This window comes from Entelurus aequoreus, linkage group LG01 (assembly GCF_033978785.1).
Source record: "Entelurus aequoreus isolate RoL-2023_Sb linkage group LG01, RoL_Eaeq_v1.1, whole genome shotgun sequence".
NCBI lineage: Eukaryota > Metazoa > Chordata > Actinopteri > Syngnathiformes > Syngnathidae > Entelurus > Entelurus aequoreus.
Window position 1 is genome coordinate 77,799,927 of NC_084731.1, and position 144,179 is coordinate 77,944,105.

The window sequence follows — 144,179 nt, forward strand, 5'->3', positions numbered from 1 at the left end:
CTCCCTCATTACAAGGGACAGACTCTTATCGTCGAGGAATTGTATGAGCTCCGCGTAGGCTTCACCATTCTTTTCTGCATCTGCAGCGCGGACAGCAGCCGTTGCTCCTTCTGCTGGCGGTGTCAAGATTGTGTCTCTTAGTTTCTGTAGGCGAAGGTGGCCTAAAAATTTGGTCTCCCATAATTCATAGTTCTTTTCGTCTCCGTCAAAGACGAGTCGATACCATCGACCACCACCAGTACCTCCATCTCTACAAGCCATGGTGCTAGTAGTAGTAGCCTACTACTAAAACTAAGACACGCCGTTTTATCTCGGTGGCTCACCGGTAAAATAAATATCCTCTTGGGTAAACTCGACCTGGGCCCATAACCTGTTGACAGAGTTAAACGAACGGTACCCAAGAACCTAAACTAACACTGAATGAGGAGCAAACAAATACGCAGCAGGCGGCAGGTAATGTGAAAAGGGAAGAACAAAAATTTATTAGCACCTGTGCAGCACATATACAATCAGGGCATGTCACGTGACCAGCAAGTGGCCAATCAGTCATTGAGAGCACAAGAGACAATACGTCAACAATAGCATTTCCAGAATGTGTGGCGGGCCGGTAAACAACTAGTTGCGGGTCGCAAATAGCCCCGGGCCGCACTTTGGACAACCCTGATTTACGTGGACCCCGAAGTTGAAAAACTTATTCGGGTGTTACCATTTAGTGGTCAATTGTATGGAATATGTACTGTACTGTGCAATCTACTAAAAAAAGTTTCAATCAATCAATCAAAAAAGTTGTTTTTATTTTTTTTTGCATCATTGACTTTATTTTGCTGAAGCAAAAGAGAATGATTGTATTATTGTGTCGATTACATTGTTGTATATGTTTAACTGTTCACAAAATGGTTGATTAAAAATGTTGTTTTGTTTGCATGTCTTCACATTGTTTTCTTCAGATTCCAAACATGATCAACAAGTTCAAGGCAGATATCACTAAATCATTCAAGTAAAAAGTATCGCCACCGTCACAACTGGATCCACGCCTACTCGGCATCATATCGACAACCAAATGTGCAGTATCGCCCACCGCTAGTTTATAAATGGCAATTTGCAATCTGATTGGCTCTTGATGTGGTCATCATCAATGCAGTATGAATGTTGCATGAGGGTTGATTAAACTAGTGCACCTGCGCAAATAGTGATCACAATATAACATTTGTTAATGCCTAAATTACATATTTTTAAATGTGGCAAGTGAAAGAAAGAAATGTCGAAAAACGGCGGTGCACTGAGCAGGAAGAAAAAAATACTGTCTCCATGGTAACAGGAAGGAGGCAAGACTTTGGGAGTTTACGTAAGATTTGGAAAGCCGAAGAAACCTGCCTTTAATGTCTTACTGTTTTGATAATAATAATACATTTAATAATTACATATCCCCTGCTAGAACAGAATAATAACACAACTTCCTATGTAAATACGTTTTATTTTAAAAATCAGTTTATTGTCTCTTATGGGTGAGGGTGGACCTACGTCACTTCCGCATACCAATCCCCTAGCAACCAGGAATTCGTTGAAAACAAACCAGCTCACAGCGAACACAGCATTGACAGAAAAAGCATTTAACGAGCGTTGTGGCTTGGAAGTCGGCGTTAAATCCTTCATTTACGCATTTTTATTTATTCGCATATCGTGTGAAAAAACGAAAATGTATTATTTGCGTCAGACTCGTCTCAGTGAACTTTAAAACTTCTCAGGCTCAGCTTAGCTTGCTAGTTAGCTTAGCCTGCGCGCTACTAAGAAAGAGACGCGGAAGTTATCAACAACAAGATCAAGTGTTAGTGTATAAAATATTGAGAAATTTGAGGGCTACATGTATTGTTTAAGTACAACTGTTCTTCGCCAGGTGTTCTTTGGCCGCCCTGGCTTACGTTTTCCCGGTGGTGTCCATCTTAACGCTGCCTTTGGTATCCTCTCGTTGTCCGGTTTTCGAAAATAGCTAGCTAGGCTTTAGACTATATAGTATAAACCGCATGTTATTTTTGTACAACAATAACTTCAGCTGTCGAACGTTATAAGGTAAAAATTCAACAAGTACAACATTAGCACGGACGGTATAGCCAAGTTGTGGTTAAGAAGGTGGATTTTTGTTCCTTATATTTACCAGAAACGAAGTGATCCGAACACACGACCCGGGACTTTGGGGGACTCCAGTGAGAACCGTCCTCGTTTTCCCAGTGTAAAGCTGCGAGCCATTTGTCTCGTCTCTGTGGGCTTTTATCGCGCTTTGGCAGAACAAAATACAACCTTTGTTTTCCCTGTTTCCAGTTGTGGTTAGCACAACCAAAAACAACACAGTTTTTCGGCATTTTGGAGGCAGAATGACGGGTTTAGCCAGCGTAGGTCGACAGGTTAAAGAGTAATGGCAACGGTTTGTTTTCAACGCCAGTCTTGTTGCTATGGCTCGAAGAACCCGTATGTAGCTCAGTTGCCTGGATGTCGGCCCTCACCCATAATTATTTTTACTTTCTTTGACAGGTTTTGATTGTATGAGAATTGTTTAATGTGATTTAAATGGCTCAACCCGATGTAAAATATTGGAACAAAATACTGATGGGTATTTTATTGGAAGTGCCTGAATGTGTTTGTACATTAGCAGTGCATATGTATGTTCACTGTTCAATAAAAAACACAACTTCCTACAACATTGATAGGATTCCTGTTGCTTATTCCAATCCCTTCTGGCATGGTCTCTTATATACAAGTACAATTTCTCACCTATGAAATACGTCATTTGGAACAATAAAGTTCAAGTTAAATTACAAATGATTGTCACACACACATGAGGTGTGGCGAAAATATTCTCTGCATTTGACCCATCACCCTTCATCACCCCCTGGGAGGTGAGGGGAGCAGTGAGCAGCAGCGGTGGCCGCGCCCGGGAATCATTTTTGGTGATTTAACCCCCAATTCCAACCCTTGATGCTGAGTGTCAAGCAGGGAGGTAATGGGTCCCATTTCAGTAGACATATGTTACAAAAGGAAATTTATTTTCCTCAACAATTGGTTCAAGAATGGTATTATTTTAGTGAGTCAGCTTTTCAATAAGAAGGTCAACTTTTTAATTACAAAACATTTTTTAAACCATTTTAAGATTCCTGTGACTACCAAACAAATTGCTATTGTATTTGATGCCATTCCAACAAGTCTTGTTATGTTGTACAGGGCTTAATCATTTCCTCTTTCTGCTGTAACAACTGTGAATGATCCACTGACACTCCTGTAGGAAAACTTTGTTTTAATCAGAAAAAAAATAACAGAAAAATCCGCAGCTTATTCCAAAATGATTGTGCGTCTGTCTCCTATGTAATTGCGCTCTGGAATAATGTTGTGAATGACATCTACTTACAAAGTCAAAGAGATTCATTTCAAAATCATTCATGGTTATTACCATGTAAAGACTGCGATTTTTAGATACAAGAAGGACATTGATGTTACCTGCACCTTATGCAACATGCATCCAGAGACTGTTTAGCACCTGTTTTGGACCTGTGAAAGCACTCCATCACTATGGCAGGGCATCTGTCATTTCATCCTGGACAATATTCATGACAAAATTGTGCTTTGTTTTAAAGATGTGCTATTTGGATTTACACTGGTTGAAAAAAAATGTGTAAAGGAATTTTACCTTTGCAACCTCATTATACTATTGGCTAAGTTTTATATTCATAAATGTGAGTTTCTTGTTTTTTGTGCCTTTAAAAAAGAATTAGAACTATTTGATTGATTGATTGAAACTTTTATTAGTAGATTGCATAGTACAGTACATATTCCGCACAATTGACCACTAAATGGTAAAACCCGAATAAGTTTTTCAACTTGTTTAAGTCGGGGTCCACATTAATCAATTCATGGTACTTTAAAACACTTTCTACCTCTAACAACCAAAAAGCTGTGAACATTTGGATTATTTACAGAACTTGTGTGAGCCTATAGGCTTTACAGTTTGTTTGATTGATTGATTGATTGAAACTTTTATTAGTAGAATGCACAGTACAGTACATATTCCGTACAATTGACCACTAAATGGTAACATGGGGGGGGGGTTAGGTTTGGTTGGTATCAACACTTCAGTCATCAACAATTGCATCAAAGAAATGGACATTGAAACAGTGTAGGACTGACTTGGTAGGATATGTACAGCAAGTAGTGGACATAGAGAGAGAGCGATCAGAAAGCATAAGAATAAGTATCTACATTTGATTATTTACATTTGATTATTTACAATCCGGGGAGGTGAGATGTGGAAGGGGGAGGGTGTTAGTTTAGGGTTGAAGTTGCCTGGAGGTGTTCTTTTAGTGCGGTTTTGAAGGAGGATAGAGATGCCCTTTCTTTTACATATATATATATATATATATATATATATATATATATATATATATATATATATATATATATATATATATATATATATATATATATATATATATATATATATATATATATATATATATTTTAAATTCTATTTTAGTTGCTTTATTGAGTTTACAACCCCCTGGCGCTGTTTTGTACTGTTTTTTTTTTTTTTTTTTACTATTTCTGTACTTTTAAAAATTATTATTATTATTTCTTGATTGTATGTATATGTTGCACATGATAAATAAAGGTTTATAAAATAAAAAAAATAAAAAATAAAAACCTAACAACTTCCGGTTAAAATTGGTGCGATCGTGTGATTGGTGCATTTCAGCGCGTGGAATCATGGGAAAGCGCCCCGTTCAAATCTGTTTCCGGTTTGTTCTGTTCCGTTTCGTTCGACATGAAAAACATGGAGCCCAACCGGATCAGGTAGTCTAATGTTTCTAAATATAAATGAATACGTTTGTTTGCACAGCGTCTTCAACATAATAGATGATGTTTCGTGCCTTTACTGGTTACATCAAATACGGCGTTAAATATGTTTGTTTGTCACGTGCCAGTTTTTTTTTATCGACGTCCAGCCAGGGCGTCTCTATCTGTATTATTAACGATTGAATGTTTTCCCTACCTATATATTTCACCACCATGGCTAAATTAGCACACAAGTGTTTCGAGTTGTAAATCGTGTAGACGAAAATGACGTTTTGTGTCAGCACATCTTTGCATATTTGTTATTGTTTTCAGCGGTGTTTTTCAACCACTGTGTCGCGGCACACTAGTGTACCGTGAGATGTTGTCTGGTGTGCCGTGGGAGATGCTGTCCATCCATCCATTTTCTACCGCTTGTCCCTTTTGGGGTTGCGGGGGGTGCTGGAGCCTATTTCAGCTGCATTCGGGCGGAAGGCGGGATACACCCTGGACAAGTCGCCACCTCATCGCATGGCCAACACAGATAGACAGACAACATTCACACTCACATTCACACGCTAGGGCCAATTTAGTGTTGCCAATCAACCTATCACCAGGTGCATGGTTTTGGAGGTGGGAGGAAGCCGGAGTACCCGGAGGGAACCCACGCAGTCACGGGGAGAACATGCAAACTCCACACAGAAAGATCCCGAGCCCGGGATTTAACTCAGGACTACTTAGGACCTTAGTATTGTGAGGCACATGCACTAACCCCTGTTCCAACGTGCTGCCTGGGAGATGATGTCATTTCACCTAATTGCGTTAAAAGTATTTTTTGCAAACCGGTAATTAAAATCCGCAAATGTGCCGTTGTTGAGTATCTGTGCTGTCTAGTGCAGTGTTTTTCAACCTTTTTTGAGCCAAGGCACATCTTTTGCGTTAAAAAAATCCAGAAGCACACCACCAGCAGAAATCATTAAAAAAACGAAACTCAGTTGACAGTAAAAAGTCGTTGTTGCAATTGTTGGATGTGACTTTAAACCATAACCAAGCATGCGTCACTATAGCTCTTGTCTCAAAGTAGGTGTACTGTCACGACCTGTCACATCATGCCGTGACTTATTTTGAGTTTTTTGCTGTTTTCCTGTGTGTAGTGTTTTAGTTCTTGTCTTGCGCTCCTATTTTGGTGGCTTTTTCTCTTTTTTTGATATTTTCCTGTAGCAGTTTCATGTTTTCCTTTGAACGGTATTTCCTGCATGTACTTTGTTTTAGCAATCAAAAATATTTCAGTTGTTTTTATCCTTCTTTGTGGGGACATTGTTGATTGTCATGTCATGTTCGGATGTACATTGTGGACGCCGTCTTTGCTCCACAGTAAGTCTTTGCTGTCGTCCAGCATTCTGTTTTTGTTTACTTTGTAGCCACTTCAGTTTTAGTTTCGCTCTGCATAGCCCTCCCTAAGCTTCAATGCCTTTTCTTAGGGGCACTCGCCTTTTGTTTATTTTTGGTTTAAGCATTAGACACCTTTTTACCGGCACGCTGCCTCCCGCTGTTTCCGACATCTACAAAGCAATTAGCTACCGGCTGCCACCTACTGATATGGAAGAGTATTACACGGTTACTCTGCCAAGCTCTAGACTGCACCGACACTCAACAACAACACATCATTTGCAGACTATAATTACTGGTTTGCAAAAAATATTTTTAACCCAAATAGGTGAAATTAGATAATCTCCCACGTCACACCAGACTGTATCTCACGGCACACTAGTGTGCCTCGGCACAGTAGTTGAAAAACACTGGTCTAGAGCTCGGCAGAGTAACCGTGTAATACTTTTCCATATCAGTAGGTGGCAGCAGGTAGCTAATTGCATTGTAGATGTCGGGAACATGGTTTGTCGTGATCACAATTTGCGGGCGGTAACCTGTAGGTAAAAAGGTATCTAGCTCTTAAACCACAAAAAAACAAAAGGCGAGTGCAGCTAAGAAAATGCATTGAAGCAAAACGAAACTAAAACTGAACTGGCTGCAAAGAAAACAAAAACAGAATGCTGGACGACAGCAAAGACTTACAGCGTGTGGAGCAGACGGCATCCACAAAGTACATCCGTACATGACATGACAATCAACAATGTCCCCACAAAGGATTGCGTCCACACAACTTAAATAGTCTTGATTGCAAAACCAAGCAGGTGCGGGGAATAGCGTTCAAGGAAGAAATGAAACTGCTACAGGAAAATACCAACAACAGAGGAAAAGCCACCAAAATAGGAGTGCAAGACAAGAACTAAAACACTACACGCAGGAAAACACAAAAAAAACTCCAAATAAGTTATGGAAATATTTAAGTGGACAATGGGAGTGTATATTTTGACAATAAACTACAAAATAATACAAAACAAACTAGTCCCCGCCGGCACTCACGCTACCGCTCCCTCTCTTCTATCGCCCACACACTCACTGACGTCACTCACCTCACGGCCACACACATACGCTACTGTCATAACATTTTCTTTCCAATTCATTAATTAGGCAACTAATTTGAAACTGGTGTGGGTGGCTCTATATATAATAGCCCACTGCAGACACATGCAGAAATCAACAAGGAATCGAAAAGTATTAAATCTGTGACAAAAATAAAGGTTGAAAATTACTGGCTCACAGCAGTGCTTTATCTCTGTCGACCATTTTTGTCTTTTGAGCAGGACTTGAGATGCCATCAGGGGCCAGAAATGGTAACTTGTTTCTCCTCGATTGACAGTTCCAGACAGTTTGCTCTGAGCTGATGTTTTTGTTGTTGAACGAGTTGCATTTTACATCATTTGTGTTGCGAACGAGTCGAGAATGTCTGGTGTGGAACATTGTTGTTGCATTTGTGTTTTGACAATCAGGCACGTGCACAGAAATTTTGAGGGCCAGGGGCTCAAGCCCAAAAAAATTGCACCTCTCGCGAAAATTGTTCGATTTGATTTGATTAAAAATGTATTATCGATGCATCTTTAATTTATGTACATTAATGCAGTTTTACAATTTTTTAAGCATTCATCACTAGCAATTAAGGCTGGGCGATATTGATGAAAATGTATATCTCGATATATTTTTACTTAAACTCGATATTTGATGTATATCTCGATATATTTTCCGGTGAAAGTACACATATAAAGATATTAATTTTTGAGAGATATTAGAATATTACAACTAGAATAATACACAAAGCGTGCTACTATGAACCTACCATCCATTATTCAAAAGTTCTAATGTGTTAAAACTTTCAGAATAATGGAAATTATGTTTCGAGTAAAGAACAACAGCCTTCCAGCTTGTATTCTGAGTAGGAGTGTAACGGTACGTGTATTTGTATTGAACCGTTTCGGTTACGGGGGTTTCGGTTCGGTACAGGGGTGTACCGAACGAGTTTCTAAGCTAAAGTCTTAACAAGCTGCTTTGCTTCTACTGCCTCTGTCTCAGCACCCAGCATTTTCCCACCCACACAACCATCTGATTGGTTACACACAAAGCGGTAACAGCCAATCAGTAGTGCATATTCAAAGCGGTAACAGCCAATCAGCATTGCGTATTCAGAGCGCATGTAGTCAATGCTTCAGCGTCGAGCAGGTAGGTGTTTAGCAAGTAAGCATCAGGCAGCGGACTCTCCCAAATTATAATAAACACCTCCCAGTCAACTCATAGTAACATCACTATGAGCCCGTTGACAATCTAGAAACTTTAAACTGCAGCTCAGCCCGCTCGCAGTCCTGGCTTGAGGTGAAGGCTAATTAGCTTTTAGCGTAACGTTAGCTCATTTTGCGGTATGTGTGTTACGGACAGCAAAGCCCTGTCTGTATTTCACTTTACCTTTTTCTGTGTTGATTGAGCTGTGTTGACGCAGCAAAAAAGGACATTAACTGTTTAATGTTGCACTTTTTATATGTAGAAGAAAAGTTTTGTCATTTTATTTAATTTGAGCAACAACTTGAGGCAGTTTAATGTTGATTAACGTGGGCAGAATTACTATAGTGTTCCCAATGTTAAAAGGATAAAGCCATTGTTTACAAATTTGGTAAATAAATAACCAAAAAAATGTATATTTTGTTGTTTTCTTACTGTAACGAAAATGAACCGAACCGTGACCTCTAAACCGAGGTACGTACCGAACCGAAATTTTTGTGTACCGTTACACCCCTAATTTTTAGGTTATTTAAATTAAGAGGAGGAAACTATAATTTACGGGGGATATTGATTTTTGAAATGTGTAAAGTAAGAACGAATATAAAATACAAATGTATTTCAGTTTTAGGAGTTAAATGGGGGAACAAGCTTAGTAATGAGTTGAAGACATGTAGTTCTTTGAGGTTTAAGAAAGCCTTGAAAGGTGAAATAATTGAAAATTATCAAATATAGCAACGATTACTTTCCTCCCAGTGATTTTTTGAACGTTGATGTAAGCAATCAAATTTTCAGTGAATGTGTAGGATAGGCAAATATAAGCCTTGGCTTCTGTTTATTCCTTTTTCGGTCATTCTTTTTCTTTTTGTGTGTGTATGTGTATGATTGTTAATATGTATAATCTGTGCTGTTAAATTGATCACACAAAATGGTTGATTATATGACCAAAATAAACTAATTTCATTCATTCATATTCAGTGAAATTGAAGTGAATGACAACTGTACTGTAAACAGTCAGTGGCACTTTTATTAACCCAGTTAGTTAAGATGGGTTTTAACAGCACATAAAATAAACTGTTTAAGTAGTACAGAATTAAATAACATAAATACAATAGAAAAGTATTTTTTTTCTACGTAAAATAAATAACATAGCTGTGCAAATTATTACAAAATGTATCAAATTCGGATAAAAAAATACATTTGCAGGCAGGCACTGTGACCCGCCCTATCTTGCCTCTGATTGGCCTGTCCCTAACCAATCGGGAATCATAATAGTAAACAACCAACCTATCATGGATGTTCGTATAGTGCAAGCACGTCTTGGAAGGAGGAAGGGGAGGGGTTTAGTAGCCCATGGAGGGGGGCAAGGAAGACAACAAATAAGTAGCGTTTGGTCATTTTAAGGTGAAATAAATTATATCGATATTACAATATTTTCTTAATTCATATCCTGTTTAAAAATATATTAATATATCTTACAAACTCGATATATCGCCCAGCCCTACTAGCAATGTTTCAAAACAGCGCATTTGTAACAAAAGCAGTTGAATTAATTCCCATTCCATGTATTAAATGAATGGAAATGTGTTCAAAACTGAAACATAAGTGTCGAAAATAAAGGGGCTGGTCGAATCACTAGGTGAGGTGGCTCGCTGTGGTCAGCCAAATTTTAGAACCGTCTGCATTATCAATCAATCAGTCAAAGTTTATTTATATAGCCCTTAATCACAAGTGTCTCAAAGGGCTGCACAAGCCACAACGACATCCTCAGATACCACATTGGGCAAGACAAAACTCAACCGAATGGGATACAATGAGTAACCTTGGAGGGAACCGCAGATGTGGGGACCCCCGTCGTTCATTTCTGCTGAGCTTTTATGCCATTTTACTAAAGCAGTTACAGTAACAATCTACATTTTATGTTATTAATGCTAACTGTAATCGAAACATGGAAGTGAAGCTCCAACCAACTTTCAGCAGGCATTTGCTCCAGTGAAGACAACTCACGGCGAAAATGTGTCTTTTCTTGTCGGGAGAACGACTTGCGATAGCTTTGGCCATGGCATTTCCATATTGTACCCTTCTCTTTGTCCATTTCTACTCGCTATTTTTGCTCTTGTGGCTCAACTGTGACCAGTGAACGAAGCCACATTTTCCGACGCTACACAATGGTCCGATGGTCAAAAAGGGCACACATAGTTACTTTGACAGCCCTATATCTGATTCCCTTACAAGAAATAACAGAAATATAGGACATTTCACATGCAGTGCCCAGTATCCAGAATTTATTTTAGTCACACTGGTTGATAAGTTTGCCTAAAAAGTTACTGAATCATTTTCAACACACTGAATCGTTTTGGATCGTATAATTCTAAAATAATGATATTGTGCCTGAATCGTATCGCTATCACAAATTCCGAATCGAATCGTTAAAACAAAAAATAAGAAACAACTCAACCCAATGGGATACAATTAGAAACCTTGGAGGGGACCGCAGATGTGAAATGCAAATGTTAATACGTATACCCTCTTTACCTGCACTAAACATGACAAATGTCAGTAAACGGCTGCTATTCTATTTGTGTACAGCTCCACTAATGGACATTGGAGTGTTACTTTCAAAGGCAAAATTAAAGTATTGCTAGAAACATAATTTTATATGGGTCTTTATTGTATTATATGTATAGTACATGTTCCAAAAAGAAAAAAGCATAAAACACCACCAGAATTAGAGATATTACAAGTCAAAGTGATGAAGCTTAGTGTTACGCTCATGACTTGGTGTAACTAAACATTACCCTATAAGATGAAGGCAATTGCATTTTATTGATATTTGAAATGTATTCAATGTTTATAAATTAATATTTAAATATACTAAATGTAAAAAGGGGAATAAATATTCAAAATAAGATAATTAAATGAAATCTAGTTTGGTTACGCCATCATGAGCGCAACACAAGGTTGTAAAAGTTTCAACTACAATTCTAAATAAGATGTCAAAAGCAAACTGAAATCAAATACACACAGCTTAAAGATTGATCAATACCTATTTAAATTTAGTAATACACAAATATGATGATTTATGAAAATATAAAATAAATATACCTGAACAGAACGCTCATGATGGTTACACCAAAAAGTAACGCTATGAATCGCGTTTTTCCAAGTTTTTGGGGCATTTTTATGCTATTTCCAAGCATTTCCTTTTCATTATCGTTGATTTTAAATGGTCAAACTAATGCATATTATATATGCATGCCCTAGTAAACAAAACAAAAAAAGTCATATTTATTTTGATTGTTACATTTTGAAGTACATTTGTGCAGGTGGGTGCGAATGTACCCATTACCAGAGCTGTACACATTTAGGAAATGTTCGGAGCAATGGCTGCGCTAATGTTGTAGTGTTGCGATTTTTTTCTATTGGTGTCTGTCCATACACAGACACACAAATTGGAAAACAGACATGTGTATCGGTTAGATTGAGATACGCAATAGGAAATTGTTTTGCTACAAAAATACTTCCATATTTAAACAATTAGGGGGAATTGATGACAGAATCATTTTTATTCTTAAATTAATAGAAAAAAACAGGGCTCCAGCAGAAAGGGCACTTAGAGCGCTTCACTTTTTCCACATTTTGTTATGTTACAGCCTTATTCCAAAAATGTAATACATTAATTTTTGTCCTCCAAATTCTACACACAATGCCCCATAATGACAATGTGATTTTTGTTTGTTTGTGATTTTTGCAAATGTATTCAAAATAAAAGATCAGAGAAGAAACACATCCATCTCTGCAGCAATCCACCAATCTGTGCATGTGCCTGTTGACAATGCAAGTGTGAGCACTTGATCATGTCTACATTTCTTATAGTTTAAAGTGAAAATGTGAACGTGTGTGATTTTTAGCGCGGCAAAGACACCCCTGAACAGTGCTGGCCAGAGGAGGAGTAAAAGCAGGAGCTACCGGCAGTCATACCGCAGCTGCTTAGGTGCGGCGTCACGTCTGTGTTTGACCCCGGCGATGACGTCACGGCGCCTCAACACCAACAGAAAAGCGCCGGAGTTGCTCAACATCGCTGTGAGCCATATCGAGCCCTTGCCGCGTCTTGCTCGACGAGATCGGTCCTCATAACCCTCCTCTGCGCTCGTCACAGGAGAGGGTGGACGCCCAGCAGCTGGCCTTACTGATGAGAACGGAATGGCAGCTGTCCTACGTCACGCCCCTCTACCAGTTCCGCTACACCCAACTGAAGAGCTATGCCAGGCAGCTCTCTGCATATCTGACTGCAGAGAAACAGCAAGGCCTGGCGGTGGGGGTGGATGTCAGCCTGAGCTACAGAGTCACCTTCTCCGTGGTTCACGGGATGACCCAAACTGAAGTTGATGCCGAGACCGTCTTAATACAGGTGAACATGGCACTTTTTTATTTGGGGTGCGCTGATCGATCGGTCACCGATCAGTACTGGGCGATTCTTGTGAGAAAGTATGTGATCCCCATTGCTGATTGATGGCGATCACAAACAACCAATCCCCTCTGGCGGACACTGTATTTATTTGTAGTTCCCCGACTGACAAGCGGCTAGCAGCTTTTTGCCGCTCCCCGAAGCTGATAATCATTTCCTTTATGGAAGAAAAACTATATTTCTCAATATCTTATGTTGTATTATCACTGGAGGGCAAGACTAAACATGTTCCACACATAGAGCTTGGGTTGCGCAATATAGACGATATAAATTATATAAAAATGAATTATATAAATTTGGCCAACAGAGCTTTTAATACTATCATTATATCAAGATAATGCATGTCAATAACACATTCTAGCAAATTTGACAGTGACAAGCAAACTAACCGTTTTGACCGCAATGTTGCATCTAGTGGTGTGAATCTTTTGGGCATCTAAAGATTTGATCCCATTCCTGGGGTAACGATTTGATTCAGAAACGATACTCGATTCAACGCGACTCTTGATTCAAACCGATTTTTGCAATGTATTATTTGGCGTAACATTTATATTGAAACTTCCCCAAAATAGGTTACAGTTAAGATAAGTTACCTCTGGTTGCATGGAGCAATAAGTATTTAAAAAAAAAAAAAAAAGTATTATTAAAAAAAAAAAAAGTTTATATATATGGTAAATGGGTTATACTTGTATAGCGCTTTTATACCTTCAAGGTACTCAAAGCGCTTTGACACTATTTCCACATTCACACACACATTCACACACTGATGGCGGGAGCTGCCATGCAAGGCCCTAACCACGACCCATCAGGAACAAATGTGAAGTGTCTTGCTCAAGGACACAACGGACGTGACGAAGTTGGTAGAAGGTGGGGATTGAACCAGGAACCCTCAGGTTGCTGGCACGGCCACTCTGCCAGCCACGCCGTCCCCTATATATATATATATATATATATATATATATATATATATATATATATATATATATATATATATATATATATATATATATATATATATATATATATATATATATATATATATATATATATATATATATATATTAGGGCTGCAACTAACGATTAATTTGATAATCGATTAATCTGTGGATTATTAGATTAATCGATTAATAATCGGATAAAATAGACAAACTACATTTCTATCCTATCCAGTATTTTATTGAAAAAAACCAGCATACTGGCACCATATTTATTTTGATTATTGTTTCTCAGCTGTTTGTAAATGTTGCAGTTTATAAATAAAGGTTTATTAAAAAAAAATTATTAAAAAAAAAAAAACTCTGCTCATGCGCATAGCATAGATCCAACGAATCGATGACTAAATTAATCGGCAACTATTTTAATAATCGATTTTAATCTATTTAATCGATTAGTTGTTGCAGCCCTAATATATACTATATATATACAGTGTATATATATAGTTTTTTAAAATCGAGTTTTAAAAATGTTGTATTGATTAGGAATCGGGGTCAATTAGATTCGCGATTTGGATGTGAACCGATTTTTTGTGTGTGTTTGCACCCCTAATTGCATCTTTGTTAGCGGCTAATGTCCTTCCAATGTGCAAAACCACTTAAAAGTCGGTAATTCTCGCGTCAATTAAACAATGTTTCTTACATCCCTCATATCATCAATGGAGGACAAGGAAATAGCTAAACATGCTACACGACACACCGTAGGAGGATAAGCCAACCACGGGCTAGAGCACTTTAATGTAAGCCAAGTAGTATTTAGTATCTAGAACTAGGCCATATGGCAAAAAAATTTCACAATAAATTTTTTTCATATCATCCGATCTCAATTAATATCACGATTATTATTTTTTTTATTAAAGTCAGATTGTCCCATGCAGGATTATAGCGAGTGTCGTTGCATCCATACTGTTGACTACTGCATCATCTTGTAACGGACATTTCCGCCATGTTTGATCGAGGTAATATACGTTAACAGCTGACAACTGTCATTTTGTTCATATAAATAAGTGTGCTTACTACAGGTTCAACGGTACAGGTAACCCACGCTCCAAGTTGAATGATTATTTCAGGAACAAAACAATGATTTACCGTATTTTTCGGAGTATAAATCGCTCCGGAGTATAAGTCGCACCGGCCGAAAATGCATAATAAAGAAGGAAAAAAAACATATATAAGTCACACTGGAGTAACAGTCGCATTTTTTTGGGGAAATTTATTTGATAAAACCCAACACCAAGAATAGACATTTGAAAGGCAATTTAAAATAAATAAATAGTGAACAACAGGCTGAATAAGTGTACGTTATATGACGCATAAATAAATAACCAACTGAGAACGTGCCTGGTATGTTAACGTAGCATATTATGGTAAGAGTCATTCAAATAACTATAACATATAGAACATGCTATACGTTTACCAAACAATATGTCACTCCTAACCGCTAAATCCCATGAAATCTTATACGCCTAGTCTCTTACGTGAATGAGCTAAATAATATTATTTGATATTTTACGGTAATGTGTTAATAATTTCACACATAAGTCGCTCCTGAGTATAAGTTGCACCCCCGGCCAAACTATGAAAAAAACTGCGACTTATAGTCCGAAAAATACGGTAAACACAAAGTGTCTGTATGCAGTGTTTAGTACATGTTATATCAGAGGAGTTGAATCTTTGCAGACACATAAACAAGAAGTCAGATTAAAAAATATTTAGATATAAAAATGCCTCATTCTGATTAAATTAGTGGGTGTGTTTATTCTCTCAGTCGGGACTAATGAAGACTTCTGTGTCATACTTCTTTATTTTGTTCTTCTGGGCTGTACTACCAGCTGTGTAATGGAAAGAGGCACAACGTTGATTGAACATTCATTACGTCGTGACGAGCCTGATTTTCATGCGGTGCAACAGGAGGTCATGCACTTTCACAAAAACCCACGCAAACGTACACAAACACACACAGGATCATGGTCAATAAAGGATTGTTCCGTGCAGGATTATACCAATCATCGTTGCTTCTGTACTGTTTACTACTGCGCTAACTTCTAAACGACAGTTCCGCCATGTTTGAGCAAGGAAATATGCTGACAGCTGATCACGTGATCGAACTCAAATTAATCGCGATTAACAATCACGATCATATAATCACCCAGCCCTAATAGTATCAGGTCGAAACCACAGTGGTTGGATCGGTTTTTTTTTATACTATCGTTTTTCTTTCTGTTTTACAAACTTAATCAGAGCCAATAGTAGTAAGTATTGCTCCAAATTAATGTTAAGTATCCAAACAAGAGAAGCATAAGTGCTTATTACATTTTAACAGCATTGCAGATAGAAACATGTTACAACAGAAAGTAACCAGATATTAACAGTAAATTAGCACGTTGAGTAATAATTGTTGTCATAATATGTAAGCAGTTAAATTAGGGGCCTCTAACACATTTTAAAATGGTTCTGTTATTTGTATACCAACTAATATATATGGTGACATATCGCATGATGCTGCAATATACAGGTATATCGTAATATAGATCTAAGGCCATATCGCTCATCCTTACGGAGAGCAAGCCAGGAGCATCCAGGCTAATAGCTAAGCTAGCTTTAAACTCGTGGTGTGCGGATCGATACTGCAATAGTGATACTTTTGATACAAACTTTTTCAACCAAGGGCTGCATACTGAAAAGTCAAAGTATGCCAGGGCCATATTGATATTTTTTCCATTTAAAAAAAATGCTAAAAACAGATATTGTGTCAGCTATGTATTACAGGTGACTAATTATATTCTTATTAATTAGAACATTTAAGCTTTTTCTAATTATATTCCGATTTTGTATCTTTTTTTTACTTAAATGTTTACTATAGATTTTTTCCCCCATGTAAGAATACAATAAAATAATAATACGGTTGTTTAACTGCATAACCTAGTGTCAAAAATGCTGCCTGTATGAAAACATTAATGTTCAGTTACACATTTAACAGTGTTTATTATAGTTGTAATTTTTACAATTAATTTATAAGTCTGTAATACTTTATTTTTTAATTAACCAACAAACTAAACTTTGTTTATATTTTAAGTATATTTTATTTTTAATGTGAGAACTTTTAATATTTTAGATCAGGGGTGTCAAAAACTTCTCAACCAAGAGCTGCATACTGAAAAGTCAAGTATAGGGGGGACTTTTAAAACATATGTTTTTCAAAGATTGCTCAAAACAAAACTACCATCTACTACTCATTTAAATCATTTGGTATTTGTCCTCAAAGTCTTCCTGTCTCCAGGGAACTACTGCAAGTTTGTAAACGTGATCAAAAACAAACAAAGAAAAGATTTTGAGAAGACAAAGGTATCGATCTAATCACTCTCGTATCGATCACAGACTGATACGACCAGTTGAATCGACACTAGTGATGTGCAATACCACTAATTGTCGTTCCGATCCGATACCGAGTAAAATTCAGGCTGGTATCGGCGATACCGATCTGATACCTTGTGTACCTAACGTGTCTGCTTAAATTTTAAAAAGTGTGTATTTTCAAATAATTGCATATGTTAAAAATAGTAGTAGTACGATAGTAAAAATTTAACAAAAAATATTTAATAAAAAATCAGAATGTAATGACATAAAGCTGACATTTTTAAACTACAGTAATAATAATAATATACAAAGTCACCTATAACCCAAGGTTTTGTCTGTATACTGTGTATATATATATATATATATATATATATATATATATATATATATATATATATATATATATATATATATATATATATATATATATATACTGTATATATATGACAAAACTTTGGGTTATAGGTGACTTTGTATATTATTATTAGTTTAAAAATGTCAGCTTTATGTCATTACATTGAGTTTTTAAAAAAAAAAATTCAACATATGTAATTATTTGAAAATACACACTTTTTCAAATTTAAGCAGACACGTTAGGTACACAAGGTATAAGATCGGTATCGCCGATACCAGCCTGAATTTTACTTGGTATCGGATCGAAAACGACAATAGTGGTATCGCACATCACTAGTGCCGATTCAACTGGTCGTATCAGTCTATGATCGATACCTTTGTCTTCTCAAAATCTTTTCTTTGTTTGTTTTTGATCACGTTTACAAACTCGCAGTAGTTCCCTGGATACAGGAGGACTTTGAGGACAAAACACAAATGATTTAATTGAGTAGTGGATGGTAGTTTTGTACGTACTAAAAGAGAATAAGGAAGTTCTGTAGTTTAAAATATTATGTTAACGTTTAACTGCCAACAGTACTCACCATAAATACCGTAAGTTAAAAAAAAAAAAAGTACAGTTGCTACATGTGGTTGGTATTGGTATCAGCCAATCTCATGGGTGGTGGGCATTGGCAACATAAAATCCTGATATCGTAACATCTTTACTTTTTATAGGAGATGCTCAGACAAATTTCAAGGACGTTGGCAAAGTCATCTTTTCCATTCCTCCGCAGATTTACTGCAAGCCCTTGTTTGCCAGGCAGGATGAGCCCCCGAAGGAAGTGTGGAAAGGCTGGCTCACATGCATCAACGGCAGCCATGACTACATCAACTCACTTCCAAAAGACTTGACCTGCCTGCCACTATTTGGCAGCAGCAAGACCGAGGCGCTGACCGCTTCCGTCAAATCCTGGTTCCAGAAGAGCTTTGACTGTTTCTTCGCCCCGTTGGAGATCAGCCACACGATCCTGCAGTGGCTGGTGGCGCTGTGGACCAACTGCCACGCAGAGCCCAATACCCGGCAACTCCAAATGGTGTGGACTCTCCCGGTCGTGCCGGCGCTGCAGGTCACCTACGCTGTCGACCCGGCAGACGCCTGGCAGCTGTGGTGCAGTGTGAGGCGAGATCCGCAGGAAAGGATGACCGAACATGACATTATTGACATCGAGGAGGTGATGAGGCTCATGAAGGGACTCATGTGCCACTTCTACCGACACTTCAGGGTGGACCTGTCGGCTGGGACCTTGAGTCAGGTGTCCACGGCACTGGGAGGAGCCAAATGTAGCGGGAAGATTAAGGTACCGTCATCTTGAGACCGGATGTAAAATACATCTCTTTGTATTGTTAATGTGTGCTTCGGTTTCAGTTTTTAAACAGCAACTACATGACCGCCATGCTGACGTTGCTGACCGAGTGCGCCCTCCTCAAGATGCCAATTTGAAGAAACCTGCAGATGGTAAATTAAATCAGGTCTTATGTTGAAGGGGAACTGGAATTTTGTCCATCATCCACAATCCTTATGATAAGAAAACACAAATTATAAGCAGTGAAAAACTGCTAGTACAAGGCAGCTAACGACACTGGTAATAAGATTAATCTACTCCGCCTATAAAGCGCTTAAAAAACGGCAACAACGCTCCTTTACATGCCGTGACCTGCATATTATCCAAGCTACAGCAACATTCTAATTGTAAGAGCTAACACAGAGGAACTACTTTTCTGGCATAGTGACTCAGGTTGTTCAATAAAATCGATTCTCACCCGAATAGGGATTCTTATTTATTCTGATTCTAAATAGATTAATCATTTTTATAAAATATATATATTTTTCTTTTTAAGAATCAGTTCCAGAGATGTTTTTAGGCCATCTCCATGCTGACTGGCTGCGCGTATACTTAACCTGTTTTTAAAAAAAGTTATTATAATTCTTTTTTTATTTTATTTTTTTTAAGAATTTATTAATCAATCCATCAAAACAATACCATAATAATGCAATAAACAGAGCAATTATAATTCATTCTTGATTTGATTGAAAACATGTTTAAAAAATTCAATCGACTTCATCTTGCACAACTTCCGACATATAAGAGTCTGATATGATGGTCTAATGATTAGACCAGAGGTGCCCAAACCTTTCCCACTGACTGACACATCAAAGGATGCAGGGACCGTTTTGGGTAAGTTTAACCTTTAAAACCAGTACAATATTTTTTTCCCCCAAAAAATAGAAAGGACAATTTCGATAGAAATTTCGTGTGAATGCTGAGGAGCCAAAGTTGAACTGAAAGGTTAACAGTTAGCGCACGAGACAGATAGCCTCAAGTCACAAAAAACATGAGCAAATGAGCTAAAAAAAATGCCAGCATGTTTAGTTAGCATTTGTGAAATACCAAGATATGACACTGAGGTGTATACCATCTAAATTAGCTGGTAAATCTAGCATGCAAATGTTGGCATGTTAAAATGCTGACTGTAACATATGTTAAGTACCTAAATATATAACTCTGAGGTGTGTACCTAAAAATGTGTTTGTTAGCCTGCTAACGCTAACATGCATCAAGGTGTCTACCTTCAAAATTAGCTAAAAAAAATTAAAATAAACAGCTATCATTTTTCAAGTAACACAATATTTGACACTGAGGTGTTTACCTGCAAAATTAGCAACAACAAAAGCTACTATTACAATGCTATCAATGTGCCAGGGGCCATTAAACAATTGGCTAAGAACCACAATTGGCCCCCCAGGCCGCACTTTGGAACCCCTTGAATTAGACCATTTCGAAAAAAGCAGCCACCAACCAGTATTCTCGATTTTAGCATCAAACCATTCATGTCTTGGAGTGACAATTCCCTCTCACAATCGAAAAACTCCATCCCAAGAATGGGAATTGTTTTGAGTATTAAGATTCACATCCCTCGCAACTGCCATTGGAGCTGCCCACCAACCACAACTGTAATGCTGTCACTCTGTTCAACTTCCTCCATGAACCGAAGTAGCCTGTTCCCAAACTAGGATCTAGGATCCTCCAGTAATATTCACTTTTTTGTTTTTTTGGCCTAAGACTTGTTTTGTACAGAACTGTAAAGTCATTTGTTTGTTATTCTGTATTGTTTGTTGTTTTGTAATAAACACACGTAGAGTATTTTTACTCCTTGTCAACAGAATTTATTTCCTTGTATTCATTGCCCTTTACAAAAGTGAACAACCAACCCGCATGATTTTTGCTTGAATCCAGACAACTTGGCAAAGTAAAAAAACAAAATTCACATATCACAAAATACGTAAGTAACCCAGCAGAAGCAATAAACAACATAATATGGTACAACATAATGTAATAAGGCAAAAAAAAAGAAGAGATGTTCGCAAAGTGACCAGCGCTGGTGTGCACATTACTGAATGCATGAGGGAGCCTGGCCAGATTCCCATTCTGCCATCACTGCATGGAGATATTTGAAGGATAAAGCAATAAATACATTTAATACGGTTGGCACAGTTCAAACTATTACAAATAACAATTCTGATCATGTTTCATGGCAATACGAACTCCAGTGCAGCTTAAAACTTGTTTTCATTCAACCATCAGTGCTGTCCATTTTAGTTGTTACAAACCAGCATTTTGCCCATGAAACAACTAAAGATTGGTGAGGTAATCCACAAATGTACATGGGAAATAACAGCAACTGACACAACTAACCATGGACCACAATTTGATATTCGAAATAACACCCTAGGTAACTGATGGTGGATGAAAGCCATCTATGTCGTGATTGAATTCAGTAGTTTTTACGAGGCCAAACCCAGGAAGAATCCTCCCACAAAGCCACTGGACAAGACGATGTTCCTCTTGATGAAATCAGTGGCCTGCATGATTAGGGAGAGAGTGGGTGACAAATTAGCAGAACTAAACTAAACAGAATGTTGTATGATTTAGATAGAGGATGCACTGCATGCATTAGTCCACCAGGTTGCAGTGTTTTCTAGCAGATAAACAGGAAGTAGTAATTCCAATTGGTTTTTTTTTACTGATACCTTTACCTCCTCAATAAATGTGTTTAATTCAGGTGCTGCTTTGTTGGCTTTCTTCTTCAGGTGTTTCTTTGCTTTGTTCACATCCTTCTCCACTTTCTTCCAGTCCACCTGCACGTAGCCGCTGTGGTTGGCAATCTGACGGATTGAAGCAGACAAAAAAAAAACAAGACAGATCTTGATCAAAGCAGCGCTCCCGTTAGAGGTAGGAGGCAGTGCACCAACAAATCCACTAAAGTCTCCCCTTTTCCATGATGTATATTTCACAACTACGAAGCCACAGAAGCTCAAGTATGCTGTGGCCCTGAGCAATTTTGGGAAACTTAACAGTGGTCAAGAAAACAATACGAGCGTCTCTCCAACAACTATTTTTCCCCTTGCAAATGAGTGATCCATGTTGTTGTCTGCTAAATAGCTACACTTTTATTTCAGTTGTTAAATTTCACAATGAAGTGTGAATTATGTTGGATGCCAAAGTAAATTTATCCATGAAGTGGAAATAACTGGTGTTAGAGATGTCCGATAATGGCTTTTTTGATGATATCCGATTTTCCGATATTGTCCAACTCTTAGTTACCGATATCGAAATCAACCGATACCGATATATACAGTCGTGGAATTAACACATTATTATGCCTAATTTTGTTGTGATGCCCCGCTGGATGCATTAAACAATGTAACAAGGTTTTCCAAAGTAAATCAACTCAAGTTATGGAAAAAAATGCCAACCTGGCACTGCCATATTTATTATTGAAGTCACAAAGTGCATTATTTTTTTTTAACATGCCTCAAAACTGCAGCTTAGAATTTGGGACATGCTCTCCCTGAGAGAGCACGAGGAGGTTGGGGTAGAGGGTAGCGGGGGTGTATATTATAGCTTCCCGGAAGTGTTAGTGCTGCAAGGGGTTCTGGGTATTTGTTCTGTTGTGTTACGGTGCGGATGTTCTCCAGAAATGTGTTTGTCATTCTTGTTTGGTGTGGGTTCACAGTGTGGCGCATATTTGTAACAGTGTTAAAGTTGTTTATACGGTCACCCTCAGTGTGACCTGTATGGCTGTTGACCAAGTATGCATTGCATTCACTTGTGTGTGTGAAAAGCCGTAGATATTATGCAACAGGACCGGCACGCAAAGGCAGTGCCTTTAAGGTTTATTGCCGCTCCCTACGTCCATGTACACAGCGGCGTTTTAAAAAGCCATAAATGTGACTTTTTTTAAAAACTGAAACCGGTAATTTTGAAAGCGATACCAATAATTTCCGATATTACATTTTAAAGCATTTATCGGCTGATAATATCGGCAGTCCGATATTATCGGACATCTCTAACTGGTGTGGAGAGAGATTTTAAAAAGCGTAAGAGAAGGCGCTCTGGTTTTCCTGTCAGAGTGGCTCTGACCCACCATTTGTGTCATACAAAAACACCATCATTGATACATCATTACTAAAGATAGGCCATTCCACCACAAAATAAAATATATAAATTCATGATAGATTTACAGTAAAAATACACACTGATCTGATTGCACATGCAATAAATACAACTTAAAACATGAATGAACGTATTGACCCTGAATTCACTTAAGAAAAATAGAATGTCTTTACAAAAAAACTATTTAGTTAAAATTCTCAATTTAGTCATTGCAATTACATTTATATAGCGCTTTTCTCTAGTGACTGAAAGCGCTTTACATAGTGAAACCCATTATCTAAGTTGCATTTAAAACATGTGTGGGTGGCACTGGGAGCAGGTGGGTAAAGTATCTTGCCCAAGGACACAACGGCAGTGACTAGGATGGCGGAAGCGGGGATCGAACCTGGAACCCTCAAGTTGCTGGCACGGCCGCTCCACATTAGACATTAAAACATTCACATAGCCCACAGAAAGTTACATCATTCACCTCTCGAGTCGGTAATGGGAAGGCCAGAAGTATGTTCACTAATTTATTTTTATGTATATTTGATGATGTACTTGGGAGGGGGGGGGGGGCATAGTCCTAGCACCTACATTATTTTTTGATGTTATCTTCAAAATGATTATTTTGTTTTGAATCACTGGACTTAGTACTTACTGTAGTGCCAGTTTGCTATTAGCATAGATGCCATGTGGCCATATTTTGTTTATATGCTAATTCTATATTAAAATATGACTTGTTACTTTTTAGTCCTGTTTAGGGTTGTCCCGATCCAATAATTATATTGGTCCGATATCTGCAAACAAAACAAGTATAGGTTATAATGCTTTGCATCCACAATATCTGATACAAGCAGCCCTGCACACGTTTTACTTGTGAAAAGCTGGAGAGCCAGTTAACATCTAAATGTCCTCCAACAAGCACACTAGCTACAGGCTTTGATGCCATCAGAAAGGACAGCGCGGCCTCATCACCTACATCAGAAAAGGCCTCCAGGACACGGTACCGCACAGCCCCCTAGAACAACAGCGCATTCTCCTCCCGATGTTAGATTACGATCACTAACGTCCCCCCCCCATCTCAACACTGTCTGACTACCTACCGACAGCACAGGGTTTGATCTTCAATGCTCACCACCCTGTCAACTACGCCTGCAGTGATGCCCCCAGAGCCAAGCTACAAAACTGGGCAGTATGGTAAATACTAGAGATGTCCGATAATATAGAAAATTATCGGTATCGGTTTCAACCTCCGAGACTCCCGAATTTCAGTGCGCCTCCCGAAAATCTCCCGGGGCAACCGTTCTCCCGAATTTCTCCCGATTTCCACCCGGACAACATTATTGGGGGCGTGCCTTAAAGGCACTGCCTTTAGCGTCCTCTACAACAGACCTGGGCATTCTGCGGCCCGCGGGCCACATCCGGCCCTTTGTGCGTCCCTGTCCGGCCCGCGTGAGGCCAATTATAAATTACAAAATAAATTTTAAAAAGTATCTATGTCGAGTGTGCAATACAACGGTGCTGCTTTTGTTTTGAAAATCGTTATTTGTATTACTTCCGTGTGGACGTATGCGTGATTGTGAGTGAATGTGAACAACTGCAATTACAAAATAAAGTTGAAAAAACATCTATGTCGTGCGCGCAATACAACTGTGCTGCTTTTATTTTGAAAAGTATTATTTATGGGCGTGTGTCCGTGTGTAACCTGCGAGTGAAGGTGCACATGCAGCGACAAGTGATGCACGCTTTACACCCGAGACGCTAAAAAGAGAAAAGTTGATGAGGAATGACGTGTTTCCAACAAGACATGGACTGCCAAGCAACGTTCCCTCTAAGGTGCGTGCCTGCGCAATTGCGCACTGCTCAAGCGTCCGCTGCGCGCAGCAAATATATGCCGCGCACCAAATCAAATCCCATCTGAATTCTAAACAAAATAAACATATTTATTCTATGTAATTTTGCAATGCAACTTTGAGAGACAGTGACAACAAGCGGTCCTAATGGTGTTCGTCAACACCGTTCAATTGAACACCGTTCAATTATTGTAACGTCTATCGAGATGCTTCGAGGACAGGAATTATATCGATCACTTTATTGAGCAAAACTGTTTATATTCGGCCATAACCACACCAAAAACCTGAATAAAACACTTCTATCTGGAAAAACTAGTCATTTTCTGCCGTACAAACCAGGCCAAAAGCAACTTGTCATCTGTCACCAACACGCATACCACTAAGCCACTGGTGCGTTTATGGCCACACAAAAAGTCGGACAACTCAAACACCACACAAAGTTACACTATGACTCCTCAGTCATACGTGTGCTTATTTTACTGTCATTTATTATTAATGTTAATTTATTTATATTAGTCATGGAATGCTGTTACACACACTATGTTGAAGTATTACTATTATTATTAATTATTATTATTATTTATCTTACGGTATATATCAAAAATAATATTGAGCAAAATTTAATTGAAATATTGTCGATGTGGCCCTCAAGCAGTGCTCGGGTTGCTCATGCGGCCCCCGGTAAAAATTAATTGCCCACCCCTGCTCTACAACCTATCGTCACGTCCGCTTTTCCTCCATACAAACAGCGTGCCGGCCCAGTCACATAATGTATGCGGCTTTTACACATACATAAGTGAATGAAAAGCATATTTGATCAACAGCCATACAGGTCACACTGAGGGTGACTGTATAAACAACTTTAACACTGTTACAAATATGCGCCACACTGTGAACCCACACCAAACAAGGATGACAAACACATTTCGGGAGAACATCCGCACCGTGACATGATATAAACAGAACAAATACCCAGAACCCCTTGCAGCACTAACTCTTCCGGGACGCTACATTATACATCACCTGCTACCACCAAACACCCCCCACCCCCCCATCTCCAGAATTCGGAGGTTTCAAGGTTGGCAAGTATGCTCTAGTATACTCTGGACTGAAGCTGTGTGCCTTCATTGTTTTTGTAGCTGTTGTTTTGAGGCATGTTTAAAACAAAATAAAAAATAATGCACTTTGTAAAAGTCAAAGTATAGTATTTCCCATAGTTGTTGTGGGTATCAGGATTATCTCAGGGAGAGCATGTCCCAAATTCCAAGCTGCTGTTTTGAGGCATGTTAAAAAAAATAATGCACTTTGTGACTTCAATAATAAATATGGCAGTGCCATGTTGGCACTTTTTTCCATAACTGGAGTTGAAGTTGTTCTTTTATTTTGGAAAACCTTGTTTTTGATTGATTGAAACTTGTTTTAGCAGATTGCACAGTACAGTACATATTCCGTACAATTGACCACTAAATGGTAACACCTGAATAAATGTTTCAACTTGTTTAAGTCAGGGTCCACGTTAATTAATTCATGGTAAAGTTACATTGTTTAATGCATCCAGCGGGGCATCACAACAAAATTAGGCATAATAATGTGTTAATTCCACGACTGTATATATCGGTATCGGTTGATATTGGAATCGGTAATTAAGAGTTGGACAATATGGGATATCGACAAAAAGGCCATTATCGGACATCTCTAGCAAATACTTGTATAGCGATTTTCTACCTTCAAGGTACTCAAAGCGCTTTGACACTATTTCCACTTCAACCATTCACACACTGATGGCGAGAGCTGCCATGCAAGACCCTAACCACGACCCATCAGGAGCAATGGCAGAACGGACGTGACTAAGATGGCAGAAGCTAGGGATCGAATCAGTAACCTTTTAAGTTGCTGGCACGGCCGCTCCACCAACCGAGCCACGCTTGTTGGTAAAACCCGTCCTCAACGATGGTTCCCTAACAAGAGTCGCCGGCTTCAGTTCCCCAGATGTCACCCTGGCAGATGCAGCGGAGCGGTTTGACTGGTTAACTATGAGCAAACTGAATTGCCAGTCGAGTGGAACCAGAAAGTCTGTTACGAGCGACAACAGCCAAAGATCCGTCCCAACTACTGCAAAGCAAACTGGGGCCAGTTCCAATAAATTGTAATGGAGTCCCTGCCAAGGCTGACCGCTGGAGAGGTTCCGGCAAAGAAACTCTCTTCACTTAAGTTCTGAGGAAAGCAGCATCAATCGCTAGACCGCTCAGAGTCCTTAGAACGAAAGGGACTCCTTACATGAACGACGAGATCCAACGCCTCACCAAAGATTGCAACCAACTCCATTGAGATATGGCCAACAACTCCGCGGCATGCCTGGAAAAGTACAATGGGGTGGCAGAACAGGTAAAAGGTCCTAAAGGCCTTGAACGACCATCTGGAGAAAATCGGCGCGGAAGAAAATGTGAATGAGGCTTGGCGAACCGTCAGAGGCCTCAGACCAAAAACACAAGCAGACTGGCATGGCGTTGAAATACAAAGACCGTCACTATCTCAGCGACCAAGCCAAGGCCAATGCTTTTTATCCAGGGCTATGACAATGTGAGCAGCAGGAAAAGTATAGTAGGCAAGGAGTCAAACAACACGGCCACGACATGCAGTCTGCAATCAAGCAGGCGTTGTGCTTTGAAGAGCTAGAAATAGCCCTTCAGCAGGACAAAGCAGCTGCTGGCCCTGACAATATCGTACTGAACCTTCTCAAACACAAACAAGCCAAAACTAACTCTTTGTCATCTGTCATATCAACAGCAGCCGCTCTCGCTCACCTGCACCAACACACACACTCATGGCACTTAGCCACTGATGCGTTTATAGCCACAAAAAGTCACAACTCCGACACCACATAAAGTGTAAATGCCAAGTCGTTACACTATGACTCCTTGATCAGATGTGTGCTTAATCTACTGCGATTTATTAAGAATGTAAATTTATGGATATTAATCATGAAATACTGTTTCTAGATTAAAGAAATGCTAATAAAAATTTGTATTTTACATTTACAGGAATGTACACTTTATTTTATGCTTACATCTCATTGTGCAACAAGTGAATGCTTTAAGGGGAACTAAAAGTGATCTCTGAAAGGGGTAGACAAGCAGGACCTCCACCTAGACATACAATACCAGTACATAGCTCATGAAAAACAAGATTTTCTAAGTTATTTTAAGTGGGCTGAATCACTAATACTAGAAAATAATCTCATGAAAATTACTGCTGTCATTTGATAATGATAATTAAAAAAATATATTTTCTATTTAGTCAGGTTTGGGACAAATGTGATGCTGGTACGGCCACACACGTGCGCAACTTAATGTTCAGGTATTTTTTCCGTTTGCTCACACACATGAAAAATTAGACGGAACATTGCAGAGGACAAGATGTCCTCCGCAGATAGCACACCCCGACAGGAACTCGCAGTAGATTGTTCTCTGCACAGAAAGTGGCACTTGAAGCTGCTATTAAGTTGGCCGATGAGTTCAGACAACTGGACGTCCACGACTATCGCTTGTGATTGCAAATCACTCGTCGAAGCCGTCGGCAACCCGTTCCAACAGGACCTCGCCACTGTCTCACTCCTGAAAACTGTCGCTCAACTCGCCTCAACAAGAAGACTGCAGATCGTCTGAGTTCCCGGGCTCTGTAACCTTTGTGGCAACGAGATGGCAGATGAAGAGGCCAAAGGTGGGTCTCTTTCTCGAGAGGATCCCTGATCCTTCAACAAAGGGAGGCGGCTCTCCGAAGAGAAGACAAGTACTCCCTTACGAACACCTTCGATTCCAACCTTTCTACACCTGCAAACGCATCATCGCTGAAGAGAGTGCTCTAACGAAGGTGGACCTCACTGATCTCGTTTGATTCAGTCCCAGCTCTCTGCCAACGGCTGCACCTCACAGGGAGGTCAGCAATCCGATCTCTGTCGGCTCTGTGGGAAGGAGACCGAATCCTCTAAGCCAGTGTTTTTCAACCTTTTTTGAGCCAAGGCACATTTTTTGCGTTGAAAAAATCCAGAGGCACACCACCAGCAGAAATCATTAAAAAACGAAACTCCGTTGACAGTAAAAAGTCGTTGTCGCAATTGTTGGATATGACTTTAAACCATAACCAACCATGCCTCAATATAGCTCTTGTCTCAAAGTAGGTGTACTGTCACGACCTGTCACATCATGCCGTGACTTATTTTGAGTTGTTTGCTGCTTTCCTGTGTGTAGTGTTTTAGTTCCTGTCTTGCGCTCCTATTTTAGTGGCTTTTTCTCTTTTTTTGGTATTTTCCTGTAGCAGTTTCATGTCTTCCTTTGAGCGATATTTCCCGCATCTACTTTGTTTTAGCGATCAAGAATATTTCAGTTGTTTTTATCCTTCTTTGTGGGGACATTGTTGATTGTCATGTCATGTTCGGATGTACTTTGTGGACGCCGTCTTTGCTCCACAGTAAGTCTTTGCTGTCGTCCGGCATTCTGTTTTTGTTTACTTTGTAGCCAGTTCAGTTCTAGTTTCGTTCTGCATAGCCTTCCCTAAACTTCAATGCCTTTTCTTAGGGGCACTCACTTTTTGTTTATTTTTGGTTTAAGCATTAGATACCTTTTTACCTCCACGCTGCCTCCCGCTGTTTCCAACATCTACAAAGCAATTAGCTAACTGCTGCCACCTACTGATATGGAAGAGTATTACACGGTTACTCTGCCGAGCTCTAGACAGCACCGACACTCAACAACAACACATAATTTGCAGACTATAATTACTGGTTTGCAAAAAACATTTTTAACCCAAATAGGTGAAAATAGATAATCTCCCACGGCACACCAGACTGTATCTCACGGCACACTAGTGGTTGAAAAACACTGCTCTAAGCATCTGTGGCTCAGATGTCCCGCCGTTGAAACCTCCCGTTACCATCACAATGTCGCAACCTCTTTGGGTGAGCTCATTCGCCTTTCACGGCCAGCTACAGCGCATCTGAGGTCCATCCTCAGGCGCCTGTAGTGACGAAGCGACATTAACAGCTAAGCACGCAATGGCACACAAGCTAGGCATATGTAATAAATGTCTTTAATTGAACAATATTACATTCTAAAACAAGTATCAAAAAGTAATAGCTGCATATTACTTACAGATACAAAGTCTCCAAGGCAGAAGTGTATTAGGAAGTATCCAGTAACAAACATGTCCGCATCATTTGGCAGCTTCTGTACTGGTTTCTCCAAGGTTTTCTCATTATTCCCATTGGTTTGAGTTTTTTTCTTGCCCAGATGTCGTTGTGGTTTGTGCAGCCCTTTGAGGCATTTGTGATCAAGGGCTATATAAATAAAATGTGATTTATTGATTCAACTTGCTGCCTCATGAGCTGAATGTATCGCCAGAAAGACAATAACCACTCCACGTCATTTCAAAGACATTTAAATAGGTTAGGGTTTTTTTCCTTCCTATTAGGGTTGTACGGTATACCGGAACTAGCAAAGTACTGCGGTACTAATGAATTAAAAATGGTACTATACTGTTAGAAAATGTTACTTGCATCGGTTGGGGACGTCTCTGCTCGGGATGGTCTCCTGCTGGCCCCACTATGGACTGGACTCTCACTATTATGTTAGATCCACTATGGACTGGACTCTCACAATATTATGCTAGATCCACTCGACGTCCATTGCACCGGTCGCCAACCACCGATCTGCGGTCCTCTCCAAAGTTTCTCATTGTCCCATTGGGTTGAGTTTTTCCTTGCCCTGATGTGGGATCTGAACCGAGGATGTCGTTGTGGCTTGTGTAGCCCTTTGAGACACTCGTGATTTAGGGCTATATAAATAAACATTGATTGATTGAAACATTGATTTTCCATCCAAATGCTGCTGTGCGGCGATAACGTACAGAGCCGAGACGCATGTTGAGTGGGTCAGTGCGCACACACACTGGAGCGCATACACTAGCAGAAACAGTGTGGAGAGGAAGATGGCAGAAAAACGTCAGTTCTACTGGATTAATAAAGAGAGGGTACGTGAAGCGCAATATGGAGGTATTTGGGCTTAAAAACTAACTATAAAGGTGACGCTGCAAGCGCTACTTTAAAACATGCCTCGCCTAGGTGGTGATACTTCCAACTAAGGTAAAATTTAAATAAGCATTCAGACCTACACAAGGAGTTTGAATACTGACAGGTAAGAATGTAGACAACGAGCTCCCCTGCTGTGCACATATAGATACGTAGACGCGTATACGGCTTGTTGCCAAATATTAGCGCAGTCAAAACCGCCCAAGTATAGCGTAAACTAATGTAAAAGAAATGACTGAATTTTGCAACAAATTCCCACAATTTAATTTGTGTTTAGTCTTAAAATACATCTGCTACATGTCTTACCTGTGTAGTTTTAGCTATAGTATCGTTTTTATTATTTATGATAATTGCTGTATATCGCTTAAAGCGCAGACCAACAGTGGCTTCCATAAATCATGAAGCATTTAATATAAAGTCAATAAAGCTTTCTATTCTAGTCTAACCTAATCCTAGATTATGGCAGGCTATATGTAATGTGTAACATTGTAAATTCTTCTTTGAGTACAATAATAAAAGCCCAGTGTAATGCCTTTTAATTTGTTCTTCAATCTTCTAAAATTGTTCTTTGGGTGCAATAGAAAACACGTGTTTAATATATCGTAATATTTTCTGTTAAAATGTAGCTAATAATGACATGTTTTTGGTCCCCTTTATATTGAAAAGTATCGATATGCATTTTGGTACTGGTATTAAATTTTGGTATTGGGACAACCCTACATCCTACCATTGTTCTCTGGTTTGAGTTATTTCACTTAATCAAGCCTTTTCTAATTCCAGACTACTGAATAATAAAAGTATGCATGATTTGTGCTGATATTGTATCAGATCAACATTGGAGTCGGTCAATACTCAAAGCTCCGATATCGGTATCATAACAGAAGTGGAAAAAGTTGTATCGGGACACTTAGTCCTGTTACTCACATGAGTATTCATGGACTGAAGAATATTTTCAAAAAATAGCAATTATTGAAGTAGCCTGATATGGGCTAATACACATTTTGAGTACCTTAGACTCCGGACTATAAGCCGCTACCTTTTTCCTATGTTTTGAACCTTGCGGCTTATAAATCGGTGCTGCAATTTGTCGGTTTTTCTTTGCTGATGGGCATAAGGTTGTTTTTTTTTTTAGAAACAAGCCAACACACTGATACGGTGTGTTATTGTTTGTGCTATGGCGCCATCTTTTGGATGTTTTCGCTTAGTACAGGTACTGCAGTGTGCTTCTATTTGGTGCTTTCAACAGGAAGTACTGTTTCAGTCTTCTGGCCGTCCATAGCGTTCCTACTCGTATGGACTCTCCATTAATCACTCCAAGGAACGTTTGTAAGTTTTACAATATAACTTAAAACTTTTTATACTTAACTGTGCCATGTGTGATGAATGAAGTTGGTATGGGATGATGTCTGTTGGGGCATATTTTGATTGATTGATTGATTGAAACTTATCAGTAGATTGCACAGTACAGTACATATTCCGTACAATTGACCACTAAATGGTAACACCCGAATAAATTTTTCAACTTGTTTAAGTCGGGGTCCACGTAAATCAATTCATTTCCACATGCAAATGTAATTAACCTAGCAGCGTTAGCATTAGTTAATAAGCTAACACGTTTACGAGTGTCTGTGTTAGTATTGTTAACTTAAAACAGCATTATTTTTGTATAGTTTCAGTTTTACAAATCCCTCAGTAAATGCACCAAGTTGTCACTGTGGCGTTATTGAGTCTGTTTAGCTTATTGGAGAGTTAGCCTCTGCAGCTGGTGGGTCCATGACGATGACTTCTGTTTTGTTTGGTCAGCCGTTTTACTGCCATGTTACAGACACAGTTTGGAAACAATTAATGTGTGTAAATAACTCATTTTGCTATGTATATATCTGCGGCTTATAGACTGGTGCGGCTAATATATGGAAAAATATTGTTTCCCCTAAAATGTAGTGGGTGCGGCTTATATAGCTCTACCGTCCGGAAAATAGGGTAGTTCAATATGTGTTTAATCAAATTTAGCTTTGAAAACTTCTTTAGAAAATCATTTTGAGAGCTACAACATGCAAATTAGACATTAGAGGCAGATACTGTTAGACCAGTTTAGCGTTTCTATTTGGTAGCCATAGCAGTTGGCCATAGGAGCAGACATAGCTTGTGAGTGTGTCTTGCCTGTAGAAGTAGAAACCCTCCACCGACCGCAGTTGCTGCTACCTTCCCAACTCTCTGGAAGACATAACCAGCACACCTGCACACATTGAGAGGCACAGAAAAATGTGAAATGCTACTCTACGCCAGGGTTTTTTAGATGGTCAGTGCTATACATTTGTCACCGTACAATAATGATTTGAATTAGTAATAAATATATAAATATTAATTGAAACTTGTCATTTGTTTACACTTATTAATGTAACTATTTTTGCTGTCTTTTTTTAAACACATTTTAATATTAATGTTTCCATTATCACCACAAAGCTATCAGTTTTTTCTACTCCAATTTATTTTGTTTTCCCTTTATTTACTTAATTGTATCACTGCACAAGCCGCCGATCTATTATGTTCTCTACTAATTATAAAAAGCTAACACCCTAACATGGGAAGTGAAAAAAAAACTGGACAAAATATAAACTTGTGAATTATCGTAAGTGTTGAACTCACAATGTGAATGAAATACAGCCGTACCTCATGTTAAGAGTGCTTTGAGATAAAAGCTGTCTTTTCGCTAATTGTTATGCTTTAAGTTGACTTTGTTGTTCCAAGCATAGGAAGGACAATGTGAGCGTAAAGGACAGTGATGAGAAAATGAAGCGGATGATATTCATTGAATTAAAGAAAGAAATAATCAAAAAACATGACTAGAGTTTAGCCAACTCTGTGAAGCAGTTGGAGTTTAACACTGAAAGAGAATAAGACGCTAACGTCAGCCAAGGACGTTAAAATAATATTCAAATAGTGGGTTTTTTGCTGATGCGGTGTTTTATGTTGAAGCAGCTCGAATGAGATACCATAGAAATCTACTCTCCATGGTAAATACTGTGCACCACAGGTGTCAAACTCAAGGCCCTGGGGCCAAATGTAGTCCTGCTGCGTTATTTTACGTGGTCCGCTGTATCATTTTATGTAACAGGCCGCATTATTTTTTGTGGTCCGCTGCATCATTTTATGTGACAGGCCTCTCCACGTCATTGTCACATACTATTCTATACCAAAAATTCATAAATGTATTTGTATTCTTCTTATTCCGTCATAGTTTGGCGCCTTCCAGCGCCCACAGTTTTCAAGTATCAAAACGTGCGGCTCGGCTGGGAATCATGCGCAACCATATGTTGTACTTACCAAATATCCCTGATTACCCAGAATTCCCAGTTTTCTGGGACATTTTCCCCATTGAAAATTAATGGGCCAATTTTTCAAACTGGCGCAATTCCCACATTTCTCAGTGATTAATTTCAAACCGTTCCACTTTAAACACCTTCCACTTGTCCTGGACATTCAAATTACCATTTTCCAAATTATAAAAAAATTCCAGTAATTCACAGTTTTCCAAAGCCTTTTTTTGTTTTGTTTCACTCTCCACTTAATTCCAACCAATTCTAACAATTCCATCATCAAAACATTCCTCTCAGTTGGGACATAAAAAGTTACTATTTGTTTTTGGTACAAATTCTCGGTTTTCCCAAAATTCCGGAAATTCTAAAAGACTAATACCACGTCAACATCAACCGATTCAAAAAATTCCAACACCAAACCATTCATATCATCAAGGCCAACTGTGATATGTATATTTTTTTAAATGTGTTTTCTCAAAATTCCCATATTTCCAGGAAATATCCATTGAAGTTACTGGACATTTTCTAAGTTCTACAACTCCCATAATTGTCACATTTTTGCGCCATTTTATACCCGATTAAAACCATTCAACCATCCACACACTCTACTCACCCTGGATATTGAAGGCAAAAACATGTTTCCAAATTCCCAAAATGTCCAAAAAATTCTCCCCATTGAAACTGAATGGGCAATATACAAACTTCTGCATATTCCATATTTTTCATCCGATTTGAACTGTTCCACCACTCCACTCACCAAGGACATTCAAGAGAGCATGTTTCCCAGTTCCGAAAATTCCTAGATTACCTGGAATTACCAGGAATTTTCCCAAATTGAAAATGAACGGGCAATATACAAACCTCTTCATATCCCACATTTCTCGTCCGATTCAAACATCTACACACTCCACTCATCCTGGCCACTCAAATACTTCAGTTTCACTCATGCGTTGTTATTATTGTACAAATGATGTATAGATAAACTTATTCAGAGCCTATTGCACTCCTCTGTATACTGCCCCCCCTGTGGGTAAAGTATAAGCAAAAAAGCATACAGAAGCTGCAGGTTGTTTATAATGATTGTATGAGGCTTCTCCTGGGAATTCCAAGAAGCTCCAGTGCAAGCCAGATGTTTGTTAGTGTTAGGGTGCCCACTTTCTCAGCGTTGCTACGCAACCTCATGTATACGTTTATGTGTAGGGTATCTGAGTCTGAAATGACATAAACACTGTGATAACGAACCCTGGCCGCAGTTCTGTTAGGTACTCATCTGGACTGTGGAACCATTGGCACACATGTTTGTATGTCAGCAACTGACATTTGGGCTTTATGTTTTTAATGTTTTGTTTTTAATGTTTTGTATTGTGTTTTTATATGTTTAATGGATCTTAAGGTCCGCAATAAAGATCGATGATGATGATGACGTAGTGGCAGCTTGCGCGTATTTACGGCTTGCGCACATACGGCATTCACATGCAATTCCTGCCGGAATCGCATATTCTAGTTTAACGTGTTATGTTGCTGTATTTTACGTGGTCTGCCAAAAACAATAAAGCACTTTCTGATTTAACGCAAGTATTGTTCTTTAAATTTTGACAGAAAAATGGACTGCATTCAATTGTGTATGTTGTTCATTTTAATATTATTTGATTCTGCAACAAGCAAAGCAAGTTATCCATCAATGTGTTAGTAGAAATCATAGTAATCAAATGATTTTCTTAAGCAAATTGTGTAACAAGGCCATTTTACATTTATATTCATATACAGTAGAGGCCAAAAGTTTGGACACACCTTCTCATTCAAATCGTGTTCTTTATTTTCATGACTATTTACATTGTAGATTGTAGTGGACCCCGACTTAAACAAGTTGAAAAACTTATTCGGGTGTTACCATTTAGTGGTCAATTGTACGGAATATGTACTTCACTGTGCAACCTACTAATAAAAGTCTCAATCAATCAAAAACTGAAGGCATCAAAACTATGAATGAGTTGTGTACTTAACAAAAAAAGGTGAAATAACTGAAACTATATTCTAGTTTCTTCAAAATAGCCACCCTTAGCTCTGATTACTGCTTTGCACACTCTTGGCATTCTCTAGATGAGCTTCAAGAGGTAGGCAAGGCAAGGCAAGGCAAGACAACTTTATTTGTATAGCGCTTTTCATACACAAGGCAGACTCAAAGTGCTTCACAGACAACAAAGTGAAATGAAAGAAAATAAAAGCAAAATTAAAATGCAGACAATAAAAATAAAAACAGTGCAGACGTTAAAAGTTAAAAGATTAAAAGATTTAGCTGAAAGCTAAGGTGAACATAAAAGTCTTCAGTCTAGTTTTAAAAGTAGTCAGAGTTGGGGAAAGTCTGACATCTTCAGGAAGTTTATTCCAGCTATTTGTTGCATAGTGACTGAATGATGCTCTCCCTTGATTTGAGTTTACTCTTGGAACCGCTAACAGATTGGTCTCAGAAGATCTTAGTGATCTATAGGGCTTATATAGTGGGAGCATATCAGTAATATACTTCGGCCCTAGACCATGTAGTGATTTATATGTGAGCAGGTGGATTTTGAAATCAATTCTCTGATGTAAGATGTAAGGATTTAAGAATTGGTGTAATGTGCTCACATTTTTTGGTCTTTGTTAGAACTCTTTCAGGTAGACACCTGAAAGGGTTTTCACTTCACAGGTGTCATAGTTTTGATGCTTTCAGTGACAATCTACAATGTAAATAGTCATGAAAATAAAGAAAACGCATTGAAATGAGAAGGTGTGTTCAAACTTTTGGCCTGTACTGTATATTCCCTGCCACATGCAGCCCTACGAGGCCCATGGTAAAAACAAGTTTGACACACCTGCTGTACACTATTTAAGGATGTGATCGGGGAAAATATAAATAAAAACATGGAATAGTGAAAGAACACATAACCTTATAAGACCTTTAGTAGCTGTATGTACAAAATTGTATTGCATTGTTTTTTAATCAATATTTCTTATCTTTTTATCTATTTTTTTTAAAGGCATGTTACATGTAAATGTGTGCTGTTTTAGGGGGCCAAGCACCAAATTCAATTCATTTTGTTGAGTGATGTTGATTTGAGATAAAAGTGTTTTGAGTGAAGAACTCTTTCACAGAACCAATTAAGCTTGTAAATTGAGGTACGACTGTATCAACAATATACACCAAGAAAGGTGACATTGAATAAACCCTGCTTCTTCGGACTCCCTTTGGGACATGTTGAATTGTGCGTGTGTAAAAATATGATGTTCCCTTCATGTAACTTGTTAATTATATCTCAAACAAACAAACTGACCTCGACCAGGGGTGTCAAACTCGTTTTCATTGAGGGCCACATCGCAGTTATGGTTGCCCTCAGAGAGCCGCATTTAACAATGAGTAATATATGAATATACATGTATATTATATAATACATTAACAATACTTTTTTTTTTTACATGAGCTGCAAAAAAAATATTTGCATTTTACTTTAAAAAATGGCAGCTCAGTCACCAGAGTTTTACAGTAAAAGCAGTGAGGTTTTTTTCCATCCATCGCAAAAATGACTAATGATCTATTGCTAACGATGGATTCTGATGCTTCATCTATGTTGCTGCTTCTTGATCTTAGCGCCGCTTTCGATACTGTTGATCATAATATTTTATTACAGCGTATCAAAACGCGTATTGGGATGACAGACTTAGCCTTGTCTTGGTTTAACTCTTATCTTACTGACAGGATGCAGTGTGTCTCCCATAACAATGTGACCTCGGACTATGTTAAGGTAACGTGCGGAGTTCCCCAGGGTTCGGTTCTTGGCCCTGCACTCTTTAGTATTTACATGCTGCCGCTAGGTGACATCATTCGCAAATACGGTGTTAGCTTTCACTGTTATGCTGATGACACCCAACTCTACATGCCCCTAAAGCTGACCAACACGCCGGATTGTAGTCAGCTGGAGGCGTGTCTTAACGAAATTAAACAATGGATGTCCGCTAACTTTTTGCAACTCAACGCTAAGAAAACGGAAATGCTGATTATCGGTCCTGCTCAACACCGACATCTATTTAATAATACCACCTTAACATTTGACAACCAAACAATTAAACAAGGCGACTCGGTAAAGAATCTGGGTATTATCTTCGACCCAACTCTCTCGTTTGAGTCACACATTAAGAGTGTTACTAAAACGGCCTTCTTTCATCTCCGTAATATCGCTAAAATTCGTTCCATTTTGTCCACAAGCGATGCTGAGATCATTATCCATGCGTTCGTTACATCTCGTCTCGATTACTGTAACGTTTTATTTTTTTATTTATTTAAGATTAGGCATTTTATTAACGCATATTATTTATAGGCTTTCGCGAGCCACATAAAATAAAAGCGGTGGGCCAGATTTGGCCCCCGGGCCTTGAGTTTGACACCTGTGACCTAAACTATTTGGGTCCATGAGTAAGATGGAGCCTACCTCAGCTGCTCTATGGTATGACACAGTCTGGTGCTGTTCAAAATGGAGATTATGTGTTGAACTTGTTCTAAGATACTGACCACCCTGTCAGGCCTCCCATCATGAGCTGGGTTGCCACAGAGTACTTCTCCGTTAACGGGCCTGAGTTGTTCCCAAACACCCTGCTCCACCATTGGTGCCTCCGAGCATATTCTGTCAGGTCAACCACTTCGTACACCTCCTCTTCACTGTCTGGCTCCTCTTGGCCTGTGGAGGCAAATTGGAATAAATGTCAAACAGTGGGCAGTGCAATTTGATATGGGCAGACACTAAATAAAAAAAATATAATAAGCCCAAAACATTAAGGCCAGCGATTCTCAAACGGTGGTACGCCAAAGAACCGCTTTATTAAAGTACAGTGTTTTATGTTCATATATTCAAACACAGTGTTACTGTTCAAATTGTGTAATTATACCAGGGCCAAAGATATTAAATACACTTGTTAAATAAAACCTCTGCCTTGTTTTTAATGACTACGTAGCCCTACTACGCTACTGTATTTGCTTGTTGGTTGTTATGGTGGTACTTGGATAGACAAGTTTTTTCTGAGGCGGTATTTGGTTAAAACAGTTTGAGAACTACTGATATAGGCGATAGCTATGTGAGGATCGATACTGCTATTACCAGATTTTTATGTTTAGTATCTTTACTCAAATTAAAATATTGATACTTGAGTTTTTTTAGATAATGTATATTATTAAGAGGAACACAATCATTGAGATGTCTGATTGTCTTGATTGGTGGGAACAACTTTTTATCTCGCCAAGGTAAGTAAGTAAGGGGCAAGCAAAGCAGAAAACTGTGCTGTGGGCAGTAATTAGATTGTTTAAGATTATTATTGGCATTTAAAACGGGTCACTCTGTATTTTAAAACATTAAGTGTATGTATCCTTTTATTGTAGACCAGGGGTGTCAAACGTACAGCCAGAGGGCCGGATCAAGCCCGCGGGACGAGTTTGCTAAGTATAAAAATTAACCAGAATTTTTTTAATGAAAGAAACAGCTGTTCTAAATGTGTCCACTAGATGTCGCAATAGCAATTCTTTGTATCTTTGTAGATTATGCCACATATGTACAAAATAAACCTTATGATGTTTTAGTACATCAGTTGAGGAAAATGATCAGATAGATAGATAGATAGATAGATAGAAATTATGAAAAAATCCTCAGGATGTTTTGTCTGTAGCCTTGATGTGATGGAGTGGATCATCTCACATGCATTGGCTGCATCTGCCCAGCGGTTGTAAACGTATGTGACGAGCCCCCCACTTTTGCTTTTCCCACATGCTTTAGTGTCACAGTCAGCTCTCACTGCGGTGAATCCCTGCAGGTCCACGTTAGTACGAGGTGGTTTAGCCAAGTCTCCGTGAAGATAAACAGGCTGCTCTCTCGATACGCACGCTGGTTTTTTAGTCCATGGAGCTCATCGATCTTGTTCGGCAGCGAGTTCACATTCCCCATGATTACGGAAGGAATGCCTCTCGCTTAGCCCCCGCTTTGCAGCCCCCGAGGATTCCTCCTCAGCTCCGCTGGAATAGAGTGTCGTACGCCAGCACGCCCTGTTGTTTTCAAAGTGAGCAGCTCCTCTCTCGAATAAGAAAGAAAGCTGGCTCCTGGTCTTTTAAAACTGCCAAAAGTATCCGTTGGATATGTACAGGGATTCACTATGTCTTCATGGAAAACATAAAAATGATAAAAGATAGGTTTAAAAGATCTAAAAAATAATAATAATAAAAGATAAAGATAAAATGGATGATAAATGATAAAAGATAAGTTTAAAAGATCTAGAACTACAGAGCTACTGGAGATTAGGGCTAAAAAACTAATCGATTAAATCGATTAAAATTGATTATAAAAATAGTTGGCGATTAATTTAGTCATCGATTCGTTGGATCTATGCTATGCGCGTGCGCAGAGGCTTTTTTTAAATAAACCTTTATTTATAAACTGCAACATTTACAAACAGCTGAGAAACAATAATCAAAATAAGTATGGTGCCAGTATGCTGTTTTTTTTCAATAAAATACTGGAAAGCATAGAAATGTAGTTTGTCTCTTTTATCCGATTATTAATCGATTAATCAAAGTAATAATCGACAGATTAATCGATTATCAAATTAGTTGTTAGTTGCAGTCCCACTGGAGATGCAGCCGCCTTCCACAGCATCAAACTACATAAATAACATCCTGTATTTTGATATATATTTTTTTAATCTCGATAGATTGAAAATGAACACCAATGAGTTGACTGTTGAACATTATCACATAATTTATTCAGGAAATATAAATAACGACAAATAAAGATAGAATATTATTAACCGCAACATGTAAGTGTAAAAAAACAACAACAACATTATGATTTGTACAATTTCAGAATGTGCTTGTTCTATTTTTAACCAAAGAAAACAATCTGAAGTTGTCTTTATTTCTAAGTTATCGTGCTGTGATTTTACCAGTGCGGCCCACTTGGGAGTAGATTTTTCTCCATGTGGCCCCCCATCTAAAATGAGTTTGACACCCCTGTTGTAGATTATTTGGAGAATACTACATACAGAGTTGGAATAGAAGTAAGATAACGCATTCATTGCAGAATAACGTCATTATTTGTTTCGCCCTGTGAGTTTATATCGTTTGAAGATGGGTTTCCCAAGAGCAGCAAGACTTGAAATATACTACTTTTTCAAATTGACCAGACCAGACAAATTAGGGTATATTTGCACAACGTGAACGTATCGGTATCGGACACCAGCCTAAATTTGAATCGGAATCAAAAATCAGTTGTATAACGACAGTACATCAAAAGCAAGCAAGGCATCGGCAATTAGCTACAGGCAAACATATCATTATTTCTCAAACCAGTCTGATATATATTATCACATGTAGGAAATAATATGAATGTGTCCGTTTATTCGGCGCAATTCCATCCGTAACTCAGATAAACAACAATCCTAACCTTCCCTGTGGTCCACAGTCGCCATTTTGGAGGGGGAGGGGTTATGCTAACAGGATGTTGACAATGCGAAGCCACGCCCACATTGATGACGCTCTGCCACGTCAGTCAAAAAAACGCTTTCTGTATCGCTGAACGAGACAAGACATGGACGGTGTGATGTATTTATCTACCAGAATTCCATGTTATCTTAGAGGACGTGGCACAAACGTTCCTCTGGGAGAATATTTAGGGGTATTTCTGTCTGGATAGTTGACATGATTGGTTTGCAAAAAAAAAAAAAGTGTATATTGTTAGGGGCGCTATGGCAAGGGGAGTTATATGGTGGTGATGCGCGCCATTTGATTGGATGAACGCAATGTGAGGGCGTGGCTAGAGCGGCGCGTGGGTTCGCTTCGGTGACACAATTAAAACAACTTTATATCTTCTCGGACTAAAAAGCGTTTATTGTGGAATACTCACTTATCCGATGGTGTGTTTTGAGCTACGGCATGCTCTCACTTCAGGGAGGAAAATGTGACGCTTGAGGATCAGCCCGTGGAGCCCCCCCCACCCCCCCAGAAAAAGGATTTACTACGTCGAATCGCATCTTTTTCAGGCTGGGGGAAAAAAAGTTTTTTGACCTTTTGCTTCGCTCGGGTTCGATTCGGTGGAGCGAAGCGGTCGTCTCTGCGTGGTGGTTTTTTTCCCTTCCATGCAATCGTGCAGCGTGTCTGTCGCCGTCGCTGCCTGCGCTGCTGCTGCTCGGAGTCTCGGCTCGGCTTCTGCTGGTGGTGATGAGGAAAAGAAAATGGCGGCGGGAAAAGCGAGTGAAACAGAGGAGGACTTTCCGACACTGACAGCCCAGGAGAGGGACAGCCTGGCCGGGGTTGACAGGTGGGGGGCATTGTCCCGAAATCACATCGTGTTAATTCCTTGTAAAGTGTTTTTTTTTGTTTTTAAAACCAGCTAACTAACACCGAGCCTCCTATGTTGTCTTTTTTTTTTTTTTTGCTTGTAGCTCAATGTTTGGATTTCAGAAGCTCCATGAAGATGGCGCCAGAACGAAGGCCTTGTTGATGAAGGTATAGTCAACTTAGTCGCCATAGACGACTCCATGCTCGGTATCAAGCATATTCGCACGGCGGGGAATCGTCTCCCAAAAGCGGCTAGCCAGCTTGCATTCGAGCGGCCCTCTCTCAAAGAAGGCCAGCTAGCTCCAATGCTAGCTTGCTAGCTCCCTTCATCCGGTGCTCAGCGCCCTTGCACCTGCACCCTCGTCCCGCTCAGAAGTGTCCTAAAGGTGGTCTGCCTTGCCACTTGTTTTCTATGTTTTGAACCACTTGGAAAAAATACGTCCATACGGACCTCCACGACACAACGTCGTCACGGTTTTTGTGGCAGTAACATTCGCCCCTTTCTACCATTACAGGAAAGTTGCATGTCTCTCCTATGGAGGTTTCTCTGGTGAATTATAAACACAAAACACCGCAACGTTGTTCGCTATTCGTCTGATAACGTCCGCGTAAAAAAAACAACATTGGCTGCCTGCATAGTAAGGCGCGTTACTTTTTGCCGTGTTTGCTGCCAAAACAACACATTGCAGCGACGACGTGTTCGACGTTGACAAACGCTTGCAAATAACGTTTAATAATGGCTGTCCAAGATGGCGGACTAACATCCGTTTGATGTGTTGTATCGCATCATTTTTGCTGTGTTTTTTTGGGCTTTACTTCGTTTTTAGGGCCCTATTGTCCGCGTATTTCCCTGTCTGCATTCGCTGTAGTTAAGACATATTCACACCCAGCAATGTGTTGCTCTAACAAAGCGCAAACGCTATTTTTTTTGGTGTAATTTTTGTGTGCAAAGGTGATGCTCACTTTAAAGGAGCTATCAATGAATGTGCTCGCTAGGTGGTGTAGGATACCAAGGATGTGCTATGGCTCATGTCGCTGCTCATGGGCCTCCAGAGAAGCTTGTCAAATTAACTATCAACAGAACAGGGTGATCAGTGCAGGACCGGGTGCTAAAGTTACCGTATTTACATTAAACAACGTAATTTATCAGCTCTGGCATGTGTCGTCAGTAGGGCTGGGCGATATGGCCTTTTATTAATATCTCGATATTTTTAGGCCATATCACGATACACGATATATATCTCAATATTTTGCCTTAGCCTTGAATTAACACTTGATGCATATAATCACACCAGTATGATGATTCTATGTGCCTACATTAGGGCTGGGTGATATGGCCTTTTTTTAATATCTCAATATTTTTAGGCCATGTCACGATACACAATATATATCTCGATATTTGCTGGACCTGGTGCAAAAGTTACCTTATTTACATTAAACAACGTGATTTATCAGCTCTGGCATGTGTTGTCAGTAGGGCTGGGCGATATGGCCTTTTATTAATATTTCAATATTTTTAGGCCATATCACGATACACAATATATATCTCAATATTTGCAGGACCTGGTGCAAAAGTTACCTTATTTACATTAAACAACGTGATTTATCAGCTCTGGCATGTGTTGTCCGTAGGGCTGGGCGATATGGCCTTTTATTAATATCTCAATATTTTTAGGCCATATCACGATACACGATATATACACTACCGTTCAAAAGTTTGGGGTCACATTGAAATGTCCTTATTTTTTAGGAAAAGCACTGTACTTTTCAATGAAGATAACTTTAAACTAGTCTTAACTTTAAAGAAATACACTCTATATATTGCTAATGTGTTAAATGACTATTCTCGCTGCAAATGTCTGGTTTTCGGTGCAATATCTACATAGGAGTATAGAGGCCCATTTCCAGCAACTATCACTCCAGTGTTCTAATGGTACAATGTGTTTGCTCATTGGCTCAGAAGGCTAATTGATGATTAGAAAACCCTTGTGCAATCATGTTCACACATCTGAAAACAGTTTAGCTTGTTACAGAAGCTACAAAACTGACCTTCCTTTGAGCAGATTGAGTTTCTGGAGCATCACATTTGTGGGGTCAATTAAACGCTCAAAATGGCCAGAAAAAGATAACTTTCATCTGAAAGTCGACAGTCTCTTCTTGTTCTTAGAAATGAAGGCTATTCCACAAAATTGTTTGGGTGACCCCAAACTTTTGAACGGTAGTGTATATCTCGATATTTGCAGGACATGGTGCAAAAGTTACCTTATTTACATTAAACAACGTGATTTATCAGCTCTGGCATGTGTTGTTCGTAGGGCTGGGCGATATTGCCTTTTATTAATATCTCAATATTTTTAGGCCATATCACGATACACGATGTATATCTCGATATTTGCAGGACCTGGTGCAAAAGTTACCTTATTTACATTAAACAACGTGATTTATCAGCTCTGGCATGTGTTGTCCGTAGGGCTGGGCGATATGGCCTTTTATTAATATCTCTATATTTTTAGGCCATATCACGATACACGATATATATCTCCATATTTGCAGGACCTGGTGCAAAAGTTACCTTATTTACATTAAACAACGTGATTTATCAGCTCTGGCATGTGTTGTCCGTAGGGCTGGGCGATATGGCCTTTTATTAATATCTCGACATTTTTAGGCCATATCACAATACACGATATATATATCTCGATATTTGCAGGACCTGGTGCAAAAGTTACCTTATTTACATTAAACAACATGATTTATCAGCTCTGGCATGTGTTGTCCGTAGGGCTGGGCGATATGGCCTTTTATTAATATCTCTATATTTTTAGGCCATATCACGATACACGATATATATCTCGATATTTGCAGGACCTGGTGCAAAAGTTACCTTATTTACATTAAACAATGTGATTTATCAGCTATGGCATGTGTTGTCCGTAGGGCTGGGCGATATGGCCTTTTATTAATATCTTAATATCTCAATATTTTTAGGCCATATCACGATACGCGATATACCGTATTTTTCGGACTATAAGTCGCTTCGGAATATAAGTCGCACCGGCCGAAAAGGCATAATAAAGAAGGAAAAAAACATAAGTCGCACTGCAGTATAAGTCGCATTTTTGGGGGAAATTTATTTGATAAAACCCAACACCAAGAATAGACATTTGAAAGGCAATTTAAAATAAATAAAGAATAGGGAACAACAGGCTGAATAAGTGTACGTTATATGACGCATAAATAACCAACTGAGAACGTGCCTGGTATGTTAACGTAACATATTATGATAAGAGTCATTCAAATAACTATAACATATAGAACATGCTATACGTTTACCAAACAATATGTTACTCCCGATCGCTAAATCCAATGAAATCTTCCTCCCCGGTGTCGCCTCTGGTATGCGCCCCGCTAGCTTACTTTCTTTCTGCTGCTCGATTGCCGTTCTCTGCTGCATATTTCACTACGTCCAGCTTGTAATCTGCAGTAAATGATTTCCCTTTCGGTGCCATTTTTGTTCAGTCCTTCTCAGTTTTTATAAGTTACCGCCAATGTTGATGTGATCCATTTTAATAGCTACGGCAGTAGCGTATAGCATTTAGCATCCTATGACCCACAATACACTTCTGCCATGACCCGCCCCTGCCGAATTCTTATTGGTTGACGTGTGAGTGACGATTGCTGACATGTGTGTGACGATGGCTGCCATTTGCTTCGTCGCTCACGCGAATGAGATAAATAATATTTTTTGATATTTTACGGTAATGTGTTAATAATTTCCCACATAAGTCGCTCAGGAGTATACATCGCACCCACGGCCAAACTATGAAAAAAAACTGCGACTTATAGTCCGAAAAATACGGTATATCTCGATATTTTGCCTTAGCCTTGAATTAACACTTGATGCATATAATCACAGCAGTATGATGATTCCATGTGTCTACATTAAAACATTCTTGTTCATACTGCATTAATATATGCTAATTTTAAACTTTCATGCAGAGAGGGAATTCACAACTAAGTCAATTGACCAACACTGTATTTATTAAACAGTTATTAAGCAGTGGCACAAACATTCATCTAATTTCCAAAACAGAAAGTGCAAAATTGTGAGTCATTTTAAAACAAGCTATTAGTGCGCTTTTGTGCATGATGTCACTAAGATGACATATAACAACACTAAATTAAAATGCACTTTTTGTACAGAACGCCACTACAATATTTTAAAACAAATAAAGTGCACTTTTGTGCATGATGTCACACAAGATATTTCAAAAACTGTAAAATAAAAAAATTGCTGCATAATAAATAGGAAATCACATTGTGTATGTCCTTCGCTATGTGGTAGGTTACTGCGGACGTTATCTCCTTCTGTTGTTGACTATTTTTTTCATACGGTGTTGATGTGGAAATGGAAGACTGCAGGCTCAATTGGGTCAGTGCTGGTTGCTTCGGCATTTTGTTGGGTGTGGCACCGGCCGGAGATGCCTGCATGCAGAGTTTGAAGCACTCCTTTCTCTAGCGGGTGACTTTTCAAATGATGCTACAAATTAGTAGTGCTGCTACTTTTTGTAGCAACGCTTTTTCCGCATACTTGACATATTACGGGTTGTCTGTTCAACATCTTCCTGCTTGAAGCCAAACCACCGCCAGACGATGGACCCCGTGCTGTTTTTCTTGGGAATGAATTCTTCCTCCTCCATTTGTTACCAGATTCGCACCTTCTCTCTCTCGCATTACCACTCGCACCGCTCCGCTTGCACCACCTTCACAGCTAACTTTACCCATGCCGCTACCTCTCTGCTCGGCGACGTTGCATGTGTGACGTATGTTGATGCTTGTTTTATGTCTCTGTGAGAAGGAGAGACAAGAAAGAGTGAGAAACGCCTGTAGTGTAATGCCCGCAGCTAAAAGCAACTGCGTGAGAACGTATACTCGAATACTCACGAAATAGTAATTTTCTACATCGCACAGAGACACACCCACGATATATTGAGTATATTCGATATATTGCCCAGCCCTAGTTGTCAGCCGCAGCATGAAATTATGGAATCGTGGCATACCATTGTGCAATGTTCAGCTTCTGTTGTCAGGCTTTCTGACAAGAATGACAAGACACGTGTCAGACTAGTGTAAATGTACGTGGACTGTGTGGTCAACACACAGTGCATCTGCAGAAAGGTTAAAACTGGAACCAGTAACCTTCTGGTCCATCGGCATTCTTTGTGTCGCCACTGATCTACAATGCTTGATAACTGTCAACGGGACAGGGTGATCAGCGCAAAAGTCCCCTTGTTTACATTAAACTATGATTTATCAGCTGTAGCGCTTGTTGTTTACAGTGTTTGTGCTAGGAATGTTCAAAATGGGGTCCCAGGGACCCCATCAAGTCATAAAAATGGGGTCCCACTTTTTGGTAACCGTTTTGAAAGCAAATTATAAATGTATGCCTTATCCTGTTATATCTCACATTCTATATTGTTTTTTAAAAAGGTTGTCATAATAATTACTTAATTCATTAAAAATACAAAAGTGTGGCCAACGCAGTGCATCTGCAGAAAGGTTCAAACTGTAACCTTCGTGGTCCATCGGCTTCCTTCGTGTCGCCACTGATCTACAATGCTTGATAACTGTCAACGGGACAGGGTGGTCAGTGCACAAGCTGGTGCAAAAGTCCCCTTATTTACATTAAACTATGATTTTTCAGCTGTAGCGCGTGTTGTTTACAGTGTTGGCGCTAGGAATTTTCAAAATGCGGTCCCACTTATTTGTAACCGTTTGAAAACAAATTATACATGTATGCATTATCCTGTTATAGCTCACATTCTATATTGTTTTGGAAAAAGGTTGTCATAAACATTACTTAATTAATTTAAAAATCCCGTATTTACATTAAACTATGATTTATCAGCTGTAGCGCATGTTGTTTACAGTGTTGGCGCTAAGAATTTTCAAAATTGGGTCCAGGACCCCATCAAGTCAGAAAAATAGTGTCCCACAGTAAATGTTTGGGGTCCCACTTTTTTGTAAACGTTTTGAAAACAAATGATAAATGTATGCATTATCCTGTCATATCTCACATTCTATATTGTTTTGGGAAAAGGTTGTCATAAACGTTACTTAATTCATAGAAAATAAAATAATACAAAATAAAAAATTGTTTTATGCATACGTAAATGTATTCAGTTATAAACATTCATTCACTTTCTTCTTTCCTTCATGTATCTAAACTTTACCGCTGCCGCCCCAAAATTAAAGTTCCCTGGCTGACGAGGACCGCTGACACATGTCATCTCTGCATTATTTACTAGAATACCCTTATGAGCATTACATATATCAAAATCAAGTACCTACTGTACTGTTTACTTGTTGAAATACCCTTTTTAGAGCAAATATCTACCCAAACGACCACTTTGCTTCTGCCAGAAATTGATTTGAAGGGTATTTCACCAAGTAAACGGTACAGTAGGTACTTGATATTGGTATATGTAATGCCCATAAGGTTATTTTAGTAAAATATGCAGAGTTAAGATGTGTCAGTATCAAAATATTATCCATTCATTCATTTTCTACCGCTTGTCCCGTTCGGGGTCGTGGGGGTGCTGGAGCCTATCTCACCTTTTGGCAGCAGCAAAGTGGTCGTTTGGGTAGATTTTAGCTTTGTGAGAGGAATTTTAACAAGTAAACGGTACAGTAGGTATTTGGTTTTGATATATGTAATGCCCATATGGGTATTCTAGTAAAATATGCAGAGTTAAGATGTGTCAGTATCAAAATATTACTTGAAATAAATGTTTAGCAGCAGAAAAGTGGTCGTTTGGGTAGATTTTAGCTTTGTAAAGGGTATTTCAACAAGTAAACAGTACATTAGGTACTTGATTTTGATATACGTAATGCTCATAAGGGTATTGCATTTAATGAACGTTTTACATACATCCAAACACTTTATAAATATTTATTATGTGCACCAAGAAATAAGAGTTATAATTGTACGTATCTTCCAAACAAGAAAAAGCTTTTATCACATCAACATCGGACTAACAGTCCTTTAAATCTCATTAATACCACAGAAAAGGCAAACTGGCATTTTCGGACACGATAAAGGCTTAAATGTCAAACACGTAGCGTTACAATAACCACGAAGATAAAGTGTTTGTCTTACACCTAGTAATCCGCTGTGGACAGACAAAGCCAAGCAATGCAGGTTTAGCGAGCTGTGCGTGCTCCCGCAAAGGAAATACATTTTTGGCAGGCAATCACATTTTGGCACAACACCGGCGTAAAGCGATAATCGAATAAAAAAAACAAGCAAACCGGAGTTTTGAGGCAGGCTCGGTTAAAAAAAAACAAAACTGCATCCCGGGGACGTGCAGAAATGCGCCTCCTCTCTGATTTCAATGCGTAAAAAGACACAAAAAGTGCGTCAACCGCAACATTGATTTATAACCGACTCGGGATGGTTCCTGCTGGCCCCACTATGGACTGGACTTTCGCTGATGTGTTGGATCCGCTGTGGACTGGACTTTCACAATGTTATGTCAGACCCACTCGACATCCATTGCTTTCGGTCGCCCCTGGAGGGGGGGGGGGGGGGGGTTACCCACATATGCGGTCCTCTCCAAGGTTTCTCATAGTCATTCACATTGACGTCCCACTGGGGTGAGTTTTCCTTGCCCGTATGTGGGCTCTGTACCGAGGATGTCGTTGTGGCTTGTACAGCCCTTTGAGACACTTGTGATTTAGGGCTATGTAAATAAACATTGATTGATTGATTGATTGATCAGGCATGTGAAATATCTGCAAAACAACAAAATCCGGGGTTAGAAAACATACATTTTCCGGTCAAAAATCACTTACGCATGTTTTTAATGAAATATCAATAAACAAAATTTGATGAATGTTCGCCTCATCCGCTGGTACTTGCTGTTTCCCTTGCCTAAACTCCGAATTGAGTTACAGGACAAAAACACCATCAGGAGCGCCGAAACAAGCTCGCTAGTTAGCTTACTTGTTGTCGCCTTCGTTTGCTCCCTGAGCCAAAATGTTGACGGCTGTCTACTTTGCTGCTAATCATGTTGGATGATTACAACCCGAACACTTTTAGTTCCGGGCCAGTTGTAGTTTTAGTGAATTCATTAGGAGCCAGAGAGAAGGTATATTTTTGATGTGAGGGATTATAACAGAAGTCACAAAACCGGAAGTATACAACCCGAGAGGGCGTGGCTACAGAATAGAGTTGCCAAATGGGAAACTTCTTTGCATGCATGTTATAGAGTTTTACAATAAATTTTCAATGATGATAATAATATTAGTAAATTGTCTACTAACAATTCTGTGGTACATTACATGAAACATGTGACTGTCAAAAAGACAGCCAAGAGAGGTTATTGGATGAGAATAAATCCAAAGGTAAAATATAGTGTATAAATGCACCCAATTGCAAGAAATGTACCATTTCAGTTTATTTTCATACAAAAGGCGCGTCGAATTGTAAGGTGCAGTAAAGGGGTCATATTATTATTATTATTATTATTATTATTATTATTTTTATTTTTACATTTAAACCACTTTATTGTGGTCTACATAACATATAATGGTGGTTCTCGAGTCAAAATGTTTCATTGATTATGTTTGACAGACCAAGATGTAACCCGGATAACAAAACCCCATTAAATATCCTTTCTATTTATTTTCGTCGTCTTAGCTGTCCTTGCGTGCGTCATTACGTCACGCGGTCACGTGACCTAACGCGGCTATCAGACTAGCATAATACCCGGTAGTGGGCTGCTACCGGTAAGAGCGAGAGGGACACGCTGCAGGAGCCGACTACAGGGCCGTGGGTCGTCGCGCGAGAGTGTTTGAGTGTGAATTATCTGCGGAATTGGCCAGGTTGGATGGCGAGCTTAGAGCCCTGAACTAGAGTCTGAAGCTTTATGCATGGAACCGAACCACCTGAACTGAACTGAATCCACCCAACTGAGCCCCGGGCTGGTAGGAGGCTCCTCAGCAGCCGCCCTCTGTTTTTCCTTTATTTTTACCAAAACGCAACGTGTTCATTGCGGTCCTCCTGAACATTCACTTTCCCCCGTCCCTTCACTAAAACCCCTCTGGACACTGCCACCACAATGTGGACTTTGCGGGGCCCGTATAATGAACTCTGAAATCGTGTTGCGCTTATACCATCGTTGGTAGAAAACAAGGACTGAATCAAGTATATTGTAAATACTGAACGTTCTGTGAATTGTTGAATATGTGAATGGCCATTCGAATTTACATGTTTGTTTGTTTGTTTATTTTTCCTGTTGTTCTTTAGTATAATTTGGTACCACTTAAACTTAAATCCTGTGTTCAGTCTCCATTACTCTCCGTTCTTAGAGCCGAGTTTAGTTTCTTCTGATCTAGCCCAGACATATCATTCACTGTTTTACTTAGTACTTGTACAGTGCTTTATTAGAGTAACATACAGGTTACAAAGGGGATGTCGTGGCTTGGGTGGTAGAGCAGTCATGTTCGCAACTTGATTGTTGCAGGTTCGATTCTAGCTTCCGCCATCTTCGTCGTGTTCGTTGTGTCCTTGAGCAAGGCACTTTACCCTTGCTCCTAATGGGTTGTAGTTGGCGCTTTGCATGGCAGCTCCCGCCATCAGTGTGTGAATGGGTGAATGTGGAAATAGTGTCAAAACGGCTTTGGGTACCTTGAAGGTCGAAAAGCGCTATAATGGCATAATCCATAATCTTCAAGATACTTTGACTGTCTCTTCAGGATGCGCCATTTTGTGTACGGGTCTTATTTACGTGGCTCCTTTTTGACAACATCCGTTATCTTTGTTGTACCGGTAGTTTTTAGCTTTTCCATAGCGAGTCTATTGACAGATGTTAGAACTGTACGCTACTTTATCTTAGAAATGGCTACAGCGAAGGATGATTGCCCCATAATAAGAGGACAGATAAAAAGAAGGAGCTTTTTTACTACAGCACGGGCTGCTATGGCAGATGTGCGCAAATTTCCGTGAATTATGCAGATTCCAAATACACAACAGCAGGAACCAATAGGTAAGAAAAGTTGGTTTTCTATAATGGGTCGAAACTAAACACCAGATAATGTCTACTAATATGTGCTATTTTGTAGTCCTCATACATACACCATAATCAGGATTTCCCCTTAATCTATTTGATTGTGGCAGTGCGCCACTGCAAAATATTATCCGCCACACCTTAAAATAAGGTTGTTTTTTTTAAATTAAAAAAACAAAATAAAGTATTACGATGAATTGTAGCGTCCAGAAGAAGACACACCAAATCTGATACTCTGTTTACCTTTTATTGCCAATCTTTTGCTCAATTGCAGCAAGTATTTTCTCTGTGCACACCAGAGGTGGGACCAAGTCATTGCTTTGCAAGTCACAAGTAAGTCTCAAGTCTTTGCCCTCAAGTCTCGAGTCAAGTCCCGAGTCAAGACAGGCAAGTCCAGAGTCAAGTCCAAAGTCAAGACTGGAAAGTCTCAAGTCAAGTCACAAGTCCTGCATTTTGAGTTTCGAGTCCTTTCAAGTCCTTTTAACCACAGACTAATATTTTTACACAGATTGTGTATGCTTTTAAACCGCTGTATTTATTTATTAAAACAAGTGCATTTGAAATAGCAGGAAAAAAAATAGTACTGACATTGCAATTCATAATAGCACTATTAACCAGTCATTTTAATAGTTTAAACAATTTTAAACATTTAACTCATTCCTTTACAGAATAAACACATTTGCAAAAACAAGTGCAACTGTACTTATTTGTACAAGTGTTAACATTGTATTTCCATGGCATATTGCATTGTAACTAGTTCCACAGCAGTTTCTATTCTGTTCTTACCTTATCTCATTGATCTCATCTCATACTGTATGTGTGTTTATGTGTGCGTACACATGAAAAACATAACAAATACATGAACATAGCAATGAACAGAGTTGTACTTTTTAGATGTCAGGGCCCTATGCAATATGTACACATATTCTTAATATAGTATACATTTTAACTGACCTTTATTTGACTACGTTTGTCTTTTTGTAGGTGGCTAAAATATGCGGTGCTGCTGACCGCCGTCTAACGTTATGTTACTGTGTGTGATACAATGACTAACGTAACGTTAACTGTAGGTACCTCATGCAACCCTGCTTAAAAAAATCACTTGACAAAAAGTATGAATAAGGAAGCAAACTGCAGTGGACGCAACATATTGCTGTGTTTGAAATGATGTTATAACCATAGACATCTTATAAGTAGACGCAGTATTGGTTGCTGTGACGCGAGCAAATTGCATCTTGAAGTGGTGATGAGGAGCCGGCGAGCAGCCTAAACTGACAGTTGACAGGTAGAAAACAAAGATGCCGGGCTGGTGTTCAGCGTTTTCCTGCTCAAATGAGCGGACTGTTGAAAATAGGAATCGGGGGATTACTTTTCACAAGTAAGATTTAACATTAATGTACTTTTGGTTGTATTTTATTAAAATAACATTACCACAGAGTTGAGAAGGAGCAAAGATCTTCAATATTTGTATGTGAAAATCACAAACAAATCTTCTGGGGGAGGATGACGCCCCTACAGGGGTTTGGTTTACAAACTTTCAGCCCCACCTAAAACTAAATTCACCAGCCGCCACTGATTATGATGCATTCTCATTTTAGGCAAAATATAATACAATACTTTCTTAACAGTATAATTGTAACCATGAATAAGTCTTCAAGTAACAATATTCAAATACTAACATTGTTGGGTAAGACAGCATTTGGTTTTATTCTGAATCCAGTGAAACAGATTGGTGGTTTTAGCTGATATAAAGACTTTCAGGTGTTTATATATGTTTAAGTATTTGGCAGACGCTTTTATCCAAAGCGACATACATAAAAAATACATATATAACAATCACTGTAAACATTATCATTTAAGGGAAGAATGTAATACAAAATATCAATACAAAGTGTCAAGACAGAATAAACTCTCTGCTGCTGCAGCAACAGAGATACGGTCTATAAGATATATAGATATCTAATGTATTCATACATTGTTTATGTAGGATATACGCATGTATATATAACGTAATTATATTGTTTCCTCAACTTAAAAATAGCTGACCGTTTTTTCCCCCTTCTCTGGGCTTATATTCCCAGTTTTGATCTCGGACGTCTGGTCACTTATAGCATATAAGAATATTCTATTACTGTTAAGCAAACTATGAATAATAAAACATGTGTCCGTTATCATAGCTACACGTATGACAAAAAAGCGCGTGAAAATGAGTGGTATTCAGTGAGGTAAAATGAATTAAATGCGCTGACAGTTCATTGCTCCTGCCAAATGAATTGCACTGAGTGGAGCGGATCACCACTCCAAGATGGCGGCCCCGCGTCTCGTCTGCGCCAGTAAGCAGTAGCGCTCGATGCTGCGTCTACTTATAAGATGTCTATGGTTATGACGTTAGCAGTGAGTTTACAGCCTCACTGATTTAACTACACAGCAAATAAAAGTCATGTTACTTAGCCAATAAACGTTAGCTTACATTCAAAACTTACCCTTCTTTGTGCAACTTCAAATGTCGAACGAAGTTGGAAGTTGTTGCGTCTCCGTCTGTAATATTCAAACTGCGTGATTTGCATACGGCAATTTTTTTTTGTTGACCAAGTCGTAGTTTTTATACCCGAACGAAACCAACTTTGGTATAAATCTTTCTCACTGGCGCGTTAGTTTGACAACTCTTGTTCATTGGTTGTCCTGCAATTTGATTGGCTGAATGCTGTGTGATGAAAACAATGTAGATCTAATTTGATTGGCTGTTGTACTGAGAGCACACACGCTGACACGCAGCACACACACTGATAGACAGACACGTACAAAATGAAAGCTACGGAGCGCTCCCAAATAACTTTTTAAACTTTAGATTTTGGGGAAAGTAGCAAGTCATGTCAAGTCAAAAGGCTCAAGTCCAAGTGAAGTCACAAGTCATTGATGTTAAAGTCTAAGTCGAGTTGCAAGTCTCTTTACATTTTGTCAAGTCGAGTCTAAAGTCATCAAATTCATGACTCGAGTCTGACTCGAGTCCAAGTCATGTGACTCGAGTCCACACCTCTGGTGCACACAGGTCTGTCTCCGTGTTTCACTCCTCGACACACAACACGTCCTCATTCTCCATCAAAACGGTGTGTTAACAGACCATGTGAATAATGAACATCATAACACACTAACATACACATTGACACCAACAGGTAGTTAGTATATGACTCGATACATATATATATAGTTTATTATTTATGCACTGTTAACTAGCGATGCGCCAAAAAGCGACATACTTTGATCATCGGAACAGCGCTGCCAAAATTGTATTTTTGTGTTGACGTAAGCCATATGCACGGGGTTGTCTGGATGAAAGGCAGCATTTTCGCAATAATGCATCTGAAGATGATGAATATAAGATTTTTTTAAGGAGAGAAAGACTCCCACCAGTGTGACGCAAGTGGGATGTCATGCTCTCTGCAGCTGGTTTTTCGTTGCAGACATGAAGCGACAGAAATAAAGAGTCTCTAAACCTTAGTACAGTCTACAATAACACCAGAAATAGATGCTATATTCGTTGCCGGTTGTTTTTAATAAAGAGAGAGAGAGACCAATATTTTAATCAAAAAACTAGAACGATATGGCATCAGAGGGTTAGTCTTAAACTGGATAAGAAGTTATCTAACGAACAGGAAACAATACGTTAAGCTAGGCGAACACATGTCTACAACGCTAAATATATCCTGTGGTGTACCTCAGGGATCAATATTAGGACCTAAATTATTCAATCTCTATATAAATGACATTTGTAAAGTTACAAAAGATTTAAAGTTAGTATTATTTGCGGATGATACAACAGCGTTTTGTTCAGGAGAGAACACACAGGAGATAATACAAATAATAACAGAAGAAATTAACAAATTAAAAAGATGGTTTGACAAAAACAGACTATCGTTGAATCTTAGTAAAACTAAAATAATGCTATTTGGTAATAGTAGAAGAGAAAGTCAAACACAAATACAAATAGACAGAATAGAAATTGAAAGAGTAAATTAAACCAAATTTCTAGGTATAATGATTGATGATAAATTGAACTGGAAATCTCACGTAAAAAATATACAACATAAAGTAGCAAGAAACACGTCAATAATGAATAAAGCAAAACATGTTCTAGACAAAAAATCACTTCATAGTCTATACTGCTCACTAGTGTTACCATATCTGAGCTACTGTGTAGAAATATGGGGAAATAATTACAAAAGTACACTTCATTCATTAACGGTGTTACAAAAAAGATCAGTTAGAATAATACATAATGTTGGATATAGAGAACATACAAATCCTTTATTTATTGAATGAAAGATACTGAAATTCCACGACATAGTGAATTTGCAAACAGCTAAAATTATGCACAAAGCAAACTATAACCTGCTACCCAAGAATATACAACAATTCTTCTCAACAAAAGAGGAGAAATATAATCTTAGAGAAAAATGTAATTTAAAACATTTGTACGCACGTACAACACTTAAGACCTTCAGTATATCAGTATGTGGAATTAAATTATGGAATGGATTAAGCAAAGCAATCAAACAATGTACTAATATGATCCACTTCAAGAAACTCTTCAAACTTAAAGTGTTTACAAAGTACAAAGAAGAAGAACCATGACAAACATTTTCAATTTATTTCATCCATTCATTCATTCATTCTTAAAGTAATCTTACTTATCTCATCATATGAAATATGACTTTCTTCACCAATTATTATTATTAAATTCTTACTATTATTTATTTATTTATTTTTATTGTGATTACATATGGAGTTTATTGTGAATAAATTGAGAACAGGAAGTGAATAAAAAAAAGTTTCAGCAACTGTTATGTAAAGAAAAGGGGTAGGATTAAATAAGCTCTGCTTCTTCCTACTCCTTTTCGAACATGTTGAAAAGAGAAACTGGAAATTGTGATGTATCATGTTGTATGCTTGCATGTTCGAAATAAACTCAAACTCAAAAAGTATTGGAGAAATCTCAAGATAAAAATAAAGTGTTATCTTTTCAGGTTTAAAGAAACAACAGGTAGGAACTAAAGTGCAGGACTGTATGAATAGAATAAATTACACAATATAACAAACGTGATACTTTAAAATATTAGTAATTTGGTCCACTATGATTTAAATAATAATTACTGCGTAACATAAAATAATTTCCACACTTCAATAAGAACAACGGACCAAATTAAATGTTACACAGCCGTAAACTTGCAAAAAAAGTTTTTCTCAGGTTTCTCTGTTTACATTTTCACACTTTGGACTATTTTGTTACAGTTTTTTAAGCATTTCTTAAACATTCCTTATTTTTGCACCTTAATTTTGACAGGTCAATGTTAGGTGTTAAATGTGATATTATAATTTTGTTTACATTAATTGTTTGTTAATTTGTTAATTGGTTGTGTTGATATTTCCTTTCCATTCTGCCTTAATGTCTAAGGGGGTTGTAATCAGAGGAAGGTTACATTTGAAATGAGTGTTTACATTTAGTATATTTTTCTCCTGGTCTTTATATTTGATAAGTCATTTAAACATATCAATTATCGATATCGACCGATATAAAACACTTCTATCTAGGGCTGCAACAACTAATCGATTAGATCGATTAAAATCGATTATTAAAATAGTTGCCGATTAATTTAGTCATCGATTCGTTGGATCTATGCTATGCGCATGTGCAGAGGTTTTAAAAAATAATAATTTTTAATTAAATTTTTTTTTAAATTTTTTTAAATAAACTGCAACATTTACAAACAGCTGAGAAACAATAATCAAAATAAGTATGGTGCCAGTATGCTGTTTTTTTTCAATAAAATACTGGATAGGATAGAAATGTATTTTGTCTCTTTTATCCGATTATTAATCGAAGTAATAATCGACAGATTAATCGATTATCAAATTAATCGTTAGTTGCAGCCCTACTTCTATCGTAATACAGTTTTATTGAACCTCTGACTGCTTTTGGAGCGTGGCACTGGTCCCCATGGAACACACCGTTCACTCTGGCATAGGTCATTTAGAACGTAAATACAATTTCCCTTTGCAGAAAAAAATTAAGCATTCTACAGTAGTAGCTTAAAACACTTGTATCTCAAATTGTCATCTATTGAAATGAATGGAAATCCATTAACATGTAATATGCCTTTTGAAAAGAAAAACATACTTTTAGGTAAGAAATACAACAGAATGTAGTACAAACTACAGTAGTTTAATGAAGTAATGTAAAAATGTACATAAGAATGTAACAATATGAAAATTTCATATCTTGGTCATCATGACCACAATTGTAAAGGTTCTAATTATTATTGCGGTATTGTTGAATGTATTCAAAAAGTACTTATACACACACTGAAGTATTTTGGCCAAGTTTTTTTTTTTTAATAGCACCAGATAAATACACACTGTTATAAAATCCACCGTTTTGAATGTTTTATTTCTTGCTTTACTGATAATGTTTTAGTCTTTGTATTTTATCTGTTTAAATGGTTAAGCTTTTATTGTTTTAAATATTGGTATGTACTGTAGCACTTAAAAATGTATTTAAATGAAAATGCGGAACATGTACATATATACAGTCATGGTCAAAAGTTTACATACACTTGTATAGAACATAATGTCATGGCTGTCTTGAGTTTCCAGTAATTTCTATAACTCTTATTTTTTGGTGATAGTGATTGGAGCACATACTTGTTGGTCACAAAAAACATTCATGAAGTTTGGTTATTTTATGAATTTATTATGGGTCTACTGAAAATGTGAGCAAATCTGCTGGGTCAAAAGTATACATACAGCAATGTTAATATTTGGTTACATGTTCCTTGGCAAGTTTCACTGCAATAAGGCGATTTTGGTAGCCATCCACAAGCTTCTGGCAAGCTTCTAGTTGAATTTTTGACCACTCCTCTTGACAAAATTGATGCAGTTCAGCTAAATTTGTTGGTTTTCTGACATGGACTTGTTTCTTCAGCATTGTCCACATGTTCTCAATGGGGTTTAAGTCAGGACTTTGGGAAGGCCATTTTAAAACCTTAATTCTAACCTGATTTAGCCATTCCTTTACCACTTTTGACATGTGTTTGGGGTCATTGTCCTGTTGGAACACCAACTGCGCCCAAGACCCAACCTCCAGGCTGATGATTTTAGGTTGTCCTGAAGAATTTGGAGGTAATCCTCCTTTTTCATTGTCCCATTTCAGTGTTTCCCACACATTCATTTATTTGTGGTGGCCCGCCACGAAAGAATTACGTCCGCCACAAATAAAAATAAAAAAACTTAATTTTTTTTGTACGATCCAGCTTCTCAGGCAAATCATATAGTTGATGTAGATGCCCATATAGGCTGTTCAGATTTACTTTACAAAAAAGAAGTGTAGGATACTTCTCTTGTTGCCTTATTTGTATTTGACCACTACTGTTTTCTGTTTATTTGTTACTGACTGTGGCAGGACACCTCTGCCTCTGTTTCACTTTATGTTGCTGGTAAATAATATGGTTGTAGTAGTAGGCTAAAGTTAAATTATTTAGTATGCACTAATTAAAGGGGCAGAGCTTTAAGAGACATTTTAGCTTTTATATTTTATAAGATATATTTTTTGTAAGAACCACAATTAATAAATATATTTCAGTGAATAACTTATTGTTGAAATCTGTATATAAATATGTACATAAAGTGTTGTAATTATATTGTAAAATGGATGGATGGATGGATGGATGGACGTTTAAAACAAAACTGTTATTATTAATTAGTAAGTATACATTTTTTGAGCCTTTTTAGAGAAAATCATATCATTGTAGTAAATTATGCAAATTACTCGATGATGTCATGGTGACCACGCCCATAGCCACGCCCCCACCGCCACAGGTATCTTGACAGTTTATGGGAAACACTGTATTTACTCTCTGTAAAGCACCAGTTCAATTGGCAACAAAACAGGTCCAGAGCATAATACTACCACCACCATGCTTGACGGTAGGAATTGGTGTTCATGGGATTAAAGGCCTCACCTTTTCTCCTCAAAACATATTGCTGCGTATTGTGGCCAAACAGCTCAATTTCTGTTTAATCTGACCACAGAACTTTCCTTCAGAAGGTCTTATCTTTGTCCATGTGATCAGCAGCAAACTTTAGACGAGCCTTAAGGTGTCGCTTCTCAAGCAAGTAAGCACACCTGTGAAGTGAAAACCATTTCAGGTGACTACCTCTTGAAGCTCATTGAGAGAATGCCAAGAGTGTGCAAAGCAGTAATCCGAGCAAAGGGTGGCTATTTTGAAGAAACTAGAATCTAAAACATGTTTTCAGTTATTTCACCTTTTTTTGTTAAGTACAAAACTCCACATGTGTTCATTCATAGTTTTGATGCCTTCAGTGACAATCTGCAATGTAAATAGTCATGAAAATAAAGAAAACGCATTGAATGAGAAGGAGTGTCTAAACTTTTGGCCTGTGCTGTATATATAATAAATAAATCAAATGTGTGTACTAGCAGCACGAGGTAATTCTATATTGGCTTGTGCCCATCCAGGTATTGCCTTCTCCTCCGCTGTATTAAAGGTCCGCTGTGGCATCTTTTTCGGTCTCTTCACAATTAAAGACTTGCTAAGCAATACATCCCCCTTCGCTGATAAAATCCTCAAAATGAAGGTGCCGCAAGCCGTAGGCTAACTACGTACCTAAAATGCTAGCTCAGTGGTTGTCCACTAACCCAAAGCGATACAGCAAGACTAAGAGTTTGGACACATTCAAAGTGTTTCTAATCACACAGAGTGATCTTTAGGACAGGCTGACACAGGTCTTTTTTGGCGCAAGGTGCAACAATTGTGGAAATAAATGAGTCAGAAGTGTCATTAGCCTTGAAACGCTTCGAACTGGTGTACAGAATGTAAACAGGTTGTGACGATGGGGCCCCTCCTCTTCAAAATGGCCGTGCCTGAGGTTACAGGAAGTGATGTCATCAAAATGTCAGCCTCTATAGGGCTTCCATCAGCACACAAAATTAATGAATGAATGAGTAAATAAATACAACTTCTGTTTGCCAAGACATGGTCCGCACACAGAGGCATATTTGGCGCAATGTAAAAGTTTGTAAACCAAAAAGAACGCAAATCGAGGCTTTTGTGAATCGAGTTTCCACTTTATTTCTCGTATCTTTTAACATTGTAATAGTGTTAATGGCTCTTATTTTCATGTTTGCATTTAAGCGAGCTAGCAGGTTAACTTTAGTCGGTCCATAATGTTATCAACGCGTGATTATCAATCACGGTTTTTCGATCATTTTGATTTAAAACGGTAAAACTAACAGTCAGTTTTACAGGGGTTAATATTATTACTGTTTATGTGCACGTCATTGAAAGTGAAACCGATGCAAAGAGTGACCGTTCTTGCAGCGTGTTACAACACATGCACACGGCGGTTAGGAAGGCTGGCAAAGTTATGGAGTTCATTTTCATTTGTTGTTCAATAAAAATGTACCTATCGATATGGGCCCAAGTCTATTTCCACTTGCCAACACGGCTGCTTCCAACCTCTTTCATTGTACTGGATGTTTGGGGGAAATTATCATCCGGAAATATATATTTGTGTGTCATGACTCACGTGGCAAAACAATTCAACTTCAGCTTGACTTTATTTTTCCAGTTAGCTTTTGTCCCCGTTATCGTCTTTTTCAGACACTTTTTTTTTTTTAACCACCACCTGAGCTGTATTCATGTGTTGTTTATTGAGTATGTCATAGTCCGTTCCATATCATACATGTTGTACATAATATACATACATATCTCCAGAGAACAGTCTTGTGCTCAATGGCAAGATTATTTCACAAGAAAAGAAAAGTAAATTTTACATAAATGACGTGCGTGTACATGGTGTCCTGAGCCTGTTTTTTTTGTTTTTTGGCTCCTCAGGCTGTCCGCTGCTACGATTCGCTCATCCTCAAGGCGGAGGGGAAAGTTGAGCCTGAGGTGTTCTGCCAGTTAGGCCACTTCAACCTCCTCTTAGAGGATTACCCAAAAGGTGAGTCACCCTTTTCATCGGGCCTACTTAACCACCCTGTAGTTGTGGTGGCTTCCTTACATGTCCTTTGCTTCATCTAACCCCCATGCTGTGCTCTTCCAATGACAGCATTATCGGCATACCAGAGGTACTACAGTTTACAGCCAGACTACTGGAAGGTGAGCCAGCACAACCACACTCCATAATAAAAGTCATGTTGTAGTGATGACAGACCAGTTTTTCTTTTTTTTGAGCTTCATGCAAGTCTTCTCATCCCACTCAGAATGCTGCCTTTCTGTATGGTTTGGGAATGGTCTACTTCCACTACAACGCCTTTCAGTGGTGAGTAGTGTGACATGTGCTGATTTAGACAGAACCGCCTATGAATTTAAGCAGGTTGAGAGAATTTTGTGTAGATTTTTGCAGCCTGATATGCCTTATTTTGTTGGAGCTTTTCCCAGAGTTTTTTCCCTCTTGAGTACCAGAAATTATTATTGGGAAATGTGTTTAAAAAAAAAAAAAAAAAAGGAATTTAATGGACATATTATGCATGCATCCTTTTTTTTTTCTCAAGCTGACAGTCTCAAAACCAAGACTGATAACTTATTTACAGAATATCTACTGTTTTTTTTAATTTAGAGTTCACTGGACTTTGGGCACACTTATCTTTGTGGCCTGGTTTGTTCAGCTTCTTAAGCAGCAGCTTTCTTTGTTGGTTTTCAAGCGTCATAGCGATGCTGGCGTTTCAGGTGGCTGATAAAGTTTGATGTGTTGAAGCACAATGTTTTTCCTTACTGGTGGAATGTTTGCAGAGCGTTTGATTTGCTCACCCCAACCCACCTACAGCACAGTAGGGGTTAGGTCTGCACGATTAATCGACATTGAGGTTTTAATTAGTGCGATGATGTAACCGCAAGAGCTGGAGTTTTTTTTTCTTCTCCGCCATCACCGGCATTCAAGTGACAGACATGTTCGCTAATCCGACATCTTACATTGCTTTCAGCACCTGAGTTCATTAAACAGTAGAATTAACTGAATGCAGTGAGCCGTCTATTCAGTCATCCACCATCCTTGTCTCGTGGGAGTGCAGTAGGGTGCCAGGTTTACACACACACTGGAAGTAACAACAGTCTGCTCATCTGCAGCTTGCCGTGAAGTAACACAATTTGGGAGGAAAAAAATATGTTTACAAAGCCAACTGTCCCGTTGTGGGAATAATTAATCTTCAAATCGGATGGCAGAGTTTCCCCTAAATGTATTTAATTGTGGCGCACCGTCACAGCAATATACTGTAAATGCAGCCAAACCTTCAAAATAAGTGTTGTCGTTTTGTGTTTTTTTTAATATGAAAACGAATATAATATATTTTGTTTTTTATTAAGTCAACATAAAAAACACAAGATACACTTACAATTAGTGCACCAACTCAAAAAACCTCCCTCCCCCATTTACACTCATTCACACTCATTCGCACAAAAGGGTTTTCTTTCTGTTATTAATATTTCTGGTTCCTACATTATATATCAATATAGATCAATACAGTCTGCAGGGATACAGTCCGTAAGCACACATGATTGTATTTCTTTATGACAAAAAATAAATAAAAATACCATACCCGGCCAAACTATGAAAAAAAACTGCGACTTATAGTCTGAAAAATACAGTACATGATGTAAGTATATACGGTATGTAATGTAGTACCAGGCACATGTATAACAACAGCTTTGTTTCACAGTGTAAACATTTCACCACAATGTTGTTTTTTTACATTTAAGTGATCGTAAAACCTCTCTTACTCACTGCAGACATTATGAGAGCCAACAGACATAATAAAACATCACCTACTGATTTATGATATAAAATAAACTTACAGGGAGCAAGGAAGCAAGGAAACAGCAGACCACTCGATGATGCAACACATGGAAGTGATCACGGCGCCACTATAAATAGGTTGCCTGCGTTAGCGCTTATAATAACACCATCACAAATATTTGTTTAATATTCAAATCACAAAATGTAAATGGAGTTTTGTTGGTGCTTCTTGAATGGTTATTTATTGGATTTTATGGGCAAAAAAATGGAGCTTCCATTGGACTCTTATGTACGTTTAATATTTAGAATGCATAAAAAAAATGTCACGTTATCCATAATGATTGTGAACGATAGGCAAAGTTCCACAAAAAGTACAGTTTCCCTTTAAGTGACAATTCAACAATTTAACATATACCCATTTAAAAAAGGTATTCATTGGAGGAGGGTACTTGGACTTTAGGTATCCTCACATGTGTTTGATTAAAACATTTATGTTATGCATGTCAAACATATACAGTAAGATGGTGTTAACTGCCAAATTAGACTTATCTTATTGCTGCTTATTTGCTGCTCCTAAAAATGGAGGAGGATTTCTGGTAATATATAATTGATGTAGTACTAATGTGAGATGTCAGCTTTGTTTCACAGTGCAAACATTTCACCACAATGTTGTTGTTTTTTTACTTTTAAATGATCGTAAAACCTCTCTTATCTTTTCACTTTGTCGTTTTCTGAGCCATCTCTCTTTATTAGCGCTCCACCAACGTAACCTTCTTATATACACACACACACACACACCATAACAATACATGTATGTTGAAGCACATCACGTCTAACTACAGTGGCAATAATGTGCCGACAATTCATCAAGCGATGCGGCTTCATAGTTTACCAAATCATACTCAAACATTTTGACGGATTTTTGAGCGCTGTGTGTAATGGTCTATGTCAGGGGTGTCAAATTCAAATACAGAGTGGGCCAAAATTTAAAACTGAACAAAGCCGCGGGCCAAGGTTGAACAAATTAACCTTTAACGTACTCTACGAGCTATCGTCACGTCCGCTTTTCATCCATTCTAACATCGTTCAGACCCAGTCACAAGATATGTGCGGCTTCTGTACGCACATACGAGCGAATGCAACGCATACTTCATCAACAGCGATACAGGTTACACTGAGGGTGCCAGTATAAAAAACTTTAACACTGTTAGAAATATACGCCACACTGTTAATCCACACCAAACAAGGATGACAAAACACATTTCAGGAGAACATCCGCACCATAACACAACATCAATCAATCAATGTTTATTTATATAGCCCTAAATCACAAGTGTCTCAAAGGGCTGTACAAGCCACAACGACATCCTCGGTACAGAGCCCACATACGGGCAAGGAAAAACTCACCCCAGTGGGACGTCGGTGAATAACTATGAGAAACCTTGGAGAGGACCGCATATATAAACACAACAGAACAAATACCCAGAACCTTCTGGTTTGGTGTGGATTCACAGTGTGGCGTATATTTCTAACAGTGTTAAAGTTTTTTATTCGGCTACCCTCAGTGTAACCTGTATCGCTGTTGATGAAGTATGCGTTGCATTCTAATGTGTGTGCGTGCAGAAGCCGCACATGTTATGTGACTGGGCCAGCACTCGTTGGACTGGCTGTCAGGCTGGCTGGCTGGCTGGCGTTTGGAAGACTCCCAGGAGGATCGGCGGGCCAGCTTTAGTGTTAATTTGATATCGCCTCAAGGGCCAAGTGAAATTACACGGCGGGCCAAATTTGGCCCGCGGGCCAGAGTTTGACACCATGGTTTATGTTCTCAATGAAACATCAAAGTTTTGGTCTTGCTTGCTAGCGTCATTTATTGACAACAGGCGTCAGTCAACCTGCAGTCCACACGCATCTTACGTGTGACTCATTTGTCACACTTATCACTACACCGTGTACCAAAAAAAATTGCTTTGAAGTCGGTAACCTGTACATTAATCCGTACATTTGGCGCACCAGGTTACAAGGTGCACTGTCGATTTTAAGTGTGCCCTGTAGTCCGAAAAATACGGTAATCAATAAATGCGCACGTCATTGTACACCTAATATACCACTGTATTTATGAACAGAGGTGTTAAAATGCCACCAAGTTAACTGTGGTTGCTTTTAATTGGAAAAAATGTCTACATGAAAACATCTTCACCGGCTGTCATGTACAGAGATTTCTTTGAAACTCCACTTCAACTTTATTGTACACCGTAAGAGGGTATATGTTATTTTTTTAAGATAACAGTAGCTGTGTGGACCTAGCCTTAATCATTGCCTGTTCATAGCATTGTTTTAAACAATGGAAAGCATTCATAAAAATGAGCAAGTGACGAAATAAAATGTTTACAGCACTTTGTCAAGGTTACACACAACACCCCATAATGAAAACTTTAAAAAAAGTTTGTTCAACGGTTGCAAAGTGATTAAAACTAAAACTCTAAGAAATCACATTTACATAAATACACACTGCATTTGCTTAATACTTTGCTGCAGCAATTACACCCACAAATGTTTTTGACTATTATGCCATTAGCTGGGCACACCTTTCTTTGCACAGTTTCGCATATTCCTTTTGGCTACACCTCTCAAGCTCTGTCAGGTTGGATGGGAGACGTGTACAGGTGTTTTTCTCTCTAAAAATGTTCAGTTGTATTTAATTATGGTTTCTGGTTGGTCCACTATAGCAGTGGTCCCCCAACCTTTTTGTTGGGGACCACAAAAAGGTGGGGCGGGGTTGATTGTTATGAAATAATTATAAACGTGAATCCACTGTGTACTCATATGGACCCTTATTAGCACATTCTGCCAACAATATAACATGAGTATGTTATTTTTCAACAGCTGAAATAAGGTTGCCAGTTTGAACCGTCAGATAAGCCTCTTGCATGTTCGTGTGCCGAGACTCACAAGCTCTCCTCCTCTCCCCTCTCCCTCACCTCCCTCTGTTGGTGACCACTGCCCTAATGCTCTCTGATTTTGGTTGCTATGGTAACGTTTACATGCCTTCAAAATAAGATGCAGATACAACATTAAAAACGAATATAAAGTGCATGAGAATTTTAACTCACCGTAACGCTAAATCAATGGGAGCCCTGAGCTTGTTTCTCGGCAACGAGACGGTCCCAACTGGGGGTAATGGGAGATGTTGTTTTGTTTTGGTGGCTGTCACTGCAGAAAATCCCACTTCCTACAGATAGGATGTCGGAAATGGCAACATGGTTTTCAGTGATGTGGTGGCGATCTCGGGGCATGACTTTAATCCAGAACACCGGCTGACATGTAACCATTCAGCGAGTTGAACAGTTCTGCGGCTGTGGTGTTGGTTGGCAACGATAGTGCACATAACATATCCTCATGCACATCCTCCTGATAAATATCCATCCATCCATCCATTTTCTACCGCTTATTCCCTTCGGGGTCGCGGGGGGCGCTGGAGCCTATCTCTTCTACAATCGGGCGGAAGGCAGGGTACACCCTGGACAAGTCGCCACCTCATCGCAGGGCCAACACAGATAGACAGACAACATTCACACTCACATTCACACACTAGGGCCAAATATATCACACATAAACAAGTAGTATTGCCTTGTTGTCAACATCTGTAGATTTGTCAACCTGGAGTGCGTACCACGGTGATTCATCAATCTTCTCTAACAATTGTGTCACAATGTCTTCGTCTATTTCCTCAATGCGCCGAGTCACGGTGCTAGCCGACAGAGGCACCTGTGATATATTTTTAACAGCAGCCTCTCCTAGAAGTTCACGGCAAATGTCTTTAGTGGCAGGAAGGATCAATTCTTCACCAGTAGTGAATGGCTTTTTAGCCTTAGCAATACGATTAGACACTAAGTACAATGCTCTCAGTGCATTCTCATTTACTGATGTGGTGGCTCTCAGTAATTTCTTCTGAGTGTTCATGTTTTTTTCTTTCAAAATACTCCGGGGGCTTGTCTTTTAATCCGGGGTGATTGGTCTCTAAGTGGCGAAGCAGTTTTGAAGGCTTCATTGCCTCATTAGAGAGCCGGTCGCCGCATATTATGCAGAGCGGGCTCGGTGCGTGGGAATCACCTGTTACGATAAATCCATATTTCAAGTAGGACTCCTGGTATTGTCTGTTAAAGGCTTTCTTTTTTTTGGAAGTCGTAGGCTCTTCTCTCTCTTCACTGTGCTTTTTCCCCCCTTCACAAAGAAACTTTTCAAAGACGTTTGTTTTTTACTCATTTTGCTAGGTGGGTTAAATTTTGGCGCTCAAGTGACCAAGATATAACCGAGAGAATCCGGTCATTTTTCAAAATAAAAGACTTTTCAAAACAAAAGATCGTTCGGGCTCAGATAATAAATAAAACGGAAATAACTAATTATTTCAACCGGTGGTTGGGGACCACGGTATACGCAGGATCTTAAAAAGTCTTAAGTCCAACAATTTGAATTTAAGGTCTTAAAATGTCTAAATTTGTCATAAAATCTCTAAAAGGTTTTCAATATGATCTCGAAAGGTCTTTAAAATCTGTTAACGTTACTTTTATTTAAAACATGCATAAACTTTAGTCTTGCATTTAAATGTTTCCATTTTTGCGGACGCTATAACGTAACTACAAAACGTAACTACAAAACGTAACTACAAAACGTACCTTATTTTTCGGACTATAAGTCGCAGTTTTTTTTCATAGTTTGGCCGGGGAGTGCGACTTATACTCAGGAGAGACTTATGTGTGAAATTATTAACACATTACCGTAAAATATCAAATAATATTATTTAGCTCATTCACGTAAAAGACTAGACGTATAAGATTTCATGGGATTTAGCGATTAGGAGTGACAGATTGTTTGGTAAACGTATAGCATGTTCTATATGTCATAGTTATTTGAATGACTCTTACCATAATATGTTACGTTAACATACCAGGCACGTTCTCAGTTGGTTATTTATGCGTCATATAACATACACTTATTCAGCCTGTTGTTCACTATTCTTTATTTATTTAAAATTGCCTTTCAAATGTTTATTCTTGGTGTTAGGTTTTATCAAATACATTTCCCCCAAAAATGCGACTTATACTGCAGTGCGACTTATGTTTTTTTCCTTCTTTATTATGCCTTTTCGGCCGGTGCGACTTATACTCTGAAGCGACTTATACTCCGAAAAATACGGTAACTAAAGTAGGCTACTTGTGCTGCCCGGGAAGAACAGCACTTGTACTTACGGTTCAAAGCTTTAAAGTACCAGTAGAGTGGAAAAACAAGTTGCCTCTACATTGAAGCTATTATTATATATGTATGACACAGAAAGACTTACAAAGTTTGCGAGTGAATAGATATGATCCAAATAGTATCAATCTTACAGAGAATTAATTTTAATCCAGATGAATGGTTAAAGGGTTGCTGCTGACATTCACACTGTCTTTGGTTGTGTGTACTTGTCTCCGTCTACGGGTATATACTTAATGTCACAGATGAACAGCTTCTAGATTCATGTCTGAATCCTCCTAATTTACAGATGAGTCATGATTTATGATCTAGAATCATTTTGACAAGCCAAACGTGGAGCACTGGTAGCAGAAGCAGCACAGCTTCTTCTTCTTCTTTACAGTTTTACGGCTGTTTGCATCCATGTATGTTGCATTACTGCATCCTTCCATCCATCCATTTTCTACCGCTTGTCCTCAGTTTCATTTTATAAACACATTAAAGTCTCTTATTGAGTCAGTGCAGCATAAACTATAGTTAGCTCACGGTTATCAATGCTAAAAATAGTTTATGTGTTAGCACTTATAATAACAACATTAATAATAATTGGTTAATATTCAGGTCACAAGATATAAATAGTGTTACAGAGTTTTGTGGGCAAAATGGAGAGCAGCTATTGTTAGTGGACTTTTTACTTATTTATTTATTTACGACATAGAATGCATAAAAGAAAAAAAAAAACGTGTTGATGTCTTACATAAGGATTGTGAATGATAAACAGCACATCTCTTTCAAATATTCGCAAATTTCCAGTATGACTGATCTGATAATAATGTCAAAGTCCAGAAGGGTTACTATTGCGACGTCAATCTCCGGCAATAGCCGAAGATTTTCGGAGCGGATTATTCAAATTGGCTGACTGAATTTGTGGCATTTTGTAATGTTTAAATGGTGTTTTCCCATGCTTTGCGGATTGGAAATACAATTAAATATGGTTTAATGGATACAATGAAACATAAATAAGCATATAATGTCAACTTGTTTTTCCACTCTACTGGTACTTTAAACAGCCGGAAACACTGTAGCCGTTCACCCAGCAGCGATCTCATCCAAAAGATGACGCCATAGAACAGACAAGAACACACCATTTTAATGTATTTGCATATGTTTTTTAGAAACTATTCCATCAGCGAAGAAAAATCCTTACATTACTTGCACTGTTTTAAGGGCCGCAGGGTTCAAAGCGTAGGGCAAAAGTAGCAGTTAATAGTCTGGAATTTACTCTTGGTTACTTACTTGCTGGCTGCTTACTGTTACCGTTAGTTATCCTAAATAAATAAACAAACAAAAAAAATGAAATGGACTTATTTTCTTTAAGCAAACGTTTAACTTAAATATTGAACATCTTAAAGTGCATTTGTTTTCAGAGTTGGAAAACTTTTTTAAAGTCGCTGCAGTGGCTCACTGTCCACCTCAGGGTCAATTTTAAAGTTCTATTATTAGTTTCCAAAATGTCTTAATGGCCTTGTGCCTACTTATCTATCTGACCTGCTTTTACTGTATCAACCCTCGCGGATCCTGAGGTCCTCTGGCACTAGCCTCTTATCTTTACCAAATACCAGAACAAAGACCCATGGTGAGGCGGCATTTAGCTGTGATGGCCTTCACCTGTGGAACAGCCTGCCAGAGAGCCTCAGGACTTCAGTGAGCGTTGAAATAAAAAAATAAAAAAGTTTAAGACACACCTTATTAATCAGGCTTTTGACTGATCATCTGTTTTTATTTTATTTTGTTGTTTTCCATATTAGTCATCTTTTTTTTTTAAACTATTATTCTGTGTTATGTTTACATTAACTTATTGATGTAATATTTCTATTATTTATATTTTGATTAAATTTTTTTTATTATCATATGCTTTATACAGTATTTTTTTAAATGGTGTTTATTTGAGTTATTATGTGGACGCCTCCAAGGTGGGTTTTTTTCCTCAAATCATCAGTGCCATGCCATGTTTTGTTTTTGCTTTATTGTCAATAGTCCTCTTCTTGTGTGTCTGCGTGAATGCGTGAATGCGTGTGTATGTTTTCTTCTTTTCTTCTGTTATTTTTTTTTGTTTGTTTTGTTTTGTACGGCACTTTGTTTGCCACTTACCAGTGTATAAAAAGTGTTCTATAAATAAAATTTGATTTGATTTCTTTGTTGCCATCGCGGCATTGTCGCTTGTTCGCGTTGATGGGCTTGTATAGCCCATTCGTTTTGAAGTTGAAATATTTCCGGAACGGAATATTTGGCATCGATATCATATTGTTTCCTCTTAAATTTTTATCTTAATCTTTGCGAAACCTCTCACTTGCATGTTGCTAGTAGCAAGGCTCTCTGTCTGTACTTTTTGTGTGTGTAAGCTAGCGGTCTCGCTCTCAGCCCACTGAGACAAAGATTTTGAATGACTGAAAAGAGGGATCACTGCGTTCAGGGATCATGTGCTGAGAGCAATGTACTCGCAGTGCTATGATCGAACTGCTTCACTAAGTTAGCTACACTCTGTCATGTATTATTTCTTTATTTAATTCAATGAATGTCATCCACTTTTCAGCACTCACTTTCTTTCTTCTCATTGTTAGAAAAACAAAGGTATGTCAATCTAGCTACGTATAAGGCAAGGCTAGCGAGGAAGACCAACAGAGGTTTTGGTTTTTGATTGATTGATTGAAACTTTTATTAGTAGATTGCACAGTTCAGTACATATTCCGTACAATTGACCACTAAATGGTAACACCCGAATAGGTTTTTCAACTTGTTTAAGTCGGGGTCCACGTAAATCAATTCATGGTACAAATATATACTATCAGCATAATACAGTCATCCCACAAGTTAATCATCAAAGTATATACATTGAATTATTTACATTATTTAGGGGTGTGGGATGAGGAGGGTTTTGTTGATTACAGCACTTCAGTCATCAACAATTAGATCATCAGAGAAATGGGCATTGAAAGAGTGTAGGTCTGACTTGGTAAGATATGTACAGCGAGCAGAGAACATAGTGAGTTCAGATAGCATAAGAACAAGTATATACATTAGAAATACATTTGATTATTTACATTTGGTTATTTACAATCCAGGGAGGTGGGATGTGGAAGGGGGAGGGTGTTAGTCAAGGGTTGAAGTTGCCTGGAGGTGTTGTTTTAGTGCGGTTTTCAAGCGTGGTTGGATCTTACAGGATTCACTGAGACATTTGCTGCGCTAACTCATGGCATGGATGTTTGTACTTAAATTTTTTGCTTGCAACTCAAGAGCTGTCTCTTCGCTTTATCTCAAAACACTCTTGAGTTGGGGCCCCCTAAGTTGTGGTACCACTGCAGTCGACTGCTCATCGACTATGGACAAAATTGTCAAAGCAAATCGTAGTCTCTTTATTGTTTCTTTATTCCCTCCACCAGGGCGATCAAAGCATTCCAGGAAGTGTTGTATATTGACCCGGGATTCTCCCGCGCCAAGGAGATCCACCTTCGCCTGGGTCTCATGTTCAAGGTCAACACAGACTATGAGTCAAGTCTAAAGGTAGGCACACTCCTAACAATCATGAAACTAAGGATGCCTTTCCTAATTTCTGCCCTCTATGTTCCCTCACAGCATTTTCAGCTAGCTTTGATTGACTCCAATCCCTGCACTTTGTCCAAAGCTGAAAGTAAGTTCCAATTTTCTACTCAGACTTTCTGGAAATGTTCAGATTTAATTTTCTGTAACCACAGCGGTGCCAATTTGACCTTCACAAAAGATAATCAAACAATTTATAATTACTCACTTTTAGCTCTCAAACACACACACAGCAAGGTTGTTTTCCCTGGCCTGGGAGCAAACGATTGCTGGTTAGGATATAAAAAAACAAAGATGCTTCATCACGCCCACCTGCTGTGTTACCTTGGAGACAACAATATCCATTTTAGCCCAGCCTCTCACTGTTTGCCTTCGCCTCCTCATGTGTCTCAGACACTCACACGGCAAGGGCAGCCCCTGTCTTTCTTCCCCTCTCTCTCTCTCCTCGTCCTCGCTCTATCTGCTGAGAGTCACTCAGGCAGCTTAGATCATCACTGCGGCGCTCCACACGCTGGAAGGTGCTGCCGGGTGCGCCACCACCCGACTTTTCCGTAAGCCGACATTGGGCTTCTGTTCATTGAGAATGCAACAACACTGACCAAAGTGTGCAAAAGACGAGGAGGAGGAAAAAGACGACTACGTCTTTTTAATATTTTTCAATGTCAAATAACCTCTAACCTGGTTGTTTTCTTTCCTCCTGCAGTTCAGTTCCACATTGCTCATTTATATGAGATTCAGGTGAGTGCTTGTTGTTTTCTATTGTCCTGTCCTATTGTCACGCAGTCAATGTATTTTGCAGTGCTTTATTAAACCAAGTGAAGAGAGCTGCCAAATTTTTATGCAGCATTACTAATTTACTACAGCTTTTATATTGTAGCGCTGTCAAGTCCCAGGGAAAGCCCTATTTTCTGTTCTTTGAGTCAAGTGCTGACAAATGAAAGCAGGGAGCGTGGTGTGTGAGTGGGTGGCAAATGCGGGGGGGGGGGGGGGGTAGGAGATTATTCCGAGCCGATCGACGGGGTTGCCACGGAAACAAGAAATTCTGGCTCTCCCTCTTTTGTATGCTGATGGTCTCTCTCTCTCAGTAGAGGTAATGTCGCTTACACTTGAAGGCAGCACAGCTTCCCCACTAATGCGCTGTGTCAGAACACGTGTCTGCGTAGAACTGTTGGCTTTATATTGTATGCAGGACGAATAATGGCAAAGTGGAAGACGGTTGAGTTGTTGATCATGTTGAACAAGGGAAAAATGGCAAAGACAGATGTCCACTTTCTGTACTTGTTCCAGAAGAGATACCGGGCTGCCAAGGAGGCTTATGAAAGCCTTCTGCAGACAGAGGATCTTCCTGCACAGGTGAAGGCCACTACCCTACAGCAGCTTGGTAAGACACTTGTCAACATTCAACACTTGTCTGCACAGTTGACTGACTTTCAGTGGTTACCTTTTGTCTCCAAAGGCTGGATGCATCATATGGTGGAGCATCTTGGGGATAAATCCAACAGGGACAGCTATGCCATCCAGTGTCTGCAAAAATCTCTGGAGGCGGACCCCAACTCTGGACAGTCCTGGTACTTCCTGGGCAGGTACGATGCCCCATCTGTGTCATGCTTGCCATGTTTCATATTGTTGCTCATCAAGAAAGCAAATGCATGTACTTGTCAGCACTTCTGCCTCACGTCCAGAAGGTCCAGACACTTAGATTTCTCCCCATAATCCACAAACAAAGACTATATTGTTTGTGGATGGTTGTTTGTATAAACTAGAACAAGTGAAACTCTAAATATTTGAATATCTTGTAAAAGTCCACTTATTTCAGCAATATTTTTCCATATATTAGCCGCACAGGACTATGAGCCGCGGGGTTCAAAATGTAGGAAAAAAGTAGCAGCTTTTAGTCCGGAATTTACGGTAATGTGATATAAACTTGAAATACGTCAAGCTTTAATTTGTCATAATTTTGTTTATCCTGGTTTACAGTTTTTGAAAACCCAAATTCTTTTGACATTTTTAATTCTAGGTTTTCAAAAGCAGTAAGCCATAATCATCAAAACTATATCAAAATAAGTATTGAAATATCTTGAGTTGCATTTTATGAGCCTCTGTCATTTATTAGTTTCACCTTGTAAATCTAATTGCTGGTATAAACAAACTTTTGAGTTTCACCTGTATGTGCGTCGAGACCAGAATGCATGTAACTTCTCGCTCATCATCTTCAACAAGATAAGCGGTAGGAAATCAATTCATTCATGTTGACAATTTCTGTAGCAGCTTATCTGTTCACTTCTGTTCATTTGTATATTTGGTTTTGATATAGTGTTTGAAAAATTAACTTGGGATGTTGTGATCTGATAAGATCTCGGTTCAATATCAGCAAAGAAACAAGTATTGAATTTATAGCAGCTTGCGTCTATAACCTCCTTATTAGATCCGATATAAGCCCTTCCATCCATCCTTATGCAAAAGTGGACAGCCAGTTAATATTTTATTGTCCTAAATAAGCACAAAAGGTTGGTCTTTTATTGTAATTAAGTCAAGTCATTTACAAGACGTAAACATGGTATGTTATAGGCTACTAGGAGCTAGCAGCTACACGACAGCTAAGCACACAAGCTAGACATATGTCCTAAGTGTCCTTAATTCAACACAATTTGCAGTCTAAAGCACATTTGTGAATATGAACAAGAATCAAATAATTATAGTTGCATATTACGTACAGATACAAAGTCATCAAGGCAGAAGCTAACAATTTTGTCCGTATCATACAACTTAGGTCGTGAGTAGAGCTAGGTGTCATGGCCAATTTTTAAAATCAATTTTCATAAGGTATGTGGGCCGAATCAGGCCCGCGCACAGGTTTAACCTGTCCTGCGAGATGAGTTTGCTAAGTGTAAAATTGAGCTGCATTTTTAAATAAAATAAACTCCTATTCTAAATACCGTATGTCCACTTGATGTCACAAGAGCAATTCTGCTAGGCAAGCAAATTGTTTATACCGGGGCCGAGCAAGTATACCAAGCAAGAGGCACACAGTAAAGCGGAGCTGCGGCTTCTCACCCTCGACCCAACATAAAACAAACGGGTAAAATATACAATTGGTGACCCAACTTAAAATGCTGCATGAGACACTGCACATTGATATAGTTCTGTGAAAATTATTGTCTTTTGTGCAAATTTAAAGAAAGTCAACATTGTGTGATTTACTGCAATACTGTCAGTCTCTTAAGTTTATACGTTTACTTTGTTGAAATTGTTGACACATTGCACAGCTTTTATTTTTCTATCAATACACAGTGATGCCCAAAAGGCAGGGAGTAACTCAACCCACTTGAATAGTTTCTACCTCAGTTTGTATGGTTTGTTGAGTTAGCACAGGATTAATATGTGGTCATGACAAATGAGGTTTTTGATACTTGGAATAGTTTTTATTTATTTTGTATTTTGGTCAATCCCACAGACTGTGACTTAAGTTTAATGGCTTTGTAGATACACTGAGACGAAGTTCATTGTGTTCTTCATGGTGTTTTGAAACTCCACTAATTTTTTCCACTGAATTTTCAACTAACTTGAAGTGTTTTGTCAAGTGGATTATTTGTGATATGTACATTTTCAGAATGTGCGTGTTCTATTTTGGGCCAAAGTAGGACAAAGAAAGCAATCTGGAGTTGTAATTGTATTTTTAGGTTATTATGCCATGGATTTTTATTGTTCATGCAGCCCCTGTGCTAAAATGAGTTTGACACCCCTGTTTTATATCGTTTTATATCGATCAGTCTCAATTCAAATTGATCTGCATTCTGCACCTAAATATTGAACAAGTCTCAAACCTGTTCCAAAATAACAAATGTACTGTGTTTTTTCTCTTCACCATAAACAATTTTTGACACCTAAAAGTTTCTCAAAAATCTCAAGAGTAATTTTGAGATCCGAAAGGAATTGCAAGTAAAAGTGTACACTACATTCCATAACTGGAAATTGCAACAAAGTAGAGTTTTTTTTCCAAGTGGTGGAGCTCCTATTTTGTTAGCGCAGTCCTACAGGACGTAACACAGCAATTTTATTGTGAAGGCTGTAAGTGAGCACGCTTGTTTTTTCCCCGCACTACTGCATGCGGGGAATTTGTCAACAAAAGCACCCCTCGAGTTACAGTTGCTGTCTTCTTCTAGTGAACGTGCACCACATTAGCATTCATCTTACAAGACTCTGTTACAAATATCAATAGAAATAACTGTTTCAATCAGATGGTTATGTTCCATGATCATAATGTAGTGTGGTTCACTTCAAGCACCTGAAAGACCTGCTTGAAGCTGGCAAATGTAGGCATAAATCTTGGCAGACTAAAGTTGCGATTGCTTCTATTACTGTAATACTGGTAATGCTGCTAATAGTCTCACTTTTTTTGTTTGGCCCTGGGCGGCTTGTTGTTGGAAGCTGAAGTTTGTTGCTGCACACACATTAGGCGTCGGGGGAGATTATATATATTAGGCCTTGGGAATTGACATTGCAAAATGTTAAATATATTAATCAAATCTATTATTTTACCGGACCATAGTCATTAGTTTAACTTTATGGGTTATTGTGGCCTCTAGGTGCCACCAAAAATACCATTACCACTCCACTTAACTAAAGACAACATACGACCATTCCAGATGGTTAATAAGAAATATGTTAGTGTTTGTTTTACCTACCTTTGTTTTCTGTTAGAGTAATTTCACTTCATCAAACCTTTTCTAAAATCCCCTAACAAAATAATAAAAGTACAGTAGTACCTCAACTTCTGAGTTTAATTGGTTGTGACGGAGCTCCTAACTCAAAACACTTGTATCTCAAATCAACATGTTGCATTGAAATGGATTGAAATTAATTGGTGCTTGCCCCTTCCCAAAACAGCACACTTTTAACATGTAACATGTCTTTTAAAAAGAAAAACAAACTTTTAGATAAGAAATATTGTGTAAAAACAATACAATGGAATGTACTACCAACAACTATAGTAGTTTTATAAAGTAATATATAGCGGACTTCTACGGTATCTCCTTCCAGCTGCTTTTCCGTCAAACACACTATCAACAACTTTTCCATATTTTCATGGATAAATGTATGCCGTTCAGATATTATCTTAACATTTTTGGCTGCATCAGTATGGTGCAGGCTAGCAGTGTTGTCTAATCAAGTGGCAACACGCTCGGTCATGTTTTTTTTATGATTTACTTCTTTAATTCAATGAATATCACCACTGAATTCCTTATCAAGGTTTGAAAACAAAGTTATATTGATCTCTAGCTATAAGCTAATGCTTCCAAGTATGACCAGATGTTTTGGGTGGATTTTAGAGGGTTCACCGTCAACGTTCTGCTCATGCGCCATCTGCGCACAGTAAATCTATGCTGCGCACATAATAAAATCCACTCTGAACTCTGAACAAAATAAACACACAACGATTTGTTCTGTAGGATTTTGCAATGCAACTCAGAGTGACAAGTGACAACAAGCGGCCACAACAGATAAAACAATGTTGGTCAGTCAACACTGTTACATTTTTGTAACGTTTGTCGAGAAGCTTTAAAGAGGACAGGAATTCCATCGATCACTTTATTGAGCAAAACTGTTTGTATTAGGTCATAGCCACAACAAAAGCATTAGTAAAAACTTCTGTCTAGAAAAACTGGAAATTTTCTGCATAAAAACCGGGCTTAAACCAACTCTTTGTCATCAACTGCAGCCCTGGCTCTCTCACCTGCACCACCGCCAACACACACACTCATGGCACTAATTAGCCACTGATGCGTTTTATGGCCACACAAAAAGTCAGACAACTTCCAACACCACACAAAGTGTAAATGCCAGGTCGTTACGTTGACTCCTCAGTCAGGTGTGTTCTTATTTTACTGCCATTTATTAGAATGTTCATTTATGGATATCAACCATCATATGCTGTTACTAGATTAAAGAAATGCTAATAAAAAGATGTATTCTACCAACAGAAAGTTACAGGAATGTACACTATATCCCATGCTTACATCTCATTGTGCAACATGTGAATGTGTTAAGGGGAACTAAATGTGATGTCTGAAATGTGTGCAAATTATTTTCAAAGTGGGACCCCTGAACAGACACACAATACTAGTACATTGCTTTTGTTATTTTCAATTAAAGTGGGCCAAATCACTAAATCATTTAATCAAAACGACTGCTGTCTTTTGATTATTATAATAAAACATTGAACTTGCTAAGTCAGGTTTGGGACAGTTGTGATGCTGGTATTGCTCACATGTGCTTCACTGAATGCTCCGGGAGTTTATGCGTTTGCTCACACACATAAAAAATTAGAGGGAACATTGTTCACCATGACTGTAGAGATGCTTGTAACTCATATTTTTGCTTTCAACTTAAAGCATAACAATTAGCCGAGAGACCGCTTTTTTCTCAAAACACTCTTACGTTGGGGTGCTACTGTGAATAAGAAGTGCTGATATTTTATCAACTCAATATCTGTATTAGCCAACACCAATATCGGAAGTGAAAAAATTTGATTGGCACAGCTCTAATATTTTTAATATTTTTACATTTGCTTGATCCAATGTACACATTGATACAGTGATTTTTCCCCCCGCTACTAAGGTCTTAGATTGTAGCCATTCATTTCTTGATAGTATGTGAGAGATGTTTAAAGAGCAACTGCACATGTTTTTGTCTGTCATTCACAATCCTTTTGTTAGACAAGAATACATATGTTTTTCTTTTTTTATGCATAGTAACTTAGTAAATAAACCCTAGCAGAAGCAAAAGTTAGCTAACAAATGAGCTATTAGGAGTCGCTATATTCCGCTTATAAAGTGCTCTAAAAATACCCAAAAGCCTCCATCGTTTTTATATACACGCTTTAATAACATGCCATACTTAAGTATTTTGCTCATTTTATTATTAATTTCACAGGTGCATCACAGTGTTTGTTTTTACCTTCAACAAAAAACACTAAGCATCATCCAACAGTAGTTCTAAGTGCTAAACAAGATATACAAACATGAAACATAATAAAACAATCACTTACTGTATAATGTCTACTCTCACTGGGATGCTGACTGATGGGATTTTCTTATCTTTACTGTTTGTTTGAATTGTTAATCTTAATCCTTGCAAAGGGTTACCATAAAAAATGTGCCGCAAACGAACGTCTTTTTGTGTCTTTTTCGCCATCACCGAGTCTTAGTTGAATGACAAAGTTGACCAACTTCTCGTTTTATGGCCACAACATTCTACCATCCAGGTGAGAGTACCGGTAGTCTACAATTACCTTTCACCGGCTCAGAATGTCCATATAGCAGCATTAGCTGATTAGCTCTTTGTGATCACGGCTTAAAAAAACTTAAAATAGTTTTGGCTAGCTCTTAAAATAAAGCTATTGCTAATACTTGGCTAATAATCAGGTCACGAGATGTAAATTAAGTATTGTTGGATTTTGATTTGATTTTTATTAAGGATCCCCATTAGCTGGTTGCCACAACAACCCACTAGTCTTCCTGGGGTCCACAAACTCAATACAATTACAAGTAAAAGCATATAATTATAACTACACAATACAGAAAAAAATAAAAGCATCAATAATGTTTTTTGGGTGTTTTTTAAGAGGGTTTTATGGGTGGAATAGTGAACTCACTTTAGCTGCCTTAGCCACCTGGTACTGGCTGTATTTTATGATTTCGATTGCATAAAGAAAAGAAAATATATGTGATTTTGTCTCACTTAAATTTTTTAAATTTTAAAATGATAGGCAAAATTAAAAAAAAAAAGGGCAGTTCCACTTTAAGCTCTGGTGCTCTTTAAATTATCTGGTTAGCTGCATGTTCCAATCCTTACAACTGATTTCTCCTGCAGGTGCTACTCAAGTATTGGAAAAGTCCAGGATGCCTTCATCTCCTATCGGCAGTCCATCGATAAATCTGAGGCCAGCGCAGATACCTGGTGCTCAATAGGGTAACAATTAATTTGCATTAATCAAGACAATGTCACCGTTGTTTTTTTAGGAGCAAGAATGTTTTTACTGTAAAACAGATTTCAGAATACATACATATGTATTTTTGTTTGTCTAATACTGTAACTGCACGAGTAATTACAAGCCGTGAGTCATGTGGTGCAGTTACATGGGAGGGAGTTTAAACATTATCGTCATGTGACAGTGAAGTGACATTATTTTCATCGGACAGCGACGTTTTCCTCTTTCTGCATTTCACACACTTGTCCTTATCCCCCCCTCCCCAGTGTGTTGTACCAGCAGCAGAACCAGCCCATGGATGCGCTGCAGGCGTACATTTGTGCCGTGCAGCTGGACCACAGTCACGCCGCCGCCTGGATGGACCTGGGCACACTTTACGAGTCGTGCAACCAGCCGCACGACGCCATCAAGTGCTACGTCAATGCCACACGGAGCAAGGCGTGCACCAATGCCGCTGTGTTGACCCACCGAATCAAATGCCTGCAGGTGAGTGGAGAAAGGTGTAAGGCAGTGGTAAACATAGCTTGGTGCTGCCACACTGAATTGGGCACAGCTGCTGTTGTCAAGTCACTATTGTGTAATATTTAACAATGTAACAGAGTTAGAAAAAGACTTGAACACAGACCCTGATCAAAAACGAGTAATAAGTAGCCAGAAAAAACACAAGTTCTACTGCAGCACCCTGGGAATTAGTTAAGCCATTTACCGTCAAGGTATCTTATGAGTAAGCAACCTGCTGGCATGTCCTCATCTGCACTCCCCCCACAAGCAAGTTCCATCTCTTTTCACATGTGCATGAGGCAATGTCACTTTTCCACAACAGTGGCTTGTCCTAAAGGACCGTGTTTGGGATTATTGTTGTTGAGTGTCATTCAGATACCTCCTCGTTCGAATCACGCTGCTCACTCATGGCCAAGCTGCTTCAAGACTTACTCAGCAAACCACATTTATTTGTGCTATAAAATGTACCATTGCTGATATTTTTTTATTTTGAGGTCATCGTTTTTTCTTTTTTGTAGGTTTTTGTTAGGGATGCACGATAAAAACAGACCGATAGTTATCAGGCTGATATTAGGGCGTCTCACAATAAATCTGATATTTAAAAAATGCTCCTATAACTGGTGAGGCGAAACTACCCTGCTGTAGGTGGGTCAGGGTGAGAAAATCAAGCGGTACTCTTCCTTACTTATGTGGCCTGTCGTAAACTGCTCCTGCTCTCACTGTAAACAAACATGGCGTCGATTGCGTGAGACTTCTTAACAGTTTCAAGGGAAGACTTTTAAAACAGACTTCTGCAAAAATTCCGCAAGGAGGGGAAAAACATTGCGCTTCAACCTATCAAACATCATCAGCATCGCTACGACGATGTTTTGAAAGCCCAAGTAGACATTGGACTGTTGAAGGAGCTGCCCCAAAGCCAGCTGAATAGAAAGGGCTTGTTCCTATCGCTGCACGATTGAAAAGTTTGCTAGTAGAGACGACCTGAGGGCCAAAGCGATCTGTGATTTCATCACTGAAAATGTAGCTTTAATCAAGACAAATCTACAGGCAGTTTATTAAGTTCACCTTTGTTGTAATCTTTCTTAGCTCCCGGTGTGTACAAACTGCACTTCAGTATAGATATAAAGTATCGGTCTTGAAAAGCAGGACGTTATCAGTATCAGCTTGAAAAAATAAATGTATCGTGCATCCCTAGTTTTGGTAAGCAAGCCTTTTGTGTTTTCCTTCTTTTTTTCCCCTTTTTTTTTTTGTTTTTTCACGTCGTTTTCCATTCCCCTAGGCTCAGTTGAGTAACCCCCAGCTCAGTAGCCCCCAGAGTAAAAGTAAAATGCTTCCTCTTATTGAGGCGGCATGGAGTCTACCAATCCCGGCTGAGCTCACCTCCAGGCAGGGAGGCCTGAGCAGTGCGTCACAGCAGGTGAGAGACCAGATCCCTCCCCTTTTTGACCCAAGGCGCTCAAAACACATAATCCTAATGCACACGCCGACACTTCTGCAGGTCAACACATGCACTGTTGGGCACACCGATGGGTAACACTTGTGCTTGAAGTACACCTCCCACGCTGCTTTACATAGAGCCGCACATATTGTTTTGACGTTTCTTCTAAAACCGCATTGGGATAACATATAGGTTGTATTCGGACACGTGACGTTTGAACAAATGTCAAAGAAGTGGTGGGCCATCAAAACAACATGGCAGTGCGACCTATCGGAGTACGCAAGGGGCCTAGATCTTACCACTAAAAGCGGATAAGGGCAAAAATGCAACCTATGCAATTGAATCTATCCTTATACATTATCAGATTAAGATTTGTCGAGTGATCTCAAGGGTTATCCGTTGGTCGTGTTCCCAGAAATGTTGAACTATTTGGAGCTCCTGACGTCATTCTACATGACAAAATAGATGAAAAGTTAGAAAAGCATGGAGGTCTACAACTTATTTATGTGTGGCTAGGTGAAGGAAATTGGTACAAAGACTCTCCCGGATAAATCATGCATCGTTTTTGCTCGGGTAAGGTTGCATTTTATAATTTAACTTTGCGTCTACATCCATGTTTGTAGTCTTTTTACCAAAAAATAACTATTGATCTCAACGTTGTGTATGTTGTGCAAGCTTCATTTATGATTGCTGCACGATTTTGAGACAAAACCTAATTGGAATTTTTCTCTCAAATTGTGACCGCGATTCGATTTGCGATATTATACTCAAAAATACATACAACTGCATAAAACTGCGAAAATAACAAGTAAAGAAAGACATGTTACTTTTAGACTGTCAACATATGTTTGTCTCAAGGTGCCACACATTAGATCAATATGCAATATTTTACTTTAAAAAGTATTGATTTTAATGCTGAGAGACGCACCGCTTTTGTCTACATCATGCTCTTAAACTGAATAATCAATAAAAACTGTACAGTGTTTATAATGTAACATAATCATAATATATAATAATACAAGTTTACATTTAAAAGAATATAAACTTGTATTTTTCCTTATTGTAGAATTGTTTACTATTATACTGTAATTGGAAGGTAAATAACTTTGTTATCCGAAATAAATAAAAAATGAAATGGACTCTCATCCCTGTATGCAAAAATGTTATGTAAATACATTTTGAACATCCTAAAGTGGATGGACGTTGTCTTTTTGGTTTTTGCCATTACATGATCACGTCATGTTTGCTCTTTCATCCCTGTTGATGGGCTCATATTGCCCACCTGATTTGAAGCTGAAGTATTCCCACAACGGGACATTTGGCTTTTTAATCCTATTTTTTTCCTCCTAATTTGCAGCACTTCTCATTGGCGAAGAACTCAGAAACGAGACAAAACACAAATCAAGATAATACTTCAATGGGAAATACAGAATGTTTAAAATACATCAAACAAACCTTTGATGAAGTGATCACTGCAAACGTGCGTTCTTCGACTGCGCCTTCTTGGACTGGAGTGTGTGACACTTTTCTCGTCTTCTTTCGTAAAATCTTGCACATTTTTTCGCCCTTCTTGATTACCTCTCGAGGAACTCTGAAGAAACGTTCATCCTTTTCGCGATTTGAACCGTTCCAACAGCCTTAAACAATGCAAGCATAGGGTATTTCACTTCGAGGAAGGCAAAATGCAGCCCACAACGCTCTGACAACAGACGCTCGGTGGCCCACCACTTCATGCCTCGCATATTTAATGAGCCGGACGTGACGTCCAGTGAATACAACCTATTTAAATATGCATGCCACAGTGACCGTAATTTGCACGAGGAGAGTGTCGAGCCAAGTGTTACTCAGCCCCCCACACCCATTCTTTCCAGTCTGTCACTTGGCTTCACATATCTCTCGCGGCTCAAATTGAACGCTAATCTCCCCTCACCTTATCACCCCGTATTATAACGAAGCATTAGACACACACTTTGACAAATCTAACAAATCCGACAACTTCTCATCCGTACACACTTTTCAAACAGATTAAAGGCCTGCGACTCCTAAAGTCAGACAGAAGCCATCATAAATCTCACACTCTATTGGCCTTTTGACTGCGGGTCAGTGCCGCCAATGAGGTTGTGCTGCATTCAGTTGCCAGCTTTCATCTATCGCCCCCTAGTGTTCCATCACCTCCTATTCATCTATGCCTGTTCACAGTAGAAAGTTGTAGGTGTGTGCCTGGTCCTGCATGATCGACATATAAAGAAGCGTCGATATGTTGACCATGTTGTTTCAGAAGAATGAACCTGAAATATTCATGTTCTTTTTAATGCTTTGGAATCTGCAGGAAGAAGATTTTACCACAGCACTGCTGATAAAATAGCATGCAAGTACATTAGGGATGTTCTGATCCGGTTTTTATGCTGACGATTCCGATACCCAAGGCTGCCACGTCCTATGGGCAGAACACGCGTTTTGTTTAGGGCCCTGTTTAGCGTGGAAAAAGTGCATGTAAAATGTCAATTAATGAATGACCGGGTGCTTCGTCTTCATATTAAATTTTACTCCAAACATATTCTTAGCCGCTTCCTGCTTCGTTGTGAATTAGAATATAAGGGCAAATTTCCCCACATTGCCCCATCCTTGTTTTGTAAGGCAGACGTATTGGGTTGAATCCTGATTGTAGTTTATCAATGAAAGGTTGGAAAATGTATGTTTTAAAAATAATTTTGCACAAAAAAATATTAAATTAAATTTTAATATATGTTTATATATATGTATGTGTGTATATATATGTTTATATATATGTATGTGTGTATATATATATACCTGTATATGTTTATATGTATGTGCGTGCGTGTAATGGTATTCTATTAGTTATTTTTAAAATGAGTTCTTGAAAATTAAGCTATTTAGAATTGGAATAAATCGCGGTTCAGATGTGTATCTCTTTTTTTAACACCCATACCGATCACATACTTTTTTAGAGGAAACGGCCAATACTAATCGGTGGCCGATGCATCGGAGCATCCCTAATGTACACTTTCCAGATGTGTGTTCTTAAGTAGGCCAGCAGTAGTAGCTAATAAACTGTTGAACACATTACTTTGGAGTTCCGTCATTACAGTGGCGTCCACAATGTGTGCTGCTGTGTTTGACAGGAAGCAGAACCAATCTTTCTACCTGCAATGGCATGTGATGCTTCAGTTAAACATAGCATGTTCATTTAATAACCAGTGTGCCTCAGTTAAATATGTTCTAATTATAGTTTATAAATACAAACATTACTCAGATTTGTATTTTTCTGTTTGTCTTACTCTCCTCCGCTTGTCTTTGCTTTTCCTCTCGCTTTACTTCAACAATGTTTCTTCTTTTTGTCAATCATGATTTTGCATTTATCGATTCTCTTTTTGCTCTGCTTGTCTTTCTCTCTGCGCTTCGCTGATTTTTTAAAACATTTTTAACTTAAAAAAAAAAAAATCTAATATCACATTAACACCTCCACCTTTTCTTCCTTCTTTTTGTTTCATTTTGCCTCCGCTTGCCCTTCTCCCTTTCCTCATCCAGGCCTGTAAACCCAACCACACTGCTGAGGGTGGTGGTTCAGGTCAGTCGCTGCCTCCTCATGTGGCCGCACTCGGCCAAACAGAGGACCAGTCCTGCCCGGCTAAGAGGAAGCGAGCTCTGAGCCCCGCCAAGGTAAAAGCCAACGGTTACCGAGTGTGCATGTTTTTCAAAGTGCGCTTCATAAGGTGTATTGTCGCATTCCTTATAATCAGGGAGATTCCTGGGCCAGTAATCCAGTGCAGCAGCCTGTCCCCAACTGGTACCTCTCTCCACAAAAGTTACAGGTTGGAAATTGACGCTGCACTTTTCCTCAGGCCACTTCCAGATTTTACAATAACTGTTTTATGTTGTCTATAGTTATTGGAACAGCTGCGAAACAATCGAGCCAGTCTGAGGCCCCCACAGCTGCAGATGTTGGAGCAGCTAGAAGCTCAGTTTGCCATGATGCAGCAGCACCAGGTAAAAAAGATAGCTTGTGTATGAACAGGCAGCAAAATTAGATCATTGTGTTCTTCAAACTTGAACGGTGATTGTAATTTTTTTCTCTTGCAGATGCGGCAGAATGTGTCAGGAGGTCAGGTGCGCCCCTCCCTACCCAATGGCCCAACTGCCAATTCCCTTCCTTCCCCTAACCCTAGCCTCCATCCCATGCGGCCCCATCTGGGACCTCATCGGCCACTGTGCCCTCCTCAATCTCTGGCGAACGGGCCTGTGGGCCCCGGGGTACACGGACACTCGGAATCCCTCCCCATGAGTGAAAGCAACAGTACTAGTAGTAGTATTAGTAGTAGTAGTAGTACCAACAGTAGTAGTAGTAATAATAATCAACCGGGGCCCACGGCAATGGGACCCAATGGAGATGTGCCTTACCTGCAACCTGCCGGCAGCGGCGACGCAGCACTGCTACCTCACACCTGCACAAGCACGCAAACACAGGACGCCACGCCACATCCGGCCCTGCACCTTAACTCCTCTCAGGCAAGTGCCAACCTCTCTGCAGGTGTTTCACTCAACTGTCACTTCATGCTTTTGCGCCTTAGTAGTATCGTTTTGCAGGGAAGAGTCCTCCCAGATTATTTTATTCCAAGGCTGTCTGAATAAAGAGAGGTGACTAGAATCGAAAATTCACAATTTAGTTTATACAAAAGAGTAAATACAAACAATAGCGAGACCAGCGCTGGGGAGAGGACCGAGCCGTGTAAGAAGTCTGTGCCTCTCTCTGAAAATGGTCGCTATCCTCTTTGCTTTTGTCCATCTAGCTACAGCACCCTGGTGGAGATTGAAACCGAAAGTTTACTTGGCGTATGTGTTGGGCACACACACCTTCTTTCCCACTAAGATTATTTTGTTTATCTTTTTTGAGCAAAACCAAGGCCAAAATTAGTAACTTCCAAGTCATTCCATTTTGACCAAAGGAGGGAACATATTCCCCTAACAGTAAAGAAGCTTTAAACGATCATTATCGGACAAATTCAGATGGCGTGCCGTCGTCACATCATGACATAGCTTGTAAAATGAGCAGAGGTGCATGTTAAACAACGCACACGCACAGAGTACTTACAAGCAAAAACAGAATGGAGGTAGAAGAGGGAGAATGGATGCATTTTGGATTAAAACTGACAATAAACTTGAGAAATTTGGGCAACAAGTCCTTCTACACAGGAAGACTTTTGAGGGCAAAAGCCAAAGGATTTAAATAAGTAGTAGGTTGTCGTTTTTTGCTTATTGCGTACTATTGACTTTGTTCTGATAAAACAATTGTATGGAATAAGGGACTCGTCAAATATTGTGTTGATATTGTAACACTCCCCATAAATAAATGAAAACATTTACAGTTAATACATGTGATTAGTATCGGACGATCTCACTCATGAACAACATTCGAAAATCGGCAGTATAAAACCCTTATTGGAACACTCCTACTCATGTCTGCCGGATTTTAAAAAGTATTAAAAGTTAATAAAAACAGCAAAAACTGAGGCCTTAACAAGGTATTAACTGGAAGCAAGCGTACATGTCAAGAGCGTACATCATAAAAGAAAGGAGAGACATAAAGCAATGTCTCAGTGTATGTTAGAGCTGAAGGTGGAAATACTAACACTCCACTACTTGTGATGATGACCTCATGCTATCTGTAGAAAAGTTACTACGTTATCTACACTACCAGTGCTACGTTGCAAAATGTTGTCACTACTATTGCGCCAAGTAGTTTCTCATGAATAGTCTTAGTTGTTTGGAGAAAGATGTAAAATGTTCCTTGCGTTATCTGCAACTGCAGTCAATTCTGCACGTTCATGTTTTTAGATATTCTTGCACTATTTTATTTTATATATATTCCCCCCCCACGTCGTGTTGTTCATCAGCTGCTCTCCCTGTGCTTTAGGTGCTCCAGAAGCGGCCTGTTCCTCTTGTGGACTCCAATATTGAGGGAACCACCTCTCACTCGCAGACCCCCAACTCCATTCCCCCCCTTCACCCCAACAATCGGGTTGGACATTCCACCAACGCTGCGGCGCCACAGCCGCAGCCAGCACACAACCACCTACCATCCCCTCCCTCCCTTCCCCCGTCCTCTACCTCAAGTGGGGCAGTACCCGGTGTGTCCGCTACCAAAGATGGCAACACTGCAGCCACCCCGGTCACGACAGCCGCGGCCATCGGCAACGGCAGTTCAGGAGGCAAGACGCCGTCGCCGCCGTCATCTGCGGACAGCAAAGCGGCGCAGTCCGGCGGCCTGGCCAATCACATCGGCAAGGTGGCGGAAGGCGGTGAGAAGCAGAGCCTTAGCGCTGACAATCCTAGTTTATCTGCCATGCTGGCGGTGGGTTCCGAGGGAAAGACGGAAGGGACTGTATCCAGGACATCGCCCAGCAAAGTCAACAACATCCACATCCCCTCCACCCCACACCCACAGGGAAGCTCTGCTGCCTCCTCACCTATCTCCGCCATATCCACCGCCACGCCCTCACCCAAGTCCTCAGAACACACCCAGACGGGCGGCCACAGTCCTGTCACCACTACATCAACAGCACTGGCCATTAACGGTAACGGCAAGGGAGGGATCTCTGAGGACTCTCAAAGCCCACTGAAGGGCGAGCCGCCCGCTGTCACCGACCTCAAGGCCACTCCTCCCCACGGCTCCTCTTCATCGTCCTCGTCATCATCCTCCTCTGTATCGATCTACCCCAGCTCCACCGACGTGCTGAAAGCCTGCAGGTGAGCCAATTGAGAAGCTGTGGTTTGTTGTTCTGATGGCTCCCTCTAGTGGAATTGTAGAGAAACTGACTCATCAGAAGTGGTTACATAAGTCCAAGGCTGTATTGTTGTTGCTATGCAGATATTTTGTGTCACATGGTTTGTGTCATTCCAGGTATAGTAAAGTGCTACATAAATACAGACCATTTACCATTTGATCAAAAAATTATTAAAGGAGACCAATGATGATTGCAAACTATATTTAAAACACTTCCTTGTGGTTTAGATAATATTTATTGAATATGCCGTGGTGTAAATTTTGCTCCACAGTCACATTTATAACCCGTTTTTTGAGTCTGTCTGCAAGCTATGTTTTTGCAGACGTTCCCAGATTGCAAATGAAATCATGCCCCACCCTCTCCAAAAGTGTCGTAATGTATGTTTTGAAAAATGTGCAGTTTAAATATATATCTTGAAGTCGTCACCGCTATTTTTCCCAGACGTGGTTAAAACTTCATAAACATTAACATAGATTCACCCGGTCACAACATTAGGTAGACCTACCTACACACTGTCCGATCAAGCAGAGGGGGAGGAGTACATCTGACTGAGAGCTTTACATAATGGCCAAATAACTATGTCCATTTTACTAGATAAACCAATAGTCAGTGCTGATATGTAGGATTTAGACGTATATCGGTATCGGCCTTATGAAAAAAAAAATAATTATGAGCAGATATAATACATACACATATGATACCAGTATTTAGTATTTAAAAATGTATAAATAATTAGTGAATAGATATAGTAATACCCATTTTTTAAGCACTGGCCCTTTTGCGTTTTGAGTTCTCTTTTTTTAAATTTTTTTAATTAAAAATAAAAATTACTCTTGTTGCCAATAATTCTCCCAAAGTATGTTTTGATATCTGACAGGGAATTTATTTGAGTTCTTGTGATAATAAATCTCCAGTCTGAAAGTTGCTTTTACACTGCTACACCTCCTGTATTTCTTCGGCAGTGCGTCTCCTCTGTTTACCTTTCGAAACATTTAAGTTTTTGCCAGGAAATCCAGTTTCTGTCCTACTTTTCTGGCGTCTTCCTGGTTTGGTTGTTTTCGCTACTTTCGCGATTGCGTTGCTTGACAAGCCTGCGTCTGCAACACTCATTAAAGGAGCACCGCTAGTTTCATGTTCTGTGTTTAAATCAAATACTGAGGCAGAGATGGATGGACATGAAGACAACAGAAAATATATATCTGCCAAAAATCCAAACTTTGTGTGAAAATTTTGACCAATAAGACAGGTATTATATAAGTAAAGAAGAGCAGGCAGCAGCTCACACATTCTCATACTTTCTGTAACATCTACAAAGAAATGATGTCATCCAGCTTGAAGAATATCTCATCTATAAGCTACGTGAGGGAGCATAGAATTGCCAACCATCCATCCATTTTCTACCGCTTGTCCCTCTCGGGGTCGCGGGGGGTTCTGGAGCCTATCTCAGCTGCATTTGGGTGGAAGGCATGGTACACCCTGGACAAGTCGGGAGCATAGAATTGTTTTTATTTAAATATTTGCAATATTTCAGCGTTCCTCGCAAAGAAACCTTATAATGTTCTATAACATTATGTCGCTTCTGGTCCTACGTTTCCCTAAAAAATAAAAATTTAAAGCCTTGTTCAACTGTTTACTGACGTATACTATTCATGTTTTAATAACCTTTACTGCAAATGATTATCTGTTGCAAATATGGGTTATCTTCCTCCTTGACCACTTATAATCAAACATTTTGGTCGATCTGTACATATTGCATCATTTGACGTCATAATGTAGCCAGACGAACCCCACGAACAGAGGCATATTTATTGGTGTAAATGTTGTTACAATTAGAAGATCAGAACAGTAGGTGAACAAATGTGTTAGTAATTGCTATAATTTGGAAAAAGGGTAGGATTAAATAAGCTTCGCTTCTTCCTAATCCTTTTCGAATATGTTGTAAAGAGAAATGAACATATGCCATTTTTATGATATCTAATTAAAAATAAATTAAACCATAACCATAAGTCAGAAAAGACGAAAAATTGTAAGCACCTTTTAAGCGACTTTACTCAAGTTTCCTACAACATGATGACATTTTAATCTGTGTACAGAAACCTAGGAAAGAATGGGCTTTCTAACAGCAGCATCCTCCTCGACAAGTGCCCTCCGCCAAGGCTACCCCCTCCTCCCACGCCAGCCCTTCCCAAAGACAAGCTCAACCCACCGACCCCCAGCATCTATGTGAGTAGCAGAGAGCTGTCTCTGCCCTCTCTTCCGCTGATGGCAATAAATACTCACTCTACTGACAATCTGTTTCCTGTCCTTGGACCAGCTTGAGAACAAGCGAGATGCTTTCTTCCCACCATTGCACCAATTCTGCACAAATCCCTCCAACCCTGTCACTGTCATTAGAGGACTGGCTGGAGCACTCAAACTGGGTAGAGACTGCCACCACTCTTTTATACGCAGCGTGACAGCCATGCTGCTACATGTTCTATCCTAAACTAAACCGCTTTAATTCTCATCATGCTTTTATTTGGCGTGTCTGCAGACCTGGGCCTGTTCTCCACAAAAACGTTGGTTGAGGCAAACCCGGAGCACTTGGTGGAGGTGTGGACGCAGCTCTCGCAACCCGCTGATGAGAACTGGGACGTGACAGGGACTAAGAAAATGTGGCGCTGTGAAAGTGCCCGAGCCCACACGACTATCGCCAAGTATGCACAGTATCAGGCTGCTTCCTTCCAGGAATCCTTACGGGTAAGTGACACATTAACATACCTACTGTACATATCTGCCAACTCTTTAGAAGACTTCCGGAAATTGCACTTACATATTTGCCGACATCCTGGCTCAATTAAAAATCCCCCTGATTCTGACGTTTTTTGTGATGATCTCAAATACTCAAGTTTGTCAATCAAGTCGAGAAAATAAAAATTGGATATTGAATGTTTTATATTAAGTTCTCGATCATGTGGCATTGTAGAGGGCCCAAAAAAAAGACCAAAAAAATGCTGACTCTGTGTATGGCTGAATTGTGCACGGAATACAGTTGGCTAACATATAGCATATGAATTGCTAGCGACCTATATCTTTGTAGCAACTAGGGGTGTAACAATTGATCAATTTATATTCCTAAGATTGAACTCCACCAATCTGTGCTCTTACGTTGGTTTTCCAGAAGATATATATAGATCTATCATTGTTTTAAAGGGTAATCGTTTCAATTGATACTTGAAGAGAAAACGTAGGATTTAAGAACGGCAAACTTAGTAGGATATTTAGCATTTTTAATGATAAGGCCGTTAAACATTACTCAAGTCTTGTCTGCCTGTCTGTGGCGTCATCGCTGTCAGTCATCAAAACAAGAATGAAAGGTCACAACAAATGCAAACGCCACTAAACAATAAGCCACAACACAACTTTCAGCTATAGCACGCATTATATATTTTTTATTTTTAAAACACTACATTTTGGTCTACATAACATAAAATTATGGGTTTTTTTTGCGTATGTTTTGCTGTAAAGACCTTACTTTAGGCCACTTTCTGTCTGCTTTAAAAAGTTGTTAGTTGGAAATTAACCCCTCCTTACCACCTTTCTACACTTTAGTCCGCGCCCCGCAGCTATGTTTGGTAGTTGTTTGTGTATTTTGTTTTGCTAAGACCGTATGGAATATGGACACTGATGATCACCACCAGCCATCAAATTTTTATTTGACTTTCACCACAACACAACATCCCAAATGATATAGCAAGACCAGTAGCTCACCGTGGTTTGTGTCGGCTCAAAGAAGGAGACGACGACACGGTAGACACAAAGTAAGGAAGCTCGGTTGGAAATTTCTGGTACAATACGCTGGCTAAGGTTAAACTTCTACCGAGTCTTTCTCTCCAATGCTAAATCCAGGATGTATACATGTGTATATTGAACATAAAATGATTTTCTATTCTGTATAACTTTCACTGATGCTGCTTTGAACACTTGTAAACAACAGAAGTTCAAGCCGGCTATATAAGCTACGCTACGAGCTACTTTACTAACGTTATAACGGACTATATTACTAACTTGGCCAATGTCAAACACAGTAGACACTGATCCAATTAAATCAGAATCAGAAATACTTTATTAATCCCCGAGGGGAAATTAAAAGTACCGGTAGTTTTTAACAAAACCATCCTTTATTTTGCTGTACGAAGGGATGCTGTTGGCTTACAATAGAAGGCTAAGCTAGCTACACAATAACTCAAGCTAACATTGCTAACGTATCACTCACACAGTTCTAACATACTGTTATTACTTACTGTTCATTGTCTCCTCCATTGCCATACATAGTAGTAACCGACTCTGCCAATAAAGGTAGTTTTTTCAAAAAATCCATCTTTTTGTGAAGGTTTGTGGTTGGTGAGGCAGGACTCTTCTTTGCTCACACTCTAAGCTACTTGTTTTCAATTGAAGGCACATTGCCATGAGTCATTAAAGTTTAAAGTAAGGCACTTCAGATGAGGCTGAAAGTTTGTTTACTTTAACCAGCAAAAGTCTCTATACAAACAGGGCATTTTCCTTCATCGTGGACATCATATTGTGGACATCATGTTGTGGCACAGCCGGATTCAAATAAAATAAAATAGGCTGACTTGCGCAATGATCTTTGGGTAAATTTCGACCATACATGGATAATCCGCTGACATCACATATGGCAAAAACGTCACAAAAGGAGGAAATTCCAAATGATCGTTTGGAGGAAGTATGAAGGATGGCAAGATTGTTGTATAAATATATCTGCAATGCCTCCACGGTTTGATTTCAAATTTTTGGTATTTATTCTACCAGTAGGTAAGAACAGTTGGTTTTGTATGATAGGGCCCCTTTAAGCCACAAAGTACGCACGCGGCAGACACAACAGAGGTCGGAGTGGACCAAATTTCGTTGACGGAACAAGTGGCTGAGGCAGAAGGTTGAAAACGATGTAATGAACACAGTATACTAGTATTATTGAAAAAGTAAAACATAAGTTATTTATGACTGAAATGTGGTCACACTTTACTTACTTTTGCAACTTAGTTCATTACACCATTTTCAACTTTCGGCCTCAGGAAGTCAATCCGTCAGCAAACTTGTCCGTTGTCACTTATGTTCCGTCTGCACTACAACGAGCTAATGCAACAAAATGTCATTTTTATCTGTACTGTAAAGTTCAAATTTGAATGACAATAAAAGGAAGTCTTAGTCTAAGTCTATCTTTATGTTGTGGCTTTATGTTGCTGTGTTTTGGCGTTTGTATTTGTTGTGACTTATGCAATCGTGCTATTGCCGAAAGTTGTCGTGTTGTGGCGTCATCTTATTGTGTTGTGGAGTTTGCATTTGATTGCATTTGTTGTGACTTTTATCAGCCCCCCGAGCTGTTTATTAAAATTAGAGTAGTAGCAGGTCAAACCACTGCTCATATAACCTGAAAAGATTTGGTTGCACTTAAATTCTCAGGTAAACCTACTACTATATATTATAAATAAATGATAAATGGGTTATACTTGTATAGCGCTTTTCTACCTTCAAGGTACTCAAAGCGCTTTGACAGTATTTCCACAGTCACCCATTCACACACACATTCACACACTGATGGCGGGAGCTGCCATGCAAGGCGCTAACCAGCAGCCATCAGGAGCAAGGGTGAAGTGTCTTGCCCAAGGACACAACGGACATGACTAGGATGGTAGAAGGTGGGGATTGAACCCCAGTAACCAGCAACCTTCCGATTGCTGGCACGGCCACTCTGGTTGTACTTTTTTTTTAATGAATATTGTATTATTTCTATGCTGAGAAACAAAAGCAGAAGATAAATCTACTGTTGAATTTGTTGGTTACTGTACTTTTATTGAACACTTCTTAAATCTTGATAATGAGAGCAGAAAATGTTTCCTCTTGTTCATTCAACTTAGAGTGTTGTTTGCACTTTATTCAAATGCGATGTGAATCCATTGGCCGTTAATTGTTGTTTACTTGCTTGTTTGTATCCATTATTTATTTATATTTTATCCCCTCACAAGAAATAACAGTAATATAGGACATTTTACCTGCAGTGTCCAGTATCCAATATTTATTTTACAGTCACTCTGGTTGAATATTTGACTAAAAAGTTATTGAATCGATTTCAAATCACTAAATTGTTTTGGATCATATCTTTCTAAGTAAACTAATATCGTCCCTGAGTAAATTGTTTGGATCATATCTTTCTAAGTAAAATAATATCGTCCCTGAATAGTATCGGCAACCTCAAATTATGATTTGAATCGAATCGCCGTTAAAACGAATTGTTACACCCTTAGTAGCAACCTTGCAAGCAAGCTCTGACCAAAGATATGAGCTCTGACAAGCACAAAGACACCGCTAAAGCCAGAATTGAGACAAAGCGGATCCAGAGCTTCTTCTATAAGTCACGCTTAACTATTGAACTTGTGCGAGGACAGTTGAATAGTAGTTCAAAGTGTACTGCTGTTCTGGAACTTGACGAATGTAGACTATTTGAGGCTGTTGAAAAAATATAGAGCGCCTCACAAGTTGTGACTGCTGTCCTGTTTTACATTAATCTTACGTTGATGTCGTTCTCAACTATGCAATTAATCGAAATCATATTTTTATGATTTGCTGGAAGCCAAAATCGAATTTGGGATTAAAATTCGATAAAGTGTACAGCCCTCGGTGGGAGTAGAGCTACTGGATTGCAGACACCAAATATTGGCATCTATGCACCTACAAAAGATTGATGTTTTTCAGTCACAAACACCAAGATCATGTTTAATTCTGTTTTCAGGAGGAAAATGAGAAGAAGGCACTAAAGGAACCCCCTGACACAGAGCCTGTAGCAGAGAGGTACAAGCAACCTATTTTGGGTTACTTATGTTATTGTTAAGCAGCAGCAACCTCATTAATAATGCCTTCCTGTTTTTGTTACAGTGTTGCACGCAAAAGAAGAGGCCCTTTAAAGCACATTAAGTTTGGAACTAACATCGACGTGTCGGATGAAAGGAAGTAAGGGTGGCTTTCTTTATCAGCTCGTTTGTTCCCTTGGTGACTCTGATCGTCCTTAAAAGGCTGTTCCATCGTTCTCCACTAGGTGGAAGCAGCAACTTCAGGAACTTAGTAAGCTGCCAGCATTCGCTCGTGTTGTGTCTGCTGGCAACCTACTGAGCCATGTGGGCCACACCATCTTAGGAATGAACACTGTTCAGCTGTATATGAAGGTCCCAGGGAGCCGAATACCAGGTTAGTGCACTCAAGTGGATTATTAGTTGTTCTCTTAATGTTGTCACGGATATTTTGGGCACTTAGGAAGATTTGGTTCGCACCCCTGCAGGTCACCAGGAGCACAACAACTTCTGTGCTGTCAACATCAACATTGGGCCTGGAGATTGTGAATGGTTCGCTGTACCAGAGGCCTACTGGGGTGTGATGAGCAACTTCTGTGAAAAGTAAGGCTACGCTTTCAGGGAGTGAGTGTTGTCACACTTCAACCTCTCAATTTTTTTTACTCCCCACTCTTGCCGCCAGCAACAACATCAACTTCCTAATGGGCTCGTGGTGGCCAAACTTGGAAGACCTGTATGAGGCCGACGTGCCCGTGTACCGCTTCATCCAGCGCCCAGGCGACCTGGTGTGGCTCAACACGGGCACCGTCCACTGGGTACAGGCCATCGGCTGGTGCAACAACATCGCCTGGAACGTCGGCCCGCTCACAGGTCAGTGGAACATAAGCAGAAAAGTGACTTTTTTTTAAGACAAAGCAAGAAGCACAGCTCACAACTTTTCTGAATGAAAAAAACTCTATAATATTGTGACCTTTTAGAATGGCATTTGTCTTACCTCTAATTGAGCTCTCCAGCTGATTATTGAACTTTTCAGCTGATTGGCTTCTATTTTCTTGCTCCACTTTGTGTCTGAACGAACTCATTTCCATATAAACTGCACTAGTTTGTCACACTTAATGAATGCAACTTGAACAAAAGTCAGCAGGTGTGCGGTATCGCTGTGAGTGGCAGCCATTAGTGCTCATACATTGAATACATGCAGTACATGTGAATATATCCAATAAAATCAAACTTTACGTATACAACACTTTTCATATACAGACAAATACAAATAGTTTAATACAAGAAAAAAAAATAAAAAAGAAAACATATATATAAACGCGTTCACACACACGCACATACAGCACTATTCCCAATAACGAAACATGGCATGGCACTGAAGATTGAGGGGGAAAAACAACACCTTTGAATCGTCCACAATGGAGAGTAACTAAAATTTAAGCCATCTATAAAATGGTGTGAAACATATGACAACACACATGTAAAAATATCATAAATATAAATAATATATTCATAGGTTAATAAAAACTTAATATTGAGAAAATAATACTAGTATTAATAGCAATTAATACAATAGTAAATAACACTATAATAAATATAATTAAAAAAACATAAGCATTTAACACAATCAGTAAAAAGCACTCAATTTATTGATTAATCTAATTTCCTATCTTCACCTATGGTCATGAGCTTTGAGTTGTGACCGAAAGTACAAGATCACGGGTACAAGCGGCCGAAATTAGTTTCCTCCGTCGGGTGGCGGGGCTCTCCCTTAGAGATGGGGGGTGAGAAGCTCTGTCATTCGAGAAGAGCTCAGAGTAAAGCCGCTGCTCCTCCACATCGAGAAGAGCCAGATGAGGTGGTTCGGGCATCTGGTTAGGATGGCCCCCAAACACTTCCTTTGATAGGTGTTTAGGGCACATCCGACCGGAAGGAGTCCATTGTGAAGACCCAGGAAACGTTGGGGGGACTATGTCTCCAAACAGCCTTTGTTCGAAATTTGTCACTGTTCATTTGGAAGTGCCTCAGGGATCTGTTTTCGGTGCCCTCTTATTTATCTTGTACATCAATGATCTCAAACAACATTTCTCTGATGCTAATATGCATTTTTATGCTGACAATGCAATAATTTATTGCCTTGGATCATCTCTTGAACAGGCTGTTAATTCCCTGCTGAATGCCTTTGTTGCTGTGCAGCATTCACTTATTTACTTAAAACTGGTTCTCGACGCTGACAAGACAAAACTTAGGCTGTTTTCTAATCATAAGAAGGTTCCTCAAACTCCCCTGGTAGTGCCCACTCTTGAAAGAAATATCACATAAGTGGTGCATGAATATAAATACCTTTGGTGTTTTAATTGATGACTCCCTCACTTTTAAACCTTTTATTGATAAATTGGTGAAGAAACTAAAACTTTTAAATTGGGTTTTCTCTTCCGTAATAACAAATGTGTTTCTTTTGGTGTAAAAAAAAAAAGCGCCTTGTCTCTGCCACATTTTTATCTGTACTAGATTATGGCAATCTTTTTTATATGAATGCTACTTGGTCCTGTCTTTAGATGGTCGACTCTGTTTACCATGTTTCTTTGAGATTCATCCCAAACTGTAGAGCCACGACTCACCACTGTCACTTGTACTCTCGGGTACAAGTGACAAGTGTTGGTCTCTGTCCCTTTTGCTCGCACTGAGCTGGGGGAAAAAAAATTGTCTATGCAGCTCCTTGTACTTGGAATGTGTTACAAAGAAACTAGAAGCTGACTGAAATGCTATCCTTAAATGCTTTTAAATCTAAACTTAAGAGCATTTGAAGCAGCCTGTTATTTGTAACTTTTACTTGATGTCCATCCTGTCATTTTAATGTGTAATGTGAATATAAGTTTACGTTTAACTTTGCTGCCTCTTGGCCAGGACTCCCTTGAAAAAGAAGTTTTTAATCTCAATGAAATTTTTCCTGGTTAAATAAAGGTTAAATTCAAAAAATAAAATAAATAACTGGCTTGGGAATGCCTTGGGATTCTCCTCTAGGAGCTGGATACAATAACACTTTCATACTAATTTCTCTTCAAAACACAACAAAACTGCACACTTTCAGCCTTCACATTTAAAAGCGCTGTAAACTAAATATTTTCTGACATAATAATGTTTTTTGTGCAAAAAATATTTTACAAAATACAAATGTAATTCCTAGTAGTTTTTTTCTCTTCGCCATAAATGGCTTCTGACAGTTATAAAAGTATTGACAGTACAATTTTGTAAAATAAGAAAGGAATTGCAAATGAACGTGTATTTCGGCATTCCATCATTGCAAATTTTGCTCCTTCAAATGCAAAATAACGATGAAAGAAAATCCAAGCTATTCTTCTGAAACTCTGTATTTGGTTAGTGCAGGTACCGGTATACAGGATGTAAGGCACAGTGATTTTATTGTGAAGGCTGGAAGTGTGTTCTTGATGTTTCTGGCGCACTTGACGACAATGCTGCATGCGAGCATGTGAAAATGTAAACAAAAGCCTAAACCAATATTCGATACAGTTATGGATCCCTAGTTTATTATTTTACCCAGTTGTGATAATAAACATACACTCCTCATTTTGTGATTTCCGCAGATTTGACTATTCGCTTGATTTTGTCATTAATGTGTTGAGACTTACCGTAATAGACACCCTCAATTTTTTAATATTATTTTAGCGGAATGCAAATTGTTTGCTCTGATTTTCAGCACATCAATACAAGTTGGCCGTGGAGCGTTACGAGTGGAATAAACTCCAAAGTGTAAAATCCATGGTTCCTATGGTGCACCTCTCCTGGAATATGGCACGCAACATAAAGGTGTCGGATCACAAGCTGTTTGAGATGATCAAGTGGGTCAGACTTTCACACGTTTCACTGCACTCCAGTCAGATGTATGTTTTCTCTAAACCGGAACATTCCCGCCTGACACCTTGCTCGCAGGTACTGCTTGCTGCGGACGCTAAAGCAGTGCCAGTGGGTGAAAGAAGCCTTGGCGACAGCTGGCAAAGAAACAGTTCTGAAGCCCAGAACTAGAGACGAACCGGCCCACTACTGCACCATCTGTGAGGTTAGTAACGCGCTGTGGATTCTGCTTCAACATCTGACCTACGAGTGATACTGGTATCAATGTCTCATTTTATACCACCAACCTTCTGGGGCAGCTTAGTTTGAGAGGTCAAGCGGCCATTTTTCAACTACAATATGTGACTGCATGTTCAGTTTTGCCCAAAGGTCTGCTGTTAAACTGTTTGATTGATTGATTGATTGATTGAGACTTTTATTAGTAGGTTGCACAGTGAAGTACATATTCTGTACAATTGACCACTAAATGGTAACACCCGAATAAGTTTTTCAACTTGTTTAAGTCGGGGTCCAGGGGTGGCGGCAGGTTTGAAGACGCCACAAAATCAGCGCATTGTTTAATTTTTATAATTGGCCACAAGGATGGGCGAAACAGTCTCTAATGCATATTTCAGTACAGCATCCCCTCGCCACTTCGCGGTTCACTCAAAGCCTGGTGTATACTCTTGCTTCGCGTAGCTTGCATAGGCGCCGTTGTCCTCCCTCCCTTTGCGTAGCCTCCCGTGTAGCCTACATGAACCTCCCAAAAATCCTAGGTTAAGTTAAAGTACCACCGATAGTGTGCGTCGCCAGCAACGCAGAGCTGTGATTGGTCAGTTTTTGCCCGGGAGGGTCCCTGAACACAGGCATGCAGACTTTGTGCTTGAAATTAGGGCTGGGCGATATGGACGAAAAAGTATATCTCAATATATTTTTACTTAAACTTGATATTCGATATATATCTCGATATCTTTTCTGTAAAAAATATTTATATAAAGATATGATTTTTTGAGCGAGATTCACTGAAATTGAAATAAATGACAAATGTACTGTAAACAGTCAGTGGCACTTTTATTAACCCAGTTAGTCAATATGGGTATTAACAGCACAGAAAATAAACTGTTTAAGTAGCACAGAATTACATAGCATAAATAAAATGGAAAAACAAAGAATGTGTAAATAAAATAGAAACGTATTCTTTCTACATAAAATAAATAACATAGCTGTGCAAATAATACAAAATGTATCAAACTCAGATAAAAAATTAATTTGCAGGCAGGCACTTCGTAATTCCCAGTAATGGACTGTTACACACGTACGGTTCTGTGGTCCTACTAGACCACACACACGTTTGTGATCAGTGACTTGACTTATTTGTGTGACTATGATCTTGTTGTTTGTTTCAAAATGATTCAACTATTCCATGTCTAAATATAAAGAGTAGAAATAATGAACAAAATGTCAGCTCACCAATGAAAATGAAATGTAGCATTTAGACAGGCTATACTGTAGCAAAAGTCATCACATGTCCACAATCATGTGTGTTCTTAAATGTGTATTCCACGTCTTCCATGTTGAGAGCAGTTTTGATTTGGGCTTCCGTGGTAAACAACTAAAATGTTGGCCATTGTTTTATTCAGACGCATGCATTTGTCCAAATGTGGCCAAGTAGATGCATTGTGGGTTTCCTGGACGTGGTCTACATCGCCAAAAGAAAAATCTAAGGAAGAGAATCCCTCTGCCATCTTCCACTAGTTTTTTTAGATATATAAATCACTCGCTTGAAATTTCCCTCTTCTCTTCTACAACTCTCTCGTCGTCATTTGGGATGTCTGTTGTGATTTCCCTTCCTGGTTCGATGACCCGCCCTATTTTGCCTATGATTGGCCTAATCTCAACCAATCGTGACTAATCATAGTAAACAACCAACCAATCATGGATATTCTCATACGTGCAAGCACGTCTTGGAAGGAGGAAGGGAGGGGTTTAGTAGCCCATGGAAGAGAGCCGGGGGAGAACAAGGAACACAACAAATAAATAAGAGGCGTTTGGTCATTTTAAAGTGAAATAAATTATATCGATATTGTGAGTGTGAATGTTGTCTGTCTATCTGTGTTGGCGACTTGTCCAGGGTGTACCCCGCCTACCGCCCGAATGCAGCTGAGATAGGCTCCAGCGACCCCGAAAAGGGACAAGCGGTAAAAAATGGATGGATGGATGGATTACGATATTTTCTTAATTCATATCTTGTTTAAAAATATATCGATATATCGTACAAACTCGATATATGGCCCAGCCCTTCTTGAAATGCACAATTTATTGTATGAAATAAAACAGTGATTAAACATTTGCATGAAAATTGATATTGTGTACTTTATATCTCGGTGTGCTCTGAAAATAATTACTGAATGTGTGTTTTTCAGCTTATTGTCTTGTTGTTGCATCCAGAAGAAGTCACAGTGTGAAAGTACGACACTTAACTTTTATTGCAAATCTTGTGGTAACAAGTTCAATTCCGACACATTATTTCTCATGCACACACATCTTTTTCTCTCACACGCATTTCTCATTCTACGTCAATAATCTTTCAGGCACGGTATATTTACTAACATTTGTGAACTCTGAACATGACCATAGAAATACCGGTAAACACCAGCATGCCGTTAACATAGTTATTTAACAGTTTTGTTTATTTACAATTACATGTTGGATCTCTCTTGTGCCATGTCCCGAACAGCTGAATATTGTTGCAAATAATAGTATCCTCTGCCGCGACTCGTTCAGAAGTTGCACAGTCCATCTTCACAAAGGTTTATAAGTAAAACATCCATTAAAAGTAACCTGATTATTGTGAATGATTAGTTCCACTGTAGACAAAGTCGTCGATGTTGTGGTTCAGTGGTTGTATATAGTCACTCTTCACAGCAAGGAATTACCAGTGTTGGGTTAGTTACTGAAAACCAGTAACTAGTTACAATTACTAGTTACTTTATTTCAAAAGTAACTCAGTTACTAACTCCGTTACTTACACCAAAAAGTAATGCGTTACTGTGAAAAGTAACTATTTAGTTACTTCTTTTTCCCCCCCTTTTTTTAAGGCTCCCATTAATGCCCTTTTAGCCTTCATTTCAGTACTGTTATTGCACTGGAGAATAATACAATCTGTTGATCATCTTGACATGCATTTGCATCACTGAACTCAGAAAGCAATGTGGTCTACATACAACACACAAACAATGTGGTCTACATACAACACACAAAGACAAAGATATGTTTCAAAGGGCCAATTTATTTCAGGCCAGAAAAAATTGACAAAACTATTTTAAATAGCTGCAACATAATGGCACTTTAACTTTAACTCTAAGTAGATAGGATCTTTGATCCAAGACACAACTTACATTTAACCCAAGCTACGCAACGCTAGAGTATATTCCCGCCTTAAGTGCATTGCTGATTTTACACCATTGAGCACATTGAAATTTGAGTACCTATTGAAGTTTCATGTTAAAATTACGTCAGTTTTAGAGCATATGAAGTGATTGAGGAGTATAAGAATTAATTAAGGCTGTGTGGGGGGCTTGCAAAGATGGCAAATGCATATAATCATATACTTCAGATGTCTCCAAAGACATGCACCCGGGGATAGGCTGATTGCCAACACTAAATTGCCCTAGTGTATGAATGTGAGTGTGAATGTTGCCTATCTGTGTTGACCCTGCAATGAGCTGGCGACTTGTCCAGGGTGTACCCTGCCTTCCACCCAAATGCAGCTGGGATAGGCTCCAGCACCCCTGTGACCCTGAGAGGGACAAGCAATAGATGTACGGAGGGTCTCAAACTCAAGCCCCACCACATCATTTTAAGTGGCCTTCGAAAGCCTAAAAAATTATATGCGTTGAAGTATTTGACAAAAAAAAAATACATGTACTGCATACAATTGCATATCTTTCAATTGTTATTATTATCTAATAATGTAAATATTATATTATCATACATACAAAACTTTTTTTTGTTTGGATACAAATTAATACTCATATCTGCTTTAGACATTAGACAAACTTTAATGATCCACAAGGGAAATTGTTCAACACAGTAGCTCAGTTACAATGATGGAAAGTGTAAGGATGTACAGGTATAAATAGACTAAATATAGCATTATAAAATATAACATATATACGAATATATACAGTACATATGTGTTGCATTAGGATTTTAAAGAAAGTTATCCATCATATTTTACACTGTAAAAATGACAATAGATTTTACAGTATAAAACTGGCAGCTCAGTCGCCAGAATTTTACCTTGAAAAAATGTGGTACGTTTTTCTATTTACAGCATATGCTGTAAAAACCACCGTGAATTTTACAATAAAATTTCGGCTACTGAGCTGTCAGCAAAATCTGCAGATTTATGTTTACAGTGTATAAGAAATATATACTGTACTGTAATTAAATGCATGGTCAATTGTGTAATAATATCAAGAAGCGAATCTATACATCTATATTCATATATTATTTAGTAACAAACGGCCCTCTGAGGGCTGCTGTAACTGCGATGTGGCCCTCATTGAAAATTATTTTGACACCCCTGATATGAGTCATAAAATAGTCCCTACTTTGCAGATATTTAACTACCATGGGGGTCTAGAACATAGCCCTCGCGATAACTGAGGGAACACTGTTAACACTGCAATATATTCTTTGGCATACAAATTATAATAGAACCATTTCAAAACAGGTTAGCGCAGTGGTTCTCATACTTTTTTCACCGAGTACCACCTCGGAAAAAACTTGGCTCTCAAAGTACTAACATAATGACCAACATTAAAAAACAGTAACGTAGAAGGCCTATGTGTTTATCAAAAACAAGGCAGAGGTTTTATTTAACAATATACAGTATTTAATATTTTTTGCCACTGTAACATTACACACAGTTTGAACAGTAATACTGTGTTCGAATGTAGGAAAATACAACACTGTACTTTAAACAGGCATCCCAAATGTCCGCTATTTACCTGAATTTCGCTATTTTTCTAGCCAAAATGTGATATATTTTTTAAAGATTTCCTTATTAAATTGCTAACACTCCCACTCTCCTGCTTACCGTGGTTAGCTGGCTTCTTAGAGCTACACTTGCTGACCAGTTGGCTGCTTAGACACAACTGCCTACTGCAGCCTACGCTAAATGGTGTATCCACGCTGTCTAAAAGTAATTTATTATTCTGTTCTAACAGGTGGACACGTCCCTCTAGCAGCGACAATCTCTGTAAGAGAAGTGTGCAATTGTTACATGAAGCCATACTCACGTTTATGCCAGCGTTGGAGTGGTTAGGTTTTTGGAGCCTAACCTAGCCTCAGCTAGCCTGCGCATGAAGCGATGAAAAACAAAGAGTGAATGCTTTGAATGATTAAAAAAAAAGTCGACTTTGGACCGCATTATGGTAAAGGTCAGTGGTCACCAACATTTTCGAGCCCAAGATCCCTGGTCTCAGCCAAAAAACAAAGCAAGATCTACCCCTTTCTGAACTATTTATTTTTTGTTGTTGTTTTTAAAATACAAAGCTTTTTGTTGTTATTATTAGCTACTGTCAACAGTTTTTTTTTTCATTGTGCTTCTTGCTGTGTACCCAATTTTGCCCAAGTTTTTTTTGTAATGTGGCTATGGCCAATGACAGATAGCTGCTCTGCTGCACTTTGGGCACCCCAGCTGTAGAAGCCAACTGTTTATGTCCACTATAGTCTTAGTACTGAAGTATATTTGTTCATCCAATGGTCACATATGGGACGCAAGTCACATGGTTGTCTTACATCAGCGGCGGAAGTAGTAAAATCCGTTGTTCACCTGGCGGGTTTCTCCTGTGTAATAAAGAGGGGATAGATGGGAAAATCCTTCTTTAGCGGTCGCCTTGTTTTAGTATATCACTGCCTTTGCACATGTCAATGTTTAGTTTTGTATATATAAACACAAAATCTGTACTTTGGAGCAATGTTCACGGACTCTAGTATTTGGCTTGTTAGCTTCCCGTCACAGGTGAGCGATGATGGCCGTGGTTGAGGGAAGAGTTGTTGAATGCTAGAAAATGTCCGATTTGTTGCAACATTCAGCCTTAATGCATTGTTGCAGCACAATGATTTTTGTGCCCGATATTTATTTTTTGTAATATTTTTGTGATCGACCGGTAGGGTCCCAAAGATCAACTGGTTGATCGCGACCAACGGGTTGGCGACCCCTGGTATAGGTTAACTAGTGAGGCGGTAATGAGGATGAAAGTAGTCAGTAGATCGAGAAAAGCAGGAGATATCCTTGTAGAGTGTTGTAGCGATGGGAATATTGTGTAGTGAACTATATTTACCCAGTGTAGGCTGCAGAGGGCAGCGGCGGTCTTGCCGCAGTGTTAGACCTAGTCTGGGTGTGAAGAAGAAACTAGAAAGTGTTCGGTATTATAGTTAATACTGAAGAGTAGTTTTAAACTAAGCAGCCCGCGGCTGTTGAGCGAGTAGAAAGCTTCATCTATCCCTGCGCACAAGCGTGAACCCAACATTAATGAACAAAATGAACGAAAAGTGCTTTGACATAGTAACGGCTAACTAATTATTCTAAGAATAAACAACACATTACGTTACTACTTACAACAAAAATAATCTTGAGTACTCTAAACACTGGCTATCCAGCCATAAAACACTGAGGCAACCTTAAGCACTTTGCACTTATTTTTAAGATACCTGTATAAACTGTGGCAGCATGGTGAAACAGGGGTTAGTGCATGTGCCTCACAATACGAATGTCCAGAGTAGTCCTGAGTTCAATCCCGGGCTCGGGATCTTTCTGTGTGGAGTTTGCATGTTCTCCCCGTGATTGCGTGGGTTCCCTCCGGGTACTCCGGCTTCCTCCCACCCCCAAAGACATGCACCTGGGGATAGGTTGATTGGCAACACTAAATTGGCCCTTGTGTGTGAATGTGAGTGTGAATGTTGTCTGTCTGTGTTGGCCCTGCGATGAGGTGGCGACTTGTCCAGGGTGTACCCCGCCTTCCGCCCGAATGCAGCTGAGATAGGCTCCAGCACCCCCCGCAACCCCAAAAGGGACAACCGGTAGAAAATGGATGGATGGATGGACGGTATAAACTGTATACCGGTATTCGGACTAAAAGTACAGCGATATCAGTTTTGGTCAATATCGCGCAGCCTTATGGTCAACTATATCTAGCTGCGGCCGTGCAGTCGATCCTACAACTTTTGGTCTAAGTCGTGCCAAGTTTAAGTCGCTTCCACTTAAAGACGTACCGGGTCAGGTTTGATGACAACAGAAGTGAAGCTGGAGATACAATATCTAACACGGAAATCAAAAATAAATGAATTAAAAAAAAAAAATTCTAAAAATAAACTAGGGTTAGGGTTGTATATAATCAGCAATACATTCAACAACCTAAATAATATCAGCCATCTTGGATCACATTAAAAATCAAGTGTCCACTCTCTCGTTGTCAGCGCCACTGTGGGCATGTCTTTAAAACGCGGTTCACTTTCGTTACCCCTGTGGGCTCAACTTGCAGTGGGTGCAGCTTAGACCTAAAGTTGTGGGCACGACTTAGAGTAGTTCTGCGGCCGCAGCTATACCCTTCTCGTTCTCGTGGGTGTGTGTCTACACGATCGGCGCCAGAAGACACGATCGAAGTCTATGTCACCTCCTGAACTTGCAATTTTTTAGGACGGAGCTTCTGCTACAGTATGTTCTGTGATATTTGAATGTTTTAATAATGTTTTGTATAAAAAAATATAGGTTACCTAGGAGTAAAAGGAAACAAGAATATAAACATGAACAAGGGGTAGATAAAAAAAAAAAAAATCAGGGTGTATTATCACCACTTTTTCAACCACTTTCACTCTTCTGTCATTATAATGAATGATGCATGGGGGCGAAACTGACTCCCATTGCGTAATTTATTGTTTAAAAAAAAATTTACATTTTAAAAAAGGCACTAACTGTAAATTAAAGGGGAACTGCACTTTTTTTTTAAATTTTGCCTATCGGTCACAATCATTATAAAAGACATGACGGATGTTTTTTTTAAAAAGTAAAGTTAAACTACCAATGATTGTCACACATACACTAGCTGTGGTGAAATTTGTCCTCTGCATTTGACCCATCCCCTTGTTCACCCGCTGGGAGGTGAGTGGAGCAGTGGGCAACAGCGGTGCCGTGCCCGGGAATAATTTTTGGTGATTTAACCCCCAATTCCAACCCTTTAAATGCATTTTCGCTTGTAAATAAACGTAAATAAAAGTCTGCTTACAGTGGAGCCAATGGGAGGTCCTCTATTTCGCCCACAAAACCCAATAAATAACGATCCAAAAAGCACCAACATACACCACCATGGCCTCGCGACTCACCAGCAAGCAGCACTGCTAAGTAACACAAGTTGAGAGGGAAAAAAATGATTATAAAACCAAATGTCCCTGTCTAGGAATATTTTAACCTCAAATCTAATGAGCAACTTGAGCTCATCAGCACGGACAGACGAATGAGCAAGTATGCAGCAACAAGAAAGACACCAAAAACAAACCACTGAACTCAATTTTTCCAACTGGTGCAATTTTTGCTAACAGAAATTGAAAGTCCGTTTTATTTTTATGTTTGTTTACTAGAGATGCGCGGTTTGCTGACACAACCGCGGACTCCGCGGATAATCCGCGGGTTGGGCGGATGCATGATGAAAAAAATTGATTTTAAATAGATTCGGGCGGGTGGCGGTTGAACCAATTCAGAAAAAAAAAATACATAGTTAAATGTTGTTACCCACATACGAAAAACGAGCAGCACTCTTTGAAACAGGCAATTATTCATCAGGCACTTCTGCAGCTGTCACGCCAAATTTCTTCCCCCCCATTTACTTCCGGGGCTGCGTCCAATAAAGTCACAAAGTTGCCGGGGGTCCTTAACCCGCATGCGACTGTCCTGTTTCGCGCCTGTACAAAAAAAAACAATAATCGATTTCTTCAGATTCCAGCAGCTGTCAAAGACGGAAGTATCCTTCCAGCGACGGGCAGTCAAAGCCGAAGTACTATCGATCGCTGTCAATGACCACGGAAGTAAATGGGATGGGGGGGGGTCGTAGGGGGAAGACATTTGGTGTGACAGCTGCAACAGTGACTGATGAATAATTGCCTGTTTCAAAGAGTGCTGCTCGTTTTTCTTATGTGGGTAATAACATTTAATTATGTATTTTTTGGCACGCATTGAATGTCTCTGCTGCATTAGATCAGTCTCCTTTCTTTAACAGGAATGCCTTGCATCATCTATATTAGATATATAACAACGGGTAGGTGGCGGGTGGCGGGCGGTTGTGGTTTTGATAAAATGTTAGTTCGGGTGGATGGTGGGTGGATGACTACTTTTGTGATGCGGTTGCGGATGAAATAATTGCCTATCCGCGCATCTCTATTGTTTACCTATTTAGGGTAATGGAAGTTACTGACCTTCAAGATACAATTGTAAAAAATACTACAGTAATGAAAAATAAATGTATTGTTTTTAAGGGTTACTTGCATTGTTATTATACATTATGATTGTTAATGCTTAATTTGCCTTGTCAAATGCTTACAATTTTGTCTATACAGACAATTGTATGCTTTTGACTATACATTATAAAATAATGATCTGCAGTAGCACAATGGCATTAAAATGTGTTTTAAGTTGCATTAAAAAGCATTAAATTAGATTTACCAATACCTGCAGAAACGCTGATAACATATTGAGTTAGGTTATCGATAAAGTCAGTATATCGCCCAAGTCTATATTGAGTCATTTCTGGTTTTCATATATGTCTGCTCACAATATAGTTTGTGTGTGAAATTGTTGTTCTCGCTATAGACTTTCTTAAAAATCTACTTGCTCATTTCCCATTTACAGCTGGTTACTCTCTGCTGTAACGCTGTTCCAGCTAGACTTTCTTTGAAAGTACTTCACTACTTAACAATCAAGCTAGCTTAGCAGTTAGCACGGTTTCTTTTCGCCTCGCTTGCTCGGTGTGTCACATGCATTCTCAGTCCTCCAGTGATAATATTTATAACACAGTTGTACCTCAGGATACGAGTTTAATTGATCAAATTGTTAAAGCGAGTTTAATTGGTTCTGTGACACACCTTGTACCTTAAAAAACTGGTACTGCAAGACGAATTGAAATCCATTTAATCTGCGTTTGGCCCCCCAAAACACCTTTTAACATGTAATACACCTTTTAAAAAGAAGACCAGCCTGTATATACAATAGCATGTACCACAAACATACAGCAGTTTTATGAATGTACTACTACTATTTAGCATTTCGCTTGGGGGCTGGACTTCTGCGAAATCTTCTTTGAGCTGCTTTTCTGTCAAACACACCATCAGCAGCTTCTCCATATTTTCATGTGTGCCGTTTAGATATTATTTTGACATCTGGCTGGCGTTATATTGTACATTGTGCTTCAGTATGGTGCAGACTACCAGTGCTACGCTACAACTGCTTCACAAAGTCAGCTGCTTATTTTTTATAATTTCTTTCTTTGTTTCAAAGATTATCCTCCACCTCTTCTCAGCACTGTCCTTCACACTCACTTTGTTCCCATGGTTGGAAAAAACAAGTTATGTCGATCTCTCGCTATAAGCTAATTCTAGCGAGTGAGATGTTTTGGTCGTTTTTTACAGGGTTCACTGTAGCAATCGCTATGCCAACTCGTGGTGAAGGCTCGTAACTCTACATTTTGTTCGCAACCTAAAACATAGCACTTAGCCGAGAGACAGCTCGTATCCCATGGTACCACTGTACTTGTAAGAAATGTGCCGCCATAGAGGCGGGGATTAGTAACTTGGAAAGAGCAGGTGTTGTCAATCTATTTTCAGTGACCGTGCAAAGTAACAATGCCATCTACTGGATGTTGTTTTAACTACACCTCATTCCTCTCAGTTGATCATTATACTGTAATGTAAATGTACAGTAATCTGTTTATTTATATCTGCACCTTATTGCTCTTTTATCCTGCACTACAACGAGCTAATGCAATGACATTTCGTTCTTATCTGTACTGTGAAGTTCAAACTTGAATGACAATAAAAAGGAAGTCTAAGTCTAAATGTGAGCACGGGCATGTACAAATAAATGAATGTATGGGAAACCCTGAAAATTGATCCTTGGTTCCCCGTTTTTTGTTTTGAAGTTGCTTTGAACTGAATAATGAATTCCGAGCATCAATGGCAACCATGAGTGCACAATTATTCAAACAGTGTTTAAAATGAGTTGTTGTTTTTAAGTGAAGCCTATGTGTGTCTGATGCAGGTGGAGGTGTTCAACCTGTTGTTTGTGCGACGCGAACTCCTGTCCAAGAAGCAGCATGTGGTTCACTGCCAGGACTGTGCCCGGAAAGGCAGTGCCACGCTGGATGACTTTGTGGTGTTGGAGCAGCACAGGATGGACGACCTCATGCAGGTCTATGACCAGTTCACATTAGTAAGTCTGCACATTGATCTCAAGATGGAATCCAGGCACTCATAATGTTGAAACAGGCCTGTGCTTTCATTCAGACATTAAAAAACAATGGCTGCCGTTAAAGGCAGATTTTTCCATAAGAAACAACGTAAACATGAATAATGGGTTCCATTCCAGCCTTGACAAAAGTTCATATTATAGTGAAGGTTTGTGCACTTTGAATGCAATATAAAGTGCTACACCGGGGTGTCCAAACGTTTTGCCTCCCAGGGCCAAAGTGAAAATGTGCCATTGGTCCGCAAGCCAAACAGAGATTTTCATCATACACCACCACAAGTGAGGAATTTAGCCTCATACGAGTAATAATTAATTATAATGTATTAGACATTGTCACAATTGTGTGCCTGGTTCAGTTAACATACAAACCCCGTTTCCATATGAGTTGGGAAATTGTGTTAGGTGTAAATATAAACGGAATACAATGATTTGCAAATCATTTTCAACCCATATTCAGTTGAATATGCTACAAAGACAAAATATTTGATGTTCAAACTTTTTGCAAATAATCATTAACTTTAGAATTTGATACCAGCAACAAGTGACAAAGAAGTTGGGAAAGGTGGCAATAAATACTGATAAAGTTGAGGAATGCTCATCAAACACTTATTTGGAACATCCCACAGGTGAACAGACAAATTGGGAACAGGTGGGTGCCATGATTGGGTATAAAAGTAGATTCCATGAAATGCTCAGTCATTCACAAACAAGGATGGGGCGAGGGTCACCACTTTGTCAACAAATGCGTGAGCAAATTGTTGAACAGTTTAAGAAAAACCTTTCTCAACCAGCTATTGCAAGGAATTTAAGGATTTCACCATCTACGGTCCGTAATATCATCAAAGGGTTCAGAGAATCTGGAGAAATCACTGCACGTAAGCAGCTAAGCCCGTGACCTTCGATCCCTCAGGCTGTACTGCATCAACAAGGGACATCGGTGTGTAAAGGATATCACCACATGGGCTCAGGAACACTTCAGAAACCCACTGTCAGTAACTACAGTTGGTCGCTACATCTCTAAGTACAAGTTAAAACTCTCCTATGCAAGGCGAAAACCGTCAACAACACCCAGAAACGCCGTCTGCTTCGCTGGGCCTGAGCTCATCTAAGATGGACTGATACAAAGTGGAAAAGTTTTCTGTGGTCTGACGAGTCCACATTTCAAATTGTTTTTGGAAACTGTGGACGTCGTGTCCTCCGGACCAAAGAGGAAAAGAACCATCCGAAATGTTATAGGCGCAAAGTTGAAAAGCCAGCATCTGTGATGGTATGGGGGTGTACTAGTGCCCAAGACATGGGTAACTTACACATCTGTGAAGGCGCCATTAATGCTGAAAGGTACATACAGGTTTTGGAGCAACATATGTTGCCATCCAAGCAACGTTACCATGGACGCCCCTGCTTATTTCAGCAAGATAATGCCAAGCCACGTGTTACATCAACGTGGCTTCATAGTAAAAGAGTGCGGGTACTAGACTGGCCTGCCTGTACTCCAGACCTGTCTCCCATTGAAAATGTGTGGCGCATTATGAAGCCTAAAATACCACAACGGAGACCCCCGGACTGTTGAACAACTTAAGCTGTACATCAAGCAAGAATGGGAAAGAATTCCACCTGAGAAGCTTTAAAAATGTGTCTCCTCAGTTCCCAAACATTTACTGAGTGTTGTTAAAAGGAAAGGCCATGTAACACAGTGGTGAACATGCCCTTTCTCAACTACTTTGGCACGTGTTGCAGCCATGAAATTCTAAGTTAATTATTATTTGCAAAAAAAATAATAAAGTTTATGAGTTTGAACATCAAATATATTGTCTTTGTAGTGCATTCAACTGAATATGGATTGAAAATGATTTGCAAATAATTGTTTTCTGTTTATATTTACATCTAACACAATTTCCCAACTCATATGGAAAAGGGGTTTGTACAACTCTGCATCTTTTATGTACATTTTTAACCTCAAAACATTCAAAAAAGGTCATTTTCTGCAGATTTCTACCATTTGTAGGTGTTATTCCGTGACGAGTTTGCCCTAGATATTTACTCATATTACTTTGAAACTTTACCCAGACAAATTAGATATATGGATGCTAAATTTTGAAGCGTTTAGGTTTTCACTATATGACGTGGGCGAAGCATTGCGACCAACTTTACTTCTCCATCGAGCGTCAAAAAGTCACAACTTTACCGTAGAGCAGCGGTCTCCAATTCAGACGCAATTCATTAGCATGTACAAAAAAATTGTTAGATATTACGGTAAAAGAAAACCTGTCCGCTCAATCACCAGAATTTTACTGTAAAATTTACTGTGTTTTTTTACACCAAAATTCGGTAAATTGAAAAATCGTACCACTGTTTTGTGGTAAATTCTGGTGACTGAGCTGCCCTTTTTTTTACTGTAAAATCTATGGCCATTTTCTTTTGCGGTGCATTACTCTACATTTAAAAAGGGTATTACTGTTTTTTTGCTGCAACATTCTGGTAACTGAGCAGTTACTTTTCTTACCGTAAAATCTACGTTCTCAGTTTTTGTAGTGCGTTACGGTAAATGGAAAAATGGTGCCACTGATGATTTTACTGTAAATTTCTGGGGACTGAGCTGCCAGGATTTTACAATAAAATCTACTGACCTTTTTTATAGCGTAGCCTTGCAGACATGCCATCAATGATTGTGCAGCTTGAAAGAGGTCAGTATAAATACGTATCAAATTTAGCAGGCCAATCCAAATGACACGACAGGCCAAATTTGGCCCACTTTGGGCATCCCTGTGCTATACAGTACTGCATATCAAACAAACAAACAACAAGGCAGTGATGGGTCCACTTATTCTTTATTAACAAGCAAAACAACAACTTGCTGTTCTGTGTATGCGCTGCTCGGCCAACACATACACACAAACGGAAGTCCCTTTTGGTGCCCTCACAAACGATCAGAAATCCCAAAAAAATCTTAACTTCAACAACCACATTACTACAATAATAAATATTTTAAAAAAGTAAAATCCACTTACATTAACATCGGCAGAGGAGCTGAAGAGAAAGCAGTAGACAGAGCGAGAAAGGGGGGGAAGGCGTGTATTTTCCTTCGCTGTGAAATAATTTTACATGGCATCTTTTTCCAGAAAAATCTGGTCTCATCACAATTAAAATTTGCTGTGATACAAAGCCTGCTTCGTCAATTCTTCCATTCATGTGATCCCCATTAATGTACTCGTCACAAATAGTATATATATATATTTTTTTTTTTTAACTCCACAGCGATTCCCTCTTCCTTTCCACGCTGGTTTGTTGAGTTTTTGGGACTCATATTGAGTTGGTAAAATTAGAAAAAACTTGTCAAAAGGCAAAAAAACACAGAAAAAAAGGCACACATGCTGAATCACTGAGTAGTATACTGCAATGCGCAGCAGGTGAAGGGCTACTCTTACCCAAAAATGCTGCGGCCTAGTTTTTGTCTGCAAGTGGAGCACAAAATGAATACCGGTATATGAATGAAGCGTTGGTACACAAAGACATGGTTCTTACGCGGAAGCATATTTGGCTCGACCTAAAAGTTTGTAAATTGAGAAGTTCACAAATAGAGGGGTTTGTAAATTGAGGTTCCACTGGACTAGATAATATCCTAGAAAATATAGAATTCATACTAAAAATATTAGGGATGCACCTTTTTTCAAGCCGATACCGATAACTTGTTTATACCTATTATTTTTACGCGGAGTGATGAGCTCAAACACTGTTCAAACATAGAGCATTTTAAGAAATTGTACAAATCTAATATGTTGGTTCGGTATAGTGAGGTCTAGGTTTATTTTTGATATGAGTATGAAGGACTTATATGACTTACTTATGAAGATATATTGAGAATTGTAAGCACATAGTTCTGGGCAAATTGAGTTATGTGGATCCAGATGAGCTTGATAAAATGTGGTTCAGAGGAAACTGGATATTAGTTAAAGTAACTGTGTAAAAAAGGGGGGGATTCAAAAAGTTTATACTTCTACCCTTTTGAGATATGTTTAATTTTATTTAATTCAAATTTCTTAATTCAATTTTCTTTTCTTTTTTGTGAAATAATAATATTGCCATTGAGCACAGGACTGTTCAATGGAGATATGTATGTATATTATTTACTACATGTATGATGTGGAGCTGACTATGACATACTCTATAAACAAAACAATAAATACAAATGTTTTTACATTTAGATTTAATTATATTTAGTGCACAGGTAATAAATACTCCAACAAAGGTGGATTTGACTAACTGTAGATTTGTCCTGACAAAAGGCAGTATCTTCAAAGATGGTAAAGGGCGAGTCGTCCTGCACCATCATTTCCTTAACAACACAGATCGTTTTTTCCTGGCAGACGGTTTGCATTTATCTTCATGTTCTTTCAAGACACCGTTGTAGCGATGCTGGCATTACAGGGCGCTAAAAAGGTTTGATGTGTCAGTGCATGATCTCCCTCCTTCTCGGAATGTTTGCAGAACATTTAGCGCAAATAACACGCCAAAATTCTTCCTTTATAACAGTGACGAGGGCCCCCGTAGGACTGCATGTAGCAGAAAATTAGTTCTTCATTTGTTTTCCCTAACCCGCCTACAACACAGCACGAGTATTCTCGCCTCATTGAATTTTTTTTTAATGTTATCAAATGTATCGGTGCAATCTACTAATTCCTCATATGGGTTCAGTATTTGTCGTGCACACAACTTCTGTATCTTGTTGGTTTAGTTTTGCTATCTTAAGCCAGTCTAATCCTTTCGCATCACCCCTCCACAGGTCCCTCCTCTTCACTCATCTTCATCTTGACATTAGGAGACCCATTTCTTCTGCAGTGGAATTGCGAAGCCAATTTAAAAAAACCATAAAAAACTGAAAACGCATCCATGTACACGGACCCCTTTCTGATATTCAGGAAAGCCAAGGCCGTCTCTCCACCACCTTCGCCACCGCCCCCTCCCCCGCATGGCAGGTCTCCATAGCGACGGCTGGAGGCTGAGGCGGCTGCGTCTGTCTATGCAACCTGTTTGGCGCACAGGCCCCCACCGGACGGGGGTAGCACCGAGCTCGCTCATAGGACTGTTCCTCCCTCTCTAGTGACAATGGTTCAGCCCATTTCAATGGAGGACTTAATCAAAAATGTGTGGGAGCAGGAGGACGAGGGAGAAGATTCTCTTTTAATGTGTGATAAAATGTTTTGTAGATATTAACTGTTCAAAACTGGCTACACCACCTGTAAAAGACTACTGACTTGACCACCTTCCTGCCCCTTTTCTCGCCTTCTCCCCTGCTTACTGGCATTGATTTTTTTTCTTAACTCATTGTCACAATTATTTTAATTTTTTTGGGTATGTCCTCCTAAGGAGCACTAGCCTACCTTGCTTTCTGTCTACTCTAGAAACGTCATTTTGACGCTCGACAAAATCTCCACAAAAAAGTGTAATGTGAAGAGTAAAGGTGATTTTGTTTTTATTCTTCACAGCTTTTATGTTTTTCTCTGTCCTGTTTCTCCCCAAAAACGATTTTATTTCTTAGGTTTAAAAAAGAGAAAGGAAAAAAAAAAATCTAGTAAAAATGTACTAGCCAAGTCACAAAGAAAATGGGTTGCACATAGACTTATGAAATAAAGTTTAATTTGTGATTATGTTTCATTGTGTTTCTAATCTTGATGTAAATTTACACTATTTATAAATACATATTTATTGCTTGAAAATGTTTGTTGATGGAATGCTGTTATTTTTTCCAGAGTACCTGCCATTAAATTTGAAGGGGTTTTGTCATTTTAACATGACCCCTCTTACATTTTCTATATATAAATAAAATTGCTTAGCAAGCATTGTACAGAAACGGACATTTAAAATTGTTTTATTGTTTGAAGAATGTTTTATGAGTCAATAAACACAAAAGTTGTCAAATTACCTGCAATAGTCTCTGCTTCCTGCAACATCCATCCATGTATATTATACAGTAGTGCCTTTACTTGAAAATATAAGACAACTCTCTAAAATGGATTGAAAGGTCAGTGTATGTGTTAGTCATTTTATTTTTATTTCATGAATTGGATTGAAAATTTTGATAGTTTTAATTTTATTTTGAAATTTTTAAAATGAAATGAAAGGGTTGCTATTTTTCTATTTGAAATAGCAATAACTAAATATAAAACCGGTTTGATTTTTATGTCATATTTTAAAAAAAACGTTTAAATCGCCGGTCAGCAGAAACTGACCAAAAACAACCTTCTCAAAACAAATGTATTTTTATTTTTTCGCAACTGGAAGTTGATATTTAAAGACAAGACCACGGTTTGGTAAGTTTGAATAACTGCGTAGTGTTCTATACTGCATTTATATATCAAAACATATTAAGGTATTTCTGAATATATAACACCACTGAACTGCTTTTTTCCAACATTCCGCTCCGCGGTCTTGTCTTATTTTTGCAACTTCCGGTCCCGGTGTGCGGTTATATCATATTAAAAACAAAATTGAAACCAAATGTTTTTATAGATCGAAGTATTGCTAATTGACATTAAAAAGAAGAACACTTTGTTTCACAATTTTATTTTTTTACATTACAAAATTAAATTCAAATAAACCCGTTGACGTTTCAATTTACAATTCCCATTCGTGAAAAGAAAATGCATAAAATGTAATTCTTTCCTGTGTTTTTCCATTTAAAATCACAACAAAAAATAAGAAATTATAATTTTAATTTCAATATGTTTGCGAATCCATACCCGGAAGTAGTTTGGGTTTGCAGGTAAACAAACAGAAGAAGATCAAAGACGATCCGGGGAACTAGAAAATACGTACAATGGCAAGTTTGGGGACTTTTGCGGACATAATTACACCTTTGCTGACACAATTACAGGTTGTAAAAGTGGTCCAACTCACGCTGCAATACCGACCATAACTGTATTTGTCAAACCAATCTGTGTACAAACTACTTCCGGGTGAACGCAGCTATTAGTCAGATTATTTTAGGCTGACCATATTATGAAATCCCAAAAAGAGGACATATATATGCGTGCCAAGGCCGGGACTAGGTGAAAATTTGCCATTGATACTCGAACTTGCTTTATAAATAATATATTTATTTAAATAAATATCTGTTGACAGCAGTGTTGGCGCTAGGAATTTTCAAAATGGGGTCCCACTTTTTTGTAAACGTTTCGAAAAATGTTTATAAACGTATGCATTATCCTGTTATAGCTCACATTCTATATTGTGTTTTGGAAAAAGGTTGTCATAAACGTTACTTAATTCATTAAAAAAAAAAAAAAAAGGAAACAAATTTGTATACTTATGTAAATGTATTCAGTTATACACATTCATTCACTTTCTTCTTTCCTTCATGGATCTAAACTTTACCGCTGCTGGTAGTTTTTTCCATGTTTTTATTTAATAAGTTGTAGGTGTATTTATTTCAGTATAAAAGTGTAAAAAGTGTTTTGCTTGGGTCATGAAATGATGATAATGGTGTGCCAGGGCATACATACATTTTATATAATTGGACCCCGACTTAAACAAGTTGAAAAACTTATTCGGGTGTTACCATTTAGTGGTCAATTGTACGGAATACGTACTTCACTGTGCAACCTACTAATACAAGTCTCAATCAATCAATCAATCAATCAATCAATCATATTTAATGCTTAAATCTCTGGAGTCTACATCAACTCCAGATCTAGCCCTCATTTCAAAATGTTTTAGTTTTTTTATGTTGTTTTTTTATTTGTTTGTTTTCCGCCGTTTTTTGTCAAACAAAACTATGTTTTTAATGGCAAACACAAAATATGCAAAATCTTCCACCAAAAATATTTTTCAAAGTGGAATAATTGATGTGAAGTAATCGGAACCTTGGATAAGTCAATAATTCATAATAACATTGATTTTGATTCAATATTATGTTTTGAGCAATGACAGTTTGAAAGAAAAAAAAACAGCTTGGTTTTATTAGTCAACATTGCAACTTTTTTTAAATTACATTTCACCTTTAAGCTTTTTTATTTCACTTTTGTTATGTTTTTGTTTATTTTAATAGTATTTTTAGAATGTGCCGTGGGCCTTTAAAACATTAGCTGTGGGCCGCAAATGGCCTCCGGGGCACACTTTTGACACCCCTGCTATAGATAATAAAAAATTAAATCTGATAAATCTATGGATAAAAAGCAGAGCCTGGCGACGCATGCACGTTTATCATAACTCTTTCGCTCTCTCTGTCTCTGCCCCTCCCTCACGAATGCTGCTGCGTGCGCACACCTTCACAATTTGTTTTGTTTTAACCCCTTCTTAACCCTGAATGTACATTGAAAATACACGCAACCCTAACTCAAAATGACATTTTGAGTTAGGCTTGCGTGACAAAGGACATTTGAGGCATTTAAGAAACTCCGCCCGCAAAAGAGGACATGTCCGGGGAAAAGAGGACATATGGTCAGTCTAGATTATATATATTATTATTATGTATAGTCAGATTGGCAAACATTGAGTGGGTAACGTTTGTTATCCGTTCAGTCCATTTTAATTTTACTAGCTACTTTGAACTATGGAGAAATTCGTTTTTAATCTTTGTTTAAAAATGTAAAGTTACATTGTTTCACTTGTGTTGGTTTCAAATGGAAAAACACACCCTATACACGGATTCAAAACCTACACTGACCTTAAAACAACACCAAAATAACAACACAAATGTCTTCTGTGCTTTCTTGGAGTGCATCCTGAAACCCAGCAGACAATGTAGCTGTAGACTGACACAAACACGGTCCTACACTGTATGCCAGGTCCACGCTGGACTCATTGTTTACATGCACTGAATGAGGACAAGCTTTTTGAGCAGATCCTGAGGAACATGGTGGGCCGGCGGAGACCCAGTAGCCAGATGTAGCTGCTGCCAGCCCTACAGGATCTACACTGACTACTGAGCAAGCGCCGGGCCTCCAGTGATAGAACCCCGCCACTACTCCGCAGTCCAGGGGGGAGAATCATGGCCTGCTGGAGCGCCGTTCCATCGAAGAACCGCATGGACGCAAACTTGTGTGAGTACACCCTCCTGTTGTGGTCGCTTCAAACGGTGCACAGGTGAACTTCTGCTTGATGCTTGGCAGGAATCCTAGAAAACACAAAAATACTTTTAGAGATGGTGGACACATTCTGGCTGAAATGGTGTCAAGAAGACAAAGGGGGTAGGTAGCCCTTTAAATGCTCTCCTCCTATATGTTCCACCTATATCCTTTTGTAGGATCTGGCAGCGGTCCAGCAGAGAGGTATGTGAACTCTGCTTGGCCCAGACGCCCCCCAGCCCCCCGTCAAATCCTGACCAGCTAACAATGTCTCCTTGTGTCCCCCGTGAGGGACAGCAAACCAGCAGAGATCCCTGACCTCCTTACCCCTTTACATCCTTCCTTCCTTCCTGCCATCTCAGCGCCGCCTGCTCCGTTGTTTCCGCCGAGGTGAGACGCGTACAGGTGCTCATTGTAATCCTGCAGTTTGCACAACTATGTAGGGACAAACACACACTGACAAAAATATCTGACCCCTTCACTCTTCCATTCATACTCTCCCAGCCGCGTTGCAAATATCTGTCCCCCCCGATTGGCTGTACCTCTCAGCCAATGGGAGCACGTCCTGCCGCCCATTCATAAAACGCTGTGTCATGTTGTGGCAACACATCTCCTTCTAAGAACATCCTTCACGGTCTACAGTACATTCATGCAAATGAGCACCAAATCATGAACTTGCATTGTTATTGGTGAATTGTGTTTTAGCGGTAATTATTTTAATTGCAATTTCCAATTTTAAGACCGTTCCGTGAGAATAAAATGTATTAATAAAGAGAACTGGTCTCCCAATACAACTTTTTCCACTTTTGATATGATGCCAATATTGGAGCCTTCAGCATTCTTCCAATATCAGCACATATCATACATACTTTCCTTTTGTAGGGTGGAATGTTAGAAACAAGCTTTATCAAGTGAAATTAGTCAAACAGAGAACAATGGTAATTATTAACCATCGAGAATGGACTTATGCTGTCTTTAAGTCCAAGCGGAGTGGTAATGGTTTTTCCCGGTGTCACCTAGCTCACGAGCCTTTAAGTTGAATCATCATCAATCTTTATTGCAGACCTTAAGATCCATTTAAACATAAAAACAAAATATAATACATTAAAAACAAAACAATAAAACATAAAAACAATAAAAACATAAAACCCAAATGTCAGTTTCTGACATACAAACATGTGTGCCAATGATTCCACAGTCCAGATGAGTACTTAACAGAACTGCGGCCAGAGTTCTTTATCACAGAGATTATGTCATTTTCAGACTCAGATACCCTACACATAAACTTATACATAATGTTGCGTAGCAACGCTGAAAAAGTGGGCACCCCAACACTAACAAACATCTGGCTTGCACTGGAGCTTCTTTGAATTCCCAGGAGAAGCCTCATACAGTCATTATAAGCAACCTGCAGAATGATGCGGACATGTTTGTTACTGGATACTTTTTTAATAGGCTTCTGCCTTGAGGACTTTGTATGTAATATGCAACTATAATATTTTGATACTTGTTTATATAAGTTAAAGTTAAAACACTAGGTGTGGTGAAATGTGTCCTCTGCATTTGACCCATCCCCATGTTCACCCCCTGGGAGGTTAGGGGAGCAGTGAGCAGTGAGCAGCAGCGTGCACTGCGCCCGGGAATCATTTGGTGATTTAACCCCCAATTCCAACCCTTGATGCTGAGTGCCAATGAGGAGGCAACGGGTCCCACTTTTTGTAGTCTTTGGTATGACTCGGCTGGGGTTTGAACTCATGACCCCCCAGTCTCGGGGCGGAAACTCTAACCACAAGGCTACTGAGCTGGTGTTGCATATTGACAAATGTTGTGCTTTAGATCCATTGATCAATTAAGGACACTTCTTTCATATGTCTAGCTTGCGTGCTATTGTGTGCTTAGCTGTCGTGTAGCTGCTAGCACCTAGTAGCCTATAGCCTACCATGTTTACCTTTTTTGTAAATGACTTGACTAAATTACAAGAAAATATCAACTTTGTGCGGTTATTGGAGGACATTTAGATGTTATCTGCTTTGCATCTTTGCACAAATATTGAATCATTGCTTGATTTTACATGCTAGCTATCTGATATAATTATATACTTTTTTTTGCTGATATTGAACTGACATCTGACATCAGTATCGCTTTGGGACACCCCCAGTAAAGAGATGTATTATTATATATTACACTCAGTGACAATGTGGATCTTTTGTTCAAATAGCTTAGCATACAAAGTGGCAGTTTGGTTTTGCTACACACCACTTTTTTTGCAAATTTCATTTTTTCCAGGTTTTGTCTGCCATCTCTGTTACCGTGCGGCCAAAAATTGATAGATAGACACTTTATTCATCTCCAAGAGAAATTTACATTCAAAAAAATAAAATAAAAGGTACTAAAAATGGCATAATACGCTTAAAAATATACCCACGATAGGCAGAGACTGTGAACAACAAAAAGCCCAAAACAAAGGTAAATAAGTGAGAAGAAAGAAAAAAAAAGACAACAAACCAATTTCTGCTTTCAATTTAGGGTTTAGCGTAACAAATTAGTCCTCTTGCCCGCGCAGCATTCCCTGGAAACGAGTGCCCAAACAAAGAATCAGTTATGTGCAGATCGATACCGAAATATTGATACCGCAAATAACAGATTTTTATGCTGTATTATCGATTCTCAAATCAATATATCGATACTTTGGATACTTAAGTTCAGGGGTGTTCAAACTTTTTCAACTAAGGGGCCATATCGAAATTTAAAAAAAAATGCTAAAAACAGACAGTGTCAGTTTTGTATTATAGGTGCTAAGGTGACTAAGTATGTTACTAATAATAGTTAGAATATTTCATTTTTTTCTCATTACATATGAATGTTTTTGCTCTTTTTCTTACATTTTTACTATTGTTTTTTCCCCATGTAAGAATAGAATAAAATAATGAAAATACGATTGTGTAACTGCATAAACTTGTGTTTCAAAAATTCTGCCTGTACACAAATATTAATGTTCAGTTACTTATTATAGTTGTTTTAATTTTTCAAATTAATTAATAATTTTGTATTTTATTTTTGAATCAACCAACTAACTAAACTTTGTTCATATTTTAAGTATATTTTATTTTTAATTTGGAGAGCTTCTAACATTCAATCAATCAATCATCAATCAATGTTTATTTATATAGCCCTAAATCACAAGTGTCTCAAAGGGCTGTACAAGCCACAACGACATCCTCGGTACAGAGCCCACATTCAAGTTAGTCTTTTTTTTAAATGAACTAACTTAAACTTTGTTTGTATTTTAAGTATATTATTAGCATATTGTTAGTATATTTTGAAAGCTTTTATTATTTTAGATCAGGGTTGTCTCAACCTTTTCTATCCAGGGCCACATTGCAGGTCATTTTGATATTTATATATTTATATATTTTGTTTTAAATGCTAAAAAACAGATATTATATATATTTAAAGACACAACTTTGTGTTATAGGTGACTAAGTATATTATTATTATTAATTATTAGTTTAAAAATACAGAACTTATAAAAGTTTAGCAGACATGTTAGGTATATTTGCACAAAGTATCGGATTGGTATCGCCGATGCCAGCATGAATTTTACTTGTTATTGGATCGGAAAGAAAAACAATGGTATCCAATCCACGCTTCATATGGAATTTTACCGCAAACAGATTCCTAGCCTCCTTTTGGTGCGTCACTGATAAAAATATAATGACAACTTTCCGGGTATTATCAAAGTCCCGTGTGGCGCCTTGTGTTAGTGCTGCGATTGTTAGCAGAAGTACTGAGTTTCACAATTGGCTGGACAGCTGTCAGGAAAATATGTGTTACAATTTTTGTTTTGCACAGAAAAAATAATTATTCGAACAATTTATTTCCCGTGAATTTGTTTTATTAAAAAATGTGCATCAAATTTAATTCAAGTTCAATTAAAGTATAAAAATGGTTTTACATTCATAAAAAAAATTTGAGAATGTTTTTAATTGGGCGGGTTGAATAAAATTTGGCCAAAGGCCCCAATTAAGCTAGTGGCGCCCCTTATAGCAATATTAAAGCGGTCCTATTATGCAAAACCAACTTTTCTGAAATATTGTTTTTGTGTATTTAGGATCCCCATAAGTCCCGAAAATTTGAAAGGGCAGATATTTATAAAACAATCTCGCCTTCCGTAATACTTCTTCTAATCGAGCCGTTTGGAATTTGCCCAATTTGGGACGTTTTCCAATTGTGATGTCAGCGGGTATCTCAATATACCAGGTCTGGGCAATTATTTTGACTCCGGGGGCCAAATTTATAGAGCAAAAAGTGTCTGGGGGCCGGTATATCTGATTTTTAGGAACACTAATACAAAACCTCACAATAATGTCTGATTGAATGCTAAAAACGTGACAGACTGCCTTAAAAAACGGAAAGGATTTTTTTTTTTTTTTACTGAATGAGACACCCAGAATGTACATGAAAATAATGTGGGATTTACAATATTAACTATGAACAATAAAACACTGAATATTGACAACATATGGATGTCACACCCCATCTCGATCGACATATTTTACAATCGAGCGAAAGGCAACAAAAATGCAACAAACCTAGCGAAATATGAACGCGAAGGGTTAAAAAACCCCACCTACAATCTGATATAACACTAAGCTTTAGAACTTTGTTGTAAAAATCTTCTTCTGCGTCTGTCCCTGACACCCGCATTTCAGGCTGGCCGCTCTGGAAACACTCTGTGGATCCAACCCGATGCTTTTATTATTGAGCACAACTGCAAAATAAATAGGCATGGGGCCAAATAAAGTTGCGAGTAGCAGTATTTATATACAGAAGGTGAGAAACGCTACTGACTCCAAGAAATATTTTTTCGTTTTATACGTAATTGTTCTTTTTAAAATGTGTTGCATGAAATATATTTACATTATTCTCTATGGGAAAAATTGCTTCTGTTTTTGTTCGATTCGGTTTTCATGGGACCTTTTGGAACAGATGACTTTTGGACCTAAATTGGATGTGGCATCTTCAATGCACAAAATGTATCAAAAATAGGCCCCATTCCCTGCTAATGTTATCTAAAGGAGGGCTAACAATGTTTTTTTTCACTCATCATGGCTGACAACTAATTGTTTTCAATGAAGCGGTGTTACAATTTGTATAGCATCACATATTTTGTTTTTAATTTTACATCTAATTGGACTCACTGGATCCGCCACAAAACTGAGCAGTTGCCTCATGAGTCGGAGAACGTACTGGGAGCCTCACCAAAGAGTAGTGCTACCTGTTGCCATGGAAATGGCCCGCAATTAGTACAAAGTGCGTTTCAGGGAAGAAGGGTGGGAGAAAAAAAATAAAAAAATACATGGCGCAGCGTGGAATTGTGCACGTGGGTGTGTGGGATGCTGGCCCGCTTTCAAGGCATGAGCAGTGATGGGGTGGAAGACGCAGAGTGACCTGCATGAACGTCGTCTGTCGGTCATGTGACCTCAGCCCGGCTCGCCGTAAAGACTCTCGTTGGGAAAAGTCAACCAAATCGGGAATGAAGGACATTTTCCGACATAAGCGTGACTGAAGGTGATGCAATCGCCCGCTACATTCCCACCAATTACTGACAGATTCCACTCGTACATAATCACGACGCCCACTCGCTTGGCACCACCATTTCCTGCTTCTCAATCCCGCACTTCTTTCTGTGCGGCGGCTAATGGGGCCCACGGGTGGGTGCATATATATATATATATATATATTTAAATATATATGCTAAGCGCAATTATGCAAATGTGCGCTAAAACCATTTTGGTGGCATAATCTGACATTCAGTTCATTATAGTAATTGTGGTTCGCAAGTGTGGGTGATTGCAGCTTTGACGAGAATGCGGAGTACCCTTTTTATGCAAATGGCCACTGACATATCCGTTATCAGCTGTCGTCCGGAATATTTATTAGCCTTCAATCAATGATTTGTGAACTTTTAAAGTGGGTTTTTTCGTGTGGGGCAAAAACCAAGCATTACTGTAACAAAGACCACATTTTTTGTGCAAGTTTGTGGTGCACGGCTCAGCGTCCCACAATGCATTGCCATTCAGTCCCCCCTTTACAGATCACACTTTCTAATCCAGCGCTGAGGTCCATATTTCCGCACGTCCAACGCGTCATGTGACACAACGTCAGGGCCAGTAATGTCGTTAACTGAAAGAGGAAGGCAAGGAATGCATCCTAAACGCAACCCACCCCACAGTCACGGGTTCTCCGCTGGGTAATGGCATACCAAGGTACAAGAACCCCCCCCCTGGCCCCACTCCAGATGGGATAAACCCCCTCCTCCCCTGGGCTGCTCTCTTTAAGAGTCAAGATGTCATGGATTCACCAGAAATACACTAGTTGTTAAATATTCCGCTTTTTGGAGAGAAAATACACCAAAAAAAGCAATAACTAACCTGTTATAGAAACATCCGGAAAGTATTCACAGCGCTTCACATTTTCCACATGATATGTTACAGCCTTATTCCCAAATGGAATACATTCATTTTTTTGGTCCTCAAAATTCTACACACAATACCCCCATAATTTTTTTTAGAATTTTTAGCAAATTTATTATTAAAAAAAAAAAAATCACATCACAGCTTGAGAGGTGCTGCAAAGAGGAATGAGCAAAACTGCACACATATAGGTGTGCAAAGCTCGAGGAATCATATTTAAAAAGCTATAATTGCTGCCTAAGCGCGTCAACAAAGTTTTGAGCAAAGGCTGTGAATACTTATGCACATGTGATTATTCAGTTTCTTGTTTTTAAAACAACACATTGCCATTATGGGGTATTGTGTGTAGAATTTTGAGGCCAAAAATGTATTAATTCCTTTTTGGAATAACATAATAACAAAATGTGGAAAAAGTGAAGCGGTGTGAATACTTTCCAGATGCACTGCATATGCGTGTCTGATACAGTACAGGCTAAGAGTTGTTACAGTTTTTGTTTTGCACAGAAAAAATAACTATTGGAACAATTTATTTCCCGTGAATTTGTTTTATTTAAAAACGTGCATCAAATTTAATTCAGGTTCAATTAAAGTATAAACATGGTTTCACATTCATAAAAAAAAAAACTTAATTGGCTAAAGTCCCCAATTAAGCTAGGGGCGCCCCTTGTAGCGATATTAAAGCGGTCCTTTTATGCAAAACCAACTTTTCTGAACTATTGGTACCTGTTTTTGTGTCTTTAGGATCCCCATAAGTCCCAAAAATTTTAAATGGCAGAGATATTTATAAAACAATCTCGCCTTCTGTCATACTTCTTCTAATTGAGCCGTTTGGAATTTGCCCAATTTTGGATGTTTTCCAATTGTGATGTCAGCGGGTATCTCCATATATCTGGCCTGGGCAATTATTTTGATTTTGGGGCCCAAATTTACAGGAAAAAAAGTTTCTGGGGGCTGGTATATCTGATTTCTAGGAACACTAATACAAAAACTCACAATAATGTCAGATTGAAAGCTAAAAATTTTATGACAAACCGCCTTAAAGACACCCAGAATGTACATGAAAATAAAGAATGTAGGATTTACAATATTAACTATGAACGATAAAACACTGAATATTGACAACATAAGAACGTCACATCCCCTCTCGATCGACATATTTTACAATCGATCGAAACGCAACAAAAATGCAACAAACTCAGCGAAATATGAACGCAAAGAGTAAAAAAACCCACCTACAATCTGATATATCACTAAGCTTTAGAACTTTGTTGTAAAAATCTCCTTCCGCGTCTGTCCCCGACACCCGCATTTCAGGCTGGCCGCTCTGGAAACACTGTGGAAACGCTCCCCACCCACACTGCTTGGTGCCTCGTCACTTAGATGACCATAGTAACTAGTACATCATGCCAAAGCGCAGATTGCAACCATTGAAATACTTTTTCGTAGTTCAGGACTTCCTGTAATTTGAAAACATCACTGCACATCATAATGGCAGCTACAGTTTCCATCTTAAAGATCTAAAAACATTATTTGGGAATGTCCGGCGGGCCAGATTGAAAAGCTTAACGGTCCGCATGAGACCCCCGGGCCTTACTTTGCCCAGATCTGCCATATATGGTAAAGTTTTACCCAAAGAGGTTTGCGCTAGTCCGTCATTGTACTCCGACGTGGTCAACAATCTCTCTCTTTTTCCTCTATCTTCTTATTGTGGGGCAGACTGGCTCGCACATGCACAAGCATCTTCCGCTGTTGCCATTTCTAATACAAAGTAAGGTATAGTTCTAATTCATATCTGTCTGTAGACTCGCTATGGAAGTGCTAAAAACTAAAAACATGGCTGACGGGGAGAAGACGCGTTCGAAGTGGAGGCACTTAATAAGACCGCCTACAAAACGGTGCATCCTGAAGGAGTTGTTAGTCATTAATTGAATATTTTCTAGGCTAGAGCATAAAAAACCTATTCACAACCTTCCAAATATGTGTTTTAACATTATAATAGCCCTCTAGACACGAAATAACACCCACATAGTCACCTTTACATTATTGTATTTGTTAAATCCAATATAGTAATGCTGTCCGAGGCTGAGCCAATCAGTGGCCACGACTCTGATTGTTTTGGTCCCACCTAGTGGCCAATACTACTGTAGTATTGACATTTTTAGAGGGGGTGTGACGTTTGCGAACGAATCGATTCTTTTGAACGGATCGAAGTGAACGATGAGAATTAATTCGCAGTTGCGAGTCCTTTTTGTTGTTGTTTATTTTTATTGGGGCGGCATAGCTCGGTTGGTAGAGTGGCCGTGCCAGCAACTTGAGGGCTCCAGGTTCGATTCCCGCTTCCGCCATCCTAGTCACTGCCGTTGTGTCCTTGGGCAAGACACTTTACCCACCTGCTCCCAGTGCCACCCACACTGGTTTAAATGTAACTTAGATATCGGGTGTCACTATGTAAAGCGCTTTGAGTCACTAGAGAAAAGCGCTATATAAATATAATTCACTTCAGTTCACATTTGGCGAATAGACGAGAAAATGAGTCAGAGTCACAGGAAAAGTTGCAGTATTTGGATTCAATTTTCTGGTTTCAAGTAGTTCAAGCACCATTGTATTGAATGTTTACAATGAAAACACAACAAAAATAAGGTTTGAGTAAATATTTCCAAATAATTCCCACTAATAGAGTAATGTTGGTGTACATTTAAATTATTCTGATCCACATGTTATCTTATAACTCCGGGGTGTCGAACTTGTTTTCATGGAGGGCCACATCGCAGTCATGGCTGCCCTCAGAGGGCCGCTTGTCACAGTGAATGTAAGAATATAAAAGTATAATCGCCTCATTATATTATTGCCTATGCATTTGGTTATTTGATTTTTGCACGTACAAATTGAGGGATAACTTGCTTTGAAATCGTAAGTCATGGTGACAAGCAGATATTTATTGTTATTTTTACAAACTATCATACGGTATATAATAATTAGGGGTGCTAAAAAACGTTTTTATCACATTCGAATCACGTTTTTTTTAGTAATTTTTCAAAAATCAAATGTATTTAATTTTTTTTGACGAATTAATTTAAAAAAAAAATTTTTTTAGTCCATCTTTATGCTTACTTGGTGAACGTATGTGTCACACGTCAGCAACCAAAAGGAAGTTCTGTAACCTGTAAGCTGTTTAGTTAAGGTGTTGTTATTGTTATACCATATAATACATTGCGAAAATCAGTTTGAATCGAGTATCGTGTTGAATCGAGTTTCGATTATGAATCAAATCCTCACCCCAAGGAGCGGAATCAAAGGGCGAGGTGCCCAAAGATTCACACCAATAACAATTGAGTATTTGTACATCTATCAAAGTTTAAAACGTGAAATTTCATGTATGTACATTTTTTTTCTGTCAAAATGGAAACAATGAAAACATTTAGTAAGAAAGATGAAGTATCCATATTATTCCCAGGCTTTTGCGGGCTATATTAAATGACGTGTCGGGCCGGATGTGGCCCCCGGGCCTTGAGTTTGACACCTGTGTTATAACTGATAACAGTGATTGTTTCCTTTAAAAAAAACAAAAAAACAAACCAGTCTTTTGAACAAATGTTTTGTTCATTTTGCTGAAAATGCTTAATTTAGGCCCAAAAATATGTATAATATGCTTTAAAAAAAAATCTGCGATAAAGTGAAGCTGAAAAATTCGATGCATAAAGTGGCAAAAATAAATATAAAAATACTAAAGTGATCCTAAGTGGGAAAAAGTTTGGACACCCCTTACCTGGAGGATGACTTGAACTACTAAAACTTAGGCTATGTCTACACTAAGCCGGATAACCCCTTAAACTAATAATTATTTAGCCTGAGCCCCGTTTCAGCCACACTAAACAATCGTTTAAGGTCCCCCTCCTTGGATAATTTTTACACGGGTAAGTGCGCCGTGTATTTCTTGAATCCCCGGCTCTTAGCTTTGTATGGACTCATTGATCATTTACAAACTGAGTTCGGAGAGGAAGTGACACCAGAAAGACTGCGGCTCACACAGGAAGTGACGTCAGAAAGAACGCGCCACAGCCAGCTTCATAATAAAGCGGTTTTGTAACTCAGAGCTAACCACTGGAAATATGGAGGCGAGTCATCCAGACATGCCCGTGTTTCTCCTTCCTCTACATGTACAGACGCTTGTGGAAATCACACATGAATACCTTGAGAGAAAGCGATTGCAGCTATTTGGGATACAACACTTCTCAGACGGCAAGAGAACTTTCCAATGTCCAGATCAGCTGTGATTCTACTTATTGAAAGATTTTGTCCATTTGTCGAAGGAGAGACAACAAGAAAGCGGGCTCCAGTGGATGTGATAAAAAAGGTAGCGTGTGCATTGTATTACCTGGTCGTCAAGGGAAGACTACGAAAAACGGCAAATGCTTTTGGACTGGCAAAGTAGACTGTATCAGTTATTGTCCGCCATGTATGTCGCGGACTCAACGTCTAGGTCCAGAGTATATAAAGTCACCAAAAACGAATGGACAATGAAGGTGGAGGAAAAAGAGTGAGGAGTGTCCTGACCAGATAGCTAAATCCCTAGATTGATTGTTGTAAAATGTTCTTTATCACATCGTGTACTTTTACGAGTTTATTAAAGATTTGATTAATTTATGATGGCTCAGGTGTGATTCACTACAATAGGGCCCCACAGCACACTGGATTCCAGTTAACTGAAATACCACAACACTGGATATTGTTCAGATAAGTTACGTTTAATTCAATAACTTGCACACAAAGCAATACTGGAGGTGACTATGACGTGCGCATTTTCCGCGCATGCGTACTAGGTCGCGTTGCGCCGGCGGACGGAAAGGAGGCGGGGGTCTTAAACAGTGGCATTGTTGTGTGTGTGGACAAGGATAAGGTTAGGTGGGGTGTGTAAACGGGGCCTTAAACGATATTTGAGGTTCTTTTTTTTTTATTTAAAAAAAAAAATTAAATCAACATAAAAAACACAAGATACACCAACCCAAAAAACCTCCCTCCCCCATTTACACTCATTCACACTCATTCACACAAAAGGGTTGTTTCTTTCTGTTATTACATTTCTGGGGCCGTACTTATCAAGCTTCTTAGAGTGCCATTTTACACTTAAGTCCTGAGAATTTGCGAAATTTAGTCCTACTCTCAAACTTAAGAATAAAAGCTTTTTATCAACGTTCTTAAGTCTAAGAATCACTCCTACTCTCCACGATATTTAAGAGACCTTCAGAGGTGTCTTAAGTGGTTAGGAGTTGCCAGCAGGGGATGGCACTGAGGCGAGAGAGACGTGCGCGAACGTTCAGGGAACGGAACAATGTTTTGTTTTTTTTGATGACGAGCAGCTGATCAAACGGTATCGTTTAGACAGAGCGGATATTATTTTTGTCACAGATTTAATACTTTTCGATTCCTTGTTGATTTCTGCATGTGTCTGCAGTGGGCTAGTATATATAGAGCCACCAACACCAGTTTCAAATTAGTTGCCTAATTAATGAATTGGAAAGAAAATGTTATGACAGTAGCGTATGTGTGTGGCCGTGAGGTGAGTGACGTCAGTGAGTGTGTGGGCGATAGAAGAGAGGGAGCGGTAGCGTGAGTGCCGGCGGGGACTAGTTTGTTTTGTATTATTTTGTAGTTTATTGTCAAAATATACACTCCCATTGTCCACTTAAATATTTCCAAGATATTTCTTTATTCTTAGACAACGGATTCCCTTCCGTGATTGGTCATTTCTATGGACACAGAAATGACGTCACCTAAAATTCCGTTTACGGCACATAGTAATGTCGTAATTCAGCTCTGAGTGTGACACTTAAGATTCAGTCCTACACTTCGCTGAAAGTGTGAGTAAGACGCTTGATAACTAACTTTTAAGTGCAGCTTTCAGCGAAGAATTTATTTACTCTTAAGTCAACTCTTAGCAGACTTCTTAGGAGTAATTCTAAGAAGCTTGATAAGTACGGCCCCAGGTTCCTACAATATAGAACAATACAGTCTGCAAGGGATACAGTCCTTGAAGCACACATGATTGTGTGCTGCTGGTCCACTAACATTTTCATGAATTACTATTGTTTATGTAATTGTTTTTATATTGTTTTACTTTTTTTTTTAATTCAAGGAAATAGTTTTTATTTTATTTTTATATTTGAGGTTCTTACTTCCTTTTCTTGCTCTTATTTTGAAGGGACAACGGGAAGTGTACTAGTTTTTTTGCAAGGAATTGTCGTTTAAAAGAGTTGTTCCGAAGTGTTGTAAATGTAAAAAAAAAAAAAAAACATTCTTAAGAGACAGTCGTACACGGATTTGTGCGTGACTTTCGCTTGCGTGCGCGCGCGTGTGTGTGTGTGTGGTATGGGGACCACACACTTGGCGCATTCGCCCCCACCCCATGCAGACACACATTTAGCCCACACAGAAGCTAAACATGTAAAGTGTTGAAAACGTTAAAAAAAAACACACACTCGGGACACATTTCGTCATTAAGTGTGTGAGGATGAACGTTGTCGTTAGAATAAACGTGATCGCGCACGTGCGGCGGCGTGATCGTGTCCTCCGTGGAGAGTGGACACCGCATGGTCGAAGCCAAGCGTGGCCGACTCTTTGACGTCTGCGGCGGGCCATAAAGTGAAGACGCACACGCCGACACAGGACAGAAAGTATCGATGCCAAATTGATTTGTTATCGTTTTTCTTCCTATTTTAATTTTTTTTATTTTTTTTTAGCTTGTTTGTTTATGTTGCGCAATCTTCACGGAAGCGGGCGACGCATAGATGCGGACGAGCAAGACAAGGAAAAGGGGTTAAAACTTTTCTCATGGCTGCAGAGACATTTTTCTTTCCATGCAATAAGTGTGAGAGTGAAAACTATAGTCGCACTTACCGACGGTGCTGGCCACATGTCCTGTGTGTGTGTGTGAGTGTGTGTGTGTGCGTGTGTGTGTGCGTGTCTGTCTGTGTTCGTGTGTGTGTGTGTGTGTGTTCTTGTATTTGTACCCTTCTTGAGACATCAACAAGGAAAAGTAGCTTCCATATGAGGACCGATGAACAAGTTAGGACATAAATCATGGTCCCGATACGGAAAACCATTGCATCTAATAGAGAATGTCTCATTTGCACCCCTGGTGGTAAAATCTATCAAAATTAGAGTGGTCCCAAATAGGAGAGATTTTTCAAATGGACTCTGTTGCAAGTCTTGTGTATTCTAAAAATCGTTTACAAATATATTTGTATTCTTTTTTTTTTTAATTACAAGAATCAATTGGATTTTTTTTTAGGCCATCTCCATGCAACCACAACAAGCTTTTCTAACCTGTAACCTGTTTTGGAAAAAAGTTGTATTAGAACTATAACACCAAATAATACATTGCGAGTATCGGTTCGAACCGAGAATTGATTCTGAATCAAATCGTCACCCCAGGAATCGCAATCAGATCGACTCAATAGGTGTCCAAAGATTCGCACCCCTATTAGATATGTTCGGTTTCGTAATCTGGTGTTTGAGTCCGTCTGCGAAATGTTCACTTGCAAATGAAACCACGCCCCACCCTCTCCAAAAGTATCAGAACGTCTCTGTTGAAAATGTGCGCTGTTTAAATACATATATTGAAGTCGTCACCGCTATTTTATTTGCAAGACGCGGTCCAAAATAAACCTAAACATTATTTAGATTCACCCGGTCACAACATCAGGTACGCTTCCACACTTTGATAAATTCAGACTCAGCATAAAAAATATGTTTTTACCAGCATTTATGTTACTCCACATAGATGTTATTATGCACATGCCAAGATTAGATGATAATAATACTTTATCCTAACTTTTTTTGGTGTTTTCTCCTACGCTGAAGCTGAGGGGGAGCTTGACACTCTAGATGTTGTCAAGACTTGGTCTTTGGCGTGGTTTGCTCTCCCGTGGTGCAAAAGAATTGGAACGGACGTGGCGTGCAGGTAAAGACATAGTTTAATTATTACTATAAACTCAAACAAAAGGTACAAACAAAAGGCGCGCACAGCGGAGGTAAAAAAACTTCACTAGGAAAAAACAAAAGGCGCGCACAATGGCGGAGAACTATGAACATTTAAACAAAAACTTACGTGACAAGAAACTGTGAACATGGCATGAATGGGTGATGTCGCCAGGACGAACAACAGAAACAGAAAAGCCTATATAGTGACAACAGGTGCGTGACTTAACTGTGAACAGGTGCGTGACATGACAATGTGAAAACGTGAGACAGGTGTGTGTGAGTACAAACGTGGAACAGGTGAAACTAATGGTTGCTATGGTGACAAACAAAACCAGGAAGTGAAACAAGGAACTAAGGAAGTGTCCAAAAAACAAAACAGCACATGGCCAAACAAAAACATGAACACAGACATGACAGAACCCCCCCCTTACGGACAGATCCCAGATGTCCAAAAACAAAAAACAGGATCAAGAGTCATGGGAGGGGGGGAGGGGGACATGGCGGTGGGTCGCCAGACCAGGTGTCCCCGAATCCACCGGGGCAGAGTCAGGTGGCGACGGCGGGTAGACCGCCGCTGAACCTGACGAGGTGGGCGACCTGGGAATGGCCACATCCTTGGCAGACGAGGAGGTCGGCGCACCTGGCGTGGCGGACGCCCATGGAATGGCCACATCCTTGGCCGACGAGGAGGTGGGCGCGTTGTCGTGGCAGGCAGCGAAGCTTGGCGCGTTGTCGTGGCAGGCAGCGAAGCTTGGCGTGGTGCGTCAGGCGGCGAAGCTTGGCGTGGGGGGTCTTTGTCTTGGCGGTCTTGGTCTTGGCAGCGTGGGTCATGGTCTTGGTCTTGGCATGGTTGGTCTTGGTCCTGGACTTGGCATGGTTGGTCTTGGTCTTGGACTTGGCGTGGTTGGTCTTGGTCTTGGACTTGGCGTGGTTGGTCTTGGTCTTGGACTTGGCGTGGTTGGTCTTGGCGTGGCGGTGCTTGGACTTGGTCTTGGTCTTGGTCACTTGGCGGGTCTTGGTCTTGGTCACTTGGCGGTTCTTGGTCTTGGTCACTTGGCGGTTCTTGGTCTTGGTCCCTTGGCGGTTCTTGGTCTTGGTCCCTTGGCGGTTCTTGGTCTTGGTCCCTTGGCGGGTCTTGGTCTTGGTCCCTTGGCGGGTCTTGGTCTTGGTCCCTTGGCGGGTCTTGGTCTTGGTCACTTGGCGGGTCTTGGTCTTGGTCACTTGGCGGGTCTTGGTCTTGGCTTTGGTCTTGGCGTGGGGAAGCCACGGGCGGCACTTGGCGGCGTGGGGCAGCCACGGGCGGCACTTGGCGGCGTGGGGCAGCCACGGGCGGCACTTGGCGGCGTGGGGCAGCCACGGGCGGCACTTGGCGGCGTGGGGCAGCCACGGGCGGCACTTGGCGGCGTGGGGCAGCCACGGGCGGCACTTGGCGGCGTGGGGCAGCCACGGGCGGCACTTGGCGGCGTGGGGCAGCCACGGGCGGCACTTGGCGGCGTGGGGCAGCCACGGGCGGCACTTGGCGGCGTGGGGCTGCGACGGGCGGCACTTGGCGGCGTGGGGCTGCGACGGGCGGCACTTGGCGGCGTGGGGCTGCGACGGGCGGAACTTGGCGGCGTGGGGCTGCGACGGGCGGCGCTTGGCGTGGAGCAGGTACTGGCGGCGCTTGGCGTGGAGCAGGTACTGGTGGCGCTTGGCGTGGAGCAGGTACTGGTGGCGCTTGGCGTGGAGCAGGTACTGGTGGCGCTTGGCGTGGAGCAGGTACTGGCGGCGCTTGGCGTGGAGCAGGTACTGGTGGCGCTTGGCGTGGAGCAGGTATTGGTGGCGCTTGGCGTGGAGCAGGTATTGGTGGCGCTTGGCGTGGAGCAGGTACTGGTGGCGCTTGGCGTGGAGCAGGTACTGGTGGCGCTTGGCGTGGAGCTGGGCGTGGAGCAGGTGGATCTTGGCATGGTCGAAAAACTGGTGGTGGCGGCCGTGCTGGTGGCTGTGGCTTGGCGTGACGAAAGACTGGTGGTGGGGGTCGTGCTGGTGGCTGTGGCTTGGCAGGTCGAAAGACAGGTGGTTGTGGTCGTGCTGGAGGCTGTGGCTTGGCGTGACGAGAGACTGGTGGTGGGGGTCGTGCTGGTGGCTGTGGCTTGGCAGGTCGAAAGACAGGTGGTGGTGGTCGTGCTGGAGGCTGTGGCTTGGCGTGACGATGCTGACCCACCCCACCTGAACAATTCCCAGCCCTAGCCCCCCCCTCAAGGAGCGGATCCCAGACGCGCTCCCCGCGGTCTGGAACCGTCTTTTGGGGTGGGCGGAGGGGGTTCAGGAGGAGGGCAGAATCCTCCCCTCTAAATTGTCCAAAAGGTCTTTCGTTCCCCCCCACCTGGGCTTTTGTGGGTGAAAAAAAAAATTCTGACTTGGGCGTGGCATGAGTCCTGGGGGGCGGGGCATGGAATTTGGGTGGCTTGGATTGAACCGGTAAAGAATTTGGGAAAACAATCTCCAGGTCTGTGGAGTGCTCCTTGAGCTGCCAGGCTGGCTGATTTCCATTTCCGCCCGGAGGGGGAGGAGCCTGCAGGAGCGCAGCGTGCTGTCCGCTCACCTTCCCTGACATCCTCGGTCTGGAGCGCCGCTTCCGGGACAGGGATGACGTGCCAACGTCCCCGGGCCAAAGGGAGCTGATCGGCACCAGTTTGCCGGTCGGACCCCACATGAGATCCCTGCGCTCCATGGGGGAATGGCGGAGTGTCTCTTCCTCCATCGCGCGGAGGACCTCCCACGTTGACTCGTCAAAATTGTCCCATTTTTTTGCGGGAGAGCTCTCGTGCTGGCGACATCTGTCAAGACTTGGTCTTTGGCGTGGTTTGCTCTCCCGTGGTGCAAAAGAATTGGAACGGACGTGGCGTGCAGGTAAAGACATAGTTTAATTATTACTATAAACTCAAACAAAAGGTACAAACAAAAGGCGCGCACAGCGGAGGTAAAAAAAACTTCACTAGGAAAAAACAAAAGGCGCGCACAATGGCGGAGAACTATGAACATTTAAACAAAAACTTACGTGACAAGAAACTGTGAACATGGCATGAATGGGTGATGTCGCCAGGACGAACAACAGAAACAGAAAAGCCTATATAGTGACAACAGGTGCGTGACTTAACTGTGAACAGGTGCGTGACATGACAATGTGAAAACGTGAGACAGGTGTGTGTGAGTACAAACGTGGAACAGGTGAAACTAATGGTTGCTATGGTGACAAACAAAACCAGGAAGTGAAACAAGGAACTAAGGAAGTGTCCAAAAAACAAAACAGCACATGGCCAAACAAAAACATGAACACAGACATGACAGATGTCTAAATAAGAAAACAAGCTGTAGCCACACTTCAAAAGGCAGAGGCATCCTAAACTGTGCATGAACCCTCTGATTTGACGTTCCAGCGTTGTTTAACACCAACATTGTGACGTTTATAAATCAGAAAAGACTAAATTTGTCATTGGTTACTTTAACCAGAAAAGAGACTCCAAATGTTGCTACCTTTCCTTTGACTCCGACTCAGGCCCGCACTTATAAATGCATAGAAAATGGGCTCGCAAACTCACAACTCGTTCGCTTTAAGGAGCAGTTCAAAAGATTTGGCTCGTTCACGAATGTCACATCTCTACAATACATGCACACTTTGTGTTTGTGTGTGTGTGTTTTTCATACAACTGGTGTGCGACTGCTGGACTCTATTACTTACATACAGATGCATACGTGAGAATATCGTGCAAAATACATTTGATTTCAGCAGCCCTGGCTCAATTGGGCCAAATACAAAAAAAAAAACAATTTGTTTTTATTTATGCAAAATAATTGTAAAAAAATGTTTTCAATCAACCTTAAATTTAACTTAATGCATGTTTTGTTTTGGAAAAAAGGCTAAATTTTTTGTGCAAAATACAGTTGTCCCTTGCCATACGTGAGAATGTAGTGCAAAAAAAAAAACGTGATTTCAGCAGCCTTGGCTCCATTGGGACCCATAGCAGAATTTTATTAAGAGCCAAATTTAAAAAAAAAACATTTTTTATTTATTTATGCAAAATAATTGTAAAAAATATTTTTCAATCAAACCTGAATTTAACTTAATGCATGTTTTGCTTGAGGAAAAAAGGGTACATTTTTGTGCAAAATACAGTTGTCACTCGCCATACAAGAAAACATCGCGCATAATAAATGTGATTTCAGCAGCCTTGGCTCAATTGGGACCCATAGCAGAATTTTATTAAGAGCCAAATACAAAAAAAAACATTTTTTATTTATTTATGCAAAATAATTGTAAAAAAAATGTTGTTAGTCAAACTTGAATTTAACTTAATGCATGTTTTGTTTGGGAAAAAAAGGGTCAATTTTTTGTGCAAAATACAGTTGTCCCTCACCATACGTGAGAATATCGTGCAAAAATAAATGTTATTTCAGCAGCTTTGGCTCAATTGGGACCCACAGCAGAATTTTATTAAGAGCCAAATACAAAAAACAAAACAAAACATGTTTTATTTATTTATGCAGAATAATTGTAAAAAATGTTTGTCAATCAAACTTGAATTTAACTTAATTCATGTTTTGTTTGGGAAAAAAGGGTACGTTTTTTTTGTGCAAAATACAGTTGTCCCTCACCATATGTGAGAATACCGTGCATTGGGACCCATAGCAGAATTTTATTAAGAGCCAAATACAAAAAACCCCAACATCTTTTAAAATGTATTTAGGCAAAATATCCATCCATCCATTTTCTACCGCTTATTCCCTTTGGGGTCGCGGGGGGCGCTGGAGCCTATCTCAGCTACAATCGGGCGGAAGGCGGTGTACACCTGGACAAGTCGCCACCAAAATAATATAAAAAAAAAATGTTTTCAATCAAAGTTAATGCATGTTTTGTTTGAGGAAAAAAGGGTACATTTTTAGTGCAAAATACAGTTGTCCCTCGCCATACAAGAAAATATTGTGCAAAATAAATTTGATTTCATCAGCCTTGGCTCAAATGGGACCCACAGCAGAATTTTATTAAGAGCCAAATACAAAAAAAACAAACCATTTTTTTTTTAATTTATGCAAAGTAATTGTAAAAAAAATGTTTTCAATCAAACTTGAATTTAACTTGATGCATGTTTTGTTTGGGGGAAAAAAGGGTAAATTTTTAGTGCAAAAAAATTGGTCCCAAAAAATTGGGACCAATAGTGCTTCGAAGTTTGCGGCTTCACTCGATCACTAATTTATCTCAAATCATATTCTACGTATTTTTGGCCTGAATTAAGCTTTTCCAAGCAAAAAGATGGCCAGTGAACAAAACATACCAACACTACTGCATGCCGGTATTATTTTGTCACTAGATCCTGAAGTCTTATTTTCTATGATTATATCTGCTATATTGGATGCGAGGAGTGTAAAGGTAATTTCATGTCTAAAGGGCTTTTTTATGCTGTAACTATGCAAATATTGGATTTATTGTATATGGACAAGTCATTATATGCCCACGAAACCCTTTAACAGCGAAAAAACGAGGGACGACTCGGGGAATATCTAATTTGCTATTTTATTCTTATCAGTGACGGAGCAGGAAGGGGCTGGGAAAATGTTTGCGGTAAAATCTCTTATGAAGGACTCTGTCATCATTAATGATTGACATTTACCTGCACTTATTCCCTCAAAATGGGGCACCCAGATTAATGATATGCGTAGAGGGAGGGGCACCCCTGGATTTCAGGAGTGCAATTCCGACTAATGAGGGGTTTTTAGTTGCTTTTAACGAGAAATGTCTTGCATTTTTCCGTCTAATAAAAAATAATCAAAGGAAAATAGGGGCCGCATTGATATTTTTATACATAAATGTTTTCGTGTTCTAAAAAGGCAAACAAATGTTGAAATACATTAAATAAATTACATTGTGCATTTTTGCTAAATTTTTGCAACACGTTTAGACTGTAATTTCTACAACGGGCCGCAAACTATAATAAAAAAAAAAAATGGAAGGAAAGCATTTCTGAAACTATGTTTAGTAAATTAATAGAATATAAAGTTAAAGTTAAAGTACCAATGATTGTCACACACACACTAGGTGTGGCGAAATTATTCTCTGCATTTGACCCATCACCCTTGATCACCCCCAGGGGAGGTGAGGGGAGCAGTGAGCAGCAGCAGTGGCCACGCCCCGGAATCATTTTTGGTGATTAAGAGTTACTTTATTCAGATTCACCTGTTTATAGAAATATTTTTGACACAAAGTTTTGTTTTCATATATGATACACATTGCTTTAATGCACCACTATATCGCAACGTTTTGCATAATCCAATGAGATCTATATATGAGATTATAAAAATAAATAGGAATTAGCGTAAATTTGGAAAAAATCAATATTATTGTGATTGTTGTCCGCCTGTACTGAGAGCTTTTAAAAAATTTTTTTTATGATATTCACATGTATGGGAACATTCAGTGCAAACTAGACCATACAGTTTTTGCATCATTATAATATCCCGGCGGTCATTTTAATGATGATTACTAACACCATAGAATATAGTAAATGATGAAATGAAATGCAAATTTTACTCTCTTAATTAGTGTCCCAATTCAAGTGACCGGTGGCTCCCTAAGTGTCGAAAAGGCAGTTTTTTTTGAGAGTCATGGACAGAAGTTGAAATGACTTATTTGGGATGCGAGGTCATGTGATGCAACAAACAATCGCGCCCTCCCTTCTGCATCAGTCTGACAGAATACACCATTCATGCACATGCAATGATTGGCATTTCCTTCCTCCTTCACCATGATAGTGCATGATTTCCCCACCCTTCACACACACACACACACACACACACACACACACACACACACACACACACACACACACACACACACACACACACACACACACACACACACACACACACACACACTCAGTCTGAATGAACAAATTCTGCAGCAGCAGTGCCGCAAGGAGGCTGTTTTTAAAAGAACAGATAACTGTCTGCAATGGGCGCACACCTGCTGCTGCTGCAGTGACACACAAGCACGAGGGACGCACACGAGGCATACAAATGGGCACACAGACGTACCGAGAGCTTACCAGGCGGCATCGGGGTTCCAAAAAGACCCCCACCTGCCACTCGCATCTGCCCTTCTCGCCGCCATCTCGTCACACTTTGGGGTTTCTTCCTCCTCTCTTCGCTTCCAGCCTCTTTTGAGGCTCCCAACTACTCCACTGATCAATGGACGTGCAGCGAGGAGAGCTTGGCTGCCTCCACCCCCCCACCCCTGTGTGTGCGTGTGTGTGTGTGTTGTAGAGTGTGTGTGTGTGTGTGTGTGTGTGTGTGTGTGTGTATCACCAGGAGGAGAGGAGGCTTCCAACCCACACAGCACCCTCCAGAGTGCTCAGCCTCCACAGTGGATCATCACTTGACCACTGCATACACCTACGCATCATTTGTGTGTGTGAGTGTGTGTGTGTGTGTGTGTTTGTGCAGGCTCACTCAATCACACACACACACACACACACACACACGGATGCATCACCTGTTGTTTTTCCAGGCTTGAGCAAACAGCTTTATCCACCTGTTCCTCATGTTGCAGTTCTCGAAAGTAACTAATTATTGAGCATCCATCCATCCATCCATTTTCTACCGCTTGTCCCTTACGGGGTCGCGGGGGGCGCTGGAGCCTATCTCAGCTGCATTCGGGCGGAAGGCGGGGTACACCCCGGACAAGTTGCCACCTCATACAGATATTGATCACGTTCATCAAATCACCTAATACCGTAACATTTACGATACGTAAAAATATTGTTTAGGTCAGGGGTTCTTGATCTTTTTGACCTCGAAGGCCAATTTTGCACTACAGGGGGCCCCGGGGCCCACCCAAATGTTAACGCTTAATTAGTAATCTTACTGTTGATTTTAACCGTACTCAATAACTAGAAAATTCCTGCGGAAATGTTGATGGGCCTGCTGGCTGCGCAGTGAACCTCCGGCCTGGTGTCGATTGAAGTTTGCATACTTCTAAAATGGCACCAAGTATCTTGTTTAACTGCATAAAATCAGAGAAAAATCCAGCATAAAATGTTAGCATGCTAACATTACCATGGTAAAATTAGCATGCTAATATAAGAGAAGTTAGCGTACTTATAGCATGGCGGCAAGTATCAAAATCCATGATTTTTAGGTTTAATTGCATAAGATCAGAGAAAAATCCATCGTAAAATGTTAGCATGCTAACGTTACCATGGTAAAATTAGCATGCTAATATAAGAGAAGTTAGCATACTTATA

At 39.4% G+C, this 144,179-nt stretch overlaps 3 protein-coding genes and 1 long non-coding RNA gene across 8 annotated transcripts; 3 read left to right on the forward strand and 1 right to left on the reverse strand.

Annotated features, from left to right (window-relative positions):
• Window positions 1–4,724: 4,724 nt before the first annotated feature.
• LOC133657528 (centromere protein L-like) lies at window positions 4,725–20,795 on the forward strand. The gene is made up of 5 exons (XM_062058975.1): window positions 4,725–4,836; window positions 12,393–12,564; window positions 12,641–12,892; window positions 18,426–18,989; window positions 19,058–20,795. The coding sequence occupies exons 1-5, from the start codon at window positions 4,808–4,810 to the stop codon at window positions 19,130–19,132; spliced, it is 1,092 nt and encodes a 363-aa protein (XP_061914959.1). The 5' UTR covers window positions 4,725–4,807; the 3' UTR covers window positions 19,133–20,795.
• Window positions 20,796–20,816: 21 nt separating this feature from the next.
• Window positions 20,817–42,841, reverse strand: LOC133657533 (FUN14 domain-containing protein 1). 4 transcript variants are annotated; one of them, XM_062059007.1, is made up of 5 exons: window positions 42,456–42,728; window positions 38,925–39,090; window positions 33,225–33,300; window positions 21,722–21,856; window positions 20,817–21,553 (listed from the first exon to the last, which is right to left on the reverse strand). In XM_062059007.1, exons 1-5 carry the CDS (start codon window positions 42,526–42,528, stop codon window positions 21,476–21,478), a joined length of 528 nt encoding a protein of 175 aa, XP_061914991.1. In that variant the 5' UTR covers window positions 42,529–42,728; the 3' UTR covers window positions 20,817–21,475. The 4 variants fall into 4 exon arrangements, with proteins under 4 accessions (XP_061914991.1, XP_061914973.1, XP_061914981.1 ...); XM_062058989.1 differs by having other exon boundaries at window positions 20,818–21,553; window positions 21,728–21,856; window positions 42,456–42,841; XM_062058997.1 differs by lacking the exon at window positions 42,456–42,728 and adding an exon at window positions 41,836–41,974 and having other exon boundaries at window positions 20,818–21,553.
• LOC133657517 (histone demethylase UTY-like) lies at window positions 42,198–118,030 on the forward strand. Of its 2 annotated transcripts, XM_062058955.1 has the most exons (30): window positions 42,198–42,708; window positions 42,833–42,896; window positions 62,710–62,818; window positions 62,927–62,976; window positions 63,081–63,139; window positions 73,279–73,399; window positions 73,472–73,526; window positions 74,139–74,173; window positions 74,723–74,816; window positions 74,892–75,018; window positions 81,308–81,406; window positions 81,692–81,911; window positions 83,206–83,343; window positions 86,914–87,045; window positions 87,126–87,197; window positions 87,271–87,372; window positions 87,466–87,891; window positions 89,297–90,129; window positions 92,261–92,390; window positions 92,482–92,587; window positions 92,701–92,906; window positions 96,958–97,016; window positions 97,101–97,175; window positions 97,261–97,409; window positions 97,501–97,615; window positions 97,695–97,882; window positions 100,731–100,872; window positions 100,964–101,090; window positions 112,179–112,349; window positions 117,166–118,030. In XM_062058955.1, the coding sequence occupies exons 1-30, from the start codon at window positions 42,527–42,529 to the stop codon at window positions 117,193–117,195; spliced, it is 4,416 nt and encodes a 1,471-aa protein (XP_061914939.1). In that variant the 5' UTR covers window positions 42,198–42,526; the 3' UTR covers window positions 117,196–118,030. The 2 variants fall into 2 exon arrangements, with proteins under 2 accessions (XP_061914939.1, XP_061914946.1); XM_062058962.1 differs by lacking the exon at window positions 83,206–83,343.
• A 3,231-nt stretch (window positions 118,031–121,261) lies between these two features.
• LOC133641442 (uncharacterized) lies at window positions 121,262–121,689 on the forward strand. Its single transcript, XR_009824283.1, has 3 exons — window positions 121,262–121,423; window positions 121,493–121,570; window positions 121,627–121,689. It is a non-coding gene; the product is annotated as an uncharacterized LOC133641442 (long non-coding RNA).
• The last annotated feature ends 22,490 nt before the right edge of the window (window positions 121,690–144,179 follow it).

Excerpts from the sequence above, each read along its gene's own strand:
- LOC133657533 (XM_062059007.1), bottom strand. The coding sequence starts at position 42,528 with ATGGAAGGGAAAAAAACCACCACGCAGAGACGACCGCTTCGCTCCACC. Across the intron at positions 39,091-42,455 it reads GAACCCGAGCGAAGCAAAAG|GCCAAGAGGAGCCAGACAGT; the intron begins GTCAAAAAACTT and ends TTGCCTCCACAG. Across the intron at positions 21,857-33,224 it reads GAGGGTTTCTACTTCTACAG|ATTGCCAACCACAGCGGCTA; the intron begins GCAAGACACACT and ends TCAATCCGTCAG.
- LOC133657517 (XM_062058955.1), top strand. The coding sequence starts at position 42,527 with ATGCAATCGTGCAGCGTGTCTGTCGCCGTCGCTGCCTGCGCTGCTGCT. Across the intron at positions 62,819-62,926 it reads CTTAGAGGATTACCCAAAAG|CATTATCGGCATACCAGAGG; the intron begins GTGAGTCACCCT and ends TTCCAATGACAG. Across the intron at positions 97,883-100,730 it reads GAACGTCGGCCCGCTCACAG|CACATCAATACAAGTTGGCC; the intron begins GTCAGTGGAACA and ends TCTGATTTTCAG.
- LOC133657528 (XM_062058975.1), top strand. The coding sequence starts at position 4,808 with ATGAAAAACATGGAGCCCAACCGGATCAG. Across the intron at positions 4,837-12,392 it reads ATGGAGCCCAACCGGATCAG|CGCGGCAAAGACACCCCTGA; the intron begins GTAGTCTAATGT and ends TGTGATTTTTAG. Across the intron at positions 12,893-18,425 it reads CCGAGACCGTCTTAATACAG|ATTTACTGCAAGCCCTTGTT; the intron begins GTGAACATGGCA and ends ATTCCTCCGCAG.